Source organism: Mus caroli, unplaced genomic scaffold, assembly GCF_978045245.1.
Source record: "Mus caroli unplaced genomic scaffold, Mus_caroli_1 scaffold_5, whole genome shotgun sequence".
Taxonomy (NCBI): Eukaryota; Metazoa; Chordata; class Mammalia; order Rodentia; family Muridae; genus Mus; species Mus caroli.
This window is the reverse complement of record NW_028227260.1, coordinates 142568748-142712926: the sequence shown is the minus strand read 5'-3', so window position 1 is coordinate 142712926 and position 144179 is coordinate 142568748. Positions and strand designations below refer to the sequence as shown.

Sequence of the window (144179 nt, the reverse complement as noted above, 5' to 3'; positions counted from 1 at the left end):
GTATTTACTGTGTAATTTCAGCCTCAATTTTCTCATTCACAAAATGGTAACAAAAATACTGTAATTGGAATATAAGTTGTTTCCACAAACAGTTGTGTGCATTGCCTGATAACCAACATATTGATGTGGGGCATTGATAGGCACTTTAAGATGCATTTCAGGTCAGGAAGGACCCATCTGTACAAATGGGTTGTTTTCTTTCAGAAATGGCTTATTTCTCATGGCAATTTGATCATCCATGTTCATTTTCACATCCCAGCTCTTCCTTTTGCTTTTGGCATGAATCAAGCACTGTGTGGCTATCACTAGAAGCTGAACAGAAGCCCATGCCATATACTTCAATATCTAAAACCACAAGCCAAAAGTAAAACTATTCAAATGGTCTAATGTTGCTCTTTTAGTGGCACCTTAGGTGGTCAGCTGTGTTAAGATGAAGTTCAATATCTCCTTCCTAGCACCCAATGGTCAGAAACTCACTGTACCGAATAATGAAGGCAAGGTTCCTACATTCTGGAGTCATGTTTGCTATTGTTGTATCATGGGGTCAGGGTTTGTACTTTCTATAAAAAGCTCATGGCCACAAAAGCATCTGCCAATGTTCTGAGTGAAGAGTGGAGGGGGTTATGTGATGTGAATCCATAGTGGAAACAACAAACGAAGTTTTCCCACAAAGACATCATGACTTATGGCGTACAATTGATGTCGGTATAGGGCATTATTATTGACCAAAGTGAACTGGAGCAAAGAAGCACAAATCTGGTCATAAGTGCATTGATGATGCCAAGATGAGCATGCTTACCTTTGAGAAAAGTAAAGAAGGATAATCCTGGACTGATATTACTGTTTCTTGGTGGTTGGAGCTTAAAAGAACTGGCAGAATCATAAAATTTTCAATCTTTCTAAAGAGGATGGATGTCCACAAATATGTCAGAAAGTCATTAAACAAGAAAGTTAAGAAGCCCCAGGACCAATGCATCTGAGATCCAGCATTTTTTTAATTGTCTTGTCCTACAACACAAACACAGAAGTACTTCTCAGAAGAAAAAAGACATTAATGAAAAAACAAGACAGAAATTCAGACTATGCCTAACTTTTAACAAAGAGAATGGCCCAGCTGGCGCCACCCCTGCATCATCTTGGGCACTATCTCACTGGAGGCTCCCAAGGTCCCCAGAGGAATCTCCATGCTACAGGCATCCTAGCACACCCAGAATCTTGGGATCACTGAGACCAGTATACACAGGAGAGCATTTGGGCAGCAGAAGCAACAGAGCATCTTGGACAGGTTTCCTTCCGGCCTTCATCCTCAGCCAGGAGACAGAGCTGAGACCCAGACACCTGGGCACCTTCCCAGCCAGAGGAGAGTAGGCCTAAAGGGAGTGCTCTGATCCCAAGTCTCAGGAGATGGATCTGAGCTCCAGACTTCTGTGAACCTTCCCTGAAAGAGGAGCACTTGCCTGCAGAAAGGGCTCTGACCACTGGGACTCAGGAGACAGTTGGTCTCCCAGGAGTGCTGACAGAGGCTAAAGAATCACAGGAGGAACAGGCTCAAGTCAGAGACAGAACGTCTAACACCAGAGATTACCAGATGGCAAAAGGCAAATGAAAGAATCTAACTAACAGAAACCAAGACCACTGGGCATTATCAGAACCCAGTACGCCCACCACAACAAGTCCTGGATACCTCAACACACCCAAAAAGTAAGATTCGGGAGGATTTTAAGAAGGGCATTAATAACTCAGTTAAAGAAATACAGGAAACACTGCTAAACAGGTAGAAGACCTTAAAGATGAAACAGAAAAATCCCTAAAGGAATTGCAGGAAAACACAACCAAACAGGTGATGGAATTGAACAAAACCATCCACGATCTAAAAATGGAAGAAGAAGAAGAAGAAGAAGAAGAAGAAGAAGAAGAAGAAGAAGAAGAAGAAGAAGAAGAAGAAGAAGAACTCTCTCTCTGTCTCTCAGAGAGACAGAGAGAGAGACAGAGAGAGACAGAGGACAGAGAGAGACAGAGAGAGAGAGACATAGAGAGAGAATGAAGAAAACACAAAGGGAGACAACTCTGGAGATAGAAACCCTAAAAAAGAAATCAGGAACCATAGATGCAAGCATTAGCAACAGAATAAAAGAGATAGAAGAGAGAATCTCAGGTGCAGAAGATTCCATAGAAACACAACAAAAAAGAAAATTCTAAATGCAAAAAGATCCTAACCCAAAACATCTAGGAAATCCAGGACACAATGAGAAGACCAAACCTAAAAAAAAGATATAGATGAGAATGAAGATTTTCAACTTAAAGGGCTAGTAAATATCTTCAACAAAATTATAGAAGAAAACTTCCCTAACCTAAAGAAAGAGATGTCCATGAACATACAAGAAGTCTACAGACCTCCAAATAGACTGGACCAGAAAAGAAATTCCTTCCGACACACAAAAGTCAGAACAAAAACCACACTAAATAAAGATAGAATATTAAAAGCAGTAAGGGAAAAGGGTCAAGTAACATATAAAGGCAGGCCTATCAGAATTACACCAGACTTTTCACCAGAGACTATGAAAGTCAGAAGATCCTGGACAGATGTTATACAGACACTAAGAGAACACAAATGCCAGCCCAGGCTACTATACCCAGCCAAATTTTCAATTACCATAGATGGAGAAAACAAAATATTCCACAACAAAACAAAAGTCACACAATATCTTTCCATGAATCCATCCCTTCAAAGAATAATAAAGGAAAAACACCAACACAAGGACAGAAACCACACCCTAGAAAAAGAAAGGATGTAATCCTTCAACAAACCTAAAAGAAGACAGCCGAAAGAGCAGAATCCCAACTCTCACAACAAAAATAACAGGAAGCCACAATTACTTTTCCTTAATATTTCTTAATATCAGTGGACTCAATTCCCAAATAAAAAGACATAGACTAACAGACTGGCTACATAAAAAGGGCCCAACTTTTTGCTGCTTGCAGGAAACCCACCTCAATGACAAAGACAGACACTACCTCAGAGTTAAAAGCTGGAAAACAATTTTCTAAGCAAATGGTCTGAAGAAACAAGCTGGAGAAGCCATTCTAATATCGAATAAAATCGACTTCCAGCCCAAAGTTATCAACAAAAGACAAGGAGGGGCACATCATACTCATCAAAGGTAAAAAATCTTCCAAGATGAATTCTCAATTCTGAATATCTATGCTCCAAATCCAAGGGCATCCACATTTATTAAGGAAACTTTAGTAAAGCTCAAAGCAGACATTGCATCCCACACAATAATAGTGGGAGACTTCATACCCCACTCCTATCAATGGACAGATCCTGTAAACAGAAACTAAACAAAGACACATTGAAACTAACAGAAGTTATGAAACAAATGGATTTAACAGATATCTAAAGAACATTTTATCCTAAAACAAAAGGATATACCTTCTTCTCAGCACCTCATGGTACCTTCTCTAAAATTAACCATACAATTGGTCACAAATCAGGCCCCAACAGATACAAAAATATTGAAATTTTCCCATGCATCCTATTAGATCACCATGGGCTAAGGCTGATCTTCAGTAACAACATAAAAAATAGAAAGCCAACATTCACGTGGAAGCTGAACAACACTCTACACAATGAGATCTTGGTCAAGGAGGAAATAAAGAAAGAGATTAAAGACTTTTTAGAGTTTGAGGAAAATGAAGCCACAACATACCCAAACTTATGGGACACAATGAAAGCATTCCTAAGAGGAAATCTCATAGCTCTGATTGCCTCCAAAAAAAACTAGAGAGAGCATACACTAGCAGCTTGACAGCACACCTAAAAGCTCTAGAACAAAAGGAAGCAAATTCACCCATGAGGAGTAGACCAGCAGGAAATAATCAAACTTAGGGCTGAAATCAACCAAGTGGAAACAAAAAGAACTATTCAAGGAACCGACCAAACCAGGAGCTGGTTCTTTGAGAAAATCAACAAGATAGATAAACCCTTAGCCAGACTAAGTAGAGGGCACAGGGACAGTATCCTAATTAAGAAAGTCAGAAATGAAAAAGGAGACATAACATTTAAGATACAGTCTGACTATATAACTAATGTTGTTCTAGTATGCACTATATAATGCAGACTGTCCTCAAACTCACAGCAATCCTCCATTCTACATTTTGAATACTGGGATTACAGATGATTACAGATGTGTGCCATCACGGAAAAATGATTTTAAATATCATATATACTATCATATATACTATGTATTATAGGCACATCATTCTCCCCCTCCCTCTTCTCACTTCTCCTTGTCCCACTCAATTCTCCATTCTGTGGCATTTTAGAATCTAATTGCAATCTTCCTCTCCCTTTCTCTCTCCCCTCTCTTCTCTGTCTCTGTCTCTGTCTGTCTCTGTCTGTCTCTGTCTCTCTCTGTCTCTCGCTCTCTCTCTCTCTCTCTCTCTCTCTCTCTGTGTGTGTGTGTGTGTGTGTGTGTGTGTGTGTGTGTGTGTGTGTGTTTGTATAGGTAGGTAGGTGGATAGGTTTACAAAAATAATCTAAAATCATTTACTGTTGCTCATATGTCTTTCTCTGGGGACTAGTAAAACTTTCAGCTGAGGGGCTCATACTTGCTGAAAACTGATTCATATTCTCTCTCTCTCTCTCTCTCTCTCTCTCTCTCTCTCTGCAAATGTTAATTTCCTATAGCTCTTTTTCTAGGTGTGAAGCTTTATGAGAATCGCTCTTCCATGTTGGCTTGTCAGTCTGTGTTGTCAGTTTTTAGATCTTGTTTAAGCAACTATATTACTGACATTTTCTAGGCTGCAGCTTCCCTGTCATACACAGAAGGCCTTATCTCATAGCAGACTCCTGTCCTGGTCCACTGGATCTTAAAATCTATCTATCTATCTATCTATCTATCTATCTATCTATCTATCTATCTATCTATCTATCCATCCATCCATCTACCTATCTCTGCCAAGATATTTCTCAGGTGTAGAGGTTATATTGTAGATGTATCAGTTAGATCTGGGTATTCCATACACTGTTCTCTGACTTTTGATCAATTGTGTCTTTTTAAAAAATAATCTCCATCTGCACCACAAAGAAACTTCATTGGTGTGGCATGAGATCTGTGGACTTATGCCAAACATTCAAATGCAGTTAGAAATTATACCTGTTTTGTGAAATAGCTATGGGTTCACCAATCATGGTTTGTGCACTGGGTTTACAGTAACATAAATTAATTTCTTCCTGTTGAATAAGCGTAAGTCCAATTAGATGGCTGGTGGTTAATATTTGGTTTGTCACTTGGCCCAAGTTTTAAGTTAATCAGGCAGAGCCTTCCAGTTTAGAACTGAGTGATAGACCTCTGATTTACTTGTAGAAACTTAATCTTATTTGAGAATAGGATAAATGGAAAATCAAAGATGTCTTCATTACATTTTCTTTCTGCTAAATCATTCAGTTACTTGCTACAGTTGGCATGCTTGACTATATTTCAAAACATATATGCTTTACCTCTTTTGTTGTTTGGTTGGTTTTTGTTTTGTTTTACTTTGCTTTGTTGTATTTTGTTTTGTTTGAGAGAGGGTTGCTCTGCAGAGCCCCTGGATCTTCTGGAACTCACTCTGTATAGGAGGCTGGCATCAAAGTCAGAGAGATCCACCTGCCTCTGCCTCTCATGGGCTGGGAAGAAAAGCATACACAATCCCAGTCAGACTATATGATTTATCTTGATCAACGATAAAGTAAAATTATTTTGCTGTGTATTGACTCATAGTTTGAGGACCACTTTGTTATTAAATTAAACCACAAGTTTATGAAGACCAGAAGAGGAAAAGAGCAAATGCAAGTGAATTAGTACCAGATGTGGAGCTTGCACCTGTAACACCAATGCTTGGGAGACTGAGGCAGACTTATAAATTCCAGGCCACCCTGTACCACATACAAAACCCTGTCTCCATCCTGGAAATAGAAACTAAACAGAGACACACTGAAACTAACAGAAGTTATGAAACAAATGAATTTAACAAATACAATTTGCAAAACACATGAAACTCAAGAAGAAGGAAGGCCAAAGTGTGGATACTGCGTTCCTTCTTAGAATGAGGAACAAAATACCCATGGAAGAGTTACAAAGTTTGGAGCTGAAACTGAAGGAAAGACCATCCAGAGACTCTCCCACATGGGGATCCATCCCATAAACAACCACCAAACTCAGACACTATTGCATATGCCAGCAAGATTTTGCTGACAGGACCCTGATATAGCTATCTCTTGTGAGAGGCTATGCCAGTGCCTGGAAAATACAGAAGTGGATGCTCACAGTCATCTATTGGATGGAACACAGGGCCCCTAATGAAGGAGCTAGAGAAAGTACCCAAGGAGCTGAAGGGGTCTGAAACCCTATAGGAGGAACAACAATATGAACTAACCAGTAACCCTCAGAGCTTGTGTCTCTAGTTGCATATGTAGCAGAGGATGGCCTAGTAGGCCATCAATGGGAGGAGAGGCCCTTGGTCTTGTGAAGATTTTATGCCCCAGTACAGGGGAATGCCAGAGCCAGGGAGAGTGAGTGGGTGGGTTGGGGAGCAGGGCAAGGGGAGTGTATAGGGGACTTTTGGAATAGCATTTGAAATGTAAGTGAAGAAAATATCTAATAAAAAAAAAGGAAACCCTGTTTCAAAAAGAAAAAAAAAAACATACTGTTTTTTAAGGTTCACTGGAATCTGTATATTGTGCCAATAATCATTTCCTAGCTTTGATAAATATACCTTGAAAACAGTTGCATGAGATATTAGCGTTGAAGATAGCCAGGAAAGTAACTATTGCATTTGCATACTTTTGTAACCCTTATCTAAGTGAAGAATTATTTCAATTTTTTAAAAAATATATTAACTCCCAAAACCTATTTTGTTGGTAGCACTATGTAACTTTTAAATATTTATTTATTATTTTTATTTTATGTGTAAGTTCCTGTATGTATGTATGTATGTATGTATGTATGTATATGTGTATGAATGTGTGGGCATCAGATCATCTGGAACAGCGTTACAGGTGATTATCAGCAACCTTAAGTAGGTGCTCAGAAAAAAACCCAGGTCATCTACAAGAACAGCAAGTACTCTTAATCCCAATAAGCCACCTTTTCTACACCGCCCCATCCCACGCACACACCATTTTTTCTGAAAAGAAAGAATATTTCTAGAAACAGAGCTCTATTCTGAGAGAATGAGAGACTTCATGGGATTTGGTACTTCCTGCCAGTAGCAACTGGATTCTGCAGTACTTCTGTATAGGACGCCTTTTGAGGAATATGGCTGTCTAGGAAATTCTCACAGCTGGGCAGATTGTTTCCACTTTTATGTTCCACCTGCTTCTTTTATAAAAGTTCATCTGCTACTCCATTAATGTGGGAAATAAATGCTTCCAACTTAGTTCATAAACAGGGAGTTCTCTGACACACATATTGACAGCCCATAATGGCTGGAATACCATACAGGCATAGTGATTCTTGGCAACAGTGTTAATATCCTTGTACAAAGGCACTATGATGGAGACTCCAGATAAAGATATTATGTGATACAGGTTACAATCTCTATAAATTACTTTGGTGGGTATCTTGTTTCATGGGTATTTTATATTAGATGACCTTTCTGTTCTTTCTTCCTTGTCGATGATAAATTGTTTATATCCTCTCTGTTTTCGGCTTCCTGCCTCAAATTTTTATATTTTAAATATTTTCTCTGTACATTTTTGGAACTATAGTATAATCTCAGCTTTCCTTCGTGTTACCCTGTGTTAATTTGTTTGCAGAGCTTAAGATCCAACCAAGGGCCTCACACACAATAAAAGAAGAATTCCATCACCAAGTAACAACATAGATTATCCTGAAATCTTAAAGAGCTTCAAAGCCACTTGATTAAGTTTCATTTATTTGCAAGCTCCATTATTAAACTTACTCAGATAACTCAGTTAAAGTTTTAATGAAAAAGTAAATATATTAGACCAAGGTAATCAATTACCTTTTCTCAATCTAGCAAAAAGATTCTTTTCCCATCAGATATAAGTAGAAGAAAATAATGTGAAGATACATTAAGTGGAGGTTCTGGAAAACAAAACTGGAAAATGTTTTGTATCACTGTAATATACAAGAAGCAAATATTTACAGAGGAGAGTGATAAGACCCAACAAATTATACATCTCAACAAAATACTTATTGTAAGTTGCCATAGATCATATTTGTTAGCTTTTGGTCACTATGAAAAAATATCTGGCATAGACAACGTTTTTAAAGGAAGGAGGCTGGAGAGATGGCTCAGTTGTTAAGAGCACAGACTGTCCTTCCAATTTGCATATCAGCATCCACACAACAGCTCACAACTCTCTGTAACTCAAGTTTCAGGGCCTCTGACACCAGCACCAGACATGCTTATAGTGCACAGACATACAGGCAGATAAAACACCCATACACATAACATTAAAACATATGAATAGATACAGAAGAAAAAGCTTATTTTGGCTGAATAGTTTCAGAGATCTCAGCCTCTGATCAGCTGACTCCATTGCTATGAACACATGGTGAAGCATGGCATCATGGCCATAGGAACAAGTGGCTGACAAAACTGCTCATCTCATTTCTAGCTGAAAGAGAGAGCTAGAGAACTAGAGAGTCAGGTGAGGAGAAGGGGGGGGGCGGAGAAAGAAAGTAGCCTGTCTTTCAAGGGCATAATAACTTCAGTAGCTTCTTCTTAGTGTTAGGACCCTCCTTTCATTTTGCAATGTCTCCCAATGATGATATCATATAATGAACCTATTGGGGTATCAATTCATGGACTAATTAGGTCAGAATCCCTCGGATGCAATCACTTTCCAAAAGCAGATTTGCTGACAACTAAGTCTTTAATACATGAGCTTCCAGAGGACATTTCACATTCAAACTAGAACATACATTAAAAAAAAAAAAAAAAAAAAAACAGAAGGAGGAGAATGGTACCTTGGTCTGTTGAGGGGAAACACCATTGATAAGATGACATTTGAGTTAAGACCTAAAAGAGAAAAGAAAAAGCTCACACTACCTTGTCTGGCCTCAGTGGGAGAGGATGCACCTAGTCCTGCAGGTCTTTATGCTCCAGGGTAGGGGAATGAACAGGGAGGGCCTCCAATCTCTCAGAAGAGAAAGGCAAATGGAGGATAGGGGAGGTACTATGTGAGGGGGGAACAGGAAGGGTGCAGCAACTGGGATGTAAAGTGAAGAAATAATAATAATAATAATAATAATAATAATAATAATAATAATACCATCCCACAAAGACTGAAGGGTATCTAAGAATGGTTTGTATCTGAGAAGAGAAAGCGAGGTATGTTAGAAAAAGTATAAGTTAATGAGGTTGATGCCCTCTGAAGTAGGGGAAAATGATACTTGTCAGTCATATGAAAACAGTTGTATTTTTCTCCAAACACAGAGAGACCCTAGCTTTAAGCCAGGGAATCATACGATCTTACACTTTAGGATTACTTTTGTTGCTATTTATAATGATGTTGTAGAGTAGGTCAAGACTGAAACAGGAAAGTCAATTTGAAGCTGTTTCAGCAGTTCATAGCTGGTTCAGAAAAGTGCCAATGGATAATGATAAAAGTGGGTAGAGTGTAATTATAAAATGGAAGTACTAGATTCTCCTGTGGATTAGATATATGGAATGAAAGATGGAAATTATCTGAGCTTAGAAGATGGCTCAGATGGCATGAGGGGTTGCTGTGCAAACATAAAGACAAGATTTTAGAATACAACATTCATGTAAAAAGCAAAGTGTGGCTGTGTAACCCACTACTATTGTTGATGGATACCAGACGATTTCTGGACCTTGATGACCACCAGCTTCAATCCAGGTTCAGTTAGAAATCCTGTCTCAAAGGAATAAGTCAGAGGGAGACAGGAAAGGCTTTTCAAAGGAGAATACAGAGGTATCCATACATACACACATCTGTGTACAACTCACACACACACACAAAGGAAAGAAAACTGATATACCTCCCTATTTAGACTTGTGTGATAAGGTCAGCAGATTGTCACTATAAAAAAAATTAAGCTGGTTTTCTTTAATGTCATAATCTTAATTAGCAAATTTTAAAAATGTATTTACTCTTATTTGTATTGGTGTTTTACATACATGTAAGTCTATGTAACATGTGCCTGCAGTGGTGAGGAGGCCAGAAGAGGGAATCATAGCCTCTGGACCTGGGTATGTAAATGGTTCTGAGCTGCCCTGTGGATGCTGGGAATTGAACCAGGGTCATCTGCAAAGGCAGCTGTTGTTCTTAACTGTTGGCTGTATCTCCAGCACACCACAAACACAATTAATTAAAAATAAATGCTTGTGTCTTTGATTTTCAAAGTTTTGTGTGCATTACAATCACTTTTGGATATTTTCTTTTATTAAGATACTCCTGCCTTGCTCTAGTCCTACTGAATCTAATTGGAATGACACAGGGCTCTAACATCTGCCTTTACAGTGAGTCCTGAGGGGTTCTAAATTTATTTGGAACTCTCTGTTCTAGGGGGAAAAACCCAAGATATAGACATTGAAGTTTATTTCAAGAATAAGTAGGAAGCCATGTGTGCTGGTGTACTCCAGTAATCCTGTCGCTCACAGACTGAGGCAGGAGAACTGCCAAAACTTCAAGACCATCCTGGGTTGCACTAAGTTCAAAAACAACACTGAACATCGGAAGATGCCATCTCAAAATAAAGAAAACAAAACATGAAGAATAGATATTATATCAAATTTACTTGCAAGATTACTGAAACCATGGTTTCTTTGTATTCAGATAACAATGTTGAAAAAGTGAGAATATTGTCCCAAATTGTGCTTCTGAAGATAGGTTGAATGACAGAAAAGTGGAAAGGCAATTGAGTTTCAAAAGGAAAAAAAATTATCTCTGCTGCCATGATTTTCTGTCAGAACAATTTGTTTAGCATTGGTAATTTTACATACACAGAGAGAAAGGGAGACAGACAGACAGACAGACAGACAGAGACAAAGAGACAGAGAGGAGGGAGAGAGTAGACACGATAAAATTTAATAAATACTAAACACTAGATAGACTTTTTCAAATGCTGCTATTATTATTATTATTATTATTATTATTGTTAAGTATAAAAGTGTCAGAGGCATAAATGAATAAAGGTAGGGAAAACGTGTCTACCATATGTCAGGTTCATAGCATATATTCTTTCATTTCAACATTATCAAAGAGCACTGTAGTCCAAATGCTCTACATTCATTTTAAAGATGATAATATGAAGCTCTAAGACAACATGTACTGAAATGAGTCATCTGATCAGTATGCAACAGAATGACAGAATCAAATTTAAACCGGGGTCTTTCTGGTTCTAAAACTTGCTTGCATTTTTTGTGCCCCTGCGTTATCATAGACATGTGATTAGCTTCGTGTGTTCTACAGAAATAAAACAAACAAAACAAAAACACCCAGTTAGAAATAAATATCTTTATTTATTATTAAGTATTAAGAATGACAGAAAATGGTCTAGGCTAGTTAGCTGGGAAAAATAATCCAGAAAGCATTGAGCCACAAAGTTCATGAGCATTTTCATAACTCCATTTCTACATCACAAGACTATCTTTAGCATTCTTTGTTTGTTAGCTGTAATAACAGGTTTACTCTTTCTCAGTCACCTGGTTTCTTTCATGTCTTAATCTTGATGCCTCCTCTCCACATGACTACTTGCCTGCCCTGGGTGCACCAGTAATGAAAATCAAAACAGATCCCTATCTCTTTCTCAGCTTATCTTCAATAGGTAAAACTGGGAGAAAAAAAAAAAAAAAAAAGGACTAAGGTCACAAGACAAGCCCTGACAGTAGAAAGGGCAGTTACTCAAGCATGTTGCTTAATAGCTCTGCTTGCAGCATCTCATGACTCACTGCACAGCTTCAAGCCTTGAGCCACAGTGGAGTCCTGAAAATTGGTATAAGCTTAATGGCAAATTAAGTAGATACATGTTTTCTTATTAGAAAAAAAGAAGTCAGTGTAGACTGCAGCATACTGAGTATAAATTTAAGGATTTATGATAATGCATTATTAAATCCTCAAATTTAAGGATTTATGATAATGAATTATTAAATCCCCAAATTTAAGGATTTGTGATAAGGCACTATTAAATCCATTTGAGGTTTTTGTTGTTGTTTTTGTTTGCTTGCTTGCTTTTAATAAGGCATTAACTCCTCTAAACTCAAAACCTCCTCAAATATGGAGAGATCGAAGCAAATTATTCCAGGCTGGTTTTAGAATCAGTCATATTGGTAGCACTGCCTTAAAAAATTAAACAATTTTAATTTTTTAATTCTTCCCATAAAATACATAATTGTTGATGCTACCTTTTCTGCAAATTAATGGTTTGTTTGTTCCTTGTGTGCCACAAGGTAAAGTCAGGATTTCTCAAGAACTTAAAGAACATCTTTTCCATGACTATGGAAAAAACCATTAGTTCTCTCTTCCCAACATGGTTGAGCATTGAATTTATTACCTATTGCTAAGTTAAATTTAATAGTCTGAAACAAATATAAAACTAATACTGTTCTAGATTAAATGTATAATAATAGCTTACTGAGTAGTTCTGATTCAGGGTCTTCCATGAGGGTATAATCAATGTTGGCCAGGGTAATCATCATCTGAATGATGGGCTGGAGATGCACAGTCCAAGTTCAAGCTCACTCACATGGCTGCCATCTGAAGGCCTTAATTCCTCACCAGATGAGTCATGCCATAGGGCCACTTGAGTGTTCTGATATAGCAGGTGGTTCCCCCTTGTAATGCACATTATACTGTTAAATTGTCATGTGCTATTTAATCTCACTGGAAAGTTGAAAGTTGTCTCTGGAAGTGAGACTGCCTTCCTCCCTCCCTCACAATGCAGACCCAAGTATTTTTTGTTTCAGAGTATCCTTCAAGGCCCCTTGTCTGAGAAATGGATGGGGCCCTAACTATGACACAGATGAGAGAGGACCACAAAACAACTTAGGAGTAAAAATTGTGGCCATGAAAAATAGCTAGAAGGTAAAACATTTACAACCACGTTTAGTATTGTTTATCCCAAGATATGAAGGTGCCTACAGTGGGAAAGAATCTGGGAGTCCAGCCATGGAATCAAGACACTATTCAATTTCTATCAGCAGCTGGCTGACTCAACTTCCCCAATTGGCTTCTGCTGGATGTTGTGAGTATCCTATTTGATATTATACTTATCTGTTGCTGATTTTTTCTTGCACGCCTCATCCAAAGGGACACTCCCCTGCCTGGTACTCTCTATTAGAAGCTACAGTTGACAGCCTTAGCAGGGCTTGTCTAGTCAATTTGTTCTGGATGTTTTGAGCACGCTGTGTAATGATGTTTTGCTATCTATCTATCTATCTATCTATCTATCTATCTATCTATCTATCATCTTATCTATCTATCTACCCATGTAACTATGCCTCTATCTCTTGCTGTTTAATCATTTACTATATATTTAACTTACTAATTCAAACCTGAAACAGCAGCTACTGTTGATGGTTTTCTCTTCTTTTTTTAAAATATATTTTATTACGTATTTTCCTCAATTACATTTCCAATGCTATCCCAAAAGTCCCCCATACCCCCCCCCACTCCTTTACCCACCCATTCCCACTTTTTGGCCCTGTCGTTCCCCTGTACTGGGGCATATAAAGTTTGCATGTCCAATGGGCCTCTCTTTCCAGTGATGGCCGACTAGGCCATCTTTTGATACATATGCAGCTAGAGTCAAGAGCTACGGGGTACTGGTTAGTTCATAATGTTGTTGTACCTACAGGGTTGCAGATCTCTTTAGCTCCTTGGATACTTTCTCTAGCTCCTCCATTGGGGGCCCAGTGATCCATCCAATAGCTGACTGTGAGCATCCACTTCTGTGTTTGCTAGGCCCCGGCCTAGTCTCACAAGAGACAGCTATATCAGGGTCCTTTCAGCAAACGCTTGCTAGTGTATGCAATGGTGTCATCGTTTGGAGGCTAATTATGGGATGGATCCCTGGATATGGCAGTCTCTAGATGGTCCATCCTTTGTCTCAGCTCCAAACTTTGTCTCTGTAACTCCTTCCATGGGTGATTGTTTCCAATTCTAAGAAGGGGCAAAGTGGTCTGCACTTTAGTCTGCGTTCTTCTTCAGTTTCATGTGTTTTGCAAATTGTATCTTATATCTCGGGTATACTAAGTCTCTGGGCTAATATCTACTTATCAGTGAGTACATATCATTTGAGTTCTTTTGTGATTGTGTTACCTCACTCAGGATGATGCCCTCCAGGTCCAACCATTTGCCTAGGAATTTCATAAATTCATTCCTTTTAATAGCTGAGTAGTACTCCATTGTATAAATGTACCACATTTTTTGTATCCATTCCTCTGTTGAGGGGCATCTGGGTTCTTTCCAGCTTCTGGCTATTATAAATTAGGCTGCTATGAACATAGTGGAGCATGTGTCCTTCTTACCGGTTGGGACATCTTCTGGATATATGCCCAGGAGAGGTATTGCGGGATCCTCCAGTAGTACTATGTCCAATTTTCTGAGGAACTGCCAGACTGATTTCCAGAGTGGTTGTACAAGCTTGCAATCCCACCAACAATGGAGGAGTGTTCCTATTTCTCCACATCCTCGCCAGCATCTGCTGTCACCTGAATTTTTGATCTTTAAGATCAAAGGGATTTTCTCTTCATACAGAACATTCTCAGCGAAAATGAGGCAATACAGGGTGAAGGAAGAAGCCACAGTGAGAAGATGACTTAGTCTAAGAATTTATACACCAGCACTTTTACCACACTCAAAAAGGGAGGGGGGATTTAACCCTTGTATCTCTAAACACAGTGAAGGAATTTTGAATGTATTTTAAGGAGAAACCCCAAGGCCTGACACTATTACTGAGGTGATGGAGTGAGTGCTCACAAAAAAGTGTCTATCATGACTGCCCTCTGAAAGACCCAATAAGCAGCTGAAAGAGTCAAATGCAGATATTACACTCAACCAATAGACAGAAGCTGCTGGCCCATGTGGTTGAATTAGGGAAGGCTGAAAGAAGCTAAGGAGGAGGGCAACCCTGTAGGAAGACCAGCAGTCTCAATTAATCTGGACCCCCGAAATCTCTCAGACACTAGACTATCAACCAGGCAGCATATACCAGCTGATATGGGGCCCCCAGCACAGCAGAGGACTGCCGGGTCTGGACTCAGTCAGAGAAGATGCACCTAATCCTCCAGAAACTGGAAGCCCCAGGGAGTGGGGAGGTCTAATGGAATAGGGGGTAGGGGTTGAGGGAAGTGGTCCTCATGGAGACAGGTGTGGGGAGGAGGTATGGGATGTGGAACAGTCAGAGGGTGGACTGGGAGGGAGATAAAATCTGGATTGTAAAAAAAGTTTAACTAAAATTTAAATAAATAAATAAATCCATCATAATTGGTGAAGTGAAAACATAGTGTGCTTTCTTAGGAAGCAGAGAACGTTTCCCTCAAGTACTGGTGTGGAGTGTCTTCTGGTTTCTCATAAGAGTACTGAGGTATAAATAAGAAGACAAAAGAAAGGTAACCTTTCACATAGAAAGCCAGTATTATGCTATTTGGTGAGATATCCCAGAACTTATGAAACAGAAGGGTTAAAGACCAAATTATACATACATTGTTTGTCAAATCCATTTAGAACACAGAATGAAAAGCAAAACAAAGGAGAGGGGGTAGTATAATACATATAGGGCAGTATACAAGCAGAGTAGTGGAACCACAAGCCTAAATCTCCCTTCCCAACTATCCTTCCCACAATCACTTTCTTCCATGTTGTGCCCAATATACATTATAGTTAGAGAATAGGATCTTTTCTACACAAATAGAAAATTTCAGGAATCAATGGCACACAGTTGCTATGTTGCAGAAATGTGGGCACAAGTACACCTAGATAGATAGAGCTTGAGTAGGCCTATAGAACAGTTATGAACTTAAACCATTTGGGGGGAAAGAACAGTGAGTTGAAAATCTAGAATTAAAACCTAGTAGACTTCACCAATGGGTTACCAACTTAAGGATCACATAATTGTAAGCTAAGGGACAATATGATCATAATTTTTCTTGTTATTTTACACCTCTTTCTATGCATAATATCATTCCATTTTGATATCCATTTATTCTCTCTTGTCATATCTTTTATTGATGTTTTTGAAGTTAAAATATTTTTATGGAGTAGGCACATGCATGGCATAGCATGTATGTGTAGATAAGAGAAGACATATTTATGAATTAGTCTCTTCTATCATTTGAATCCTGGAAATCAAACACAGTTGTAAGTCTAGACAGTGCATTCTTTCACTAGCTGACCAATCATGGTTGCACTGATTTTGTTTTATGAGACTGATAATTAGTGTTTTGGAATTGAAAGAATTTAGGATCACCTGAGCAGGGGGCTAAGAATGGGCTCTGGGCACATATGTGAGGGATGATCTAAATTAATGTAAATTATCTAAAGTAAAGTAAATTGTTGGCCCAGCCATTCCCTAGACAGGAACTCCTAGACTATATAAAATGGAGAAAGTAAGGAGAACCCTAGCATTTATGCATTCATTGCTGTCTTTTCCTAACAGCAGACTTCATGTGATGAGCTGCTTCGCATTCCTGAGACTTTTATTTCCCTGCCACAATGGGCTATACTTTGAGCTATACACTGAAAGCTTTCTTCATTAAGTTTCTTTTGTCAAACTATTTTATCAGAGAAACAGGAAAAGGAGTTAAGACAGACAGAACATCACACTGTACATCATTTGTGCTGGCCTGGAGTTCACTATATAGCCAGGCTGAACTTGAACTCATAGCAGTTCTCCACTTCAGTCTTTTAACATATAAATTGCTAAATTATGATTTACATTTAAAACCTCTTATAAATTTTCCTGTCTCACAGTTAAAATACTCATTATCAATACTTAGCACAACTATGAATTTTGTATGTAATCTATAAGCTTCTAGTATAATGTTATTTATACTTAGAACATTTTTTACTTTCATCTATTCTATTTAGTTTTCTTTTATCTATCAGAATTGAATTATTGAATTATAGTGGAAATGTGAGTTATAGCTACTGTATGATCCTCAAATGATACAACAAAACCGTGTTTCACACTGTTTCTCTAAAGAAGACATAGCCCATCATTAATTGGAGGACTCTTTTTTTTTTCTCTCACTATATATTTGGATTATATGATCTCTATTAGAAACCAATGCCATCATTTAAAAATGGTGAATAGAATCGGGTGTGCTGGTAAAAGCCTATAATCTCAGCATTTATGAATCTGAAGCAAGAGGACTTTCACAAAGTCAAGGCCAGCTTGGGCTATAAAGTTCTTGCATCATATCTAATGAATGAGTGGATGAATGAATGAATGAATGAGAAATATGATTAGGTTACTAAGTGATGGTGCCACATAGCTCATCAGGTCAATAGTAGAACTGTATCTGTACACATCTGCCTTCAGTGCCCTCTGAATAACAACACCTAGACTCCTCAGGACATTCTAGAGCTTAGGTTTGGTTTTATCTCATCACATTTTACTTTTTAAATTATCGTTAAGAAGCCTGTCGGTTTTCTAATGAGAGACAGAAAGGGGACGAATCTGGACATGAGGAGAGTTGGAGAGAAATTGGAATGAGTAGAGAGAGGAGAAACAGTAATTAGACCTCGAACTCACAGAAATCAAAAGCACACAACCACTACACCTGACAGTAAGAAGATTTTCACGTAGTATTGCCAACAAGCAACTCATTGAGCCTGACACTTTTCTAAAAGTTTGTTTTTTTTTTAAATTAGGTATTTATTTCAGTTACATTTCTAATGCTATCCCAAAAGTTCCCCACACGCTCCCCCACCCTCTCACTCCCACTTCTTGACCCTGGCATTCCCCTGTACTGAGGCATATAAAGTTTGGAAGACCAATGGGCCTCTCTTTCCACTGATGGCCGACTAGGCCATCTTCTGATACATATGCAGATAGAGACACGAGCTCCAGGGGGTACTGGTTAGTTCATATTGTTGTTCCACCTATAGGGTTGCAGATCCCTTTAGCCCCTTGGTTACTTTCTCTAGTTCCTCCATTGAGGGCCCTGTGATCCATCCAATAGCTAACTGTGAGCATCCACTTCTGTGTTTGCTAGGCCCCAGCATTGTCTCACAAAAGACAGCTATATCTGGGTCCTTTCAGCAAAATCTTGCTAGTGTATGCAAAGGTGTCAGTGTTTGGAAGCTGATTATGGGATGGATCCCTGGATATGGCAGTCTCTAGATGGTCCATTCTTTCGTCTCAGCTCCAAACTTTGTCTCTGTAACCCTTTCCATGGGTGTTTTGTTCCCAATTCTAAGAAGGGGCAAAGTGTCCACACTTTGGTCTTCGTTCTTCTTGAGTTTCATGTGTTTTGCAAATTGTATCTTATATCTTGGGTATTATACGTTTCTGGGCTAATATCCACTTATCAGTGTGTACATATTGTGTGAGTTCTTTTGTGATTGGGTTACTTCACTCAAGATGATGCCCTACAAGTCTATCCATTTGCCTAAGAATTTCATAAATTCATTCTTTTTAATAGCTGAGTAGTACTCCATTGTGTAAATGTACCACATTATCTGTATCCATGCCACATTTCAAGGTACCTGAGAGGTTAACTTCAGTAACTTGGGAAAGGCTTTGCGCGAACTGAAACTATGAGGAAAACACCAAGAGGACCAGTGTTTTGAGTCTAGAAGACAAGACACTCCCAAGTAAGTGGGACATCTAACAGAATTTCTGGTGTCCCAGAAGAGAAACTTTAGACTCATCATGGGCATCTTAAGAGGTTGCTGTGTCTGTGTGTGTGTGTCGGGGGGGGGGGGGGCGGGATGTTGTCTGATGATGTTTATTTGGATGTTCAAATAAGCCACAGGTCTCCACAGGTAAAGCATTTGTAATGTGACAGCATTCCTTGGAATGCTTTGTAATTGTTCTTTGTTGTTTGAACTGTGGTCGTGAAGCCTCTGGTTATTGGTAATAATCAGCAATAAAAGAATGCTGGAAAGGAAAGGAATGAGAAGCCTAGTGATAACTGCAGATGCCAGCATGCCTCAGCTCTTGAGAAACAGACTGCAATAGAGCCTGGAGTACACAGACATGAACATGCTTGAAAGGAATGAGAAACAAGGAAAGAAGGTGTACTACCATGCAGGCTCAATACAGACAATTAGTTCAGTCCAACAGGGATCTCAGATCATGTTGTCCGTTTGACAGCTGTTCTCTGTTAGGCTCAAATAGAGGGACTTTTTTAGCCCTTCTTCATGTTAGTCATTGAAAAGTGGATGTCTCAAAAAGGCCAGATGTCTGACAATGCACCTAGCTCCTCTCTACAGATGAGCCAACCTGTAAGGACTTGGATGCTCACTTACTGACTATTCTCCCCGTGATTATGTAGGAGATCCTTCCTTAAGAGATCCAGGTAACAATCTTATGTCTGATACTGAGTCAAATGACCCTTTCCTGTGGGACAGGATGCGGTTTTCCTGAGAGGAAGACAAAAGGCATTTGGTTGAGGGATAAGAGCTAATGGAAGTTAAGTCTGTTGTAGTGTCTCACACTTATAATTCCACCACTTGAAAGGTAGAGGCAGGAAGATGAAGAGTTCAAGGTTGTCCTCAGCTACACAGTTTGGGGCCAGTCTGAGTTCCCATGAGGCCCTGTCTCAAATAAACAAAAAAGCTGAGAACAGAGACATGAGTGTATAGTCCCAACACCTGGAAGGTTGAGGCAAGAGGATCTCTTGAACCCATAGCAAGACATTGACAGCATCTCAGAAGCAAAAAGATCAGCAGAACAATAAGCAGTTAGGTGTTAGAACTGCTTTGGTTGACAAGAACAGCACATGCTATATTTAGTGGTTGTTCACCTACGTCACTATTCCAGATAAGAACTGTAATAAAAAGGGAAAGGCATACTTTTCCTGCAATCACTTTTTATTGTTATGGTATTCGTGACTCTGCAGTTTCTTGTGTGATTATAGTTTCATGCCTTTTGTTTCTCAACCTTAAAAAAATTTGTTACCTCATTTCAAATAAGAGAGATATGGGGAGGGGGTTTCAAATCCTGTTTCTCTAGACAAGAAAAAAAAAAGGAGTCCTACCTTAATTTCTGAATGTTTCAATTTGGTCACAAATTCTGATCGATTGTGAGTAGATGTGTCAGGAACCAGTAAAAAAACAAACAAACAAGCAAACAACCCTCTAAAGTCTCAGTGGTTTAATGCTTCTGACATTCTACAAACAGAAATCAGTGGGAGACTGCACTCCCCAGCCAAGTCACAGAAGCCCCACCATCCCAAGTGAATTTCTGTTAGAACACATGACTTCACCCCAATTACATATGCAACTCATTATTCAAAATTCAATTACAGTGCTGCAACCTCAAGCAAGGGAATCTGCAAACTGTAACGTTCCAGTGTGTTCCTGGAATAGAAAATAAAATTAAATGGAGAGTAAGCTCACATCACTGGCTCTGACCCAATAAGAAACACATAATGCTCTGGGTATGCAGAAAAATCTGGTGAACTTTAAAACCCCTCCTCCATTTTTGGTTATTCTAGATGGTGATTTTTATTTTATATGTTGGGTATTTTGCCTCCCTGGTATCCATGGAAGCCATAAGAGGAAGTTGGATCTCCTGGAACTGGAGTAAAGACAGTTGTGAGCCTCCATGTAGGTACCATGAATTAAACAAAGGTCCTCTGGAAGAGGAGACAGTGCTCTTATAACCAGAGACCTATCTCTCTAGCCTGTGTGCTGGAATTTTTTGTTTTGATTTGATTTGATTTGATTTGTTTTGCTTTAGCTTGTTTGTTTTTTCAAAGCATAACTGAGAGAGAATTCAGGGCCTTGCACATACTAGGCAACTGCTCTACCATTCAGCCACACTCTCAACCCCTATCAGTTACTCTTAGGTATATATGAGCTGACTAATTCTAAGTTTGAATGTGCATACTAGCAACATAGAACAATTGCTCTGAGGAAAAGACTATTAAATTACACTTGGAATCATTTTGGTACCCAAATATTATTGCCTTGACTTATGTAAAAACTTTGAAATGGTTGGACTATACAAAATGACATACAGTTGAAAAGTTATGCTAATATGTTGAAATTCACATCCACTCTAGTAAATACAGTGGTGTTCTATCAAAATACTAAAGAGCAAGATGAGCATTCTTCCATATTCCTCTTGAAAAAGCAAAATAATTAACTACTTGAGCCAGGCAGTGGTGATATAAGTCTTTAATACAAGCATTTTGGAGGCAGAGGCAGAAGGATCTCTTTGATTTTGAGGGCAGTCTGATCTACAGAGTGAGTTCCAGGGCAGCAAAAGTTACAGAGAAACCCTATCTAGAAAAACAAAGCAAAACAAAACAAGAACTGGTTGGGATTGTTTCTATGAGTCATTTTCTTATAAATATAAGTCAAATGTATCCATTAAAGTCATCCTCAAGGTTAAATAGAGCATCTGAATACCTTATATTCTCTCTCTTTCTCTCTCTGCTTCTCTCTGTGTGTCCACCCCAACCCAATCCCCACCCCTCTCTCTTCTCTCCTTTCTCTCTCTCTCTCTCTCTCTCTCTCTCTCTCTCTCTCTCTCTCTCTCTCTCTCTCTCTCTCTCGTGGGGGGGAGGTGGATGTGTGTGTGTGAATTTGAGTGTGTTTGGGTGTGGTTCTGGGTGTGTAGCACAGTCTGTCTCCTGCTTTGTAATCTCTCTACCTCTTAAGGGCTGAAATTATAAGCGTGTAGCACAAAGACCGGCCATGTCTTTGATAGTTCAATAAAATTTGATTCATTAGGAGACAAGTACCATAGTTTGCTTTTACATCTTTTGTAATTCAATAATGCTCTGATTCACTGACAAATAAGTACTGCACTTTGCCTCCTGCAAGTGAATATATAACTAGCATTCACTCTATAAGTGTTTGTTAAGTACATATTACATATGAGATACTTTCCTCTGGAGATAGAATAGTGATAATAATAGAAGACAATTCTAACCCATATAGAGTTTACACTGTCATGGATAAATACAGGTAAACAAAACACTCAGTAAAATAAAGACTGTATCAGAAGGCTGTAAGTATTAAGGAAAAAGACAGAACAATAGAACCGGAAAGAAGGATAGGAATCAACATAAGGCTTGTTGCTGCTTAAAGAACTACTGGAGGACAGAAGTGTCTCTGTGGCTCTCTAGCTCTGTAGTAAAGCACTTGCCTCATCTGCAGGGTGTCCTGATTACAATCTGCAGTGCTGCCATAAAAGGAAAGAAGCATTTGGGAATTACGATCTGAGGGAATAGGAAATAAGTTGTGAGTGTCCTACAGGAATGCTATGAACCAAGATTAAGGTTGTGGTGAGAAACTGAGATAAATTAGTACCCAGAGATTGGAAGTGATAAGGTTATGGTGGGGATGGAGTGGAGATCCTATACTATACAACAGAGAACTACACAAAGACCTGCTCATGGTGGTATACAGACTGAGGAATTGGGCTTTGCAACCAGAGAGTGTGATTCTGAGAGTCAGTCTGGACTTTTGCTCTCCGTCAATCTATCTGCCTTTCCTATGCATCTATAAATTCTTTGAGGCCAGGAAACACACCTCTAAAATATAATAAGTTAATAAATGTTAGATAAGTAAATCTCTATATCATATACTTTAGAATATTCTGTTCAAGGTCAGCTTGATTAGGCTGAAGTATATTTTTCAGAATTTCTTTGGTTCTGTTTTGGGGACACCAACAAAAAGAGAACCTGAGAGCTAAGCATGGTGGCTATGCCTGAGAATCCATTACTTGAGAAGCATAAATGAGACTATAAGTAATTTGATGTCATCCTCAGCTACCTAATGAGATCATGGCAAACCTCAGTTACATGGGAGAGCGGGAAGAGGAGAATGGAGATTCCAGACTCTGGGTAATTTTCAAATAGGACATACCAGTAATTTTTCAGCTTACACACATTGTTGATCTGCTGAATTGCTCACTTTTGTGATAGATGACAATATAAAATAACTTTATTTAAGGGAAATCAGAATATTATTTATTCTGAACCAAACCTAGATATAATCCCTGATTGTGGCCCAGGAATACAAATCCATTACCCTGAACAACATGTCCTAAAATGAATACTTTTACATAAACACTTACAAGCTGAAGAACAGAAAATGTCATAAATCAATACATTCCATAAATACCTTGGTGGAGACGTTAGGTAGTTGAGATATAGCAAAACAGGGAAATCTTTACCCTAGATTTCAGGAGTCATCTTGTCACATGCCTAGCTCTAGCATTGCTGGAGAGTGGTGATCTGCTAAGCTTAAAAATGCACTCCACATGGTCCATTGCCAAGTGGTCATAAGAATGTGAGTTCATATCTGTCTTAGTCAGGATTTCTATTACTGCACAAACATCATGACTAAGGGCTAAAGGTAAATGGTTATTTTTCTAAGAGGCCAAAGTTATTCCAAGATACTTTTGACTCTGGACATTTACCATTCCATCCCTCCACTTGTCCTACTCAGCTGGAATCAAACATTCTACAGGATCTTTACTTCTGTGGGGATAAAATTACTTCAATTATTTGCATTCTCAAGGAGATAAGAGAAAATAATGCCCTGGACATATAGTTCAGAGGTAGAGCATTTGCCTAGTATGTAAGAGGTCCTATGTTCAATCCTTGGTAACTCCCTCTAACACTAACCCCCGTATACACACACAACACAAAAATGAAACAAGACAAGAATTCTGTAATCAAACCTTCAGAAAACAACCCAAGGGGGCTGGAGAGGTGATTCAGTGGTTAAAAGCCCTGACTGTTCTTCTAATGGACCCAGGTTCAATTCCCAGCAATTACTTGGTGACTCACACCTGTCACAAGATTTGACACCCTCACAAAGATACAATACATTTGGACAAAACACAAATGCACATGAAATAAAAGTAAAATAATTCATAATTTAATTAAAGAAAAAGAAAACGACCCAAATCTAGACCATATACTTAGGACTTGACCCAAAATTGGCAACATAGAAAACAGATGAGAATACATGAAATGACCATAAACACATTTTTTTTAATCCAAAAATATTTTAGAACTGCTAAATTAAATTTGGACAAACCTACTACAGCAAATAACAAACTATAACCTAACCTAATGTGGAAACAGACTGCAACTGAACAACATATTCTTATGATAAGTAACTGAACCTCCACCCATTATAGCAGTTTAGCATTCAGCAATCTGCTCAGATAGCTTTAAAAGGTAAACACTGAGATGTAGACAAAACTGCCTATCTTATGAATCTATTCCCTTTTCTATAAATGCTGCCTTCCCTTTTCTATAAACGCTGCCTTCAAAATTATTGGGTGGAGCTCTCTGAGCTTTTATTGATTGAGGGTGCTTTCTACTATAGTGTCAACTAAAAATAGTTTCTTTAAAGATTTTTTTTTCTTTTTAAAGAATTACTTACTTAACATCAACAGAAAGGTATGAAGGAACAAGTCCCATCACAGATTAGTTTTCTATCATTCACTGATTCAGTCCCTAGCACCTCAGGAAAAGCAAAGCAAATGAAAGAAAAGAAAAACTAGAAGTCTCTTGAAAAATATAGATGAGGAAATAACATTTTCTCTTTGGCACTTATTGCTTGCTCTGGTGAAAGGAACTGCTGAATTCTGGACTTTGCTATGAAGAGGCTTATGTAACAAGAAACTGAGACTGGCTTCCGCCAACAGCCAGTAAAAAACTGAGACTTCCTAACAACCAAATGATTGAATTTGGAAGTGATTATCCTTTGGTAGAGCCTTAGGACTGTGGCCCCAGCAGACACATGGATGGCAACATATTGAAGAATCAGAGCCCTGGGTACTCAGCAAGCTACCAGAGGCACTCAGCACTAAACAGTCAGTGCTCTTCTGAGTACTGAATTTTGGATCCCAAACTGGGACATGATAATAGGCACATATAATATATAATGTGGTTTGGTGGATTTTTAAAATTTGAAAACAATTTTGAGAGAGGGTTGGTACAGAGAAAAATTTGATCATACTCTATCTAACCCAGGGTAACTGATAACTTGTTATTATCCAAGCCAATATCAAACACTTGATCCTATCTCAACCTCCTGAATGCTAGGTTTACAGGTGTCCACCACGATGTAAAATATTTGTTGTTTGATTTTCTAAGTGTCTTAGTTAGGGTTTTTATTGCTGTGAAGAGACACCATGACCAAGACAACTCTTATAAAGAACAATATTTAATTTGCTTACAGGATCAGAAGTTCAGTTAGTCCATTATCATCATGGCAGGAATCATGGCAGCATCCAGGCAGGTATGGTGCTGGAGAATGAGCTGAGAGTTCTACATTTTGTTCCAAAAGCAAACAGAAGACTGACTTTCAAGCAACTAGGAGGAGGATCTCAAAGCCCACCCCCACAGTCACACACTTTCTCTAACAAGAACACACCTAGTCAATCAGGACCACACCTCCCAATTAGTGCTACTCCCAGGCCAAGCATATTTAAACAACCACACTAAGATTTAGAGGATTTGTTGTGTAGCCATATGTAACTAATATATTGATTGTAGATGATTACTAATCTCAAACCTGTTGAGCTCTAGTCAGAAGTTATAAAGAACACAACATAATCATTTATTACAGATATATATCCTGAAGGAATACATACAGAATAAATATGAGCATCCTGTCTAGACTATTAAACTTTGTTTTTTATCCCCACCACCACCACCTTTCTTTCTATCTAAATGTGTCATGGAACAAGTTTTGTAGAAATCAATAGAACAAATTCTCCAAAGTAAATGATAGGTCCCCATGAGTACCGGATTAATACTAGAATTTGGGAAAGCTGAGAATCTTGAAAGTCTTGAAGAAAAGGAAAATTATCAGACTTTCAAATTGGTTCAGTTGGTAAAGTGTTTGCTCTGTAAGCACACAGATGCATCCATGTAAAATCCAGGTGTACCAAGAGGTTTCTGCAACCCTAGAACCGAAGTGAAATAAACAAGTAGATCCTGGGTACTTTGTGCCTAACTAATCTGACTGAAACAACAAGTTTCATATTTAGTAAGAGACTCTATCTAAAAAATAAAGTGCAGAGTGATAGAGAAAGATAATCAACGTTAAGCTTTGACCCCAACACATTGTACACATAGAATTAGCCTTGGTTTTGAATGTAGTTTTCTTTTGATATATATTTGAGGATAGGGATATAGATTTTGATATTTATTTTGGGCAATATGTGACTATGCCAATATGTCACTATGCCATATTAATAATGCAAATATGTATGTTGGTCTCTTACCTTTGGTTTTTTTTTTTAGACTATTTCTCTATGTAGCCCTGGCTGTCCTGGAACTCACTCTGTAAACCACGCTGGCCTCAAACTCAGAAATCTGCCTGCCTCTGCCTACCAAGTGCTAGGATTAAAGGTGTGAGCTACCACTGCCCAGCTCTTATTTTACTGTTTGATATACTTTTATAGTGTTGTGCTTACCATATAATTAATACTTCTTTTATATGTTGAGGAAATAGGCTCCATGAAAATAATGACAACTATGCTATTTAGATTATGGTTCTTTTGTTTTGTTTGCTTGTTTGTTTGTTTTTGTTTTTGTTTTTTGTTTTTTTGTTTTTCGAGACAGAGTTTCTCTGTATAGCTCTGTAGACCAGGCTGGCATCAAACTCAGAAATCTGCTTGCCTCTGCCTCCTGAGTGCTGGGATTAAAGGATTTCTGTGTGAAAAACTTAAGTTCTACAGAGCTTTGAGGCTGTGGATGTAGCTTCCTTGGGATAGTGCTTACCTAGCCCTTAAAAAACTCTGAGTTTGGTCTCTACCACAGCATAGAATTGAGCATGAAGGTACACATTTCTAATCCTAATTCTGGAGAACTATAAACTGGAAAATATGATGTTCAAGATCACCAGCTTCATAGCAAATTTATGCCCAACCTGGGTTAAATGAGACTCTTTCTTAAAAAAAGGGCTTGCTGTTATAGTTTCTAGATAGATATTTTGTATTGTGATCAGTCTTTCATGTGTTTAAGAATTTAAAAATATTAAGACAAGCCAGGCAAGCTCACACATGAGAGGATGCAGTAAGATGATTACCATGAGTTCAAGAACAACCTAGATTACATAATGAGTACCAAGTCAGTCAGGGTTGCATAGCAAGATTCTGTCTCAAAGTAACTAAATGAGTAAGTATTTAAGTTAAATTAAAAAAAATAGTAATTTAAGGCCTGGATTAGTATTGGAACCTAAACAAGGTTTATTGGAACCAAACAAATTGTTTCGCCAGATTGAAGATGATGCCAGTCATTGAGACAAATGATAATGAATGTAGCTCAGTATAATGCTTGCATAGCTTGCCCAGAACTCTGAGTTCACTTTTTTCATTTTTATTGTAATGCTTCAGATCAAATCAAAAGCCTCTCACATATTAGTCAATGGCTGTATCACCTAGCAAGACACTAGGGTAGGTCCCCAATTACCACAAAAAATATGATGGAGGGCATAAAAATAAATTTTTCTTCAACATTCATAGGTTCTTAGTAGGAATGGACCCCTGAAACTAAAGTGTAAATACAATAGAAAATTAGACAATTTTTAAACAGGGTATTCCATATAGGAGTCCGTCCCATAATCAGCTTCTAAACGCTGGCACCATTGCATACACTAGTAAGATCTTGCTGAAAGGACCCAAATATAGCTGTCTCTTGTGAGACGATGCCGGGGCCTAGCAAACACAGGAGTGGATGTTCACAGTCAGCTATTGGATGTATCACAGGGCTCCCAATGGAGAAGCTAGAGAAAGTACCCAAGGAGCTAAAGGGATCTGCAACCCTATTGTTGGAACAACATGATGTACTAACCAGAACCCTGGAGCTCTTGTCTCTAGCTGCATATGTATCGAAAGATGGCCTAGTCGGCCATCACTGGAAAGAGAGGCCCATTGGACTTGCAAACTTTATATACCCCAATATAGGGGAATGCCAGGGCCAAAAGAATGGGAATGGGTGGGTAGGGAAGTGGGGGGCGCTATGGAGGACTTTTGGGATAGTATTGGAAATGTAATTGAGGAAAATATGTAATAAAAATATTAAAAAAAAAAAAAAGAAAAAAAAAAAAGAAAAGAAAACAAAAAGAGTTTTGTTACTGCTAAAAGTTGTGTTATTACTATGAGGAGTTAAGTGAGAAGAGTTCTCTCATGACGCAGAGCACAATAAAAATACAAAGAAATGGAAAAAAAAAAAAAAGAAATTGCCTTTAATAGTAGCTTGGAAAGCATAATTTTAAAAAGAAAGTAATGCCTTTTTAGCTGGGCATACTGATACATGGCCATTATCCTAGCTCTCAGGATGCTAATACAGGAGGTTCATGAATTTGAAGACAGGCCTGAAGAAAGGCAAGAGAGAAAGACAGGGAAAACTGAGGGGGACATGGAGAAAGAAAAGAACCCTATAAGTGTTGTGTTGGGAGCCAACTTTTAGCAGAAAGTGGCTATCATCTCTGTAGCCATCAAGGGCTATTTACTTACAGGTGGTACTTTTCCACCCTAATGAGAGATTTGTTTTCCTAACATGATGTTTTTGCAAGAAGCCCACCACAGCTGAACACACTCTGATAACATCTTTTTTTTCTCCTATACATCCTGGACTTGGGGTTAAGTGTCTCCAGCATCACACCCCAGCTTGTGCTTATATATACCCATAGTTGCCTTTCAATAAATGAGACTTGAGACTTGATCCTTAATCAGATAGCCTGTCTTGTCTCCATTCTTCGAGTCTCTTGCCTCTCAGTCCCCACTCTCTCTCTTGCAGACCCCATTGACTGATCTGTAGGCTGGGTCATAAAAGAACCTTCTAAATCTGATTTATATTTCTTGCTAGCTGACCATCAAGAATTTTGATACAACTGACCACACCATATAAACAATTTACTGCAACAGAACAATATTTATCTGCTGAGATATAAATAAGAATAATAAAACAGCTAACAACTCATGCTAAAATTTATATGATCAGAAATCCATGTGACCTTTGATTTTAGATTTATTGGCAACCTTTATCACCCATAAACCTGAATGAGGAACTCATAGACCAACACATAATCTCATTTAGAAAATGATCTTGACACCTTATCCTTCTGTTGTCACTCCCTGATTTCTGCCTGACCACACCTGCTAGACAGTTGATATGACTTTTCTGTTGTGGGAGTTATAAGAAAGAATCTCATATGGCCCAGGTAGGCCAGTAGCTGGCTGAGGCTGGGGTATAATTTTGAACAGTAGAACCTCAGGCTAGCCACCTCTGGAGAAGGAATTTACAGACTCTGAAAGGACTGTAATTGGCAAAAGATACTCTTAGACCAAGTTCTCAGTACAAAGGAGATGTATTTGCCCAAGAGGTACAAAGGGCAAGGAACAAGAGATAAAAACAGGAGGAAGAGAAATTGAAAAGTGGGGGAAGAGGAGAAGAGGGGAAGGGATATTTGCCTCAGAGGGACAAAGGACTGCCTCTGGATAGAGAGGTGACAGACATAACCAATAGGCAAGTGGCAGTTTACAAAGGAAGAAGGGGAAACCCTATGTTAGGATGAGTTGGTTTGTTTTTATTGAACCTATTAATTAGCACAACCAAAAGAGAGGGCTTTTGATTGCTAGACTTTCTTGTGTAGAGGTCCCTGTAAGTCCTCCTACTCCCATGGTAGAGCTGAAATGCATTTCAAGCTTCAGGCCATCTTGCTTGGCTGTATAAAAAGATGCTGTCGTCAAACAAACATATCTAAAATTATAGACAAGTGATAAGACATGGTAAGTTAGGATCCAAAGATAGAAAATTAGATGATATGAGGGAAAATGGAGCCCTTTGCTGGAGCATCTGACTAAAATCTCTTGCCAGCCGAAAGTCAAGAATTTTAAAGCAATCAATAGTATGTCTTGTATATGAGTATATGTGCCTGCTCACACAAATGCCACAGTGTACATGTGGAAGTCAGAAGACAACTTGCATCTGAAACTTCTCTCCTTTCACCACGGAGCTGAGTCCTGGGTTTCAAAGTCATGTTGGCAGGCTTGGTGGCAAGTGCCTTTACCCACTGAGCCATCTCACTTGTCTTGGTATTAATTTTTGCTTACATTGTAAAGATACCCTTAATTTCTATATCTTTGTTATCTCTAGTTTTGCATTTTCAATTGTGAACATGTTGTATACACCTCAGGAAGCACTTTGCAATACATTTCAGCAATCTTTTTTTTTTTTTTGGTTTATCGAGACAGGGTTTCTCTGTAGAGCCGTGGCTGTCCTGGAGCTCATTTTGTAGACCAGGCTGGCCTTGAACTCAGAAATCCACCTGCCTCTGCCTCCCGAGTGCTGGGACTAAAGGCATGCACCACCATGCCTGGCTTGAAGGTATCTTAATAATTCACCAAAGTGTTGTATATGGCTAAAGTAAAAACTCTCCATTGAGAAATTCATCTCATACTCTCTTCTTTCCCTAAGCATCATTCTCACTATAAATCCCTGTTCTTAAATCTTAAAAAAAAAAAAAAAAGTTCTTTTAGAAATCCCAAGGATTTCTTCACATCCCAGGATGTGAAGTAAATAAATAACTTAATTTTAAAGAGCACCATGATATATTTAAATTTATTAAACAATTATTTTTTTATTCTCTGGAAAATAAAAGACATCCCACTCCTAACCAAGAGGCTGTTTGAAATTGATACCTGCTGGGTAAGGAAAAAAATCAGTTTTCTCCGGTGAATTATCTCTGCGTATATGACAAATACTTCAGGGCAAGCCATATGCCCAGGAGTAATTAGACAGCCCACAATGAGATTTTTTAATGTGTACTTTTGTTTGTTTTGGTAATTTTTACCGCATTGAAGTGTTTTGACTGGTTGCTTTTGTTTTCAGGGAATTTTTGAAAGGTAGGGAGAAAAATAATGATCAAAATGTTGTGTGTACATTTTTGAATAAAAATAAAGATAGTAAGTAAAAAAAAAGATAAATTCCAACTCTGTTTTATATTGGCTTATTCTGAAACTGTTTTCTATGACAAAACCAAGTATCAGGCTTTATCTGAGTGAGGGTAATTGCAAAGAACTCCCAGGCTGCTACAAGTTACTGCATGAAGCTATGTCTGTCACAGCAGCCCACTGACACATGGAAAAGGGATTTAAGTCTATGGGAACATTACTTGGGATAGGTATACTGGCAAATCAAAAGTTGGTATAGCTTGTTCATCTAGGTTCTTCTTGTACCACTGTTATTCTAATCTGAAGTTTCTGCTAACTGCCAAATCTTATCAAGAAAAAAAAAATAGAAGCAGAGATTGATGGGAAAGTCATTTTATTAATTCAGGTTCTGGCCTGAGGCAAATGGAATAGACCTTTCACCTCAAAGGTTCCCTCATTTTCAAACAGGCTAACTATCTCAGGTTTTTCCTTATGGAATGATAGGTTACAGAAAGTGAATGTAACCGTATATGAATGCATATTGTTGACATTGTTGGGTTTCAGACCCTGAACAAGCAGTTGAGGTGCCTATTTTACATATCAAAGCAGACCTGGCTCAGGGGACTGAGAAGACCTTCCCCTGGACAGGGTCTGGATATTGATGAACTGTTTATCATTATAAAAAAAAAAGTTCAAAAAGTTATCAGTCACAGCTTTCTCTTCCTGGGATCACCATACATGGAGACTACTCCCCTACTCCTCTCTACTGACATTAGCTAACTTGCCTCCTCATTTAACTGTATATAATACAGGACCTGAGATTTCAGGCTGCTGGTGCATTTTGATCAGAACATATAGCACACCTGATCTCAGCTTTTCTGTACAGCTCTTTTGCATACATATCTGTCACTTTTGTCATTCCCCTTTGCCCTAGTCAAGGAAATCTCAGTGTTTGGGTGGAGGCAGTGGGTGGAAAAGCCCAGCTCATTTTCAAGGACGCTGCAAAGTTCTTCGTCTCTGGGTCCATTCATGTCTTTTCTTTGACAGCTTTTTGGCTAAAGCTTTCTCCTATCTTCTTTCTTGAATGCCAGTTTCAAGCCAGGCCTCCTGTGGTGCCATTAAGTACACTATCTTTCTAAGTGAAAGTGATAAAGATAAGGGAGGAGGCAGGAATGGAAGGTAATAAAGCTGAGATAACAAGACTGTTTACATTATATATCAAACCAAATGTGGGGGAAAAGTAAGCTATTTCTTCCCCATCAAGGCATGGCTTATTGCTCATAAGTTTATGTTTTCATCTATTTTGTAAAAACATCTCCAGGTCAAGTAGGGTCTAATGGTGTCTTTGTTTTTCCTAGAGAAATGGGTAAGATACCATTAGTCTTTGGAAATTTGTATACCATATTTAGTCAAAGAGGGAGGCAAAAAGAGTTCTCTGTATCTCTCCTTAACTGCCTTCATCTTGTTCTATAGTGGAGGGATAGATATACAGCTCTAAACTGCCACCCTAACTAGCTTGAGGATTCCCTTAGACTTTTAGAGACCTTCACCAAGGCCAAACTGAGAATTGTGGCTTTGATATTTAATTGTGATGGAATTCTTGCTAATCTGCTAGCCAAGGCTTCAACCAGATTCTATCCTCAGAGGTTGTAATTTTTTTCTCTTTCTCATTAGCCCCAAGATTTTTTTCCTGCTTTTGTATACTGCCTCATTATCTCCTTCTGAGACTTTCTCTCTATCATCCATCAAGCTCAACAATCCTTTGTATTTGGGATAGGCATATTTTGCATTCCCATGACAAGCTGCATTGTATTCTGGGTCTGTTGAATGTCCTGATGGTGTCTATGAAAGAATTACGAGATTTGGCTAGCATTCAGACATATCTTTGTCAGGATCCTCTATAGGAACGGCAATCTGTGGATACTGTAGGGCTCAAGAGTTCAAGGCCATTCTTACCTACTTAGTTATTTCAAAGTCAGCTGGGGCAATATGAGATAGTGTTTCAAAAGTCTAAAGGACATGTTTCCTCACAACTGCAATTTGAGTACTAAAGAAAAGATGCAGTAGTCAAGGCCAGCTTTGTTTACAAAGCCCAAGTTCTATGCTGCATTGTAAGACCCTGACTCCAAAAATCCAACCCAAACCCAGAAAGGCAATATCACGTATTCTCTCCCATATGAAGCTCCTAACTCCAAATCTTTAGGTGTGAGTACATACACTGGAGTCACACAGAAACCAGGAAATTAAGGGGTATTGTTGCCAGATGTGAGGGTAATAGCAGGCTACTGATGAAAGGGATGGAAAAATGGGGGTGTTCTGATTAGATGATTAGAAAGAAATAGATACAGAAGGAGGAGAAAAGAGAGTAAAGTATCAGTAAGAATGTGTAGAAAAACTCATACAGAATTAACTATCTACCTAAAAAAAAATACCAAACAACTATGAATACATATAAACCTGTATTTACATCTACAGTTTAATTTAAAATTTCTTATCTGGGCTGACAATTCTTCATCCAGTCTCTGTAAGGGGACCTCAGAATGGCTAAAGAACATACCAGGCACCAAATTCTCAGTACAAAGATTTATTACCCAGGATGAACAAGGTTGTAGTGAGGTGCTCTGGATAAGGCAAAGGCAGACAGCAAGCAGCAGATATTTTTCTGCAGAGGTGGGTTTTTAGGGAACAAAGGGGAAATCCGTGCTAGCCAGCAGAGTGAAAGAATGAATTTTGATTGCTGGACCTTGGTGTTTTGTCTCAGGAATGAATCGGTGGCCAAATAAGGGAATGGACCTTGAGGGCTAGCTTTCGGAATGGAATCTAACCATTTAGCAATGGAGAGAGAAGGGGAAAGGGCAAAGCCTGTCAGCACCTGCGTTTGCTGTGCCTTGGCCTGTTAGCCCTTTAGAGACCATTACAGAAAACTACAAGCAATTAAAATGCAGAGTAATGAAGGCCAGTCCCAATGGATACATCTACAAAATTTGCACCTAAGCCTCAGGAAATATTAGTTTATTCTTTCTTTCCACCAAGTGGGTTCCAGGAATTGAATTTAGCTACTTAGAATTAGCAGCAAGCACCTTTACTCACTGAGCCATCTTACTGGCCCTTATTGATTCATTCTTTTTTTCAACCTATTTGTTTATATCTTTTCTTTTCGCTCCCATTGCTTCTTTCTTCCTTTCCTATGTGAAATATTAGAGATTTCACACAAGACCTTGCATATACTAGGCAAGTGTCCACCTTGCACTGTATAACATCCTTAAATTTATCTTTACCTGATACATGAAAGCATGCAAAGTGTACATACTAATGGATATTCTGGTTAGATTTTCTTTTCTTCAACGTAACTCAAACCTGGACAGATTTGGGAAGGAGGATCTCAATTGAGGAGTTTCCTCCATCAGACTGATCTATAGACAAGTCTTTGGGGCTTTTTCTTGATTAATGGTTGATGTGGGAGGCCTCCTGCTACTGGTAGAGATGGCAGCCATGGGCAGGTAGTTCTGAGTTGCATTAAAAACAAACAAACAAACAAACAAACAAAAACAGGCTAAAGCCATCAGGAGTAAACCAGTAAATAGTGTTCCTCCCTGGCTTTTGCTTCAGTTCCTGTCTCTAGGATCCTGCTCTACTCAAGTTCCTGCCCTGAATTCCCTCAATGATGAAATATGATTGGGACATAGAAGTTAATAAACCCTTTCCTCTCCGTGTTGCTTTTGGTCAGAATTTTTATCACAGCAATATAAAGCAAACTAGAACTATGAGAAAATGGGTGCTGCTTTATGTCATGGAAGTATTTGTTATTATGATTGACTTCATAGCCTTCAAAATTCATCCTTATTACACTTTCTTATGAAAACCTTTTTCCTGGGGTCAGGGTGGGCATCAGAATTATTCTGTGTGTTAAGGAATGCACTTACCCCTAAATTAAACAGTCTGGATTATCAAGGCCCACATGATAGTAGGGGAAAAAAGAAGCCTGCAATTGTTCTTTGACTTCCAAATGTGAGCTTTGGCATATATACTTTCATGAACAAAAAGTAAGTGAAATTTTAAAAATTAAAAAGCTACTCCTTTTTTTCAATTAAGCTCAGCTTTGCTCAACCCTTTGCCTATAATTGCTCTTTCTCTGTCGACAGCTTTGCCTAACTTTTACCATGACTGGCTCCTATCATTCAACTTTAATGTCACTCCAGTAGAAGATCTTCCTTGTTGCAATTTACTCTTTGCGATAGTGCTATAATTATTCCTCACTATAACACTGAGAGGATAATTTATAACAAACACTTACATATGTGTATTGAATGTGTTAGTCGACTTTTTTATGTTGCTTTAACAAAATGTCCGAGATAAGCAATTTAAAAGAAAAAAAATGTTGTGGTTTCTTATTTCAGAGGTTCTGGTCCATGATCACTCAGCTCCACTATTTCCAGGACTACACTGATATAGGTGGAGACTGTGTGGAAGAGCAAAGCAGTTCTTCTTCATGGGGCCAGAAATCAGAGAAAGAAAGAGATGAAGAAAAATATAGTGTAGGCCTACTTTTAATAAGGGTTCACCCTCTCCCCAAGCCCACCACCCAGCAGAGGGAGTGGAAGAGAAAAGTTACTGGGATATGGGGGAAGTGTCCCTGTTCAGCAATAATTCCATGGGGGCGAGCTTGATCTTCTTTGGCAGCAGTTCAGTCCCATAGCAAATACCAAATACAATTCAGCAACAGACCAGTCATCTAGGCAGGCAGACCCCAGGCATAAACCAGCAGCTACAGTCCAGTCCTTTCAGCAAGCAGACACCAAGCAGCTGTAGTTTAATCTTGAAAAAAAACTGACCAGACTCAGCAACCAGCCTGAGGTAAGCCCCCAGAAGCAGCAAGCTGCCTCAGGAACCTCAGGAGAAGTTCTTGGGCCAGTTTCGACCAATGGCAGCATTGCCACAAGTTGAGCTTAATAATGCTATGTAACGCCAACCAATACATGTGCAAGTTTAGCAAAGAAGAGCAAAGTGGAGCAAACCAAACCAATGCTCAGTGCTTGTTTCCCACTATCTGTGGGGGCAGAAGTTGGAAACAACTCAGATGTCTTTCAACAAAGGAATGGATACATAAAATGTGGTACATTTACACAATGGAGTACTACTCAGCTATTAAAATCAATGACTTCGAAATTAGCAAGCAAATGGATGGATCTAGAAAATATCATCCTGTGTGAGGTAACCCAGCCACAAAATAACACACATGGTATGTACTGATAAGTAGATATTAGGCAAAGAGTGTGGAATACCCATGATACAACTCACGGACCACGTGAAGCTCAAGAGGAAGGAAGATCAAAGACTGGATGCTTCAGTCCTTCTTAGAAGGGAGAACAATATAATCAAGGGAAGTTGAGGGTAGAAGGGACTTGGGAGGAAGAGAGGAAGGGGAGGAGAAAAAGAGGGGCAGAATCAGGTATTAGAGATTTCCAGAGGGTCAGAAAATTGAACAGAGGTGTGTAGTAATGGGGGATGGGGAACTGGGGGGTAGCAACCAGAAAGTCCCAGATACCAGGAAAGCAATAGACTACCAGGACCCCACAGGGATGATATTAGCTGAAATACCCCACAAAGGGGAGGGAGAACCTGCTGAGACCATATCCAGATGTTAGGCATGACCCCCTGGTTGAGGGATGGGGCTACCCATCCATCTCTAAAATTTTAACCCAGAATTGTTCCTGTCTAAAGGAAACACAGGGACACAGAGTGGACCAGAGACTGAAGGAAAGGCAATCCAAAGACTGTCCCACCTGGGGATTAATCCCACATACAGACACCAAACTCAGACACTATTGCTGATGCCAACAAGTGCTTGCTTACAGGAGCCTGATACAGCTGTCTCCTGAGATGCTCTGCCACATCCTGACCAATACGGATGCAGATGCACAAAGCCAACCATTGGGCTGAGCACAGGGACCCCAATGGAGGAGTTAGGGGAAGGACTAAAGGCACTGAAGGGGCCTTATCTGGAATCAATGTGAAGGGAGGCCCTTGATCCTGTGAAGGCTTGATGCCCTAGTGTAGAGGAATGCTAGGGCCACCAGTGAGGCAGGAATGAGTGGGTGGGTGGGTGGGGGAACACCCTCATAGAATCAGGGTAAGGGGGATGGGATAGCAGGTTTGCAGAGGGGAAATTGGGAAAAACAGTAGCTTTTGAAATGTAAACAAATAATATATCCAATTAAAAAACATGCTTTGTAATCATAACTGTCAGTTTTAAGCATATTAATTGTACCTATCAATTAAATTCTGTAAGATGATAAATTCTGATGGCGTAGTGGTGTTGGGACCCATGCCTATGATGATGTATGGGCTGTGCCAGCCTCCAGTTTGTTCTGAAATTGAGTCTCAGCCAACATGGAGCAAGCCATTGAGCAACAGGCTATGTACCAGTTTCCCATGGATAATGAGATGTTGATGTCAGTGTCGCATATGCCTGTGTCTTCTGGAAACAGTGGATTTCATCAGCCACCAGCCACTCAGTACTTACCAGAGATGATGAGGCCCTATATGGCATCAGTTAAGGAATTCAGATGCAATAAGAGTCACAGTTCATTAGGTTGCTACCTAAGCATGATGCAGGGTGCCCCTCCCAGCTAACTACTACACCTTACCAGAATTATTGTCAGAGATCAACTGGGAGGGGCCCCAACGTGATGCTAGTTGGAAGGTCAGGTACTCTGAGAGAGACCACTTCCTTAAGTGAGAATCTGATGTCTCATGGTAGCCTGCCAAGCCCAGCTTCCTGTGGAGTCTCAGTAATGGCTCACAGCAATGCCCCAACAATGCCTTATTCTGTACCCCCAATAGTACCTACCACCACAGGCTCTTTAAAACATGGAATGTTGTTGGTCCTAGGCATGGCTTCCACTTAGACCCATGCTATGACCCCCTTTATAGATCAGATGTTGCACTCCGTAAATCCCTGCAATCCTGAGATGGTCCCGGCTCAGTTCCAGTAATTACTATCTTTAGACTCCCAAGATTCACTTGTGACTCAGTAAAAAGTCCAGGAAGAACCTTTCATAGGTAACCAGCCCAGACCTGCTCCACAGAAGAGAGAGTGAGCCCCAGTACTCCAAGAGGGGCAACCAAAAGACGGCCTCTAGTTTCAAGGCCTTATGTCTGCTCATATGACAACTGTGGGCAAGCTTATACCAAGCGCTCTTACCTCATGAGTCACCAATGCAAAAACAAGTGAGAAGCCCTATATATGTGACTGGAAAGGTTGTACATGGAAGTTCTTCTGCTCTGATGAGCTTGAACAACATAAACGGATCCATACCAGATATCGACCATATAAATGCGATGAGTGCAATCCAGAGTTAGTGAGATCTGACCATCTCAGGCAACACAAAAGAACTCATCTGCCCAAGTAAGACTACTGCAACCTCAAGCCAACAATGGACAGCAGATGGAACAGACATGTTCTTGTTCCTGGTCAGGAGCTTTAGCTCTCTATCCTGTAGTCTCTAACCCAAGATTCTGTTGCCCAAAACCAGATCATCTCTAGGGTAGGTGAAGGTTCAGATGGAGACAGGAAGATTAGGAAGTGGTGGGGAAAACCACAGGAAGCTCTGGACACCATCATGGATTTTTCAAAATCCGGTACCCTCCCCTTTCAGGGATTACTGACTTCTGCCAGATAAGAAGGCAGAGATAGAGACAGGACTTTACTAGAAAGCTCTTATCTCCTATCAACCCCAAGCATGAAATTCTCTCATGCCTGTTCCATGAAAACCCAGGTTCTCCCTGGGTCTTCCACAGTTTCCAGGGCCAGACCATGGGAAAGATCTCTGAAAAAACTATGCTTTTTACATCTTAGTGCTGGAATATACTGGACATAAAACACGTACTGCATCAGACTCTCTGGTTTTCACTGTCCACATGCCCAGAATTTGTCTCTTCCCTCCACTCTTGGATGGAATGCCCATTTCAAGACATGGCATTTGGCATTTCATGGAGCCACCAACACAAAGCCTTTTAAGGAGACTAATACCAGTGGGAGATAGGAGAGAGGCAGGAAGCAAATCTCCCCCTCATTCTCCCATGAATTGTTGCAAGGCATCATATCTCTATGACAGCACAACCTGTGGGGAGACCTGCCAAACAGCCAACAGACATGTCTACATCTTCTGCTATCTTGGAACTGTTGCCTTGGACCACATCCCATTCTTTCCCTTCCACTTGATGTTCTCCTTCCTATACCTCAGCTTTGAATGTCCCAAATAAAAGTGTGTAGGCTGTTTAGATGGTCTAGGGAATAGGAGGCCTGAGGACAAACACCACAGTAACTCCAGGTTATCATTATATGCACCCTTGGAGGTCAGAGACAACTTTTAAGAGTCCATGATCTAGTCTGTGGGTCTATGGGATTGAACTCAGGCTGTCAGCCTTGGCATTAAGCAGCTTTCCCTCATGAACCATCTTATTGGACTTTATTTTGCTTTTGAGATCCTATGTATCCTAGGCCAACTAGCAATTGTCTTCCTATATTTGCCTGGAAAGTTCTGGAGTTGCAAGTAAAAACCACCCAACTGGCTTCAGGTTGCCCCTTCTGCCCAGCTTTCTGGTTTTGAGGGACAGTAACTATCTTGGTAACTCATCCTGGTCATCTAGAACTTCTGTATTAAATTGGCCATTTTACTCAGCATTAAGCTAATATAAAGGAGCTTGGACTTGATTCCTGCACCCTGTGGGGGCTCAAAGATTAAATTGAAAATAAGGGAGCAAAGAGAGAGAGAGACAGAGAGAGAGAGAGAGAGAGAGAGAGAGAGAGAGAGAGAGAGAGAGAGAGAGAGAGAGAGAAGGAAGTAAAAAGGAGCTTTGTCATGTCAAGCCAGTGAGAGAGTCATATCCCAAGTATCATGTCTGCCCTGCAAAGTGGGTCTCTTCCTTAAGACCTGGCACCTTCTATAGGTATTCTATAGACTTAGTTCCAGTCCTGTGCCGAGTATTGACTATAGAAATTTGATGCTTAAGGCTTAGGCTTAAGGGAACATGTTCGGCCTAATTAGGTGTAGTGCCTTCTGGCAAGTTCTCAAGACTCAGCCCACAAGCCTCCATAACACAGGACTTGAGGGACTGAGGGACAGCTAAATGATATACCAGGAACAAAAGACCTCAAAGATGCGTCATAGTAAGATGGCTAAAGGACTTAGCCATCTCTCATTCTCTGGACATGTTCTTGAGTTTTTGGTTGAGCTCTGTACTGGGCACTGAGTGTTTGTAGTCAACATCACGCTGACTGTTAAGGAGCAGAAAAGACCATGGGCAAAACTTTGTGAATATGTTCAGTGAATAAGACACCAGATGCTCCGTATAAGCCCAGACTTACCCTGAAGTTCCGGCAAGCTCCCAACCACCTTAGCTGTGCTGGCTCTATTCTGCATGGCCACTGACTGGGTCACTAGCCAAAGCAAGTATGGGCAACCATTCTAACATTATGTTAAAAATTAAGAAGGGCTCCCCTGTATTGAGCTCCAGGCAACTGAGGTTAGGGATACCAGAAGTCTCTTATTCCTAAGTAAATTCTATGGGGTAAGCCATCTAGGGAAACAATGGGCCAGAACTGATCTTCATCTTCCCCATGACCATGTATGAGACCAACAGACAGGGTTGTTAGGATGCAAGATGAGAGCTCTCTCCCTGATAACAACACTTGCCAAGGGTGAACTGGAGAGTAATAGTGACCAGAACTGACCCCTGCCTGTAGATGTCAAAGCTAATAAAAGAGCTCTTAGAAAATGCTGCCAACTAGCTTGGTGTGGCAAGTCGTATGTATGATACAACGTATTTGCTCCTTTAAGTCACTTGAGTCTTTTTGAACTTCCAGAGATGAAACCCCTATTGGATTTTGGTAACTGGTACTGTTACTGTCTTCATCATATGTGAATCCATCCCTAAACAGTGGTCAGTTTTGTATGACTTTACTCTTTTTACTCTGTCTGAGCTCCAATAAATTTTAATGAAAATAAAGATGATAAATTCTTTGTATCAATAGACACCGACAACTGTAACCCACCACTATGGTTATTTGAAGGTGTTTTGTCTCTGTTTAGGCTAATACTTAATTGCATACATTCTCCTAAAAAAAAAAAAAAAAAGGAAAAAAAAAGAAAGAAAAAGAAAGAAAGAGTCCATTCATTTGTTTGCTATATCCAAACATCCTTATCCTTTCAACTGTGTCTGCTTTAGCAAAATAGTCTTTCAAGCGTTTGCCTTAGCAAGTCATGATTTGGCTAACTTTCCAAAGAAACTAGAAGTTTCCACTTCTATATACGTTTCAAGAGCATGCCCCAGTGATTTATTGCACTGGGTCCACTTTCCACTGTCCACACTACCTTTTGAAAGCCTAATAAACTATGAGTCTATCCATTATGAGATCAGAACTTCTATGCTCTGATCACTTCCAAAATCCCATCTCTGACCACAGCTACATTGGAACCAGGCCTCCAATATATGAGCTTTCCAGAACATTTCTTTGTTTCTTTGTTTCTCTCTTTCTATTGAGACAGAGTTTTTCTATGTAGTCCTGTCTATCTGTAGACAAGGCAGTCTTTGAACTCACCAATATCCTCTGCCTCTGCCTCCCAAGTGCTGGGGTTAAAGGCATTAGCCAGCTTCCAGTTCAAATCCAAACCATACTATTATCTATTTCCCCCTTTATAATTCATATTCCAAGACTACTGCCAGAGCAGAATCACACAAAGTCTCATAAAAATGAAATGGTGGTGGGCTAAAGAGAGAGCTCAACAGTTAAGAACACTTTCTTCTCTCCTATAAGGCAGGAGTTCAATTCCTAGAACCCACATAGTATGATTCACAGTCATCTGTAACTCCAGATCACCGGGATCTGATGCATTCTTCTAGCCTTTATGGGCACCTACATAAACATAGTACACACACACACACACACACACACACACACACACACACAATTTTCAAACATCAGAACAATGTAAATCAAAACATTCATTATCACAGCTGCTGAGAAGGTTGGTAGCAAAAAGACCCAACATAGTTTGGCAAAGAGTCGTCATATAACAAAGAGCCACCTGCCTTAAGACCATGCTTCTTGTCTAGGTGTAAATCTCATTTGATGATGGTCAAGGCTAATGGTCCTGTGGTCCCAGTCAAACAAGAGGGACCACACAGAAAGACATTCTAATTGCAAACCTTCCACAACCCCAGGTCAGTCCTCCACATAGCACACCTTTGTCTGGTCCTGCTTTCTGAACCTGTACACTTCCAAGGTTCACGTCATCTGATACAAATCACAAACATAATTCCTGATAAATGTCCTGCACACCAAACTCTGGTTCAAACAACCTCTGGTAAACAGGGAGCTTGATCTCAAACAATCCCCTATGAAACAAAAAAGGGTTCAGAAGTTTGGGAACAGAAATGCTATGTGTACAAATATCAGAAACACAAATGCAGGAACCAATATTTCCCTTAGAAAATCATTTTAAGAGTGAAACACTGACCAGGATATGATGATACATGCCTTACGTAGGGCGCATCAATCAGGTGGCTCATGAGTTTGAGGCATGCTTGATTTCACAGTAAGATCTTGTATCAAAGAAATATGGGCATCAAGTTGCCTTAGTGGGTAAAGGTGCTTGCCAGAAAGCCTGATGTACAGAGTTCAGTCTCTCTAGGACCCACAGAGTGGAAGAGGACAACTGAATTCTCCATGTTGTTCTCTGTCCTCTCCAAGGGCACTAATGGCATGTACAATCATACCCATATGCATGCATATATATATATATATATATATATATATATATTCATGTCAACTTGACATAGCTGGAGTTATCACAGAAAAAGGAGCTTGAGTTGAGGAAATGCCTCCATGAGATCCAACTGTAAGGCATTTTATCAATTAATGATCAAGGAGAAAAGGCCCCTTGTGGGTGGGACCATCTCTGGGCTGGTAGTCTTGGTTATATAAGAAAGCAGGCTGAGCAAGCCAGGGAAAGCCAGCCAGTAAGGAACATCCCTCATGGCTTCTGTATCAGCTCCTGCTTTCTGACCTGCTTGGGTTCCAGTCCTTACTTCCTTGGTGATGAACAGCAATATGGAAACGTAAGCTGAATAAACCCTTTCCTCCCCAACTTGCTTCTTGGTCATGATGTTTGTGCAGGAATAGACACCCTGACTAAGACACTGTGAAACTTTGAAAGAAGTCAATATGAAACTTTAAAAGAAAGACTTAGTTACATGTTTCAGTCTGTAGTTATTTTATTTTTTAGGTTTTTTTATTAGATATTTTCTTTATTTACATTTCAGATGCTACCCTGAAAGTTCCCTATACTCACCCCCTCCGCAAATTGTATCTTGGGTATTATAAATTTCTGGGCTAATATCCATTTATCAGTGAGTGCATACCTAGGTACTTCTTTCGTGTTTGAGTTACCTCACTAAGGATGATATACTCCAGATCCATCCATTTGCCCAAGAAGCTCATAAATTCATTATTTTTAATAGCTGAATAGTACTCCATTGTGTAATTGTACCACATTTTCTGTATCCATTCCTCTGTTGAGGGACATCTGGGTTCTTTCCAGCTTCTGGCTATTATAAATAAGGCTGCTATGAACATAGTGGAGCATGTGTCCTAATTACCAGTTGGAACATCTTCTAGGTATATGCCCAGGAGAGGTATTGCTGGATCTTCAGGTAGTACTATGTCCAATTTTCTGAGGAATTGCCAGCCTGACTTCCAGAGTGGTTGTACAAGCTTGCAATCCCACCAGCAATGGAGGAATGTTCCTCTTTCTCCACATCCTTGCCAGCATCTGCTGTCACCTGAATTTTTGATTGTAGCCATTCTGATTGGTGTGAATTTTTGATCTTAGCCATTCTGATTGGTGTGAGGTGGAATCTCAAGGATGTTTTGATTTGCATTTCTCTGATGATTCAGATGTTGAACATTTTTTCAGGTGCTTCTCAGCCATTCAGTATTCCTCAGTTTAGGATTCTTTGTATAGATCTGTACCCCATTTTTAATGGGGTTATTTGAATTCTGGAGTCCAACTTCTTGAGCTCTTTGTATATATTGTATATTAGTCCCCTTTCAGATTTAGTATGGGTAAAAATTCTTTCCCAATCTGTTTGTGGCCTTTTTGTATTATTGACAGTGTCTTTTGCCTTACAGAAGCTTTGCAATTTTATGAGGTCCCATTTGTCAATTCTTAATCTTACAGCACAAGCTATTGTTGTTCTGTTTAGGAATTTTTCCCCTGTGTCCATATCTTTGAGAATTTCCCCCACTTTATCCTCTATAAAATTAAGTTCCTCTGGTTTTATATGGAGATCTTTGATCCACTTAGACTTGAGGTTTGTAAAATGAGATAGGAATGGATCAATTCGCATTCTTCTACATGATAACAGCCAGTTGTGCCAGCAATATTTGTTGAAAATGCTGTAATTTTTCAACTGGATGGTTTTTGCTCCTGTGTCAAAGATCAAGTGACCATAGGTGGGTGGATTCATTTCTGGGTCTTCAATTCTATTCCATTGATCTACCTGTCTGTCGTTGTACCAGTACCATGCAGTTTTTATCACAATTGCTCTGTAGTACAGCTTGAAGTCAGGCATGGTGATTCCCACAGAGATTCTTTTATTGCTGAGAATAGTTTTTGCTATCCTAGGTTTTTTATTATTCCAGATGAATTTGCAAATTGCCCTTTCTAATTCACTGAAGAATTGAGAAGGAATTTTGATGGAGATTGCATTGAATCTCTAGATTGCTTTCTTCAGGATAGCCATTTTGACTATATTAATTCTGACAATCCATGAGCACGGGAGATCTTTCCATCTTCTGAGATCTTCTTGGATTTTTTTTCTTCAGAGACTTGAAGTTCTTATCATGCAGATCTTTCACTTCCTTAGAGTCACACCAAGATATTTTATACGATTTGTGAGTATTGTGAAGGGTGTTGTTTCCCTAATTTCTTTCTCAGTTTATCTTTTGTGTAGAGAAATGTCATTGATTAGTTTGAGTTAATTTTATATCCAGCTACTACACTGAAGGTGTTTATCAGGTTTAGGAATTCTCTGGTGGAATTTTTAGGCTCACTTATATATACTATCATATCATCTGTAAATAGTGATACTTTGACTTATTCCTTTCCAATTTATATCCCTTGACCTCCTTTTGTTGTCTAATTGCTCTGTCTAGGACTACAAGTACTATATTGAATAGGAAAGGAGAAAGTGGGCAGCCTTGTCTAGTCCCAGATTTTAGTGGGATTGCTTCCAGTTTCTCTCCACTTAATTTGATGTTGGCTACTGGTTTACTGTATATTGCTTTTATTATGTAGGTATGGGCCTTGAATTCCTGATCTTTCCAAGACTTTTATCTTGAAGGGGTGTTGGATTTTGTCAAATTCTTTCTCAGCATCTAATGAGATGATCATTTGGTTTTTTGTCTTTGAGTTTCTTTATATAGTGGATTATGTTGATGGATTTCCATATATTAAACCATCCCTGCATCCCTGGGATGAAGTTTTGATGTGTTCTTGCATTCAGTTTTCAAGGATTTTTTGAGTATTTTTGCATTGATATTCATAAGGGAAATTGATCTGAAGTTCTCTTTCTTTGTTGGATCTTTGTATGGTTTAGGTATTAGCATAATTGTGGCTTCATAGAATGAATTGGGTAGAGTACCTTCTGTTTCTATTTTGTGGAGTAGATTGAGGAGACTTGGAATTAGGTCTTCTCTGAATGTCTAATAGAACTCTGTACTAAACCCAACTGGTCCTGGGCTTTTTTTGATTGGGAGACTATTGATGACTGCTTCTATTTCTTTAGGGGAAACGGGACTGTTTAGATCATTAATCAGATCCTGATTTAACTTTGGTACCTGGTTTCTGTCTAGGAAGTTGTTCATTTCATCCAGGCTTTCTAGTTTTGTTGAGTATAGCCTTTTGTAGTAGGACCTGATGATGTTTTGGATTTCCTTAGGTTCTGTTATATCTCCTTTTTCATTTCTGATTTTGTTAATTAGGATACTGTCCCTGTGCCCTCTAGTTAGTCTGGCTAAGGGTTTATCTTGTTGATTTCCTCAAAGAACCAGCTCCTGGTTTGATTGCTTCTTTGAATAGTTCTTTTTGTTTCCACTTGGTTGATTTCAGTCCTGAATTTGATTAATTCCTGCCTTCTACTCCTCTTGGGTGAATTTGCTTCCTTTTGTTCTACAGCTTTTAGGTGTGCTGTCAAGCTACTAGTGTATGCTCTCTCTAGTTTCTTTTTGGAGGCACTCAGGGCTATGATATTTCCTGTTATGACTGCCTTAATTGTGTCCCATAAGTTTGGATATATTGTGGCTTCATTTTCATCAAACTCTAAAAAGTCTTTAATTTCTGTCTTTATTTCATCCTTGACCAAGGAATAATTGAGTAGAGTGTTGTTCAGTTTTCATGTGAATGTTGCCTTTCTATTATTTATGATGTTATTGAAGATCAGCCTTAGACTGTGGTGATCAGATAGGATGCATGGGATAATTTCAGTATTATTATATGTGATGAGGCCTGTTTTGTGACCAATTATATGGTCAGTTTTGGAGGTGATACCATGTGGTGTTGAGACGAAGGTATATCCTTTCCTTTTAGGATAAAATGTTCTGTAGATACCTATTAAATCCATTTGTTTCATAACTTCTGTTAGTGTCCATGTGCCTCTGTTTAGTTTCTTTTACCAGGATCTGTCCATTGGTGAGAGTGGGGTGTTGAAATCTCCCACTATTTTTGTGTGAGGTACAATGTGTGCTTTGAGCTTTACTAAAGGTTCTTTAATGATTGTAGCTGCCCTTGTATTTGGAGCATAGATATTCAGAATTGACTTCATCTTGGTAGATTTTACCTTTGATGAGTATAAAGTGCCCTCCTTTTCTTTTTTGATAACTTTGGGTTGGAAGTCGATTTTATTCGATGTTAGAATGGCTACTTCAGCTTGTTTCTTTGGACCATTTGCTTGGAAAATTGTTTTCCAGCCTTTCAGTCTGAGGTGGTGTCTGTCTTTTTTCCTGAGGTGGGTTTCCTGTAAGCAGCAAAATGTTGGGTCATGTTTGTATAGCCAGTCTATTAATCTATGTCTTTTTATTGGGGAATTGAGTCCATTGATGTGAAGAGAAATTAAAGAAAAGTAATTGTTGCTTCCTGTTATTTTTGTTGTTAATGTTGGGATTCTGTTCTTTCGGCTGTCTTCTTTTAGGTTTGTTGAAGGATTACTTTCTTGCTTTTCCTAGGGTGTGGTATCTTTCCTTGTGCTGGTGTTTTCCCTTTATTATCCTTGGAAAGGCTGGATTCGTGGAAAGATATTGTGTGAATTTGGTTTTATCATGGAATACTTTGGTTTCTCTATCTATGGTAATTGAGAGTTTGGCTGGATATAGTAGCCTGGGCTGGTATTTGTGTTCTCTAGGGTCTGCATAACATCTGTCCAGTATCTTCTGGCTTTCATAGGCTCTGGTGAGAAGTCTGCTGTAATTCTAATAGGCCTGCCTTTATATGTTACTTGACCTTTTTCCCTTACTACTTTTAATATTCTATCTTTATTTAGTGCATTTGTTGTTCTGATTATTATGTGTTGGGAGGAATTTCTTTTCTGAGCCAGTCTATTTGGAGCTCTGTAGGCTTCTTGTATGTTCATGGGCATCTCTTTATGTTAGGGAAATTTTCTTCTATATTTTGTTCAATATATTTGCTGACATTTTAAGTTGAAAATCTTCATTCTAATTGTAGTTATTTCAAAACTAGAGATTCAGGCTGAAATGCTGTGTTTTCACTTGTAATATATTTTGCTTAGATAGGCCAACAGTTGATATTTTTTAATATCTAAGAAACTCATATACATCAATAAATATTTCTTATACACACACACAAACATACATACATACATACATACATACATACATACATACATACATAAATATGATGTAGAACCAGGAAGGCAGGAAGGAATAAGTACAATCTACAGTAATAAAAATTATAGTTAAAACAAAGTAGTATTTTCCCCATTGTCTTAGTTAGGTTTTTATTGCTGTGAAGAGACACCATGACTGAGGCAACTCTTATAAAAGCTAACATTTAATTGGGACTTGATTGTAGTTTCACAAGTTTAGTCCATTGTCATTATGGCAGTAAGCAAGGCAGTATGCAGACTGACATGTGACTTGAGGTGATGAGAGTTCTAGCAGAACGAGACTGTGCTCCACATTAGGCATCGCTTGAGTATAGAACCTCAAAGCTCACTCCCACAGTGACACATTTCTTCCAACAAGGACACACCCACTCCAAGAATGCCACACTTCCTAATATTACCACTCCCTAAAGGACAAGCATTCAAAAACTGGAGTCTATGGGGGCCATACTTACTCAAACCACCTTACCCATTATACTAGCACACACTAAAAAGTTCTAAAATGCCTAACTCTATACATCAGGCTTCCTGACAATCACCTTTTACCATTTAGGGCAACTTGATGCCCACATTTATTTGATTAAAACTAAAATAATAATATCCTCTGTTGTTGTTAGTTAGCTAGCTTGGTTTTCCAGACAGGAGTTCTCTGCTGAGCACTGGCTGTCAATTAGACCTCGAACTCTAAGATTCTGCCTGCCTCTACATCCTGGGTGTTAGGATTAAAGGCATATGCCATTATTCCAGGCTTTAAGAATAATATTCTTTATTAAAGTAAACTTAATTTTTAGAAGTAATTCCAAATATATGAACAGCTTTATTTTATGTATTTAATCATATCGTTAGTTCAAATTACAAAAATATGAAAATATACATGTGATTTCTTTTTAAAAATCACTGTATTCATTTGATGTAGTGATACACAATCATTAAAAAGTGATATGAGTTCATAAAAATTTGAAAAATGCTTTTAATTTAGTGTTAAAGTGAAAGACACATTCTGGAATTACTCTCTGTCCTTGAGGAAATTTCTCCTTCAACTTGTAAATAATCATGTCTTATATTTGCATTTAAACTATGTTTCCTTCCATTAAGATACTGAAAAAGATATTTTCTATGTTGTGTTTTATAAAACAGAGGCCTGAGGGGGTGCCTTGGTGCGGCCCTACCAAGGCATTCTCCTGAACAGTCAAACCATGCAACAGGACTAATAAAAAAGGGAGCTTATTTGGGACCTGGGGGACAGGGTAAAGGCATATAAGAGATGGGGACAAAGAATGCCAGAGAGAGGAGAGAGAAAGAAAGGAAAGGGGGAAGAGTCCAGCCAGGGACATGTGGGGAATAATAAGAGTAAGAGATGGAGGGAGGGGAAGAAAGGAGAGATAGGAAGAGGAGGAGGAGGAGGAGGAGGAGGAGGAGGAGGAGGAGGAGGAGGAGGAGGAGGAGGAGGAGGAGAAGGAGAAGGAGAAGGAGAAGGAGAAGGAGAAGGAGAAGGAGAAGGAGAAGGAGAAGGAGAAGGAGAAGGAGAAGGAGAAGGAGAAGGAGAAGGAGAAGGAGAAGAAGAAGAAGAAGAAGAAGAAGAAGAAGAAGAAGAAGAAGAAGAAGAAGAAGAAGAAGAAGAAGAAGAAGAAGAAGGAGGGAGGGGAGAAGGGAGAGGGGAGGGGGAGGAGAGGGGAGAGGAGAGAAGAGAAAAGAGAAGACTGAGAGAGAGAGAGAGAGAGAGAGAGAGAGAGAGAGAGAGAGAGAGAGAGAGAGAAGGCCAAACAGTCCTTTTTATAGGCTCCTACCTGGCTGTCAGCTGTTGCTAGGTAACTATTGTGTGGAGCCTAGAGAATATGCTAACAGTGTAGGCAAAAAGATGCTTCAGAGTGTAAAAATACTTGACTGTCACCAAGTCTAATGAGCTGAGTTCTAACCCAAGAAACCACATGGTGTGTAGAGAGAACTAACTCCAGAAAGTTATCCTTTGACCTCCACATATGTTCTATGGTGTATATACACAAATGGGATAGTTCTTTTTTAAAAGAAAAGATATTGTCTGTATTACCTGAACTTAGTCGCACGCCTTTAACCCCAGCACTTGGGAGGCAGAGGCAGGTGTATTTCTGAGTTCAAGGCCATCCTGCTCTACAGAGTGAGTTCCAGGACAGCCTGGGCTACACAGAGAAACCCTGTCTCAAAACAAACAAACAAACAAAAACAAAAAACTAAAAAACAAAAAACAAAACTCTGTAGATATGATTCATCCAAATTAGTTCAATAGATGGTTCATTAAAAAGTTGAGTGAAAATTAATATATGAACAGGTTAAAACATTGTCCTACTGTGCTGCAGTTTCTAAGAATTTAATTCTTTTATATAAATCATTGCTCTTTTTACTGTAGAAAATGCAGTAAGATGATTTACTGAACTGCCAAAGGGATTTTATGTCAATGACTCTTGACCCATAAAATCATGACCAGTAAAACACAAGGGTGTTCTGTAGTAAAAACCTCCAGGATTAGCACTGCACATCAAGCTGTGTGTCATTAACTGGTTGGTCACCATGTTGTTTGAGCAGCATGCAGCCAGAAGTCAAGATGTTTGCTTTGCAGCTGTTGTAAAGTGGAATTCACTATGAGGTCTTCAAAACATAGACTATGCATTTCTATTTCTATAAATGTTCTATTGCGTTTCTAGAGGAATTATTCTCTTTCTAGTACTGAGAATGGACCCTGGAGTGCTTGCTAGAAAACCATTCTACCAGTAAGCTATACTCACCACTGTGTTTTTGTAGTAGACTACAAGGTCTTATCATGTAGATAATGGGCCTAGAACTCAAACCTAGCCCAAACTGAACTCAGTTTTATGGCCATTGTCCTGCCTCAGGTTCCTACATGCTAGGATTATAGGTGTATATCACTATACCCAACTTGTACACAGTTTTTTTTTTCCATTTTCTTTTTATATTGATGATCTAACCCGAATTCTTGAGGGGAGAAATTTTCATGGGATAGTTACAACTCTCTTTTAGCAAATGAGACAAGGAAGATTCTGCCATGCTGACGTAGTCAAAGCCTATTGATCTCATATTTCTCACTCCTTTATACCTCTGAACAAACACAGATACATACACACAAACACACAGACAGAGTGAGAGAGAGACAGAGAGAACCAAAGCAAAGAAACCAACCAAACGATAACTCTGTCTAAGACATACTTCCCTAGTCTCATTGCCACCAGTGGATTGAGTTTGGTACATACAAACATCTATTCCCATTTAATGTGCTGGAGCACAGGCCAGCACTCAAGATTGATATACAAGAATCCACTAAAGTTTGAGCTCAGCTTGGCCTATGTAACTAGAATTAAGCGATTAGTTAAGCTCCATGGAAAGTTTTTTTTCTCACAGAGTATATTCCTTTACTGGAACACTATGTGAAAAAATATTCATGGATTATGAAGAAATGTGTTAATTCTCAAACATTTTAAATATTGCTTCTTAACTCTATTTCAAATTAAAATAGTATGGAGAAAAAATTATCAGCTGCCTCCTTGCCATGTGGCTGCAACAAAATGGCTTTTCATAATATGTTTTAAAAAATTGCCATAGAAATATAAAACTATGAGCTTTATTACTAATTTTTACTTGGGATTTATTTTATTTCCTTATATCTTCCAAATGTGGTATTTTTTAAATAACAGAATAATATGACCTTAGATTTCAAAAGCAAGCAACATTTATTAGAACAATAAAATTATTTGCCCTGAGAGCAGAATTTTTCTCCCAAAACAGATATAAATCTCAATAGCTCCTCAGATAGAGATGAATGGTCACAAGCCCCTCCTTAAAAATACTGGGATTTTGAGGGACTGATTTTGTGTGAGTCTTATGCAGATAGCCTTAGCAGCTGTGAGCTCATGTTTGCAATGGCATGTCATATCCAAAAGAGAAAATTCCACAGCCCTTCTCTTCTCATCCTTACATTTTTATCACTCCCCCGCCCTCTGTGATAGACCTTGTGTTGAGGCTGTTGACACAGATGTTCTATTAAGAACTAAGCACTCAAAGTCACTTATTCTTATCACTTTGACCAGTTATTCCTCTGGGCATTAACCACTGACCATTAAAAAAAGTAAAGTCTTTTTGAAGACTTTTGACCATATCTATATTACCAGGAATGAAATTCTTCCTAAAGATCAGACCTTTAATCCAATCAGAAAATGGCTGGGTACGCCATGCCACTGTTGTACAGAGGGCACATCTTGTTTGGCAGGGCAGTATTCCAGCATGAAACAGTCAGTTGATGTCTTTTTCTCCCAAACAGCTTATATTGCACTTTTCATCACTATGGAAACTAACCAGTAGGGAGGAAGTTTTCCCATTTTTAATGGGTTGTTCTGCAACTAAAATATGCAGTGTCTTTAGCAATAAGGTTTTACCATAATAGTTACAGTAACCAAGAGCAATGGTAATAGCATGTGTTGCTTAGAAGGCCTCTGGGCCTACCTGACCATAGGAAGGTATCCCATTTCTTGCACTGATATTTTCCCTTAATAATCCACATTTACTGGGAGTATTGTCCATCTATGTAGGGTACCTGAACTTAAATTCCCTTCTAAAATTTTATTTTAAATTATCTTACAAATATTGTGTTTCCATGGGCTTTCTCATCTATCTTTAGTTTTGGTTAACTTATCTCATCCTCTCTAATCCCATATCCCTCTCCCATTCCAGGCTTAAACCCTTAACACCCAGTATTCTCCTCCAATTTACTTAATATCACACGTGTTCTATACCATCCCCTCCATCCACTAACATCCCTTATCTTCATCCTTCTCAAGAGACTTTTCTGGGTTCCTTATCTCTAAAGACACTTCAAGTTAAAAATACAGTTTTTAAAAATAAGGTCTAATTCAGCCCAGACTGGTCTCCAATTTGCTCTGTAGCTAAGGGTGGCTTTAAATTTTTCATTCTCCTTCCCGTGTCTCCCAAATAGTGGAATTATAAGCCAGTATACTTAGTATTCTTAATATCCATAGTGTAGAATAAGCATGTGGAGAAACTAGAACTGGATGATGACTGGAGGGAAGTAAAATAGTACTACCATTTTGGAAAACAGTGCTACAGTTTATTAAAACAATAAACTAAATAGAAAACCAGAATGTCATCTTAAATATGTCTTTTCACTCCTGGGCTGCTGATCCTGGGTACTGAAGGCTGAGACAGCCATAAAGAGCAAGCCAATAAACAGCAGTTCTCCTGCTTCAGTTCCTGCCTGGAGATTCCCATCCTTTTTGTTTTCCTAACCTGACTTCCCTCATAGATGGAGTTTGACCTGAGAGCTGTTATCTAAATAAACTCTTTCCTCCCAGGGTGCTTTGATCTTGCAAAGAAAGCAATCTAGGACAGTCTCTTTGACACAAACTATCTTTGAGTTAAAGGCAACAAAGAAGCAGCAAAATGAAGATCTCTCTCTAGCTTCCCTCTTTACTACCTAAGAACAGATCATGCTTCACTGATGAACATTTTTTTTCAGCTCACAGAACACTGAAGGAACATAAAAACAAGATTTATCTCAGGATGGCAGACCTGGTATGGTGAGTTATACCTATAATCCTAGTACTAGAGGGCTGAGAACTGAAAGACTACAGAAAGTTTGAGGCCAGCCTGAGATACACAGTGAGTTCCAGGTCAGGCCAGTGCTACAGAGTGAGATCCTGGTTCAAAAGCAAATAAACCACCACGACCAAAACAAAATTAAACAAAACAAAATGAAAAACAACTGTGTTTCATTAGGATCTTCCAATGTATTTTCCTCTCAATAATTTTTCACCTTTAGGAGCCCCAAATCTCTTTCCTTTACCCTAACATTTCTTCATAAGTCTCTCTCTCCCCTTCTCTCTCTCTCTCTCTCTCTCTCTCTCTCTCTCTCTCTCTCTCTCTCTCTCTCTCTCTCTCTCTCACACACACACACACACACATACATATCTTGAGAACTTTGAGTTCTCCCATGTGATGTGCTCTGCACATATAACAGTTAATTTTTTTGAAGTTAATCTGTCTTTTACTATCGCTTTTGTGCCAATTTAAATCTTATGAGAACTGAGTAGAAATTCTTTCTTCCTCAACAAATATCTACTATATGAAGTATCTACTCCAATTGTAGGTACTTATCCAAGTGAAATGAGCATATAAGCCCATACAAAGACTTGTATACAGATATTCATAGTAACACTACTTGTAATAAGAGAAACTCAAATTACACAAATGTCCATAAGGAGGCAAGTGGATAAAAAAATTATAGGATATCTATAATTGTCAATATTTACAAACATCCACTACTAACAATAAAAAGTGAGTTATTACTATATAACAATTATTTTGTTTAAAAATACTTATGCCAAAGGAAAATCAGATAACAAAAAGTTTCATTTGATTCAATATATACAAAATTTTTTAAAAATTCAAATAAATACAGCAGAAAGATCAGTGGATATTTGGATCTCCAACTCAAATATGCCCCAGCAATGAAAACACAACTCAATATGAGTATATGCTGTGTGCCTAGATTGGGCAGATCTACCACTACACTACCATCTTCTACATGCTATGAGACCCCTTATAACTTATGAATTCTCCAGGCCATGTGCTTCTGCTCTGCTTTTCTTCTTCTTCCTCTTCCTCTGCGCTCTGCATTCCCCTCCCCATCTCTCTCTAACCTCCTTCTTTTTATTTCTTTCCACTCCACCTTCCCCTTTATCTGCCCAATCATCAGCTCTCCTTTATTTTAGAAATTAATGTAGGAAGAAGGTTTACAAGAAATCACCTGAGTGCTGACTTATTCCTTGTTCACAACCTCTTACAGGAGAATGGCTATGTACAACATTTATTTGCCAGTTAAATGTACTGGTTGGGTGGGAGAAGGGAGTAAGAAAGTAGCTCAAAGAAATGTAAGGGGCTAGTATGTTATCTTTCTTTCCTTTTAGTTTTCTCTCATTTTTGATTTATTTTGCAGTGAATTTGAACAGGCTGGCTTTGAACTCATAATCCTCCAGCTATGCTTTCCCAGTACTGGTATTACAGGCATGAAGCATCACATTCAGAACAAGAATCCTCGGTTTCTTAATTCTTATGTATATATATACATATATTTTATATATATATATATGTATATATATTATATATAATAATATATAATATTATTATATTATAGCCCTGGCTTCCATCATAAGCACTACAATGTATGTTGATGTGTGTGTGTGTGTGTGTGTGTGTGTGTGTGTGTGTGTGTGTGGTGTCTGAATGTCTGCCTGGTCATGTCTGGAGGTGTCCAAGCACCACCAGAAGGCTACTTAGGGGAGGCAGAACACAGTCCTTGATAGGAGTCCTGCCCGTGCTTTTCTGGGTGAGAAACATCGAGGTATGGGATAGATGTTGTGGTTCCCAGATTCCTGTGTATCCAGATGCCACTGGAGACATCAGGGAGTTGAGAAAGGTGGTAGGCAGGTCATCACTTTCCTATGCTCCAGGCAGAAAGTGGGTGGCAGGATGGGTGCTGAATCTGTTTGGTTCCTAGTGAGTGCATAAAGAGTACAAAGAGGCAAAAAGAGAGAAGGCCTTCTCTGGGGAGATTTAGGCATGGCTCTTCAGGATGAAGCACTCCTCCCCCAGATGATCCTTGATGAAGAAGACAGTCCTTGCTTGTCCAAACTTGCTTTATCTGCTGACAGATCTTAGTCATAGTGAACCAGGGATTAAATACCTTTTGTGGAAGTAATGCCCAGGAAAGGAAGCTCATTGACCAAACACTTGGGGCTTATCTAGATACCTCATTAATATGGAGAACCCCAAGTTTTCATGCTATATGACCAATTGTCATGTGACTCTCAGTGGAGTGTCATGGTTATGTGCTCCAGATCAGGTAGTTTGGCAGGGAGCTGACCTCACACCTACCATTCTCAATTCTGAGATTTCCCAGGGTTTAGGCTGCCTCAACCTTACCAGTTCTTCTGTCTGGTGGTACAGTCCACTTGCTCCACATGTGTGTAAATGTAACTTTTATTCAGCTAATGAAATTGTCATCTTGGGGGGTTACTGCTGAATAAGCTCCCATTTTCTTTCTCTCTCTCTCTCTCTCTCTCTCTCTCTCTCTCTCTCTCTCTCTCTCTCTCTTTCTTTCTTTCTTTCTTTTTTTCCAGAGCTCTGGAGGGCTGACCCACTTCAGCTGTTCTGGCTGAAATTTTTCTCCAAGCTGACTGATTCCATCTGTCTTCTCTCAGAACAGCTGACTTTTTTGCTTATGTTGGCATCAAACTAACTATAGCAGTCTATTCTAATCTTCTACCTCTTTCTTATTTCTTTGGCTTCAATTGCCTCTTTTGACATGCACTGAACTGCAAAATCTCAGGAACAAACTCAACTCCACTGCAGGTACTGACTCAACTGAACTGTGCTCTCTGTGCTACTGCTCTTAAATAGCTTCTCTTTCATGTCTTTTCTCATGAAAGTTGAGTGTATCCTATCTTTGACTTATTCTGTCAAATCTTTCTCTGATTCATCACTTTGTTTGCCCTTCAATTACATGTCACTTTCAAACATTGCTGCTTCCTTCTACAAACTAACCCTACCTACATTGTTTGGAATTAAAGGTATGTACTAAGGGCTTATCATATTCCAACCAAAGGAATTAAAGATGTATATTAAAGGTGTGTCTGTCTGTATTCCAGCTGGATTACATAGACCTAGAAGGTCTTTGGATGATATCTCCTATCAGAGCAGCCATGTTGCTGAATCAAAATTCCTCTACATGTCTGTGATTACTTATTTTTATATAAAGAGATATAAAATTTATACAAAAATTTTAAGGAATAACTTAGGAAGACATGTTAGGAGTAGTAATAGAAGTGGAAGAATCTACTGAAAGAAACAGTCACTATTTGACCAAGTTTTTATCAAAATATGAACAATACAGTAATCAGAAATTTGTTGAGAACAAAGTAAATGATTCCAATAATAAAATATTCACCTAAATGTAATGTGAAGTTCTTCTATATTAGAGAAAGAATATGAAAAAGAACCTAGTATGGTACTGCACACCTGTAATTCCACTGAAGGAGTTAAGTAGGATGATTGCAAGTTCAAGTCCAACCTAGGATATATATCAAGATTCTGTATATATCAAACTTCTGTATGAAAGAAAAAGGACAAGGAAAATGAAGAAGTAAAAGTAGAAGGAGGAGGAGAAAGAGGAGGAGAAAAAGAAGAGGAAGAGGATGAGAAGGAAGAAGAAGAAGAAGAAGAAGAAGAAGAAGAAGAAGAAGAAGAAGAAGAAGAAGAAGAAGAAGAAGAGGAGGAGGAGGAGGAGGAGGAGGAGGAGGAGGAGGAGGAGGAGGAGGAGGAGGAGGAGGAGGAGGAGGAGGAAGGGGAAGGGGAAGGGGAAGAAGAAGAAGAAGAAGAAGAAGAAGAAGAAGAAGAAGAAGAAGAAGAAGAAGAAGAAGAAGAAGAGGAGGAGGAGGAGGAGGAGGAGGAGGAGGAAGGGGAAGGGGAAGGGGAAGGGGAAGGGGAAGGGGAAGGGGAAGGGGAAGGGGAAGGGGAAGGGGAAGGGGAAGGGGAAGGGGAAGGGGAAGGGGAAGGGGAAGGGGAAGGGGAAGAAGAAGAAGAAGAAGAAGAAGAAGAAGAAGAAGAAGAAGAAGAAGAAGAAGAAGAAGAAGAAGAAGAAGAAGACAAGAAGATCTCCTAGAATTTACAGTGGGTGCTCACCTGACAAACCATAGGTTATTATATAAGCCAGAATAAGTGGTTGTGGATGCATGTGAAAATACAGACCAACCTGGAAAGGCTCTTAGTAAAATTGTTCTTGTGACCAATTTGTCTAAGCATGCATTAATGGTTAAAATTTTAAACTCAGTTGTGATATTTTACAACTTACTTAGTGATTTGGGCCAGAGAGGAAAGGAGGACAGAGGTGTAAGAGAGATAGAAAGCAAGTAAAAAAAGATTAGAAGCCTAAGGGTTTTCCATCTCTGACTTGATGTGCCAGGAAGCTGATATCTTAAATGAATTAGGATTATTGCATCACATCTTTGAAGCAAGGGGATAATCCTATTGAATATATCATCTCCTCTGAGGCAGTTTTAGAACTGCTGATTCAATCTAAATCTTCTCTGATACTCCTGGTGAATGAGCTTGAGATGGTTTGATGTACAGGATATTTAGATTTTGTCTTAATGATCTTCATGTAAACGTTATGAAATGATTCCATTGAAATGTCCTGACATGGCAAATGGCAAGCATTAACAGAGATACAAGTTTGAAACAGGCAAGAAAGTGACCAAAACAAACAATACAATACACAAAAAGGTGACAGGAGGTAGAAAACCCTAAATATTCTTTTAGGACATAAAAAAAAAAAACAACAACAAAGAAAGTGTATTGCTTACAAAGGCAGACACTTGGCAATGAGTGGAACTCACAATATTTACTAATAAAATCATATCCATAAAATATTATTAATAACTGAATATAGAAAACTGAATAGAAATATCCAGGTTAAATTATATATATAGAGAGAATAAAGCCTAGGGAACAACAAAAATAAAAATGTGGAATTATAAAGTATCATGCTTCTATTATTGGAATAGAGAACATATGCTGAAGGTAAAGAACCTCACTTGGAGATGGGACATTGTCATAACAAAATTAACTTAAATATAGAGACTCCTCAGATATTACCAATAGAACCCAGAGAGATTAACAAGAAAAGATAAGCAAATATGTAATACTAGGATGCCTCATATACACATCTGTCCATGCATAAGTCCAACTCCCACCTCAAAAATAATAAAAGAGTTTATGCTAAAGCCAAATATGAGTGTCTACTGACAGGAAACACAGATTTTCTTGACTTTAAATACCATTATCTAAAATGGTAATAGTTTGATAAAGTTTGCCCAGTCATTGAACAAAAGAAAGCCATAAATCAAATCATTTTAAAAATACATAAGTGTAGCTGCCTGCAGCCATGGGTTACTGCATTCCTGAAAGGAAAGATGGGGCTGTATGGGATGGACAGCAAGAGAAGAATGAAACCAAGACAAAATTTCTGATCAAGGCCAAATGTTTACTTATGAGTCTGAGCTTATAAAGGGGGGAAACCCATCCCCTACTTTGCCAGTATCTCCTCTCTATATCAGGATCTCATCAGGCAAACAGGTTCAACCTCTCAGCAGGTATTGGGGTCTTGGAGGAAGCAGCAGAGGTGTCAGGACAATATACTTCAAGAGCACTCTCGGGCCCACGGTCATAATACCACACAGGGGTAGAGGACCGTGGCGCCCCGAGTAGCTGGATAAGGGGGTATTTAAAGGAAGAAACCACAACTCAAGGAAGTGGGGAGGGCGTTGTTGGAAAATACCAAAGGTACCAGTTAAGAGTCACAAGGAAGTGAAAAGTCACAAGTGTCACAAGGAATACCTGGTAAAATTGTTCAGGTTATCTCTTAAGACAGTTTCTAAGAGCCCCTAACAATAGCACATTCTTTGAATTAACACTCTTTGAACACAGAAAGCAGGTGGGTGGAGGAATGTCGCTATCTGTTTTATGATTAGCATACCTTGGAGCACTGAGTCACAAAGGTCACCTTCCCAAGCCTGGGCCTAAAGGCCTAGAATTTTGTTTTTACGTTATACATTTTCAGTAATAGTCACAAGGTTGGATGTTAGGTTGTGCATAGAAAGGACAATGAGTAGTTGGCTACTAATGAGGCTAAAGAAAGCAAGACACTTTGGCTCTGAACCTGTAATATTTTGCTGCTTAACAATTCCTGAAGTTTTAACCAATCAAACAGGTTTGTAGAATCTTTAATATAGGTTTGTTTTTTGTTGTTGTTTTGTTTTTTTCTGAGAACTTCAATTCACTTGTAGATTTTATATATATATACTGGTCAAATGAATAAATTTCAAGCCTTTTTGTTTAAGCTTACATAGTATTGTTATCTGAAACAGAAAGAGAAGCCTGGGGAGGGCAAATAAGATGTCAAGTGTAGCCTCCCTCAGCCTTGAAACAGGCTGATTCAGACTTTGCTGCCACTGAATATGAGATCACCTGGGGTGTAGCCTTCTTACTTAAATGGCTATATTGTTATGCCAACTACCACTGCTCTTCTCCAAGACTGCTACCTGCTGAGAGACCCTTGAGACATTCTGGAGACACATCCTATCCTGCACATCGCCTATGGGTTGGTCTAGGCACCAAGAATGGATTGGCGGTGGATGGGCCTTCCCCCTTTATAAGCACAGTCTCTTCGTGAACTTGGGGGCCTTGATCAGAGAAAAATTTGTCTTGGCCTCATTCTTTTCCCGCTGTCTAGTCTCTTTCAGCCCCAGCCTGCCTTTCCGGAGTACCTGGTTCATGTAAGCCGTGGGCGGCTTACAGTTACAGTCAAGGACAAGCATGGTAAACAAGAGTAAGTTTTATTACATAGCGCTAAGTTGGTGTTTCATTATTGATAACAGGATCTAACAATATGGCTTTCCTCTTTATGAGAGAGACAGAGAGAGATAGAGAGACAGACAGATAGACAGACAGACAGACAGACAGACAGAGAGACAGAGAGTACAAGTGAAGTCATTCTATGTAGATGTAATTTCTCCTACAGAGGAAAGCCTGTTTCTCCTGTAATACTCTCTTCTCAAACTAATCGTTTCAAGAGCCAATCACAGTGGCATGGATCTCTAATCCATAGCAATTGAGAGAATGAGGCAGGAATATAGTGAGTTCCAAGCAGATCCTCTCCCTGGCCAAATTGAGTTCAGAATGATCATTATGCCAAAGAACATCTTTTGGGACACCATATATAGTCTCTTGCAGTCACTGTACATTGGAATATCCTGGTACTCTACACTGAATTGCAAAACAGAGATAATATAAAATCCAAGTTACTAATACAAATCCAAAATAGAAGTGTTTCTACAGGAATTACTGGAAACCTTGCAGTTGTAACTATGTAACCTAAAGATAATTTAGTAGAAAAAAAAAATTAGATCAAAATGTTGAAAGGGCTGCTGGATGATTTCTGTAAAACCTAGAAGTATTTATAAGCAAACAATGCCTGTGACATATTCAACTTGGCACATTTGTGCTTTGTTCTCTAATTATGGGCAAATGCAATCTCAAAAATGACAGTAGGAAAAGCAATAGATATGGATTTGTCTGTCCCTAGAAATTCTTATTTCTAGGAACACTTTTCATGGAAATTATTACCTCCATGTCTCAATAGAGCCAAACCACTATTCTGATCATTTAGAGAATACCAGCTAAAGAGGTCATTACCACTAGAAATCAATAGGCTTTAAAACAAATCAACAACTGGTGAGTCTTGGCTGACTATTTAAGGAAGATTATTGTAATGGTTTCTGTGCCACAGTCTGGATAGCAATGCATCTAAATGAACAAAACTATCTAGAATTACATATTAAAACACAGTAAAGTATTAAAAGTTTCATAGTAAAATAATATAGATGATTTTAACTAGTAACTGAAATATCAAGATCTCTAAGTGGGGATTTTCATAAATTTTGAAACATCCTGCTGATTATAAAAGTATTTCAAAAGACTGCTGTATAATATTTAATGCCTGAGATTTTTTTGAGCTAAAGCTGGCCTCAAATTCAAGGAGATTCTCCTTCCTCAGAATCCTGAGTGCTGATTTTATAAGCATGTGGCACCACCATACCTAGCTAACATTTTATTTTTTAAGAACAGAGATCCTGGTAATAGAAAGATAGTTCAGTGGTTGAGAGCACTTGCTAGTCTTACAGAGAATTAGGGTTCCCAAATCCCACATCAGGTTACAGACAACTCTCTTTAACTCCTGTTCCAGAAGATCTTATACCATCTTTTGACCTTTTTGGGCATGCGTGCATAGGAGAATGGGCGCACACACACACACACACACAAACACTTAAAAATAAATTATCTTCATATATACTAGACATAAATGAGGGATTTCTAAAAGCACAGATATAAAAGTATTTTTTAATCCTCCTGAGTAAGTTTTGTCTCTGAGGCTTACTGCCTCTGTCTCCTATTCTAGACTTACTCCTAGAAGCTTCTAGCCTCCATACAATCTTATCTAGGCCTAGACTGTTTTCAGCCTCTGAGATTTGCTGCTGAATAAACTCACCCTTTCTATCTCTTTCTGAACCCTGGCTGGCAGAATCAAATGTGATAAATAGCATAAGACAAACTCATCTGAAATATGTGGTTTGCTTATTTATTTGTTTGTTTTTGTTTTAAGATAAGGTCTCTCACTCTGTAGCCTAGGGTAGCTTGAAACTCATGGCAATCCTCCAATTGCATCTACTTTCTGTGTGATGGGATACATGCATAATCACTTCTTTACTACTTAGGATTTCTGAACAGACTTTCAAAGACTGGAATATTTACAATGGGATGGGATGGGTTAACCAGAGATGATGAAGCATCCACAGATTAGCAACTGCTTGACATGACTGGGTATGGAGAAAAGTACACTGTTACAGGATACCAGCTGCTATGGCAGATGTGGTTTAATGTGACTAAACAACCACAGCCTCAGCTTAAGTGTTAGGTGGGGCTAGATGTTCAACAAGATGTTAGTAGTTGTTGACCATCACTCCCAGGGCCCAAATTAAACAGAACTGTAAAGGCAAGGACAGTCAAAGAAAGCATCCTAAAGGGATCACAGCAGGGCAGGGAAGGATGAAAAATGGATGTGGAGGCACTTACCATCAGCCCTTTTGAGTGGTGTTTGTACAATAACATGTTGAGAAAATTGAAGCTAGTTATCTGGTTCATAATTCAAGTCCTTTAAATGGATGCTTTTAAGGAAGGTACCATTTGCCTCAAGTTCCATATTGATCAAACTGTGTAGATTACCGTCTGTTTATAATGCCATTTTACCTCGCCTTTCTGGTCCCAGCCAGTGGGGATGCCTGGAGCTACAATCTCTAAAGTGAAGCTGATTTAAATTTAATTGCTAATCTACTCAAGGAAGCCACTGCTTGGCTTTAAAAAACAATTCTTCTTGTTTTTCAAATTGTGTCTTGAAATATTGAAAGTTCAGGGCATGAGTTAAAGAGAAGCCTAGACTTAAATTTGCCTAGAGCCATATGATTCAGAGGATACACTGACTCTTGTCTGTTTAGGTTAGGCAAAGAGTAAACACGTTTATAAATGTCAGACATGGCCCCTCCGGGGACTATTGATGTAGCCAGCCAGAGCCAGCATTTAAAAAATTATCCAAAGAGCTTGATTCAATATCACCGATGACCTGGAGTCTGGAAAAGAACTAATGTTGATGTGCTTAGAAAGCTCTAACCTTCCCTCAATATTCTTCCTCTGCACACAGGAGTTTCTTTTAAAGGGGCAGTAGTTCTTGGGATTTGAGACTAAAAACTTGGTCTTCAGCCATGGAACAACCAGGATGAGGGATGCCCTATCTCATCACTATACATTAAGTTCTTTATACTTAAGTTACTTGTCATTTGTTAAGAAACTCCACCACAATATGTGCTTCATGTTTCTAGGAGACATTTCTGAGTTGTTTAAGTTGATCCACATATATCTCAGTGGGATGCCTTCACATCCTTAGATACATTCAAAGTGGTTTTCTTATTGATTTCTATTTTTCCCAGTCCAGTCTTCATTGTTAATATAGACTAAGGGACAATATGACACCTTCTGGCTACCAAGAAGATCAAATAAAGGTACACGCACGCACACACAGAAGCACACATGCACATATACACACATGTGCATGTGCACATGCATTCAGATAAATGTCTGGGGATGGAGAGATAATAACTCAGTTGGTAAGATGTTTGCCACACATGTATGAAGATATGAATGTGATTCCAGGACCCATGTAAAACATGATGGTTTACACACTTTGTGATGACAGATGTAGAGAGAAAGAGATAGGCTGACTGGCCACTCAGACTAGTTGAAACCTCCAAGTCCAGATCCTACTGAGAACCCCTACCTCATAAAACAAGATAGGCTTTTAGAAAGGACATCAGGAATTGACCTCTAGCCTGCACACATATGTGTAAGTGTACCTACATACACATGTGTACTCACATGCTTAGGAGCACAAAAAATGAATTTAAGCAGTCATAAAAAAAAAATCTAACTTACATGTTGTCCTGGTTTGCTTTCTATTTCTGTGATAAAAAAAACCTGGCCCAAAGGCAAATTGGAGAAGAAAGTGATTGGCTTACATGTCCCAAGTCATATCTGATCACTGAGGTAAGTCAGGGAAGGAACTCAAGGAAGTAGGAGGAAGAGCTAATTTTTGAGTGTAAATTTCCCTTGTCTCACCCCTGTGAGCTTATAACCTATGGAGTATTCATCTATATTAATCAGGGTTCTCTAGAGTCACAGAACTTATGGGTAGTAAAGGAATTTATTGACTTAACAGTCTGCAGTCCAACTCCCAACAATAGTCAGTAGCAGCTATGAACGGAAGTCCAAGGATCTAGCTGTTGCTCAGTCCCACACGGCAAGCAGGTGAAGGAGAGAGAGATAGCCTTCCTTCTTCCAATGTCCTTAATATGGTCTCCAGCAGAAGGTGTAGCCCAGATTAAAAGTGTGTGCCACTACACCTTTAATCCCAGATGACCTTGAACTTGGAGATCTCCCTGTCTTAATCTTCTGGAATCCATAGCCACTATGCCTCAAGATCCCAATACCAAGATCCAGGTCAGAAACTTCTATCTCCCAGCCCAGCCACCAGATTAGGGTCACTGGTGAGCCTTCCAATTGTGGATTGTAGTTCATTCCATATATATTCAAGTTGACAACCAAGAATAGCCAGTACGTCATCTTTAAGTCATATTAGAATAGGACTTTGACTATGTCTCACTGGTAGAGTCCTTGCCTAGCATATACAAGGCTCTGGATTCCATCTCCAAAATCTACCAAACACACACACACACACACACACACACACACACACACACACACACAGAGAGAGAGAGAGAGAGAGAGAGAGAGAGAGAGAGAGAGAGAGAGAAAGAGAGCACTTTTTATTGTTTTATTTTTCTTTCTCTTTCTATTTCTCTCTGTCTCTGCCTCTGTCTCTCTCTCTGCCCTGGAACTCACTCTGTAACTCAGGCTGGCCTCAAACTCAAGTGGATCCTCCTGGTACTTCCTTGTGAATGCTGGGAATTCAGCTGTATGGAAGCTATCCCCATTAACAAAAGAGAACCCTAATCTTGCTGATGTGGAACTGAACTAGGTAGAAGTATTCTTGAACGGGGAACAATAGATATATATATATTTTTTTTCTACATCATTCTTAAGAAGTACACTAGCCAGGTATGGTGGTACATGCCTATATTTTCAGCACTCAGGAAGCTGAGGCTGGTGAGTTTAAGTCTGATTTTGAACTTTCTAAGAGGAAAAGGCAAACAAACAAAAAACAAAACAAACAAACAAAAATGAGATATATTAGCTTCTGACATTCCCACTAGGCAGAATCTCCCTGCAAACTCCCAGTTCCTCCAGCTTTTATAGTCTTTCTGCCAATTCTTCTGCAATGATCCCTGAGCCTGAAGTTCAGGAGTTGCCTCAACTGGGACTGGGCTCCACAACTCTGCATTTTGATTACTTGTGATTTTCTGTAATGGTCTCGATCTGTTGCAAAAAGAAGTTTCTTTGATGCAGGGTGAGGACCACACTTTTATGTGGGTCTAAGGACCAATATTTAGAATGTAGTTAGAGACTACGGTCTCTAACTACAAGGCAGGGAAAAGCTCAAAAAGCCTCAAATCTACCAAGCAACTGCAGGCAACTAAGGAATGGAAAAAAGTCTTCCCCAGTTAAAAGATTACTAATTTATTACCCAAATGGTGAGCTCTCTGAAAACATACATATGAGTAATATTATTCAATCTTAGCAGATGTATTATTTAATTAGAAACACATAGGTACAGATATATACATTTATATTTCTTTCTCATATCTATCTCATCTATCTATCTATCTATCTATCTATCTATCTATCTATCTATCTATCTATCTATCTATCTATCTATCTTTCTGTCTTAGTCAGGGTTTCTATTCCTGCACAAACATCATGACCAAGAAACAAGTTGGGGAGGAAAGGGTTTATTTGGCTTACACTTCCATACTGCTGTTTTTCACTAAGCAAGTCAGGACTGGAACTCAAACAGGTCAGGAAGCAGGAGCTGCAGAGGCTATGAGGGACGTTACTTACTGGCTTGCTTCCCCTGGCTTGCTCAGCCTGCTCTCTTACTACCAGCCCAGAGATGGTCCCACCCACAAGGAGACTTTCCCCCTTGATCACTAATTGAGAAAATGTCTTACAGTTGGATCTCATGGAGGCATTTCCTCAACTGAAGCTCCTTTCTCTGTGATAACTCCAGCCATGTCAAGTTGACACATAACTAGCCAGTACACTATCTATCTACTATCTATTTATATATTTCATGATTGAGGCCTTGAATTGAGAGGAAGGAAAGGTAGATGGGAGGGTTTAGAGTATGTCAAAAGGATTATATTCACTTCTTGTAACTCAAAATTCCAAATTATGATTGCTTCAAAGAAAAGAAGTTTACTGACCATGTAAAATAAATGAACAGATGTATATACTATTGTATGTAAGTTTTCTTACATCTCATCTTCTCAGATAACTGCATTACAGGCAGCAGAGAGGAGGAAGAGAGAATAATTCCTCCATTTAAGACAACTTCATGAGACTTATATGATTAGAAGTTCCATATCTATTTTTTTAATTTATTAAGTATTTTCTTCATTTACATTTCCAATGCTATCCCCAAAGTCCCCCATACCCTCCCCCCCCACACTCCCCTACCCACCCACTCCCACTTCTTGGCCCTGGCGTTCCCCTGTACTGAGGCATATAAAGTTTGCAAGACCAAGGGGCCTCTCTTTCCAATGATGGCCGACTAGGCCATCTTCTGATACATATGCAGCTAGAGACACGAGCTCTGGGGGGTGGGGGAGTACTGGTTAGCTCATATTGTTGTTCCACCTATAGGGTTCCATATCTAACTTTTAATATTCTTTATTGATCAGAACTTTGTCATTTCAGCTCCAAGAGAGGAATGGAGAAATGAAAATTGAGGATTACATTTCTTTTCTCTTTGCTTTCAGTTAGATCTTATTATGTAGCCCAGGTTGGCCTTAAACTCACCATCTCCCTATCTCAGCCTCACAAGTGTTGTGATTAAAGGCACATGGATTGTTTTTTGTTTGTTTGTTTGTTTTTGTTTTTGGAGACAGGGTTTCTCTGTGTAGCCCTGGCTGTCCTGGAACTCACTCTGTAGACCAGGCTGGCCTCAAACTCAGAAATCCACCTGCCTCTGCCCCAAGAGTGCTGGGATTAAAGGCATGTGCCACTATGCCTGGCTTTTTGAAATTTTTTTTCATAGATGTTTTAACAAAAGGCCGCCTTAAAAAAAATGTTCATGCTCCTGGCAACAGAGGCTGCAGCCTCGCTCTGGTCCCCCCCGACTGGCAGCTGAGCCTTGTGTCTCCTCCTCCACTGCCGCCATATTGTCTGTGTGAGGATAGGGGAGCGTGCCTTTGCCGCTGCCGCTTCCAAGGCAGTGTGAAGAAAAAGGGTCTGAAACAAAGTCTTACCAATGTCTGCTTTTGAACACAGTGACTGCCGGATCTTCAAACATCAAGTTCATCTTTGTCTGTCAACATGTCTGACATGTCGGGACCCGTGCCAAGCAGGGCCATAGTTTACACAGATGTTAACACACACAGACCCCGAGAGAACTGGGATTATGAATCACATGTGGTGGAATGGGGAAATCAAGATGACTATCAGCTTGTTTGAAAATTAGGCAGGGGCAAATACAGTGAAGTGTTTAAAGCCATCAACATCACAAATAATGAAAAAGTTGTTGTTAAAATTCTCAAAACAGTAAAAAAGAAGAAAATTAAGCGTGAAATAAAGATTTTGGAGAATTTGAGAGGTGGGCCCAACATCATCACACTTGCAGACATTGTAACAGGCCCTGTGTCACCCTGTGCCTTGGGTTTTGAACGTGTAAACAACACAGACTTCAAGCAATTAATTGTACCAGACGTTAACAGACTATGACATTCGCTTTTACATGTATGAAATTCTGAAAGCCCTGGATTATTGTCACAGCATGGGGATTATGCACGGAGATGTGAAACCCCATAATGTCATGATTGATCATGAGCACAGAAAGCTTCGGCTAATAGACTGGGGTTTAGCTGAGTTTTACCATCCAGGCCAATAATGTTCGAGTTGCTTCTCGATATTTCAAAGGTCCAGAGCTACTTGTAGATTATCAGATGTACGATTATACTTTGGATATGTGGAGCTTGGGTTGTATGCTGGCAAGTATGATCTTCCGGAAGGAGCCATTTTTCCATGGACATGACAATTATGATCAGTTGGTGAGGATAGCCAAGGTTCTGGAAACAGAAGATTTATATGACTAAATTGACAAGTACAACTTTGAATTAGATCCATGTTTCAATGATTATCTTCGGCAGACACTCCCGTAAGCGATGGGAACGCTTTGTCCACAGTGAAAACCAGCATCTTGTCAGCCCTGAGGCCTTGGATTTTCTGGACAAGCTGCTGCGACACGACCACCAGTCACGGCTCACTGCATGAAAGGCCATGGAGCACCCTTACTTCTACACTGTTGTGAAGGACCAGGCTCGAATGAGTTCCACTAGCATGGCAGAGGGCAGCACACCTGTCACCAGCGCCAATATGATGTCAGTGATTTCTTCAGCGCCAACCCCTTCAACCCTTGGACCTCTGGCAGGCCCATCAGTGATTGCTGCTGCCAACTCACTTGGGATACCTGTTTCAGCTGCCGCTGGCGCTCAACAGTAATGACCCCCATCTATCTTCTGCTGCCCGAGCAGAGATGGGGAAGTCCACCTTCTCCTTGATGCAGCTTGCGCCTGGTTGGGAGGGGTGAGAACACTTCAGCAGCACTGTGTCTGAACCGTTGCTTGTGGATTTAGTAGTTGAGAAAAAAAAATTACAGGCTGATTTTCTTTCTTTCTTTTTTCTTCAAAAATAAAAACAAAAACAAAAACAAACAAACAAACAAAAAAACTTGGACTTTTCATAACTCAGGGGATTCCCTGAAAAAATTACCCGCATGTGGAATATTTCATGGACAAAATTTTTCTCCCCTTCCAAATTCAGTTTATCACCACTAAAGAAAAAAGATAAACTGGCCTCAGTCCCAGCTGCTGCATTTGGGTGGAGATTTCATCCCCTTCTCATGTTGCTCTCTCCACATTGTACACTCTTGGCGCTTATATCTCATGTTCTTCTCCAGAGATTGTAAACTGTAGCTCATCAGGGAGGAGGGGAGGGAGGAGGTGGGGAGGGAGGACCCAGTCCATCCTGCAACACTGTTCTGCTGGCTGGCCACTTCATCTCTTCTTTCCAGGACTGCATCCCTGGCTTACTCCTGCTCAGGTAGAGGTGGGTCTGTCTTATTTACATCAAGATGTTAAAAGTCTACCCAGCATGCAGACAGATCCAATGCTTTTTTCTGAACGAATCATGTCTTACTAACCTAACCCTAAATGATTTTAATTTTAGTTGAGTTTCTATTTGTGATACTTTTCCTTTCTGGGCTCCTACTTTTGGTCTTTCCCTTTTCATCTCCAGACATGCTGTGCTTCATAGCTGCTAGGAGAGGGAAGGCAGATTTTTTTTTTCAGTTTTCGTTGACTTGGCCATTTTGAAGACAGTTAGTGGGCATAATTTATTGCTTTTTAAAAAAGAAATATTGTCCCTATAAGTTTCATGCTAGCACTCTTATGAGCTAATGGGTGATGTGGCCGCACTGGGTTCATTTTAAGCTTTGTCCTTTCTCCTCCCTGCCTTGCCCTTTCTTCACATGCCATCCAGTGAGGAGCCCTGCTCTCAGAATTGGAAGTGTGTTTGAGAGGCAGGAGCAGAGCCATTATCTCCAGTGAACCAGAAATGGTAGACCTGTAATTGTGGGAAACTATCAGTTCTGTTGTTATGGCCCTGCCATCCCTTGCTGTGTGTATATATATAATACTTTGTCCTTCATACGTGAAAGACCCAGTGTTGGAATTCTTTGGTGTAAATAAATGTTTGGTTTTATTTATAAAAAAAAAAGGGTTCATAAACAAATCAGTGTCCTTTTTCTACACAAAGGATAAACAGGCTGAGAAACAAATTAGGGAAACAACACCCTTCACAGTAGTCACAAATAATATAAAGTACCTTGGTATGGCTCAAACAAAGGAAGTGAAAGATCTGTTTGATAAGAACTTCAAGTCTCTCATGTGAGACTATGCCTTTACCTGGCAAATACAGAAGTGGATGCTCACAGTCATCTACTGGATGGAACACAGGGCCCCCAATGGAGGAGCTAGAGAAAGTACCCAAGGAGCTGAAGGGGTCTGCAACCCTATAGGTGGAACAACAATATGAATTAACCAGTACCCCCCACCTCCCAGAGCTCGTGTTTCTAGCTGCATATGTAGCAGAAGATGGCCTAGTTGGCCATCATTGGGAAGAGGGGCCCCTTGGTCTTGCAAACTTAAAATGCCCCAGTACAGGGGAATGCCAGGGCCAAGAAGTAGGAGTGGGTGGGTAGGGGAGTAGGGCACGGGGGGTATAGGGGACTTTCAGGATAGCATTTGAAATGTAAATGAAGAAAATATCTAATAAACATTTTTTTAAAAAGGAACTTCAAGTCTCTGGAGAAAGAAATTGAAGATCTCAGAAGATGGAAAGATCTCCCGTGCTCATGGATAGGCAGGATTAATATAGTCAAAATGGCTATCTTGCTGAAAGCAATCTACAGATTCAATGCAATCCCCATCAACTGCATGTGGAAAATTCCAACTCAATTCTTCATCAAGTTAGAAAGGGCAATTTGCAAATTCACCTGGAATAACAAAAACCTAGGATAGCAAAAACTATTCTCAACAAAAAAGAACCTCTGGTAAAATCACCATCCCTGACCTCAAGCTGTACTACAGAGCAATTGTGATAAAAACTGCATGGTACTGGTATAGTGACAGAAAGGTAGATCAATGGAATAGAATTGAAGACCCAGAAATGAACCCACACACCTATGGTCATTTGATCTTTGACAAGGGAGCTAAAACCATCCAGTGGAATAAAGACAGCATTTTCAACAAATGGTGCTGGCTCAACTGGCAGTTAGCATGTAGAAGAATGCAAATTGTTCCATTCTTATCTCCTTGTACAAAGCTCAAGTCTAACTGGATCAAGGAACTCCATATGAAACCATAGGCACTGAAACTAATAGAGGAGAAAGTGAGGAAGAGCCTTGAAGATATGGGCATAGGGAAAGATTCCTGAACAGAACAGCAATGGCTTGTGCTGTAAGATCAAGAATTGACGAATAGGACCTCAAAAAATTGTAAAGCTTCTGTAAGGCAAAGGACATTGTCAATAAGACAAAAAGGCCACCAAGAGATTGGGAAAGGATCTTTACCAATTCTAAATCAGATAGGGGACTAATATCCAGTATAAATATAAAGAACTCGAGAAGTTGGATTCCAGAAAACCAAATAATCCTATTTTAAAATGGGGTACAGAGCTAAACAAAGAATTCTCAACGGAGGAATACTGAATGGCTGAGAAGCACCTGAAAACATGTTCGACATCCTTAATCATCAGGGAAATGCAAATCAAAACAACCCTGAGATTCCACCTCACACCAGTCAGAATGGCTAAGAAAAAAATTCAGGTAACAGCAGGTGCTGGCGAGGATGTGGAGAAAGAGGAACACTCCTCCATTGTTGGTATTGCAAGCTGGTACAACCAATCTGGAAATCAGTTTGGCAGTTCTTCAGAAAATTGGACATATTTCTACTGAAAGATCCAGCAATACTACTCCTGGACATATACCCAGAAGATGCTCCAACTTGTAATAAGGACACATGCCCCTCTATGTTCATAGCAGCCTTATTTATAATAGCCAGAAGTTGGAAAGAACCCAAATGTCCCTCAACAGAGGAATGGATACAGAAAATGTGGTACATTTACACAATGGAGTACTACTACTCAGCAATTAAAACCAATGAATTTATGAAATTCTTAGGCTAATGGAGGGAGCTAAGGATATCCCGAGTGAGGTAACCCAATCACAAAAGAAAACACATGATATGCACTCACTGATAGGTGGATATTAGCCCAGAAACTTAGAATACCCAAGATACAATTTGCAAAACTCATGAAACTCATGAAGAAGGAAGACCAAAGTGTTGATACTTCAATCCTTCTTAGAAGGGGGAACAAAATACCCATGGAAGGAGTTACAGACACAAAGTTCGGAGCTGAAACTGAAAGAAGGACCATCCAGAAACTGCCCCACCCTTGGATCCATTCCATAAACCACCACCAGACCCAGGCACTATTGCATATACCAACAAGATTTTGCTGACAGGACCCTGATATAGCTGTCTCCTGTAAGTCTATGCCAGTGCCTGGCAAATACAGTCATCTATTGGATGGAATACAGGGTGCCCAATGAAGGAGCTAGAGAAAGTACTCAAGGAGCTGAAGTGGTCTGCCACCCTATAGGAGGAACAATAATATGAACTAACCAGTATGCCCAGTGCTCGTGTCTCTATCTGCATATATAACAGAGGTTGGCCTAGTAGGCCCTTGGTCTTGCGAAGATTCTGTGCCTCAGTATAGGGTTGTGCCAGGTGCAGGAAGTGGGAGTGAGTGGATTAGAGAGCAGGGGGAAGGGGGAACTGTATAGGGAATTTTTGGAGAGGAGACTTGGAAAAGAGTTAGCATTTGAAATGTAAATGAAGAAAACATCTAATAAAATGTTCTTTTTAAAAAGATATATTTATTAATAGATATGTATGTGCATGTCTGCATGAGTATATGTCTTATGTATAGGTGCGCACAGTGACAGAAGAAGGCATCAGATCTCATGGGACTGGAGTTACAGGGCAAGTGATTGTGAGGCCACTAATGTAGGTGTTTGGAACCCAACCCTTATCCTCTGGATAATAGCAAGTTATCTTAACATATCAATCATTTTTCCTGGATCCCTAGAGGCAGATAAATGAAGTTCTTAGAGCATACAGTTCTTAACCTGTGAGCATGTGGTCTTTTGCATTCAAATGATCCTTTAACAGAGGTCAAATATCAGATAGCTGGCATATTTGATATTTACATTACTATTTATAACAGTAGCAAAATTATAGTCAAGAAGTAGCGATGAAAATAATTTCATGGTTGGGGGTCACAACCACATGAGAAACTGTATTAAAGAGTCACAGCATCAGGAAGGTTGAGAAACACTGGGCTACAGGAAGATAATAGGGGTCTTCTTGCTTTTTCAAATGAAATGTCAAGGTGTATATTTTTGAGTACTATGTCCTGAATGGCCATCATCTTTCCTCCCTCCCTCCCTCCCTCCCTCCCTCCCTCCCTCCCTCCCTCCCTCCCTCCCTCCCTCCCTTCCTTCCTTCCTTCCTTCCTTCCTTCCTTCCTTCCTTCCTTCCTCCTCCTCGTCCTCCTCCTCGTCCTTCTTCTTTTTTTCTTCTTCTTCTTCTTCTTCTTCTTCTTCTTCTTCTTCTTCTTCTTCTTCTTCTTCTTCTTCTTCTTCTTCTCTCTCTCTCTCTCTCTCTCTCTCTCTCTCTCTCTCTCTCTCTCTCTGTTTTAGGTACTGAGAATTAAACCTTCATACAGCTTTATAATGCTATATTCTCAGTTCTTTTAATTTGATTTTGAGACAGAGGATCACTAAGTTTCACAGACCTGCCTCAAAATTACTCTGTAGCCTAGGGAGGCCTTGAAAAGGCAATCTTTTTGTCTCAGCCTCCCAAGTAATGGGATTACAGGCCTGTATCACTAGGCCTCACTCATATATTTTTTAGTAGTTTATTATTTTTTTAATCCTTGATATATAGCCCAGGCTGACCTTGAACTACCTATCTTCTTGCCTCTGCTTCTGGTGCTGGAATTATTACCACACCTGCCTGTGTCAGATCAGGATCATTTTCTATATCACTAATTTCTTCTAATTTATTCATTGTATTTCTCATTTAAAATCCACTATATTTTAAAATTATATTCAATAGTATTTAGTTCATTTACTTTCTAGATTGCTAATTGTTGGCAGGCCCATTTTTATTTATTTATGAAACTGCAGTTGTAGATGGTTGTGAGCTTCCATGTAGGTGCTGAGAATTGAACCAAGGTTGTTTGGAAGAACAGCCAATACTCTTAATCATTGAGCCATCTCTCTAAATTCTGCAGGCCCATTTTTAAGGCTGACTATGCCCTTAGGTTCTGCTTAGAAAGAGAGGTAAAGTGGCCTTTCTTTCTTTCTGCTAATATGAATCATTTATTTTTAAACTATCATAGTTAATAAGTTATATTGGTAAACAATTTTAGTTAAGATACTTATTTCTCTTAACTCTTTCATACTTGATGAGGATACAAATGCACATGCATAAGGGTATGCTGTTTATATTCATAGCTTGATTTTATCATTGGGTAATATCCTGAAAATTACTCCTATTAGTCAGAGTCCTTTATTTATTATCACCATTATTATTAATTTTTTTCTTTTGAGACCGGGTTTCTCTGTGTAGCCTTGGCCATCCTGGAACTCCCCCCACCCCCACTCCTTTCTCCCTGTAGACCAGGCACTCAGAGCCTCTTCCTCCTGAGTCTGGGATTAAAGACATGAGCCACTACTGTAGGGCTAGAGTACTTCATTTTTAAAATTTGGTGTTTTGGGCTAGTGAGATGGATTTTTGTTCAAAGGCACTTGCTGCCAAACTTGATGACATAAGTTACATCCCTGGGACCCATGTAGGAGGGAACTGAGTCTAGCACACACAAAATAAATATAAATAAATGTAATAAAATTGTAATTTAGTGCTTCATTGTGTAAACATATTGAAGCTCACAGAACTAACTCCCCATGAATGTTCCAGAATCTTTGCATGTTAAGGCTTACATATAGCCCCAGCTAATAGAGCGCTTAAGGTAAGGTAAAGAAGAGGATCCCTTGAACTATTAGAGACCAATTTAATCAACACAGTGAAACTATGACACTGCATCTTTAAAAGAAAAATAATAACGAAGGTGTCTTGGGTAGTGGGAGGGATGGAGATGATCAAGATACGTTAATATGTAAGTATGGAACTTTTCAGCAAATAAAATTATATATATTTAAATTATATATATATATATATATAATTTTTTTAATTATAATAAATAACTCTTTGTGTAAGGATACTAAATTCTCTTTTCCCTAACTCTTCCTCACTCAGTGGCCATCCCCCTACCCCCTAGGACATGGACTCACACTAGAGTCGATCAGCCCCTAACTTATTATCTTTTTGTTTCAGAATCCAAAATGCTTGGATTACAAATGTGTGCCACTATGCTTTACACCGCTCCGCATATTTTCTTTCTTTCTTTCTTTCTTTCTTTCTTTCTTTCTTTCTTTCTTTCTTTCTTTTTTTTTTTTAATTTTCACCTTAGGCATCCCTTCCTTAGCTTTCCTGTCTAAATCTCGGTAACAATTTGTGGTAGCTGAGTTATTTTATTCTCGCATAGTTCCGGAGATTGTGGTTAGATATGTTCAGATGTAAACACACCACAGAATTCCAAGAACCTTTCAGTCCATTGGAGTGGCGATTTGCCCCTCCCCGCCCCACCAGGTCGGAGACCCCTGCAGGGCTGCGCGGACAACGCCTCCTCGTGACGTCACCCGAGGGCTAAACCAAACTGAGCTGGGTAGAGTCCCCTCATTTCTCCCTTCGGGTTTGTCTCCCTAAAATATAGGCTTTCTTGAGTGCGCGCCAGCTCACATTACTTTTAGATAAAAAAAGAATACGGTGAAAGCTTCAGGCTAATAATACTCATCGTCGCGCGAGCTCTGACGCGGACTCCGCCCACAGACACGCCCCCTCCGCGTCATAGTGGTATCGCCCGGCCTCAACGGGCGGCCTACAAAGGAGGCCTGCAGGTGGGGAAGGCGGAGCCGCGCCGCGCTGACGCCGCATCTTCCCGCCTCCCCGTGGGCTGGGCGTGCTTGGGTTAGGCTTCTGAATGCTGACTGGTAACAAATGGCTGGGCCCTGAAAGCGGAGCGCCCTTGAGGGGGGTGGTTTAGGGTAGCCATTCGCGGCTTCCCGCGGCTGTGAGAATTATGTCAGAAAAGAAGGCCTTCCCCCCAGGCAGGGGCGTCACGCGTGGCCGCGGTGGCCGGGGGCGTGAGGTGGATTTGGCCCCGGGAGCCCGGAGTGCCACTTCCCAGACCCACGTGGAAAAGTCCAGCTCGTTCGAGTCCTCCCACCCTCTGCGGAGGACCGTCTCCCAACCCTCTCCCTCGACTGGGACGAACGATTCCATTCAGGAGCAGGGGGGTCCCTCGAGTGCCCTCAGCCTCCCTCAGAGCCTCAGTGATAATTTTGGCCCGAGGAATGACCAGGGCCTCCGCGTTCACCATCGGGGCGTTCAGGTCCCCACAGTTGCCTCAGACTCCACCCTCCTTAGCTCTTTCTCTCAGCGCATATCTACAGTAGGGTCCATCCCAATGCCAGACTCATCCCTATCTGGGCAAAGGTTTTCGTTGGCTTCTGTGCAAGTGTCCTCCATGGCTTCTATACGTAGCACTTCTGTTGAGTCAGAACTGGGGTCTATCCCTGCCTCACTGACCAGCACTCCCCAAGGGTCGGCAGTGGAGCCCACTCCATCCCTTCCATCCGTATTGTGTCGCCCCTCCTGGGGATTGGCACCAGAACATTTTACACACAGAAGCACATCCCTGCCAGACACACCAGACAACACCCCACTAGAGTCGGCAGAAGATTCCCTCAGGCATTCTGTATCAGTCTCTTCTTGGCTATCACCATCAACACTTTCTGCTCCCCGTGACGAATCCCTGCTGCCTCTGTCACTCGATAGTCCTATATCCATATCTCCACCACTGTATGATCAAGGGCCCGATCTTTTCTTTGCCTGTCAAGTGCCTATGCTAGGGCCATCCCTGCCCTGCGTATGGGGCTCTCCCTGGGTATCTCAGCAAGGATCAGCTCCGCCCCTGAGCGCTCCCCTAGCCTTTGCACTAGAGCGCGCTCCGCCTTCAGGGCCGGGCTCTACCCCGGTGTGGATAGATACATCAGCTCCGCCCTCGGACTCCAGTCAAGGGGCGGTACAAGGGTCTGTTCCACCCTGGGCGGTCCCCCCTTTTAAACCCAAGTCTCGGGAGAATTTTACCCAAACCATGACGGATCTGGAGAAGCCCAGTATCACAGGCCACATGTTCGACGTAGTCGTGATTGGAGGCGGCATCTCAGGTTAGTTTGTTAAGTAAGGGGCTCTAGCTGACCAGGGGTAGGGAACTTGCAGTGTCCCTGTTGTGTTTGGGAGGGTCTTTCTCCTCCGTGTGAGTGTTAACTATAACAGGGCCCCAGATCCTGCCAGATGGGAGCAGGGGCTTGTCCCCTTGCATACACTGGTGGAGGGAGTCAAAATAATTTGACTCCTAACTACTAATGGTTAATTAGCTCTTGTTTTGCAGTTACATTTAGCAGATTACATGAGTTTCCTCTGTCTTCAACAGTGTCCTGGGTTGGCAACACATTTGCTATTTTACAAAACCAAACAACTGTGGCTTAAGAGTTTCAGTAACTGTCCTTGTGTCTGAATACCTCCCTGGGAAGCCACAGACCTGTTTTCTCCCATTTAAGACCTTCACTTCCAATTCTATAGGTGGTTGCTTGGCCTCCCTGACTTCACATCCTCTCCTCTGAATAGCACAACAGCCAGTGTACATATGTACTACTGAAGTAGTAGTAGGATTAGTTCAGTTCAGTTCTTCTCTAAAGCACCATTGCTTAGAAAGTGAGTAGGTAAAAAAATACGGAGACAGCATCTTTTAGAAAAAAAGTAATTTTTTTTAAAGACCTGGAAGTTTCAACCTATTCCTGCTGGGTTTTTTTCAGAACTTGTATAAAAGTGTAGTGAATTGTCCAAAGGGAATCTCTTGTATGCTTTTGCTGAGAGCTGCACTGTCTAAATCTTGTCCTGTGGTCTTGGCTTAAATGGCTCATCAAGTAAGGGGAAGATGAAATTTTTTTTCTCTATTTTCCTGGAGACCTCATAAATATATGTATATTAAATTGCCACCTAAATTGTCATGCAAAAATTTAGGAGTTATTCTTTGTCTCTAGGTAGAAGTCCAAGCCCTTTCTCTCAAGTGTTAATAATTTCAGAGATGTGTGCAAGATGTAATTTAGAGGGAGAAAGACAGTAGGAAGGAGTAAATAGGGTGCCCCCACAGTATCTATTTTAATGTATGTTCCCTTTGAGTAGACTATAAATGTGCTTGTATATTAATTTTAGATATAGATAGCTTTGGACTCAGCCTGTTCAGGATAAACAGTCTAATTATCAGATTGGTATGGACTGTTCCTTTGGCTATCCTAGCCAGTGGCAGCAATAGGCCTGTGTGCTGCAGTATCAGAAGGAAGCAGATCCTGGTGGACAGTAAGAAAAGGGAACATATATCCTTCCTTCCTTCCTTCCTTCCTTCCTTCCTTCCTTCCTTCCTTCTTTCCTTTCTTCTTTCCTTCCTTCCTTCCTTCCTTCTTTCCTTCCTTCCTTCCTTCCTTCCTTCCTTCCTTCCTTCCTTCTTTAAACACTTGTTGAGTGCCTACACTTTAATGGATTGGTGTTTTCAAATATCTGGTTCCTTTAGGCAATTACCCTAGAAGCAATGTGGTTGTTGATCATTGAAGTAGAAATATGATGATAATTTGTAGTATACATCGATTAATGCTATACCACAATTTGCTGTTTTGCTGGGATTTTATTTTTTTCCTTTTCTTTGTTTGTCCCCAGTGTTCCTTAAAGAAAGCTTTGTCTTTTAAAATGTTTTTGATGTTGGTCTAGCCTTTAATAGCTGAACTATTTCTCCAGCCTGCTTTTTTAAAATTTTTATGAGACAGTGTCTCATGAATCTCAGGCTGGCATCCAATTTAACATGTAGCTAAGGATGAACTTTGATTTCTGATTCTCTAGCATCTACCTGCCAAGTGCTCAGATTGCAGATGTGGGATATTATGCCTGCTTTATGTAGTACTGGGGATCAATGCCAGGGCTTCTTTTATGCATGGTAGGCAAACATTCTATCAAGTGAGCTATATCCCCAGACACATATTTTGCTTATTCTTTTGTCTAATTGCTTGGTCTTTCTTCCTTTTCATACTTGACTGTTCATATTTAGATATCAGCAGAGTATATTTATCATGTAGCTGATGAACCTTAAAACTCAAGGTCCATTCTGATTCTCATTCCAAATAACCAGCTCTATACTAAGTCATGTAAAACTTTTGCTTTCTTTTGTTTTGTGGTGTTGGTGAATTAACACAGGGTCTCATATAGCATAGACTGGACTTGAACTTTCTGTGTACTTAGAATGGCTTTGGGTTTCTAATCCTCCTGGCTACGCCCCACCAAGTACCTGACTTATTGATTTTTTATTTCTTAAAGAGAGCATCTAAATTATATGAAGTGCCACAAAAATTCTGTATTTATTCTTGGGAATTATTAGTACATTTCAGGGGAGGAGGGCATAAAGAACTTTTTTTCCCTCAATAATTCACATGCTTCTTTAGTCCAGACACAAACTTTCAGTTCACCAGCAACAGTGGAACTTGCCCTAAGTGTTATTTTTACCAGTCAGATCCGAGAGATTTTAGCAGCCAAACTGACTAGAAACATTGCTTTTTGTCTGTGTTGCCATCCAAAATGAATTATTACTAACATAGATGTGGATGCATGTCTGACTCAGGTATTATATACAGGCTTTACGTTTCATAAATAGGCAAGAGCATTCTGGGGAACTCCACAACATGTCTCTTTGTGTATGCTAGTCATATCCCATGGTATGATTCCCATGATATAATCCCTCAGTTTCTTTGTTTGTTTTGACAAAGGTCTGATGTAATTCAGGCTGGCTTCAATATTTTGCATTGATCATGTAGTTGAAGCTGCCATGAACTCCTGATTCTCATGCTTCCATTTCCCAAGTGCTAGAATTAAAGGTGTTGCTATCTTTCCAAGCTCCTGAATCAAGTTTATAGAGTCACTGAAGCAGAGTTAGAGAATATTTTTTTAAAAAAATGATATTACTATTAACATGAATTTTAAGCACAAGCAATAAGGGTCAGTGGCAATCTGTAAGGAAGTTAAGATACACTCCAAAGCAAGGGAGTAGGCTTTTCAAACAAGAGTAGCTTTGTGTCAGTTTTAAATGCTTTGGAATATTCTTGATATGGTACCTATTTAACTATAATCTATGGTCAATAAATAGTATTTGCAATGTTACGCTTGTAAGATAACATACCTCCTAGAAGACTACAGATTCTAAATGACATTCAGAATTTATTCACATTAGGAAGCTTTATCTTTATACAAAGAATAATGATATCTCTATTTTGTCATTTAAAACATAAAACATTTCTAATAAGCATGACACCCTATTTTCTGTCCATTAGAGTAATTATATTTTTAATCTTGTCTTAGTATTTAAGAAGGGAAATGGCCCTTGGTATAATCCATAATCTGTAACCCATACCTTTTGAAATACTTTCCAGGTTTTCTGTGACACAATTGAATTCTGAACTTTTATCATACATTGATCACACCTTTTCCATTTTTGAAATTACCTCAAGGCTCTGCTGTAAGTCACTTCTGGGCTCTTATACTCTCTTTCTTATTATATTCCTCCAGTGTTCCCTTATCTGTAAAAAGCTTTTAAATCTTTAATTTGAATCCTTTTCTTTCTCTAAACTCATATCCCATAGCTTATCTTCTCACTGATATTTTGCACTCAAATATTGCAGATTCAACATATCTGCTGCAGTTCTTTGATTCTTTTCTAGGATACCATCTTTTCCATCATTTTGATATATCCTTTTATCTATTTTATTTATTTCTGAGATAGGGTCTTACATAGTCTAGGCATAAGTCACCATATAGCCAAGGATGATCTTGACCTTTTAATTCACTTGTCTCTACTTCCTGAGTGCAAGGCTCATAGGTGTGCCAACACACCCAGGATTTTTTCTTTTTCTATTTTTCATGCATTACTAGTAATGGAACACAGGCTTCATGCATACTAGATGAACTACATCTATAGTTGTTATTTACTTTTCTTTTATACAATGAGATAAATATTGTTATGAGTATTAACAAGATATTGGTACCTTGAGAAAGAAGTATGATTTATTATAATAGGTGATGATAAAACAATTGAAAAAAAAAAGCCATACCAAACAGTAGATACCAGAGGAGCATTGCTTTAGGGCCACGAGGGTATATGAAAAAGACAAGTAGTACTTAATTTAAGCACATGGCCAGGGAAGGAAAATAGTTTTTGTTTGTGCCTCTAGGAATGTGATCATGTGAGCTACTTGGAGGATTCAGTGTGCTAAGTGCATGTGGATTCTATGCTTCTGAATTGTGAAAATGCCTTAGTCATAATTCTGAATGGTCCTTGGTGAATAAAATGGTTTGTCTTCAATTAAATACCAAATATCATGTAGAAAGAACTCTCACTATATATTTATAAAAATATTATATATTTTTATCTATGAGCCATGCTTTACTATAAAAATTGAGAGCTCCAGCTGCCTAGAACCTGGTAGTGTATTAAACTAGCAGGGATTGAGTTTTTTCATGATCTAAGATAGAAAAGACATTTTTCATGAAGACCAATATATTGAGTTCTACATACTGAAATTTCCCCCTTTCTGAAATATATCACCAATAAAAATCATTTCTATGAGGACCATCTTAAAATTTTAACCCAGAACTGGGTGGCACATACTATGTTGCTTTGCAGTGATTTTTAAAAAGCTACATTTTAAATGAGGGTACTAGTTTTTGATAGCTTAGTTATTGGATACTGAGGATCAATGAGAATGGGAATTTTGTGTCTTTTAGTATACTTCTTGTATTTAGTTAGATTTTTTTTTTTCATTAAAAACTCTGGAGGCAGAGGCAGGCGGATTTCTGAGTTCGAGGCTAGCCTGGTCTACAAAGTGAGTTCCAGGACAGCCAGAGCTATACAGAGAAACCCTGTCTCGAAAAAATAAAAACCAAAAACAACCAAACCAAACCAAACCAAACCAACCAACCAACCAACCAAACAAACAAACAAAAAACAAAAAAAACCCCATGAGTATACTTTCATTCTATGTGTAAACTATTTTTTGTTGTTTTTGAACAATGATATAAGAGTTACATTTATTGGAATTCAGAGTAAAAAAATCTTTTCTTTTTCAAATGGTCAAGTGAACTTTTGGAAGATCTGACATTGAATGATCAGTTTTAACATTTAATCAGTGCTAGTTGATTTCATTTTTTATATAACTCTCAGCTAATGTGATAAATGTTTTTATAAGACTATAAGCATAATATAATTACATGGACCACAGAGACCAAGGAAGAAGAAAAGGTATGTCATAATACATTATTGATGAATATTGTACCCAGTAATCTTTGTAGTTGTAGTGGAGAGATGTTTTAACATGAAAGATCTTACAGTAATTGGATTTAGCTGTAGCCAGAAATCATGAGGATTTATTGTAGCTTTCTTTTACATAGTGGAACTTGTAAACCGCAAAACCCTGTGATTTAGAACTGTATACATTTTATAAGTATTTGCCTGGTGAATATGCATGCATATTTGAGATGCATAGATTTTATAATAAGTTTTTTTAAGACTAGATGATTAGAACTTTACAAAAATATATTTTCTAAATGTTGTGAGCATTTGAGACAAGTTGACTGTTTAGGCCATTTGATCTAATACATTTGTATTGTGACAAATGTATAATTTTAAGCAGTGATTTGTGTTTTCCATTAGGTAACACAGTCCTTATGTTATTATCTAGCATTGTGAATTAGGGAAATTTAAAGTCTTTTAATTGTGATTTTGTTATTTAGTAACAGGATTAAATGGGAGTGTAGCTCAGCAATAAAGTACACACATACCTGCTATAGGCAAAGCTGTGGATTCAATCCCAAGTACTGCAAAAAAGGAGATGGCAAGGGATATAGCTCAGTTGACAGAGAGATCGACAATATAACTGAAGCCTGGGTTTTGTCTCCAGCACTGCATAAAACAGGCATGGTACCATACACCTGTAATTTCGCTCAGGAGGTAAACTCGGGAGGATCAGATGTTCATGGTCATATTCATTCACCTAATATGATTGAGGCCATCCTGGGATACATGAGATCCTAGAAACGAGATCTCAAGAAAAAAAAAAAAAAAGGTTGGATTACATTACATGTGATATGTTTTCTACATATTTTTCAGTATTTTTTCTTTCTTTTTGATAATTAATCAGCTTCATAAAGGTTTTTATCTTTGGTTTTACTTTTGCATCATTCCTCAGCACTGTTTCCTTCCATGCTTTATTCTGAAGTTTGTTTGCATTATTTTTTTATTCTGAAACCCTATAGGAGCTTAAATCAGTTCCCTGGTCTCTTTTCAGATATGCATTCACATTTCCCCATGGTTTCTCTTAGTTGTTTAAAAGCACTTCTCCAGTAGGTAAGCCAAAGTAAACAAAACTCCACTTATTAACAATATTTGATTGAGCAGGGCAAAAGTGTCAATAAGAGGTTAAACAAAGTGATTAACTTTGAGAATTTATTACATATTAACCATGTCTGAGGGTCTTAATAACTGCTCATATGATGTCAAAAGGACCAAAATGGATGCTCAGAAAGGTGGATGAATTATCAAATGTCACAGAAATTTCACTGGTATGACTAGACTTTTGATCCTTAAAGATATTTCCAGGCCGGACAGTGGTGGCACACACCTTTAATCCTAGCACTTGGGAGGCAGAGGCAGGTGGATTTCTGAGTTTGAGGCCAGCCTGGTCTACAGAGTGAGTTCCAGGACAGCCAGGGCTATACAAAGAAACCCTGCCTCAAATATATATATATATATATATATATATATATATATATATATATATATATATATATTTATATATATATTTATATATATATATAAACACACACACACACACACACATATATATTTCCACCCCACCAGGACAATCCTTTTCTATTCCCTAAATCCTTTGAAGGCTTATCCATGGATCTATAGTAACCTTTGTAACTTACTTTGAGGCTTGGTGCACTAAAACCTAGTGCTGTTATCTGATAGTTATTTATACATGTGACTATATTACAGTGCTGTTGCTTCACGGACAGTTCCATAGAAAAATGTGGGATATCCTACTAGGTTTGACAACTTTCATGTGCCAAACATATCTGCTTTTAAATGTTTATTGTTATTTTGGGTATGGTGTGTGTATGTGTGTGTGTGTGTGTGTGTGTGTGTGTGTGTGTGTGAGACTGTGGCTATGCAAGTACCATAGCACACATGTGCTGTTTTCCTCTTACACCTTTATGTGTGTTCTGTGGATTGAGCGCAGATCACCAGACCTGTATTGCAAGTACCTTTACCAACTGAACTATCTAGACAGCCCATATATACTTTTCTTTCTTTTTTAATATTTTTTATTAGGTATTTTCCTCATTTACATTTCCAATGCTATCCCAAAAGCTCCCCATAGCTTCTCCCCCCCACTCCCCTACCCACCCACTCCCACTTTTTGGCCCTGGCATTCCCCTGTACTGGGGCATATAAAGTTTGCATGACCAACGGGCCTCTCATTCCAGTGATGGCCGACTAGGCCATCTTTTGATACATATGCAGCTAGAGACAAGAGCTCCGGGGTACTGGTTAGTTCATATTGTTGTTCCACCTATAGGGTATTTTTTTCTTTTTGTAAATTTTATTTTTATTTTATTTTATATATACAGGTGTTTTGTTTTGTTTTGTTTTGTTTATGCCTCACACACCATATATGTGCCTGGTGCCTGAGAACCAGCATGAAATCCCTTGAAACTGGACTTATGGATGGTTTTGGATCACCATGTGGGTGAACTGAATGTAGTTCTTATGTAAGGAGGACACATTCTCATAACTTCTGAGCCATCTCTTCAGCCCACCTCAACCCTATATCCTTTTATAATGGTGAATTTAGGATACTCTATAGGGATTATACAATTTGGACCAAACATACCCCTGAAAATCTTGGTATGGGAGTTTATGTTTTAAATTCTAGTTCTCAGAAAGCTGATGTAAAATAATTATCTCAAGTTGAAAGTCAGCCTGGACTAAATGGTGAGTTTCAGATCATCTTGAGCTGTAGAGTGAGATCCTGTTTCAAAAACCAAAAGATGCTAGGGAAATGGCTCAGTGGGTACAATGTTTTCTTTACCAGCATGAGGACCTGAGATTAGAGCCTGGAAACCACAGAAAAAGTCAGGTATGGTGGCGTACATCTTATGAGTCCAGTACTGACAACAGAGAGAGATGATTTGGACTGGGGCTATGGACACAGACAGATCCTGGGGACTTATGGGCCAGATAATCTAGCCAAAAGTCAAGTTCCAGATACAGTGACAGAAATTTCAAAATATATGTTGGTGAAGCAATAGAAGAAGATACAAGTCAACTTCTGACTTCCACAGGTGATCACATGGGGTGAATGTAACATAGGCCCCCATCCCCCACAGAAGGTGAAGGGGGAGTGTGAAAAGTAGGAGAAAGTAGATGGAGGGAAAAGAAACCCTCTGAAAATCTGGTGAAAGCTATTTGACTTTTTCATTTAAAGAAGGTCATATTTTCATACATAAAGTTTATTTGCTTTTGTACTGGGTTAACAGTATATATTCTTGAAACCTTTTCTGTGTTATAGGACTTGCAGTATAATTTGGCCTGATTATGATGTCTGACAGAGGTGATAAAACATACAAATTATACAATATCCAACTGGATATTGAGATGTATGTTTGTAATCTCAGCATTTAGGTAGAGGCAGAAGGATCAGGAATTGAAGGTCATCTTTGGCTACATACTAAGTTCAAAACCAGCTTGAGCTATATGAGAGTTTGTTTCTAAGAATTTGTTTTAAACAGAAATGCTATTTATAACATAAGAAAGTTAGTAAATAGACTATGGTGCACTTGTTAAAATATTCAGATTGAAAACTAATGAATATAAATTCTCTTTTGTTCTGTTTGTTTATTTTCCCCTCCTTTTTTTTTTTTTTTTTTTTTTTGAGACAGTGTTCCATGTGCTTAAACTGGCTTCAAACTCATGTAGCTGAGAATGACTTTGAACTTCTTATTTTCCTGTATCCACATCTTAAGTATGGGGACTTCCAAACCAGCTTTTTTTGTGCTGAGGATCTGAGGATCAAACCCTTGACTTGCTTTATACATCTTATATAAGCAGTCTACCACCTGAGCTATATCCTCAGCAAATGAGATTCCTTTTAGTCATTTTACAAGATTAGTATTTAAAATCATGTATTTTTAAGTGCAGCTGTTGATACTAAATGTGAATTTATTTTTATTATTTATTATAGATTATAAAGAACATTGTCCTTTCAAGGCATTGGATAAAATTCTAACCCACACTAAAGAGACAAGTTTGATCAGGGGGTGTTTGTTCTCTAGTTTATCTGTTAGCTCATTTGTCTATACAGTAATTTGTGTAATACATAGGACCCTCTATGAGGCAGGGGTTATAGCTATGAATCTGAAGTGCTGCTAGTACTGGCTGAGTACCCCTAACTTGAAGACAAAAACATCTGAAACTTTTTTTAATATATTTTATTACGTATTTTCCTCAATTACATTTCCAATGCTATCCCAAAAGTCCCCCATACCCTCCCCCCTCTCCCCCATTTCCCTACCCACCCATTCCCATTTTTTTTTTTTTTGGCCCTGGTGTTCCCCTGTACTGGGGCATATAAAGTTTGTGTGTCCAATGGGCCTCTCTTTCCAGTGATGGCCGACTAGACCATCTTTTGATACATATGCAGCTAGAGTCAAGAGCTCCGGGGTACTGGTTAGTTCATAATGTTGTACCACCTATAGGGTTGCCATCTGAAACTTTTTGAGTGCTGACATGGTGCCACTTGGAAAATTCTGCATCTAATATCATATGACAGGTTACAATCAGAAAGTGTGTGAGAAGTATTGTATAAAGCTACTTTAAGCCTATGCATACATATATGGTGTATAATGAAACAAACTGAACTGTGTTTAGACTTTCGTTCCCCCCCCCAGTTATCTAATTATATATGCAAATAAATAAAATCTAAACATAATCTGAAATCCAAAAGACGTGGGGTTCAAAACACTACAAGATGAGGGATATTCAGTGTATGCTTAAGGTTACTTCACAGGGGCAGGGGCACAGGGAGGGAACAGCTAATTCTCCCTGCAGGAAATTATAAGGGAATTACTTTATGGAGGAAATAATGCTTGACAAATGTGCTGTGGACTTTAGATAAATTATAAATTCTAATGAAGATGGCATTTAAATTGATCATTTCTAAATTAAATGAATTAGCTGTGAGCTATGGCTTACGCTAAAACCGTTTTTATTCTGTGTTAATTATCATTCATTCATTCATTCATCCATTCAACATTTGTTAATGGAGTGCTCACTGTGGCAGTAAAATTTCTGAGGTTCTCTGTTTTTCTGGCTTGGAGAATGTTGCCTGCAAACTTCAATGTAAGCTGATGTTTGATTATACTTTTTATTGTCCTTGGAATGTTTAATTCAAGAGTCCAAGTGTACAATTATGCAAGAATTATGTTGGTCAGGGACCACATCACAAAATAGTCAGGAAGGAGTTAACTATATATATTCTGGGGGTAGTGATCAAAAGTAAAAGTTAGAAATGTCACTTCTAAGAATAAAGAGAATAATTTTGTGAGGTATTAGAGGAAAATTCATAACTATATCAAAGCTTTGCTCCCATACTTAGCTCATGTTATAGACATTATGATGTTATTTAATTAGGGCCCTGCCTATGGGAATTTATTCCTTTAACTATTTGAGCAATCTTAAAGGTGATTAAACCAGTTTTTCCAAACTGTATTTTGACACACGGGTTTTTATAAAAGAATAGCAGAGTGTGAAGAAATGCTGAATTGAATGGTGATGATGATGATGATTATTATTTTGCTGCTCAGGACCTTTAATATAAACAGTGTTCTCTGGGAATTTATCATCAAGAGAGAAGTATAAGTATCCCAACTTTTAAGAACACTATTACTTTGCCTTGGAATGTCTTATCTGAGGATTGGTATTTAATATGGGGGAATTATGGCTTAAAATTTAGCCTTTCCTAGTGTGTAGAATTTGAGAATGTCTGTGTGGAACACTTGTAGTATATTTGAAATTTCAATAAAAGAATTGGACAAATAATGAATTAAGAAGTAATTACATCTCCCAACTGAGGTGAGATTTGTTTGTCTAAAGTGAAGATAAATGCTGGGCAATAATCAAATAAATTGAGACTGTCTAGACAACCAGTCTTTTAAATTACAGGCAAATTGAAGTTAATTGTTAGTTTAATTCTATTTATTACTTGAAACTGCACTATGTTTTCAGCTTATTGAAATTGAAAAGATTGTAAGATTTGGCATTTTTAAAAACAAGGAATGGTTTTTCTGATAGTGAGCACAAAATCCAGACAAGAATGTTTGTATGTCTTAGTAACAAGCATGTGTGCATACGGATATTCTTTGTTTTCTACTGTCAGCAAGCATGATGCTAGTTTAAAAATTAGAAAAATGGGGTAATAATACTTAAAGTATTCCAAATACATATTGACCTGATACCCTATCCTTGTTAAGCTTTCTTGATTACTTGAGAAAAAGGTTATGTAATGGCTTGAGAAAGCTCAGAGGTCCTTTGCTGGCCTTGCTAACATGTACAAGGTCCTGGGTTTGACCAGTAAAATCCACCCTACTGCAAAGGATGGTGCTGAATGTTTTTAATCTCAGCAGAGGCAGAAGCTGGCAAACCTCTCTGAGGCTACACAAGGGGATCTCACCCAAAACAAAGCAAAACAACACAACAAAACCCCAAACCAAATCAACCAAAACCAACCAGGCAACCAATCAATCAATCAATCAATCAATCAAACAAAAAACACCCAACTATTCTGTTACACTCACCCACATGAATATGGTTTTGTTTTCTTAGTGGGTAGATTTTTGTAGTGGTTGCAGCAAGTATTTGGACTCCTGCAACACTCCAGGTTCATTCTAAGAAAGTAAAGTTGTATTATACATTCGTATTTTCAAGAAGTGGGTTTTTGCTTGTTTGTTTGTTTGTTTTTTTAAATCAAGTTGGCATTGTAATCCCAGGACTTTGGAGGCTGAGGACAAAAGAATCTAAAATTTAAGGCCTGCTGGAGCTTCATATCTTGTAACTTTTTTATTTTTCTCCTGATTCGTTGCTATCTGGACACATTAGCCTCACTGTTGATAGCACACATATAGAACCTTTAGACATTTCACAGCATACTTTGAAAACACAATTCTTGCTATTTCCTTATAACTCATTTTTTTACTGACAACTTTTTAAAAACATTAATATTTAACCCTTCTCTTTCCTCTTCCTTTTTCTTTCCTTTCTTCCTATTACTTCTTTCATTCCCTGGCAAATATAGTCTTGCTACACAGCCAGGCTAGCATCAAAATTGCAATCCTACTGAATCAGCCTTCTCAGTGAAGGAATTACAGGTATGTTACACCAGGTCCAGTTGAGATCTATTTTTTCCTAAAAGTGGTCATTGAATTTCATAGTGACTGGAAGGAGGGTAGAATGCACAATGATATACAAAGTAGGTCCAAAAATAGTTAAGGAGTGTAGTTTCAGAGACTTATATCTGATACTAGGTATCATCTTTTGTTTTCCTCCACCTCATAACTAAAGTTGTTATATTAGAAGAGCTTCCCTGAAGCTGGACTTACTGCTATATGCCTGTAATCACAGCACTCAAGAGATTGAGGCAGGAGGGTTGCTGGCAGTTCAAGGTTAGCCTGGGCTGCATAGAAAGACCTTGTCTCAAAAAAAAAAAAAAAAAAAAAAAAGTTAAGAGAATGCCTTTCTAGACCACAAATATTTGTCTGCTTTACCTGTTAAGCATTAAAAAAAATAACACTTCTGTGTCTTCAAACCTTTTATTTTTCATTAAAAGTACTTACTAGTCATTGTCCTTACCATCAACATAAGAACTGAGATTCATTTAGTCAGCATCATGGAAGGAATGTTTTGCATACACAGTCATTCTTTGATATCTGTGATGTGGAGATTTGGTTCCAGAATCTGTGTGAGTACCAAAATTGGAGGATTTTTCAGGTTTTTCATGTAAAATAATATAGTTACATAGAACCTCTATGATCATTCTATGTACTTTAAATCATCTCTAGATTACTTGTAATATCTAATATATAAATTTTGTGTAAATTGCTTTCATGTTATTTATATAATAATGACAAAAAGCTTGAGTGTGTTCACTATAGACCCACTTTTTAGTCATCTTTGAATTAAGTAATTTTTGGAGGACAGGGTCTTATGTAGCCTGGTCTGGCCTCAAACTGACAATACATTTGAGGGTAGATGGCCTTGGAGTCCAGATCCTCTCCCTTTGCTGCCAAGTGCTGGTATTCTGTAGGTGTGCTTCACCATGCTTAGCTAGATAGACCCAATCCCTAGCAAAACCAAACCAAACAACACACACCAAAATCCTGATTGAATCTGAGGGCTAACACTAGTTGATTTTCTCATATAACTTCCTGTTTACATTTTAAGATCATTCAGATTCATATTTAGGGTCACATGGGATTTTTACTCAATCTTTTCATTCATCTTTATTTACATGTTAAACCCTAATTATACCAACCGGATGTACTCTGTGTCCTATACTACATTACACCCCTGACAGGCCCAGTATAACAGATCTAGTGATAGCATCAAGTATATGCTAATTAGAAAAACACTATTTTGAAGTTCTTCTTGTCTTTGCAACAAACTTGTACTGTTATAAATTACTGGATTTTATAATCACTATAAATAGCACCTCTCTTTAGGGACACTAATATGTATCTTGATATTTTACTAATATCATCTCTACTGTTACTCTATATTCTTTCTAACATGCTGACTAACCTTTCTTTATATTATATTTACCTCTATGGTTGATTTCTTTTGTAACAGGTGGTGCAAAGGTAAACAAATATTCAGATAGCATTTGAAATATAATAAGTATATATACACTGTATTTCCTTAATGTGAGAGCTGAAAGTTTGTGCAAGCAGAGGTATTCCAGCAATTATGAGCACATGAAGTACCACATTTTGTTTTCTAATTTTATTCCCAACAAAAGAGATGAAGGCTCACTACAGAAATGCTGATAACAAGGCTAGGATAGGCAGGGAAGATACTGTGAACCTGGGGTATCCTATAGCACAAGAAATAAGGAAGTTCATGCACATGTACAAATACAAACTGATAGAGGAATGTCAAGGGGCACACAGGAACCAGTTAAAAGAGCTCCCAGTGAATAATTTCAGCAGTATAATATAGTATTGGATTATATACTGAAGTATAAAAGAAATATTTGTGAGCCCATACTAATGATTAAATAAATAAATGAGGAAAATAACCAAATGTGTACTGCTGAAGAATTCTCAACAATTCATATACAGTTCCCTCAAAATGGTAGATCATAGCTTTGTATTGTATAATGTAGAATATGTATAGCATTCCTTCCAAAGAGTAGAGTATTAAAAGGAAAGTGACTATATAACTTTATAGTGGAGAAACCTTGGAAACCTTTGCTGAGGAAGGTGATTAAATTGAGGTTACCATAAATGATTATATATATTGATAGCATAATAAAATGGTAATTTACATTGTCTTTTCTACTGCTACAATGTTGGATTTGAAATGTACCTTTAATAAAAGCTTCTATTTACAGATGAGACCCTGTCCTTAGCTTTGAGCTAATAAATGAAGTTAAGCACAGCTCCTAGTATCTTAGTGTCTAGAATATTAGACTCCACTGAAGGAAATAAAATCTAGGAACCTGAGTCCTATCCATGTTTATATAGTTAGAATTTCTGGGTGAGGGCTGAGAAGATTCTCTAAGTACGGTATGACTATTCCAGAAAACAAAAAACATGTTCGAAAGATTACATATTTTACTAACAGCTAATCTTTAATACAAGATGAATAAGCTAGTCATTTGAGAATCCTTTATGAGAGTTAATAATACTGGTAATTTTTTTTTAGAATAATAGCAAAATCAGCAGATTCTGGGTAGATCTGTTCAAATCTGGGATGTTTAGAATTTAGATGTTAACATTTTGTCTATTATTTTGCCTTTAGGATTGGCTGCTGCCAAACTATTGTCAGAATACAAAATTAATGTCTTGGTTCTGGAAGCCCGGGATAGAGTTGGAGGAAGAACATATACTGTGAGGGTAAGTGATTTCAAGACCTTATGGCATGTCATTTGAACTATAAATGGGGCACTTGAGGTCATAGCCCTAGAGGAGCTCTCATGAAATCACATAGTTAAGCCATTACTCCAACAATTCTAAACTATTTTATTGAGTAAGTGGACTTTTCTTTCTTCATTTTTTTGGAGACAGTGTCTTTCTCAGTATCTTAGGCTAGCCTTAAACCCACTATACAGACCTGACTGACCTCAAATTCATCCTCCTACCTCAGTCGTCCAAGTTCTGGGATTATAGGCATACACTACTATGCCCAACATGTTTGTTTTTTTTTTTTTTAACAAGTGCTAGCTGCATAGTGATGGGCTCTGACTTCAGTCACTCACATTCTAGAAACACACCCAATGGGAACAAATAACTTCATTACAATATTGTAATGTCTATATTATAGAGTCAAATTGAGTATGTATTACCTGTGGTAGTACAATAGTATGACTGGACTAAAAGTGATTTTGTATCCCTAATATACACACACATGCACACACATAATACACATACACACACATACACACACACACACACACACACACACACACACACACACACACACCTTTTTTCCTTGGCCTCTTTGCTCAGGTCATGTCTGGCTAGATATAAGGAAGAAGCACAGGTCTTGTTACATCACTCCATTAGGATTCTGGAAAATTGCAAACTAACTTGTTTTCTATTACTGTGTTTACAAGTAACTGAATCTGTGGGAGCTGATAAAAGTACATAGGGGGAAGATATAAGGAAATAAGGCCCAACATGGAAGTTTGTAGGGCATGTAATGAGACAGGAAAAGCCATAGAAGGTAAGGAGAGCCAGACTAAAACACTGCTATGTGAGCCTGTTGCTGGATGGAAGAGGAAGGAATGCTCAACAGTCAGATTATATAGGATGAAGGCAGAAAAGATTCCTTTGCTTATGGAAATAAGAAAGTCATTAATGAGCCCCTTTTGGTAGAATACACAAATAGAGTAGTAAAAGCTGAGTACTGGTAGTATATTTTTTAAAAAGCATATTGTTTTGAGAAAATGACTAGAAGGAGAAATAATGCCTGCATTGATAGGTGTTTCAGTTAGGCTATGACAGAACCACCTAAGCCATACTTACAGTGATTTAGGCAGTGAAAACATTAATTTCATAGACAATCAGTGGTAGATACTCCAAGATAGTACAGGAGTTCACTTTTGCCATCAAGGCTTCAGATTTTTCCTACCCTTTGATCTACTATTCTTTGCATGTTGGCTTGTTGCCCTCTGATAACAAGGTGAGTATTATGACTCTAAGCAAGACTTCTCTCAAGGAATAAGAATTGCTGTGTCTTTAATGACTCACAGCAGTAAGTACTGCATTTGAGGCACTGACGCAAGAAGGTTTAAGACCAGCTTGTAGTACATGGTGGTGTCTTGTTTCAAAAACATACAAAAGGAAATAGAATAAAAGAACATCACTATCCTGTGCTGAAACAGAGTTTTCCTTTACTATAAAGTCCATGCAGACATTTGTCTCATTAGGCAAAGTTGGATCAAATGGCATCTCAACTATAAGAGGAGCCTGGGAAAGCAAGTGTTTAACATTTCCAGGAGGCAGAGCAGAAACAGGCATAAGAAAGGGAATTGGAGTGACTATTGCAATAGCTGTGTGATGACATCCAAACTAGGATACTATCTTAGCTCTTCCAGTCATCCCATGCCATACATTCTTACTCTCATCTACTAGCCTCACAAGGCCTGTTTTTATTTTGTTCAGCTCGAAAAATGTTCCCTACAACCTTGCTACTCCATGTGTAGTCAATAGACCTGCAGCCTTGGAAGTACCTGGAAACTTGAGAGAAGTGTAAATTCTCATGTCTGCTGAATCTACATTTTGCTTTTAATAAGCATCCCAGGGGAGGTTGCAAATATAGTCCTCTGTGGTATAGGCATGCTTGATTCCTTAACTTTAAATTCACATTACATTTATTTGGAGTATTTCTGAGTATTCCCTTAGATATAATCTACTATGGGTTTTGGATAAGAGCAGTTTTCAATCTTGCAGAGCATCTGGGATTGATTCTAAGCACACAGCCATTTCTAAGTCCAGTTCTAGGTTCTGAAGTCCTCTTATGACTTCTGTGGGTACTATACACACATGTGGTGCGTATACATACATGTGGGCAAAACTTATACACATTTAAAATGTACAAAAAGAGTGAAGAGACTGGAATTTCTTCACTGTACTTACTTGACTCTAACTTGGATTATTAGCATTTCATATGCAAATCTCATGCTGAGTGATAAGATATACTCATATGTCTTCCAAAAAGGTCCTGTATACCTTAATTTTAATTTTTGTTCAATTTTGAGACATGGTCTCACTAAGTAACACTGGATGTTTTGGAAATCTTATGTAGACCAAGCTGGCTTTGAACTCACACAGTCCTACCTGCCTCTGCCTGCTGGATGCTGGTATAAAAGGCATGCACCACTATATCTGTATTGTTATTTTATTTTTTGAGACAGGATCTTGCTGTGTAACTCAGGCTGGCCTTCAAATTGAGATCCTACTGTCCCAGCCTTAGGAATAATGGAATAATAGGTACGTGCCTCCACAACCTATCTATCTTGAAATTAAAATTGAAGGCATTATATGGTAGTGTAAAAGACAAATTAAATATTCTAACTGGATTCACTTTTTAGATGTGATTCTTCTGTCATTTTCTGAAAAATATCTTTAATTTTAAAGATAGTTATTACTTTTCCTTTACTCCCACTTTCCTTGTCATTTAAACTTTTTTGCTTATTAAATAATAACATCAGTCATTCTGCAGATTTTCAGTTAAGAGCAAGTCATATAAAGGAAATGAAATTCCAACATGCCTATCCCAATCTATGTTATTGACTTTAGCTACTTGGCTGTATTGCTCCATTTATATATGTCAGCAGCAGATAGGAATTATTAGTGTCTATTCAGCATAGTACTATATACCTCTTTGGTATTTCTTTCTCATAAGAAAGAAATCTTAGAAATACTTATAAATGGACACTTAGCATTTATATTTCCAATGCCTAGAGGGAGAAAAAGTAAGCTTTAAGAAACAGTTAGGATGGTATTTAGTAGAAAGTTAAATCAAATAATTTTGAGAATTGATTCAAATAACATTATCAATTAGGATAAATTTGAAAGAAGTCATACAAACTATTTTGGATCTTTAAAAAAAAATTAAAATTGATATTCTCACCTGACCTCTTCTGATGGAATTTCTACAATTTCAGAGCAGTATTTTATAATTAAATCATCTATAATTGAGCAGAATCAAATTAATAAAGTTGTAATGCCTGCAATGCCACCACAAGGTCAATGTATTGTTTCCTAATAGATTCCCATGTATGTGGCCTCCTAGGCTGAGTAATATGACCTAAATAGAAAAGAATAAATACAGCCTGATAGAATCCCACATTATACTTCTTAGTGTCTCCCAGCAGAACCCAAGTTACTTCATTGAAGTATTTCTGCATTTTAAAGAAACAGTTTGTGGGATGCCTCACTTTTAAAAATTCTCTCGGATATTACATTCCAAATGTGGTTTCTGCTCCTTCCTCCTATCCTGGCCCCTCTCCCCATTTCCCCGCATTAACTCCTCCTCCTCTCTCTTAGGAAGAGAGCAGGCCTCCCAGGGATATCAACCAAAGATAGCATATCAAGTTGCAATAAAACTAGGCACATTTCACCACACACAATAACAGTAGGAGACTTCAACACCCTACTTGCATCAATGGACAGATCATGGAAACAGAAATGAAACAGAGATACAATGAACCTAACAGAAGTTATGAAACAAATGGATTTAACAGATATCTATAGAACAGTTTATCCTAAAACAAAAGCATATACCTTCTTCTCAGCACCTCATGGCACCTTCTCCAAAAGTGACCATATAATTGGTCATAAAACAGACCTCAACAGATACATGAAGATTGAAATAATCCCATGCATCCTATCAGATCACGATGGACTAAAGCTGGTCTTCAATAACAATATAAACAATAGAAAGTCCACATACTTGAACAACACGCTACTCAATGATAACATGATCAGGGAAAAAAGAAAAGGAAAGAAAAGGAAAGAAAAGAAAAGAAAAGAAAAGAAAAGAAAAGAAAAGAAAAGAAAAGAAAAGAAGAAAGAGAAAGAAAAAAATTAAAGACTTTTTAGAATTTAATGAAAGTGAAGCCACAACATACCCAAACTTATGCAACACATTGAAAGCAGTCCTAAGAGGAAAACTCATAGCTCTGAGTGCCTAGAGCTATGTCCAATACATATGAAGAACTCAAGAAGTTAGACTCCAGAGAACCAAATAACCATATTTTTAAAATGAATACAGAGCTAAAAAAAAAAAAAAGAATTCTCATTTGAGTTATATCAAATGACTGAGAATCACCCAAAGGGTTGTTCAACATCCTTAGTCATCAGGGAAATGCAAATCAAAACAACCCCGAGATTCCACCTCACACCAGTCAGAAAGGCTAAGATGAAAAATGTAGGTGACAGCATATGCTGGCGAGGTTATGGAGAAAGAGGAACACTCCTCCATTGCTGGTGGAATTGCAAGCTGGTACAACCACTCTGGAAATTGGTTTCATGGTTCCTCAGAAAATTGGACATAGCCTGAGAATCCAGGTATACCACTCTGGGCCATACACCCAGAAGATGCTCCATCATGTAATAAAGACACATGCTCCATTATGTTCATAGAAGCCTTATTTATAATAGCCAGAAGCTGGAAAGAACCCAGATATCCCTCAACAGAGGAATGGATACAGAAAATGTGGTACATTTACACAATGGAGTACTACTCAGCTATTAAAAACAGTGAATTTATGAAATTCTTAGGCAAATGGATGGATCTGGAGGATATCATCCTGAGTGAGGTAACCTAATCACAAAAGAACACACATGATATGCACTCATTGATAAGTGGATATTAGCCCAGAAGCACAGAATACCCAAGATACAATTCACAGACCACATGAAGCTCAAGAAGAAGGAAGACCAAAGTGTGGATACTTCTATCCTTCTTAGAAGGGAGAACAAAATACCCATGGAAGGAATTACAGACACAAAGTTTAGAGCTCAGACTGAAGGAATGACCATCCAGAGACTGCCCCACTGGTGATCCATCTTATATACAATCACCAATCCCAGACACGACTGTGGATGCCAACAAGTGCTTGCTGACAAGAGCCTGATATAGCTGTCTCCTGAGATGCTCTGCCAGTGCCTGACAAATACAGAAGTGGATGCTCACTGCCATCCATTGAACTGAGCACTGAGCACAGGGTTCCCAATGAAGGAGCTACAGAAAGTACCTAAGGAGCTGAAGTGCTTTGCAGCCCTATAGAAGGAACTACAATATGAACTAACCAGTATCCCCCAGAGCTTCCAAGGACTAAGCCACCAACCAATGTGTACACATGATGGGATTCATGGCTCCAACTGTGTATGTAGCAGAGGATGGCCTAGTCAGTCATCAATGGGAGGAGAGGCCCTTGGTCCTGTGAAGGTTCTATGCCTCAGTATAGGGGAATGCAAGGACATGAAGCAGAAGTGGTTGAGTTTTTGAGCAGGGGGAGAAGGGAGGGAATAGGGGGTTTTCAGAGGGGAAACCAGGAAAGGGCATAACATTTGAAATGTAGATAAAGAAAATATCGAATAAAAAAAGTGTCAGTAGTCTAAATAAATGTTTGCACATTACACGTCTTTTTTCTGTCTATGTTAAAGTAAGAGAAATCTATTGGTGTTTTATTCTTTAAAACATGTTAGAGACTAAAGAAGCTTCAGGAGACAGTATTGATAGTGAAAGAAAACATGAAGATTGTGATATCCAGATTTAAGAAGTCAAAATAGCACTTCACTACTACTTCTACAGTAGAATGGAAACCATGAGTAACTCTCCTATTGAAATAAGTAAAATGCTAACTAAAATACACTGTTGATCTAAGAGGGAAGTTAGAAATTAGTACATATGGATTTTAAAGTGACATCTCAAAATCAATTATCCAAACTGGTGTGTGTGTGTGTGTGTGTGTGTGTGTGTGTGTGAGAGAGAGAGAGAGAGAGAGAGAGAGAGAGAGAGAGAGAGAGAGAGAGAACCCAGAACATAGTGGACAGGAAATGAATCACTTAGCTAAAACCTCCTGCCTAGAGTACATTTTTTTTTTCAATAAGGAACATAAAAGCAGTTACTTCAGAGAGCTGCTAATATAATTCTCTTTGGTATAACAATTTCTTATTATGCTAAATGCCAAATGCCATGCCAAGGTTCCCTTGCCAACAACTTTAAAAACAAGACTCCCATACAACAACTCATCAAATACTTGGGGTTTTGGTCAGCACTTCAAGACCAACATTCATCCTATACAGAATCTGTCTTGCATTTGTCTTCAAAATACTTTTGAAATCCATTGCTTACTAATATTGTTACTGCTACATCATGGTTGGAACCACTGTCACTTCTAGGCCAAGTTAGTGTTCCCTGTTTTTATTTGTGTCCCTTATTATTAATCATTTTTTAGTATCACAGCAGTGAATGTGAGTCATTGAGATCGAAGTCATGTCTTCGCACTGCTCAAAGCCTTCCAAAGCCCCACCTTCTCACTTAAGTACAAAACCAATGTCTCTCCCGTGTCCTGAGGGACTTTTACTTCACAGATTCTCTGACTGATGTTCTTCCTTATTCATTTTGTTCCAGCTAAGGTAAATATGTGTATGAGGAGAGCTTTTCAACCCTTCTCTTCAGATTATGTTCCATCTTAGAACTAAGTGTAAAGTGCAAGAAAAGTTCATATGGGCTGGTGAGATGGCTCAGTGGTTAAGAGCGCCGACTGTTCTTCCGAAGGTCCCGAGTTCAAATCCCAGCAACCACATGGTGGCTCACAACCATCCGTAACGAGATCTGGCACCCTTTTCTGGAGTGTCTGAAGACAGCTACAGTGTACTTACATATAATAAATAAATAAATCTTTAAAAAAAAAAAAAGAAAAGTTCATATGTGCATTTTCTCCTAGCTTCAAATCTCAGACACTGAAAAGAAACAGTTATCTGGTATTATTAGTGTCTCATAAATCTTTTCTGAGAAAAATATTTCCTACCATTCCACCTATTTCTGCATTTCAAGTACATTGGTTGTTACACAATAAAATATAATCAGATAAGTAAGGGTAAATAAGCATTATGTACACGAAAAAACTGATGCAAACAGTAGAATAGAAGGAAACCTTAGGGAACTTATTGCAAATATATAAAGGAATTGTAGGTTACCAATATTCAATTTGTTGAATAAATCAAATATGTTAATAAAAACTCTAGAAATTGGAGAATTTGTTTAAGAGGGAAAAATAAAATACTTTAGTGCCTGAGAGAATTTACATGTTTGTAAATAATTAGTTATATGGGTATTTTATACTTTGAAATATTATTTTGCCATGATGCATTTTCCCTGGAAATATTTTAAAATATCAGCAGGAGCCAATGAATGTGGGATGACTTAAGATTTCAACTGGTGGAAATCAGGGAGTTCGGGATTAATAAATCCATGGGCAACTCCTATAACAATAATGGAAGAGAAAAATGCACATAATAAGTTAAGTGATTTTCAAAGGTTCTAGATCAGCAGGATGTATTTTAGAGTTTTTTCTGTATTGTATTGTTGAATCAACCTCATCAGTAGCTCTACAAATGGACATGCCTATTGAATTGTCAGACAGTGTTCTCCTGTTTTAAGTGGAAGAGAAAAAAGGTTTTGAATTTCAGGTGTACGTTATAAAGGACATGTGAGGCACAATTAAGTTAGCAAATTAAAAATGATTTTTCATCATGAAAAGGTTTTTAGATTACAAAATTTAGGTAATCTACTTTTTCTCTTTCTTCAGAATGAGCATGTTAAATGGGTAGATGTTGGTGGAGCTTATGTGGGACCAACCCAGAACAGAATCTTACGCTTGTCTAAGGAGCTAGGCATAGAGACCTATAAAGTGAATGTCAATGAGCGTCTAGTTCAATATGTCAAGGTAAGTCTGACGTTTTTATATATATGACCAATACATGAAGATTTTATTTGAGAAAGCTCTTGTTTATTTGTGATTATTCTTGTCTTTTTTAAAATTTATTTTTAAAAATTATTTCATTGTGAATATTCACTTTACATGGTACAGTGTATGTTATATAAGTGTATTATTATCATATAAGCATATTTGGATGTTAAGCATATTTTTTCTCATAGTCTTATACCTCTTTTTTTCCCCCTCCCATTAGCCTTCTTTATTCGTTTAGACAGTTTTGTTTCTACTTTTATAATGTCATAAAATCTAGGAACTACAAATAAGGTAAATTATAATATTTCTCTTTCTTAGATTGTCTTATTTTGGCTAATATAATTGTTGTTTCCAATTTCCTGCATATTTTTGACCTATGTAGTTTTAAAAAACCCTCTTGTTAATGTATATCATGCTTTCTTGTATGACACCTAAGTTGATTCCATAATGTAGTTATTATGAATAATGTTGCAGCTATTATTAATATGTAAGTATCTCTGTGGTGCTTTGATAAGGAGTCGTTTGGGCAAATACCCAGGAATGGTAGATGTGGGCCACATGGCAGGTCTAATTTTAGTTTTCTAAGAGACCTCCACACTGATTTCCATAGTAGCTAGACTATGATTTCCATAGTAGCTAGTTTACGTTCTTACTAAAGTGGTATATATGGATTTCCTTTTGCCCATATTTTCCCCAGGATTTGCTGTTATTTGTTTTTAATGATGGCCATTCTCACTATAGCATGATGGAATCTCAATGTAGTTTTTATTTCTCATCTTTTGTGAACTTATCTGTTAATGTTACTAGTCAGTTTATTGATCAAGTTCTTTTATTTCTTATTGTTAAGAGTTTTTGTATTTTTAAAAATAAACTACAAATATTAATTCTCTATCAGATAGACAGCTTTTTTTCGCACTGAAAATATTGTTTTCATGTTCAGTATATTCTGATCATGGTTTCTTATCCCTTATCTCCTCCCATATTTTATCTCCTGATCCATCCACCTCCACTCTTTCTTCTCTTTTTTTTTTAGAAAACAGATAGATTAAAAAAAAACCAGGATTTAAAAAAAGGAATAGAAAAAAAGCATAAGGAACTCACACACACACACACACATTCACCACGAAAATGCAAAAGCTTAGAAACTGAAATATACAAGTAAAAGATCATTAAGGTAAATCCCCAAACAAATCAACATGAGACAAAAAAAAAATCTACAAAAATACTATTGCTGGTCATGGGGCCTAAACTTAAGTGTGGTTTGTAGACCTGGTTAGATTCCAATGGAGCAAACTAACTTTTTTTGAAAGCATGTGCTGGTTAGAAATAGCTTCTTAGGGATGAGTACTTGTGTAAACTCCAATCTCAGCAGTCTGGCCTTATCTGGCTTAAATCTGTGCAGGCCCAGCAGAAGCATTTTAATTTCACCAGGTTTCCCTTTGTCAGTTGGTGGCATTATTTCCTGAATAACAGGAATTCTATTTAGAAAAATCCCTAAATATACCTAAACCATGAAGTGATTCTCTATGTTACTGTAGCAGTTTTCAAAGTCTCAGATTTTGTATCCTATCTTAGTTACTTTTATATTGCTCTGATAAAACAATGACCAAAGTAAGTTATGAAAGAAAATATTTAATTGGGGTTATGATTTCAGAGAGTTAGTCTTTGATAGTGGAAAAAAAATTTAGGGTGGCAGTTCACCTGGGAGATTACATCCAGAACTGAAAGCAGGAGAGAAAGAGGTGGGCGGGAGGGAGGGAGAGAGGGAGAAACACACACACACAAACACACACACATACACACACACATACACCACACACACACACACACACACACACACACACACACACAGAGAGAGAGAGAGAGAGAGAGAGAGAGAGAGAGAGAGAGAGAGAGAGAGAGAGAGAGAGAAACACATGTGAACACTGGGAATGGTTCAAGTCTTGAAATCTCCAAACCCATCCCCAGTGATGCATGTCCTCCAACAAAGCCACCACTCCAAATCCTTCCCAAAGAGTTCTACGAACTGGGCATCTAGTATTCAAACATATGAGCCTATGAGGTCATTGTCCAAAGTAAATTCTGAGACTCCAGGTAATATTTTAATTGTTACCACTTATAGAATCAAAAGAGAAATTACACACTTCTAAAGTGCAGTGCCATAGAATATATATTTACCATTCTAAAAGGGATGAATCAGGCCATAGCAAAGAAATACTGGACCAAAGAAATATTAAAACCCAGCAGGACAAACTCAAAATTGTGTAGCTCCATGTCTGATGTCAAAGGGCTTAGATAGCTCCACCTTTCCAGCCTTGCTGCAGCAAAGATACAGTTTTTTCTTGGGGTGTTTCCACTCCTTGTATGAAATTCTCCTTAGTAAATATGTCATAACTCTGGCAGCTCTACCATTTTGGAGTTCCAATACTATTCAGGTTTCACATTCACAGCTCTATGAAGTGGCTTGTTAGATCCCCCCTGCTAGGACACTCCTTCTCCACTCCTTGCCTTATCAGCTCTTCTTAGCCCTGGAGGAAGATTACACAACCCTTTTACTTATATTATCCTTCATGATTCTAAAGCCAGAGCCATGAGGACAACATTGCCAAGTTTGACTACTAATTTGGGTTGAACCCAACATCTTAGAATTACATTTGTAGTGCCTGTGATTTGTCATTGATTTTAAGGAACAGAAATTTCCTTAGGACTTTTCTTTTTATAAGTTGGAAGCTTAGTTGAATGGGCTAGAAATCTGAGGACATCCCTTCCTTTATCCAAATGCAGATCAGGCCTTGCCTTGATCTCATCACCTCTTTCAGCAAAAGCCTTGGCTCCAAAAGTTTCCTAGTGCTCTTTTCTCTTCAAACTATATTTTTTGCTCCCCTTGTTATTTTTCACAGTAGACTTGCTTAAGAGTGATTACTCATAACCAGGCAGCAGAGTCAATATTATGCTGCATTGAAATCTCCTGTCAAAGAAATTAGTATATTAAGTTTCAATTTAGCCTTAAGCAAATATTTAGCACAAAAGCAGAAAGTTATTACATTCTTTGCCAAAATACCACAAGAATGGTTTCTAGCCTATTTGCTCATATTGCTCTCCTCTGAAGTCTCTTAAGCTAGGCTTTCATGGTTCATATAACTTTAAGCACTGTTGTAGACCACAATCCTACTAGGGTGACATATTAAGCCCTACTTATAGTTTATGGTTCTCATAGGCTCATATATTTGAATACTTGGTCCAAAGTTGATGAAATTATTTGAGAAGGAATAAGAGGTATGGCTTTATTGAAGAAAGTGTGTCACTGGGGTTTCTAAAAACTTGTGCCATCTCCAGTATCTCTGCTTCCTACTTCTAATCAAGATTTGAATTCTCAGTTGTTCTTGCCACCAGCCTTTGATCTGTCACTATGCATTCTAACCTTTTGAAATGGTAAAACCAACTAAATGCTTTCTTTTATAAGTTGTCTTAGTCATGGTGTTTTGTCTAGTAGCAATAGAAAAGTAACTATGATACCTACAGTAACTCTCCCAGGATTTACCCCACTCCCCTTCCTAATACATTTGCATCCCAAAGGGGATGGAGTTGCTTAGACAGACAGATGAACAAAGACAGGCAAGGAGGTACACACACATACACACACACATAAACACACACACACTCACCCCTATGCAATCTTCCATAGTCCCAAGCAACTCCTGAGTCATGTAAGAGCCAGTTAGTTTTAAAGACCCCAAAGAACATAATTTGAGGCCACATTAGCTTTTAACTTGGTGCTTCTCCTGCATTCTCACCAAGCATGTCTTTGAATACCTTGTTCCTTTGTTTTGTGTTTGGCTTTTCCTTTTGGAAAATATGCTTTGGTGGTGCATTTCCTAGTGTTTGAAGAAGAGGTTGTTTAAATTCAGTTCCTTAGATCTACCTAAGGAACAATAGCTTTTGCCACTGTTATTGTTTCTCACGGAAGCCAAACATGTAGTGACTGGAACCTAGAAAAATGCTTGAGAAATTAACTTTCCAATCTGTTATTGTACGCCACTTCCTGAACCTATGTGGGAGGGGCTCATTTACATATACAAAATGACAGGATTTCCACACCAGTCACCACACCTCTTTGCAAAAGACACATCTCCACTAACTGCATACAGGGGAGTCAAAGCATTAGGAGTTTCCTAGGACACTTGGGATTTGTTCACAGTGATGTTCAACCAGTACGTCAGGAATCTTTGGAAACCTGATAAACATGTAGTTTGAGATGCCTAGGGGTGCATGACAATAACACATTTGAGAAAATAAACAAGTAGCCTTTGGAAATATTGAGCACCTGTGGATTAAGAGAAGATCAAGAAATATTAAGAGGTTTTACAAAATGGTGACAGCTAAAGGTATATCTCAGGGGCAGAGCATTTGCATAGTATGTATGAGATTCAATCACCAACATCATTAAAAATTATATAAAATATTTTAAAATATTGGCTTTATTAGGCCATAGTTAAAAGAGTTTTCTAAGTTCTCATTTCTGCAAACATGACATTTTCCTAATAACAGTAAGAATAATAACAGCTACCATTCATGGAAATTTTTTACATTTTCATATCTAATGTGAAGAAGGAAACCAAATCCTTTATGCTTAACTATTTAAACAGCCATGCAATTTAATTGGTAACTGTGAGAATTAACCTGAAAACTAACTTAGCAGACTTAGCCATAGTACTTCTTTCTTTCAATGAGTCAAGTACTGAATAACCTTTATTGTTCCTAGAGGCTAATAATAAAGGACTAAGTTCTTTTGTGTATTAACTCATTATATTCTTACATCTGCTCCATTAGGTTGTCCTGATTTTCCCCATTCTACAGAAGAAAAAAAAAGAAACTAAGATTCAGTGAGGTAGAGTGATTTGACAATAAGAGTAATAACAGTCTATTAATCCCTGAAAACATGTTCTTTATTACTTCACTATATATTCTAGAAAATGAAACTGAGTCAGTGATTAGAAAAGCAACAGGCCTTCGATATTTGTAAGATATCTCACCATCATTTTTTTAGTGAAGACTAGCTGATCAATAAGCAAATACCAACTGTATCTGTTAGTGAAAGACCATTTTTTTCACTTCCTGACTGTCAGTTTCACAATACTTTTATATAGTTTAAATATTGAAAATTTGCAGTTATGTACTCAGCTAAGGACTTTCTAGTTTCCTAATTATGCCCATTTGTAAGATTTTAACAGAGGCATGTGGTAATTCAATGTCACCCCGCCTCTGTCTCTCTCTCTCTGTCTCTGTCTCTCTCTGTACCTTACTGATTTAGCTATACTGAGTGGCCAGTAGGACTCAGGGATCTGCCTGTCTGTCCTCCCAATGCTGAGATTTAGATAGTAAGGGAAACATTGGATATTAAATGCTTATTGGAGTGATTAATTACTCATATTTGTAAATAAGATGATCCACTATTACATTTGTTTTTTTGGGGGGGGGGTTGTTTGTTTGTTTTGTTTTTCGAGACAGGGTTTCTCTGTATAGTACTGGATGAATGAGTTCCATTTAATTATAGAAGCCTTTTATTAAATTTTGCGGTGTATAGTGAAGGATGTGGTGAGGGAACACCCAGATAGGATCAACACAAACATTTTCAGGACAAACTTTGATACAGAATTGACATATGCATTCTCAATTTCTCCCTACTTTTCACATCCTCTCTAAATAAAACTAGAGTCAGAAATATGCGGCAAACATTTACTTTTAAAGAGTGGTGTGATAAAGCTTTATTTGAAACTTCAGAAGCTTTCCTGATAGTAACAGCCTGGTAAACATTTTTCCCTAGTGCTGGATTTTCTATTCTGCTTATGGCTATTTACTCCCGGTTTCTGAACTCAAACGCTTTTCAGAATGTGTGTGTTCTAGAATACTAAGTACATGCTTTGCTAAGAGATGAGATTTGTTTCAGCCAAAATGTCTTGTAGAAGACAAAAGCTTTTATGTTACTTTGTCTCAATGCTTACTAATATGACCTTGCTTCGGACCCTTGGTTTACAAGTGTTTCTTTTGAATAAGGGACATTTAATTTTAAGATTATTTAGCATCTTTTATATAGGAATTGATAGCACATATTTCTTTTGTTTGAAGAGAATGTTGGATTTTCATTTTCAACCCCTTTCAGACAGAAACAACAACAACAAAAAAAAAACACTAAAGGAATGTTGTTTATCCCTTTTACTTATCTAAATGTATCCTTTGTAAGTCTGTGATACTATTATTCCCTTCCAAATGCAGTGTGCTTATAGATGCTTTAACTCATTTGGATTTCCCATTTATAAATAGATTTTTTTGAAACAGGCTAAGATATGTAATATTATTAGTTTGATCTATCAAATATAAAATATAAATATATATGCAGGAAGTTCCTGTAAATTGTCCTGAGTAATACACACACACACACACACACACACACACATTTTCAAAATCCTTAATTTGTTGCTTATGGATTCGCAGAAATTGAGATGACAGAATTATGTTTAAAGTTTTACACAGGGCTAAGAGTAGGGGTAGCTCAAGGGTAGATCTGGGTTTTCTCACCACAATGAAAACAAAGGCCACTATCAATTTCTCATAGAGGCTCCGTTCTATGTTCTATATATTTAGAGTACCACTAAAAATTGGTTTCTACAATATAAATGCTCTACTCAAAGTGGCAGCCTATAATATATCAAAGCAAGGTTAGGAGATTTTTCTATCATTCCTTAACATTTTAGGTGTATGATCAAAACATGTTTGAACTTCTTAAAGAACTCATAAAAATATAGTTAGAAAAGAAAAGTAAAAAAAAGAAAAAGGAAGAAAAAATGCTTTCCTTTTCCTTGCTTTCTTCCTTCCTGTTTCCTTCTCTGTAACCCCTACCCTCATCCTACAAGACATAAACAAACAGCAATCAAAAGGCTCAATATTTGATCCTAACTTTTCAAGCTTTTGCCCAGTTGCATTGTAACTATTGATACCTGAAAAATACTCCAATGTCTTATGAATCTCATTCTTATTCCATTCTGGGCACTTCCTGAAGAAGAAAAGTTCAGCTGTCCCATGAATGAATACATGTTGGTTTCACCAGAAAGTGATTTCTGTCATTCCCCAGTACTCTGACAAGATTGCTGTTACAATGTAATTCTCTGTCTCAGGTATCGACTTTTCACCTCTAAGTCAAATTTAAAAAAGAATAAATAGTTTTGGAAAGCTTAGTCTCAGCATTCTAGTGACTAATTCTACTGAGATAAGAAAACAGTTTTAAGAATGATGTTAGTTCAGGGTCTTATGAAAATAACAGAAAAAGATAGTTGTGAAAGCCTCACTAATAACTATCCTTTTAAAATAGAATTTGAAATAAGGACACAAATAATAATAATAATACCAAAACCTGATGTTTGGGTAGTTCAGCACTATTTCTATAAAACTGCATTTTATTTTTTGTTTTGCATTTGAGTTTCATGAAATCAGAAGAAAATCCTCAATCGAACCATACAAATATTCTCTAGTATTAACTACCACTCAGTATAATGCATAGCTTTGCCTTGAAGGCTATGAAAATAAGTATTTTTTATTCAAGAAGATTGTTCTCATCTTAACACTTTCAAACAAAGGGGTTAATTACTAAACTCTTCCATTCCATTTCATTCCCATACCTTTCCTGTAACTCACAGGCCTCACATGTGACTCACAAGCTGAGATTTAATTTTGTGTGTTTGTCAAAGTGCTCTGTGGTCTAGTTTCCATAGCTATATCCAGGAGGTAAATGTCTAAAATATAATCATACTTCAGAGACAATAGGAGAGAATCAATTTTGTACACTTTCTGGCTAGTGTGATAAAAGTAGACACTGGAGCACAGAAATGAGAGTAGTTGCTAATCGATTATTTGATTATTTGGGTACTTACTAATGGAATAGTCTTGAACACCTGTGGCAATTTAAAAACATACTTCTCTGATGTTCAAATACTAGGAAGATTGTACTGATACTCCAAGCATAATCTTCATATGTTACACCATCAATGCCTCCATCATCGTGATACTAGAATAACCAGTGAAGTAACTTCTTCCAGTCCAGGGGCAAACTTTCATCTGCCCTATCACTCGAACAGATAACATTGACATATTCAGTTAACCGTCTAGCTAAAAATTCTATTCCACCTTTGTTGTTGTTTTTTGGTTTTTGTTTTTTTGGGTTTTTTTTTTTTTTGGCCTTCTTTGACACACTTTCTTACTTGGTTGGCTTGTGACAAATAGGTAAATACTCATGGCAGAGATTCTGTACAGAGTCCACTAGATATGGATACCATTTCAGTTTATTTCAATTGTCCTACTCAGTGTAATGGAACAATTACACTGTCCAAAAGGGTTAAATGTAATGTCTTCTTACAGGTTATAGGTAGAAGCTAAATTGTTCTGGCTATCATTGCTATTCTTTCATCTCATGTTTTCTCATACTATTTCAGTCTCCTGCCAGTGGTAGCCAGAATGTGAAAAAATAACATCTAGGGAAATATTTTCTGAGTGTTTGCTGTCTGAAGAACATCAGTCTAAAAAAATACACTGTAGAAATTTGGTAGTCAGATACATTTTGGAAGTACTCCATATTCTAAACTCATATTAGAGAGTCAAGATTCTCATTAGCAAATTAGAAATCTGAGTCAGGCAATAAAAAAGGTTACTTCACTATAAGCCAAGAATTCCCAGATTTATGACCCTAGAGCCCATTTTCACATAGCATTTGGAAAGATTAGTGTGAGAAATGCTAATGTATGAAAAGATTTTAGAGAATTACATTCCCAAAGGGACTAAGTCTTTCTCCTTTTAAGTTCTAGTCAATATGATAGTAATGTTGGGTAAATTTTGTATGTGGAACTGATACTAAAAGCCAGTGCTGAGTTAACATTTCATAGGTTTTTATTTTGGGAGAGGTGGGTGGTACAGAAAGAGGAACTCATTTGTGTTGAAAATGACCAGACATTTTCTGGGAAAAGTAGATGTGATACAAACTAGGCTGTAAAAAGCAGTCACTTCATTTCCCCCTTTGTACCTTTATTTAACAAACATTTATTGGAATTCTGCTAGTCATAAGACAGTGTAAGTATAGCATTATAAACATTTGAAGCATTGTTTTCTTTGGTGCATTGAGCATAATCTTGAAAGTTAGTCCATATAAAAATCAGTGAGCCTGGCCAAGGTCAGCGGCAATGTTCTTGTCATTCATCAGAGGATCACAAGGAGCTTATGACTCACAAGGAGTTTATGACCTAGGTACCTAGGTGGGATTATTGAGACCACATATTTCCAGATCATTGTTTGCTCAGAACTATATCTTCCAGATCTAGGAGTAAGCCTGGTAAGTTCTTATATTTTGGTTGTGAGCCTAGCCTTTAACAGCTGAGCCATCTCTCCAGCCCAGAGCCTGGTAAGTTCTTAAAGGAGGATCCAGATCAGTGACTTTGCAGGACTGATTTGCCAACTCTTAGTAACATGGAGCGTGATGGAATGGTAGGTGGCATGAGGCAACCTGAACTAAGAGCATAGAGACGTGAACTCCATTCTATCTGTTAGGCACTAATAGGGTTTAAACACAATGTATATACACATACACACATACACATGCCTCTCTACAAGTATGGTAAAATTACTATAGTATAAATGATTGAATATCTTCAAAGGTATATATATATATATATAGTTCAGCACTATTTCTATAAAACTGCATTTTATTTTTTGTTTTGCATTTGAGTTTCATGAAATCAGAAGAAAATCCTCAATCGAACCATACAAATATTCTCTAGTATTAACTACCACTCAGTATAATGCATAGCTTTGCCTTGAAGGCTATGAAAATAAGTATTTTTTATTCAAGAAGATTGTTCTCATCTTAACACTTTCAAACAAAGGGGTTAATTACTAAACTCTTCCATTCCATTTCATTCCCATACCTTGCCTGTGAGTTACAGTTATGTGTATATATATATATATATATATATATATAACTTATAAAATCATCCAAAGCTACCCAAATTTTATTACCTTATGGTGCATCTTACATATGATGATATAGTATTATCTGGGGGTAGTGAAAGCAAGAGAATTATAAGTAACTCAGAACAGCTTACGATATTCACAGCTTATAATATCTTTATTCAGCATAGTTTCTCATTTCAATATTTTAGATCAGATAATTATTTATCATAGAGGGCTGTTCTTTTAATTATAAGGTGTGTGACATCATCCCGTGCCCAGTTGTAACAATTGTAACAATCAAGACTATCTGCCAACATTAACAAATATACCTAGGGAACAAAAATCTCCCTTGGTTGACAACCCTTATGTAGTCTAATAGTATTGATCATTCTAAGTTAATGAAGTCTAATTTTTCTAAAACTCTAGATAGCCAAATAAAATGCTGTTAAAATGGCTTACCTATGTATCCTCTAATGTCTCAAGTACTTAAACATAAGGGACTCAATTATAAGCTTCTATGGGACTTGGTATAAGGTAGATAGAATCTCCCTCAAATGCTCAAAAGATCCAAGTGATTACAATATGACACTTTATTGGTCCTGGTATATAGAACCTGAAGACTGTGTTATGGAAAGACCCTGGTTCATATTAAACCACACAAGTAGTGGTTTAGGAGACAAATCTTTAAGATAAGGATTAAAAAACAATAATCCCACAAATGAAGAATGATAGAATCTCAACAACTACATACAGGTTAATAGAATAGCAACAGCCAGGAGGAGGGTTCTGAGAGAAATGAAATGACTTGTTAGTTTTCATTTTAGTGCTGTTTAAGATAATTTTTAAAAAATATTTTTTATTACGTATTTTCCTCAATTACATTTCCAATGCTATCCCAAAAGTCCCCCATACCCTCCCCCCCTACTCCCCTACCCACCCATTCCCACGTTTTGGCCCTGGCTTTCTCCTGTACTGGGGCATATAAAGTTTGCATGTCCAATGGGCCTTTCTTTCCAGTGATGGCCGACTAGGCCATCTTTTGATACATATGCAGCTAGAGTCAAGAGCTATGGGATACTGGTTAGTTCATAATGTTGTTGAACCTACAGGGTTGCAGATCTCTTTAGCTCCTTGGATACTTTCTCTAGCTCCTCCATTGGGGGCCCTGTGATCCATCCAATAGCTGACTGTAAGCATCCACTTCTCTGTTTGCTAGGCCCCAGCATAGTCTCACAAGAGACAGCTATATCAGGGTCCTTTCAGCAAACTCTTGCTAGTGTATGCAATGTTGTCATCTTTTGGAGGATTATGGGATGGATCCCTGGATATGGCAGTCTCTAGATGGTCCATCCTGTTGTCTTAGCTCCAAACTTTGTCTCTGTAACTCCTTCCATGGGTGATTGTTCCCAATTCTAAGAAGGGGCAAAGTGTCCATACTTTGGTCTTCGTTCTTCTTCAGTTTCATGTGTTTTGCAAATTGTATCTTGTATCTTGGGTATACTAAGTTTCTGGGCTAATATCCACTTATCAGTGAGTACATATCATTTGAGTTCTTTTGTGATTGTGTTACCTCACTCAGGATGATGCCCTCCAGGTCCAACCATTTGCCTAGGAATTTCATAAATTCATTCCTTTTTAAGCCATGGAAAGAACAGTTCTCTTTGGATTTTAGAAGTAACATAGCCATCCTATGTGCTCATTAATTTCACAAAGCTGTGCTTTTGAGGGCAGGGAGATAGTTAAGTATTAGAGAACTTGTTTAGAATGTGCAAGACTGGTGGGAGGTTACCACAGGGTAACCCATATCAGGGTCCTTTTGATTAACATTTCCCTGATGACTAAGGTTGTTTGCAGCCCCATGGGAGGAGCAATAGTGTCAACAGGCTAGACCCCCCCCCCCGATCTCCCGGGGACTGGACCACCAACCAAAGAGTACATGTGGAGTGACCCATGGTTCTAGCCACATATGTGTCAGAGGATGGCCTTGTTGGACATCAGTGGGAGCAGTGGCCCCTGGGCTTGAGGTGGTTCGACGCCCCAGTGTAGGGGAATGCCAGGGCTGGAAGAAGGGAGTTGGTGGGTAAGTAGGTGGGGGAGCATGCTCATAAAGGCAGAGGTGGGGGGATGGGATAGAGGGTTTCCAGAGGGAGACCTGGAAAGGGGATAACATTTGAAATGTAAATAAAGAAAATATACAATAAAAGAAAAAAAATGTGCAAGACTCTGCATTGAATCTGTAGTATGCATAGGTAGGTATGTAGGTAGATAGATAGATAGATAGATAGATAGATAGATAGATAGATAGATAGAAAGATAGAATCATTGAATGAAGTTTAGAATAATAATTATCAAATTGTTCTACAGAGTTGCAATCTTTAGTATAAGGTCTCATTGTCATTTCTCTTCTGAACCATCAGACCTAATGATTTGGAAGTGTCATGGCAGACAGAGATGATAACCTCTACATAAATAATTTGAGCATAAGTCTCTTAAGATTTGATTTTTTCCCTTTGAAATAGTCTTGTATAGCCCAGGCTCTTTTTGAACTTACGATCTTTTATGAAGAGCATTTTAGCCAAGAGTTTGATGTTACCCTGGGTAATAGAGAGAGAGCATCTTTCAACCCCTTTTTCAGAGTCACCAAAGTGAGTAAGAATATGGTAGCACACACATATAATCCTAACTCTTAGGAGGTAGAGACAGGAGAATTGTGAATTTGAGGTTAGTCTGTACTACATTAACAAGACTTTATCTAAAAAATCAGCTATTATCAAAAAGACAAAAGTATTGCATAAGGACAAAAGGCATCAGAACCCTCATACATTGCTAGGAAAAAACCTGAAAAATAGTGCAGCCACTTTTGGAAAATAGTTTAGCGATTCTTCAAAATACAGTGGGGGAGAATAGAGAATGACTATCAATGAGTCAGAGTTTCTTCATAGGGTGGAAAAAAAGTTATAAATTTGGATATACTCATGGTTACACACAATACCAAAATCCACTGTATTGTAACTTTAAAAGGATAGATTATGAGGTATGTGAATGATAGGTCAATATGCCTACTAAACAGCTGTATATCATCCCAATATTTCCATCTTTCAACTACCCTTTTCTCCTAAATTAATGGCATTTAAAGTGAAAGAGGAAAATACTTTTAAAAGACTGTCCTGCCAGTGATCTTTAGTTACCCAAGAGACTACAGGGGAAAAAATTCCAAAGGTAATATTCTTTCTATCTTAATTCCTGGGGAAGGATCACCTAAACATTTATTTAAGCCTCTTCAGTCTTGTTGTAAGAGCATCATTTATACCTTAGTGTGAATCTTCTTTTTCTACAGTCTGAGATACTCATCTTAGGTATCAACTGTGTTAACTGGTTGTTGTGCAAATCTTGAAATGGGGGGATAATATGATAAAGACTAGTTCATGAGCAAAATGCAGAAGTTCTATGAGATGTAGACCACAGTTTCATACTCCTGAACAGAGAGAACAGAGACAAAAATGTAAACTATAGCACTGTATAAATATAACAACAAAATGAAATGGTATATAAGTTGCCTAGGGAAATAGAAAATGTTTGGTTGAGGAAAAAAGAAAAGGTTGAGGATGGAACCTTTGAAGGCTCAGTGGATCAAAGAATAGGGAGAAAATGTTGGGCAAGTAGGTGGATATTTGGGAAAACCAACACAGTTCACTGGGGTGCACCAGATGCTGCAAAATGCTAATGGTATAGACAAATTCATACCTTCAGCTCTGACTATAAGAAGCTCACTGGTTATCTTAGGGGAATAGGACTCTGAATTTTGGTGAGAGGGATAGAAGTCAAATTTTAGGAAATAAAACTGTGAAAAGAAATAAACCTCTTTGAGCTTGATAGGGATATAGGTGTGAATGGCTCAGTAGAAGACTGTGAGCCAAATATGTTGAGTTCTTGGTTGTGAAGAAAATCAAGAAGGAAAAATGGGAAGAGAATGACAATTTAAAGAGAGATGTTTCCATGTAAACTGTGCAAGCATTTCTCAGTAAAATGGAAGTTATTTATGTTTGAGGAGAACTTGGCTCCTTGCATTCAGAAGCAGTAAGAAAGTTAACTCTTAAAACAGCATAATGCTGTTATCTAAATTAATGATTTTATTTTAGATTATTTCCTTATTTACTACTGCATTATGAACTGTAGGGAAATTTTTCCTAATAGGTTTTGCTACAAAACAGTGATGCAAGCAAGCCCCAAGGAATTCATACGGGTTGGAAAAGCCCCCAAGGAATTCATAAGGGTTGGAAAAGCATGTTCCCAAGCCAATCCAAAAGCTATTTGTTTTCTAGATGATTAAAGAAAGTTTTTTTGGCGGCCTCCCAGTTACTTAAAATACTATGATTGTCCTCACTTCCTTTTGGTTAACTAAAGTATGAAGGTATAAATAAGAAAACTTTTTCCATGTGCCAGTCAGTAAGTGCTACTTGCTTAGTATAAATTTAGCTCATCTTGCAGTTTATGGGAGCCATAAACTATCATGTCCTGTTAGTAACATCCTATTATTATGAGCATTGAGAGATTAAAGATGTGATTTCTCAAATGAACTTAAATATTTGGAAGTATGATTCTAGAAACATTGTGTTCTACTCAACACAAGTAATTTCTGCTATGTCAGTCCTCAGAGATTAAGGCTATTTTGGAAAATAGTATGGTTTTAGAATATAGGTAGAAAATGAACAGTTGTTACTCTAGATTTTTTATTTCCTTTTATTTTTAAAAAGTAATAGTTATTTGGAAGCACTGTTTTAGAGACCCTTCAGGTAATGAAGGTGTGTTCTTTTCTTTATTAGATATTTTCTTTATTTACATTTCAAATGCTATTCTGAAAGTTCCCTATACCCTACCCCCACCCTACTCCCCAACCCACCCACTCCTACTTCTTGGCCCTGGTGTTCCCCTGTACTAGGGCACATAAAGTTTGCAAAACCTAGGGGCCTCTCTTCCCAATGATGGCCAACTAGGCCATCTTCTGCTACATATGCAACTAGAGACACGAGCTCTGAGGGTACTGGTTAGTTCATATTGTTGTTCCACCTATAGGGTTTCAGACCCCTTCAGCTCCTTGGATACTTTCTCTAGCTCCTCCATTGGGGGCCCTGTGTTCCATCCTATAGATGACTGTGAGCATCCACTTCTGTATTTGCCAGGCACTGGCCTAGCCTCACACGAGACAGCTATATCAGGATCCCTTCAGCAAAATCTTGCTGGCATATGCAATAGTGTCTGGGTTTGGTGGCTGATTATGGGATGGATCCCCAGGTGGGGCAGTCTCTGGATGGTCTATCCTTTCATCTCAGCTCTAAACTTTGTCTCTGTAACTCCTTCCATGGGTATTTTTTCCCTATTCTAAGGAGGAATGAAGTATCCATATGTTGGTCTTTCTTCTTCTTGATTTTCTTGTGTTTTGCAAATTGTATTTTGGGTATTCTAAGTTTCTGGGCTATATCCACTTATCAGTGAGTGCATATCAAAGTGACTTCTTTTGTGATTGGGTTACCTCACTCAGGATGATATCTTCCAGATAAATCCATTTGCCCAAGAATATCATAAATTCATTGTTTTTAATAGCTGAGTAGTACTCCATTGTGTAAATGTACCACATTTTCTGTATCCATTCCTCTGTTGAGGGACATCTGGCTTCTTTCCTGCATCTGGCTATTATAAATAAGGCTGCTATGAACATAGTGGGGCATGTGAAGGTGTTTTCTTGATGAGAGTTTGGTTTACATTGAGAAACTGCTGAGAAACTATGGAGTCTACTCTCAGGCTTGTTTCCCTCAGCCAAGAGCTAATCTGAGGCCTCTTAATGAATATTATTTTAGAGCTTCACACATGTTAAAGTAGTCTCCAGTTTTGAAATCTAGAAGTGTGAAAAAGAAGAAAGTTGTTGCCTTATCATTGCCAGTTCCTTGTAGCATATATATGCTTTTATAGAAAATTTATGATTTTTGGAAAATGGAGACAGAAAAGCCAGAGACTGATAAAGATGAAAGTAACCAATTATTTACCTACTTAGTGCCTTTGTCATCATGCTAAAAGTTTACATCTTTTAGATTATCTATAGCTTCCATTATTAAGGCGATTGCTAGGATATTCACCCCGTCCTTTAACCTTTTCTGGATCTTTGTGTCTTTGTGAAGCCTTCGATTGAGGGGATCTTAAGAGCTTATATAAGCACACTCAAATAGGTATTGCTTTGTAAGGAGATTTTCATCAGCAATATGGCACATATAATACTTTAATGATTAATAAGAATATTTTAAAATTACTTTTCTTTGCCAGGTGTGGTGTCCACACTTTTAATCCCAGCACTTGGGAAGCCAAGATAGGTGAATAACTAGCTGTTAGTTCAAGGCCAGCCTCATCAACATTTCAAGTTCCATGCCAACCAAGGCTACATAGAGAGACCCTATCTCAAAAACATTTCTTTTCAAAGCAAAGGTCAATTTTTGGATATGACTATCCGTTATTCTTTGAGTACAAATTCACTTTATAGAGAAAATATAGATTCTTTTGAGTTTTCAAATTAGAGAAGAACCAGCTGTTCCAAGGGCTTCACAGCCTCTCTCCTCTCCAGAACTTTTTTTTTTGTCTTGTGTAAAATGTTTCTGTCCATTTCTTTCAGAAAATGTGTTTGCCTTTCCCAAAGATGACCATGTTTCTTTGACAATCATACCCCTGTACATTTTTCTTTGTAATTTTAATATTAGAAAAAGGACAGATACATGGAGGGTATTTGTAAGATTATATGTGAGAATTTTCTTTATTTTATTGTGGAACTTTAAAATGCATCTATAACAAACCTATCTTCACATTCCATCAACAGTATATGAATAAGGAAATACATTTTATGAAGAAAGGCTTCTGAGGAGAAAATTATACTGTTTCCCAGCTATTTTCACTAGGCTTTAGTTTCCTTATTTATAAAATGGAAATATTAGTAGTTCTTGCCTCCACAGAGCTGATGGGAACATTACATGAGATAACATATATGAAGAGTTTCAGCCACTGCCAGGCATGGAGAAAGCTTAATGAATGTTTGATGATGGTCATGACAGTGATGAAGGATTTTGAGTCTCAAAAAGTTGGATTGTAGCATTTCATCATAGCGTTTTGTGATAAGAAATCAGATCACATAATCAACCAAGGATATTTGAATTTGCTAGTGGAAAGGAAATTCACTTCTTTTCATTTAATGGATGCCAGGTATTCTTATTCAGGTGTCACGGTGGGGAGACTATGCATATACTGTCACACCTTGTGCCTCTGCCTTGATAGGATTATTCTCCTTGTACCTTTTGAAAGTCTGGCACAACATTTAGTATTGTGCAGTGAATGAAGTTGACTTTCTACAGAATTTATTAATCAAAAAAATCAAATTTTCATGAGAAATTGTATTAGCAGAAAAGATTTAGGCTTTATAAATGTTGAGAATTCATTTATTTTTAACTAAAATTGTCCCTTGGTATTTATAGAGGATTGGTTTCAGAACTTCCTGTGAAAACCAAGATCTGGAAATACTTAAGTGAAGTGTTGTTTTCATATACCTTATTCATATTCTCCTGTGTGCTTTAAATAATATATAGATTGCTTATAATATCTGGCATATGTAAATGCTATCTAAATAATTGCTATATTTTTTATTGAGGGAATAATAATAATAAAGACATCTCTACATGCTAAGTATAGCTTTTTATAAAATACTTTTTATCTGTAGTTGGTTGGATCTGCAGATTGAGAACCTGAGGAACCACTAAAGGATTTAAATTTGTAGATTGTGCCTTATAATCGACCTAATCTTTCTTGTTTTTCTAAGAGTCCACCGACTATTTACCCCTGTTTTGCTTAGCATAGTATGTGTTACACAGTAAAGTGAAATAAATGGTTTCTAAATATCAAGCTGTCTTGGCATTACAAGCTTTAATACTAAGCCGAAAAAAACAACTTGAGTTAATAAAGAGAGTTTATGAGGCTGGAACTTCACACTTCAAAATCTACACAAAGCAGAACTCTAACAAGTTAGGGAAAGGATTCATGGTCTTTATAACAGGAAACATCTGTTTGGCATGTTGCCTTGGGGAAGAGAATCCACATTCCATTCTCTTGTGTACTTGGTTTATCATGAACTACAGGATCAAATCTTCCAAGAGTATATGATTAGCCAAGGTCAAATCACAAACTCATAGCTGGGCTAGATCAGGAGTTGGGCAGAAGAATCTAAGCCACCAACCTATTTTAATGGCATCTGGGACCATGCTCCTTACATAATAATAATTACACAGAGGAGGGGGTGTCAGTTTTGCAAATGGAAATCAGGGTACATCTAGAAAATAAAAATGGATGTTAAACATTTAAACTGGTAAATGCCTATTGTTCCACACTGCAGAAGTCTGATTCTTTACACTAAACATAATAGTCTTGGCAGTGTTCATTTAATCTGTGTAAACCGTTAAAGCTTGATCTGAGACCTGCGTTGTGTGTATCTAAAGATGGTCTTCCATTTAATCACTCATATATGATCACCGTTCCAGGAAGATTTAATAAGAATGTTATGGTTTCAGCATTTACACTAAAATGAGTTTTATCTTTATTTACTTATTTGTTCAAGTAAGTAAAAAAATGAGTCAAAAATCTATAATTTCCTATAAACTAAAACAGCTAACACAACATTGGGGAAAATTTTAGTGTTTCTGTTAAAATTAAGCTTGTTTAAGTGAAATATATTTAATTTCCTTCAAAGGGAATGTTTTTGGTATGGTAGAAGATCCATTTGCTTTTAAAATGGTTTAGGTGGGAGTTGGAGGATGGCTCAGCAGATACAGTGTTTTCTGTAAATGGTTTAGGTGGGAGTTGGAGGATGGCTCAGCAGATACAGTGTTTTCTGTGCAAGCATGATGATCTAAGAACATAGCACCAGTGCTCTTGTAAAAAGCCATCCACAGTTAGTATGTGACTGTGATTTCAGGCTATGAGTGCAAAAGCAGACAGATCCTAGAGCCAGTCTGGTCAAACTAGTGATCTTCACATTCAGTAACAGAATCTGTCTCAAGAAAATAAGGTGGAGAGCATCACAGAAGATAGCTAAAGTTGACCTGACCTCCATGTGTGTCCACACAGGCAATTCTGCCTGTGCATATTTGTGGCTACACCAACCGTACCTTATGTCTCTTCCCTCCTTCCCTCCCTCCCTCCTCTCTCCCCCTCTCCACTGTCTCTGTCTCTCTCACTCTCACACACATATACATACAAAGAAATGGTTTATATTAATTGGTTTAATTTTTTTTTTTTTTTTACTTTTTTTTGTAGTCTTAGGGGTGGAATACGGGCCTGGTATATGCTAAATAAACACTCTACCATTGACACCTCAGCACTCTTCTCCCTCATTTTTAAAATTAATTTAATTAATTACTTTACATCCCAAATTGAGCTTCTCCTCTCCCCTCCCAGTCCCTGCCTCTCTGCTCCCCTCTCCCACAACCTCCAGTCCTCACTTTCTTCCTCAGAAAAGAAAAGGGCAGGGTTCCCATGGATATCAATCTGCCCTGGCATATCAAGTTTCAATAGGACTAGGTGCAACTTCTAGTGTGGTTAGACAAGGCAGCCCAGTTAGGAGAAAGGAATCCAAAGACAGGCATCAGAGTCCGAGACTGCTCGTGCTCCTGCTCCTGCTCCTGCTCCTGTTGTTAGGAGTCCCACCTGAAGACCAAGGTGCACAACTGGTATATATGTACAGAGGGGCCTAAATATGCCCCTTGTATGCTTTCTGGTCGACAGCTCAGTCTCTGTGGGCCCCTATGGTTCCAGGTTAGTTGATTCTGTAGGTTTCCTTCTTACTTTTAAGACAGACTCTCACTAAGTTGCCCAGGCTGTCTTTGTACTTGGAATCTTCCTGCCTCAGTTTCCTGAGTTTATGGGATTACAGACCTGCATCACAGCCTGGTTCTGGTAGTTTTAGAATGCCATGTAACTTAAGTATTATCCATTTCAAATAGATTACCTTTACTTTATTCCAGGGGAAAACTTACCCATTCCGTGGTGCATTTCCACCTGTGTGGAACCCCTTGGCATATTTGGATTACAACAACCTGTGGAGGACAATGGATGATATGGGAAAAGAGGTAAAATGTGGGTTTGGTTTGCACATAGCATATTGCTGAAGAATGAAACTAATTAATATCCTTTCAAGGTACAAGGGACATTGCTGATTTGCACTGATGCATGCCCTTTCCAAAATATGCAGCAACTCTGCAACAGCCAGGATTTCCACTTGACAGATGGAGACAATGAATACCAAGTGTTTATATAATTTACTCAAAACCATGCAGTAAGGGAACTAGAATTCAAAACCACTCTAGCTTATACTACTGCATGTGTGCCTTCTTCTGTATACCTCTGAGTGTGTCTGTGTGTCTCTGTGTGTGTATGTATGTGTGTGTATATATATACATATACATATATATATATGACACATTTCTGCCAAATATCTATTTACAGTTATATATCTACAATGCCACTTTAAATAGTAAAGGAAGGAAGGACTTTCTGCTTCAGAGTTTATTTATTCTCAGGCTCTATAGCATTACTCTCAAATTTTAGTTGGGAGCCTAAAATGACTGTGATCTTACAATAATAATATCGATATTCATAATGATCATCACCATCCCAATTACAAATAAATTTATACATGTTATAATTATGATCACTATTACTACTGTTGTTGACAATAAATAGCATTAAGGTGTGAACTCCAGATTCATCTCACCTCTTTATAGACTTGCAAGCCAATTACAGAGACCAAGAAACAAGTTTTTAAAGGTTCACATAAAGGCTTCCCCGAAAAGAGAGGTAGAGCAGTGGTTATTGTTCTCTTCACTCATGAGTGTTTCATTGCAGATCCCTGTTGATGCACCATGGCAAGCAAGACATGCTGAGGAATGGGACAAGATAACCATGAAAGATCTCATTGATAAAATCTGTTGGACAAAGTATATCTGACTACTTACAATCTTATTTTTAAAATCTTCCCCTCTAATCCTTTGTAGACTGTCTTGAGTAGTAGTGCTGTTTTTAGTGACTTACAAGGAAAGTTAAGAAATATAATAATCTTTTTAATTATAGCAGGTTTGAGCAACAAAATGAATAAAAACTTAAGAAAGTATGTGCATAGAGTAGATCACCGTTGGACAAAAGGGTCATTGAGGTTGCCTACAAAGGCAGTTTGTAAACATATTTTTTTTAAAAAAAATCAATCCCATAGGCTAGAGAGATGACTCAGGGGTTAAGAGTAGTTATCAAGAGGCCATGAGTTTAGATCCCAGTCCCCACATTAGAGAGCTTACAAATGCCTATAACTCAAGCACCAGGGGGATCTGACCCTCTGTTTGGTTTGCAAGGACTCCCAACAAATGTGGCATGTGTACATGCCCCTTCCCCATATTAAAAATTAAATAAAACAAATTTTAAAAAATAATTTCCATATAGATGTAGATATGAAACTAATCAGGGTGAATGAAAATATAAACCATATAATGATTTTAATTAAGATTTATTATTAGCACTGTAACAGTTTACTACTACAGTCATGACTCAATGATATGGATACTTTTTAAGAATTATAGTATTAGTCAATTTCATTGATAAATATTCCAGAGTATATATGAACTAAGATGACTAATATGGCTGTATAGTCTTATGGAACTACTATATATATATATTTCAGTCATAGCAAAAATGCTATATGGGATATGCTTATATTTACTTTTCCTGTATTTGAATCAACACATATAATATTTACATACTTGTTAGCATATATTTATTCTAGGCGTACTATATGAAGACACTGTTAGATACTGGCTAAGGAATGGTGGTGAATTTATTAGTATTTAGCTTCTTCCCTCATGTAGTCTATATTCTTCTATCAGGCAAGATGAACACTGAACACATAATTACATAGTGCTAGCAGAGTACCTAACAAAGGGAATCTTAGTTGGTCTAAAAATAGAAAAATCATTCCCTGGTACAGCTTATGTTAAGCTGGGTAGCTAGACTAACCATATTGGCAAGTTTCAGATTCAATTAAGAGATACTGCCTCAATAAATGAAGTAGAGAGAAATCAACGAAAATACTTGTGTTTGACCTTTGCCCCTTGCATGGAGATGAGTTCACACACATGTCAAAACATGTATATGCACATACACCACACACTTATATGCCAAAACAACAACAAACACAATGTATAATAGTGCTGAAGGGGGAAGGACAGGACTATAAGAGTGGTGGGAGAACATGTTCTTGGTGGCCAAAGGGGTGAGATGGTATCTTCTAGGTATAGGCCAAGGTTGGGGTAAGCTAACGTAGTAATAGAAATATCTTTCAGTAATAAGCTATAGCAATATTTGAGAGTCAGGAAAAGATAGATAGCATTAGATGCTAACTTCCAGGACAATTCAGAGGGCCAAGGGTGGGGAGACAAACATAGATAAATTAGGGACATGGTATTTCCTATGAATGATCCAAGAAACATGATAACTTATAAGAATTACCAAAGAAGCATGAGGAAAGAGGATGTTTGAAGGAATTGTTCTGGATCAGCATCTTTCAGGAATCGAATATTGCTAGAAAAGGAGAGAGTAAAATGGAGATGTAGTTGGGATATTAGGAAATACTTAGAAGAGGGTGGAGAAGATAATGTTAAGGAATTATGCTTCTATGAGTAACCAAGATAGATGTGGAGAGGTTCAGACCTATGAGTGATGTCAAGGAATAGGAATCTTCTAAGCAGAGAAAATAAGAAGTAACTTTTGGAAATGGCTTGAGAAGGGAAGAAAATTGGCACACTTGAACAAGTGAGTGATCAGTTTGGTGGGTGCATAGAGCAAGTAGTGTGTGGGGTAGTTGAAGTCATAGGTTAAGCATCCTGTGGTACATCTATAATATTGTCTATATTCAATGTTTGAGATGTTGCTCTATTTTAGACCATTGAAGAATTTTAAATTTGTTTTATGTTGTTGTTTTTAAACTTTTTTTGTTTTTAGTTTAGTTTTGTTTTGGTTATTCTTGATTCTGTGAAACAGTGTTTCATTGTGCAGACTAGCATGGTCTCTAACTTGCTATCCTCTTTCTTTTGCCTACTGCATGCTGAAATTCCAGGCCTTATTACCATGCTTAGCTTACCACTGAAGTATTGTTAAAGTACTCATTGTGTTTAGCATGGCAGAGGATATTAAAGGTGATGTAGGGTGATAATACAGGGAGATCACCACTTTCTCTGTGTAAGATATTGTACAGTAGCATGGACCAGAGTGGAGTCAGAAGAGATGGGAATGTGAGGAAAGTCTTTAAAATAGGTTAGAAGTATGCCTAGTTAGTATAGTTAGGTAGTATCAAGGATATTGAATCTTTAGATAGACTATTTTGGAGCTAAACCATACTTCTTAATAGCAGAAGAAAAGTTTTTTTTTTTTTTTCTCAAAAGTTAACAAATGCTTTCCTATGGATGCTGAGACCATGAGGTTTTGATTGTCTTGTCTTGTCTTGTTTTGTTTGCCAAAATAGCAGAAATAGTTTCTACTTGTACTATATTACACTTTGTAATGGTGCATTCCTCTGACTTCTGTATATATTGTCTATTATGTTGTTATTGACGTGTATGTGGCTGGTGTATACATTTCATAGTATGTATGTGCCATGTATGAAGGTCAGAGGATAACTCTCAGGAGTTGGTTATCTGCTTCTTTCTACATGTATTGACATGTGATTTTCACTCTTATTCTGTGAACAGAACTGCTCGGGAATTTGCTTATCTTTTTGTGAACATTAATGTGACTTCTGAGCCTCATGAGGTATCTGCCCTGTGGTTCTTGTGGTATGTGAGGCAGTGTGGAGGTACCTCTCGGATATTCTCAGTCACCAATGGCGGCCAGGTATACATTGTCTGTTCTGAAACTAACTTGCCCAGAACCATCCTTCCTAATTCCTTCGTTGTTTCTAATCATTTATGGTAGTATAAAATGATCTAAATATGTCTGGAAATTTTCTCATTTTTTCTTTATTCCTGTGAAGTTCATTGCTAAAGAATATTGCATTTTGAATTAATTATATCTTAAGAATTAAGTTCCTTCCCTTAAAATGTAGGAAAATGAAGCTATTTATATCAAAGTAGCTAAACTACTAAAAATAAGTTAATTTCCAAGAAAATTATAGTGCTTATAAAATTAGTATACTTAAAATTATCTTGGTTCTTTACCACTTGTTTCTCACAGGTATTTTTTCATGTTAACTAATGTAAAATGGAAATTACTCTTCTAATTCACACAAGTAATTTGTGTCCACCTTTTTAATAGTAAGTTGTGTAGTTTGGATTTTATAATTTAGCTGTTACTTGCAATTTTTTTTGCTTATATATTACTTCCATTACCAATGAGTAGGCATATTTAACTCATTGACTAAATATTTAATAAATTAACAGCAAAGCCAAAATATTAAATTCCCAATTCCTTAGATCCTAACATTCATTGCAAAGATGTATCTCCCTTATTCAAAGAAAATATGCCTTATTTAGGAATGTTATGCCCGAGTGAGATGAGGTTAATTAATTAATTGCAGTTTAACTTTAGTTTATGCTGTGTTACTTGAGTCCCAGAATTTTAAGTACATTTTATGAATTTAGACTTTGTCTTCAAAGTAAATTAGTGTTCTTTGGAGATCATCAGAAGTCCCCAAGTTGTTCTTGTGATGTGTAGAGTTATTGCTCATTGGACCCTTGGTTTTTACAAATATAGGACTTTTGCATTTTAAAAATGTGTACATACTCAGTATTATTTCTTTAATTCATATTTTACTTTCTGAAGTATCCTACTAATAGGTTATTTATATCTTTCATTTGGAGGGGGACAAAATACTTCTAAATAAAAACCCTATATGACCTTTTAGAAAGTAGAGTTCAGATTTTGCACTCAAGCTATTATCACAATATCTTTCAAAAGACATTAACATTTATCCTTTTATAATTTAATTTTAAATACACAGAAAAGTAGATAGTGAACAAATAAAACTAGTCCACCTTTTCTGTTTGTTTGTTTAGTATACTAGAGTTCAAGGCACCTATTTGGAAACATAGTAAGATTCTGTATTAAATTATTACAGTTTCTTCAGAAAGGATGTATCATAAATTTAAGTCTGAACCACTCTGTGATCATTTTCATAAAGAGCTCCGGTGGTTTCACTAAACACCAGTTTTAAAAGTTGCTGCTTGTCTACTCATAAATGGGATATTGCAACTGTCAGTTGTGGTCTGTCCCTGCTTTACTGACATACATTTCTAATCACTCAAAGAATCATCTGCAATGGGCTAAAAATATTTCCTTGGTTGTAACCAAATATGCTGTATTCAGCACTTTTCTCTTAGATTATTCTTAAACAATATCTATGCTGAGAAATAGCATATTACAGAGGGCTGAATACTTCTGATCCATAGTGATGCTCAAGAGAAATACTTGACAGTGTTTTAAGGAATAAACAGATACTTAGCTGTCAATATTCTGCCTTGAAAATGAAATTTGCACTTAGTTTTGAGAAGAAGATATTCAAAAGCTTAAATTCATGTTCATAGGACCTGATTTGGCTATTTTTGATAGTGTATTGCTAACTCTAATAGCACCCTGAACCTGTTCTCTTAGACTCACATTATCTATAATATAGTATTTTCTATATCCTTACCTGCTCAGATATGTAACTCCATAGGGAGTTAGCAACCACGGCCCCTAGGATCAACTATATAGTTGTTTCACCTTCCCAGAGCTCCTTGTGTATACCATACTCATAGACATTTGAAGTTCGCAGACTTGCTATTTGCATGTGGTCAGGGCACCATTGGCATAGAGAACATTTTCTTCTGTTTTCTGATTTTATATGCTAGTAATGGCTTTTCCTTGCTAGAACCTGTGCTGAGAATAATTGAGGTACCTTGGTTCTGTCCTAATGATTCTTCCCTCAATTGGATATACCAAGGATAGAGGCCTGGTGTTGACATTCTTGGAGATTACTAATTGATGGCAAATGTTCCACCACTCTCCTTTTGTAACTTTTCTTTTGTGCCTACTTTCTCTAATAGGAACGGAAATTTGTAGGTGGATCTGGACAAATAAGTGAACAGATAATGGCCCTCCTTGGGGATAAAGTGAAGCTGAGCTCTCCTGTTACTTATATTGACCAAACAGATGACAACATCATTATAGAAACATTGAATCATGAGCACTATGAGGTAATCTATTATAGACAAAAGAGTTTATGGTAAATAGGTGTTATGCCATTTGTACTTTCTAATTGTATGTAATCTAATCTGTAGTTTAATTAAATATAGCATATATCTACTTTTAAGTTTTCCAGATTGACTGACTTGGTTTACTTACTGTCCTAGTTTGCTTTTCTGTTGCTGTGATAAACACCATGTCCAAAATCGAGTTCAGGAAGTAAGGGTTTATTTGGCTTACAGGTCCTGATCACAGTCTATCACTGAGGGAAGTCATTGCAAGAATTCAAACAGGAGCAGAGGCAGGAATCGTACAGGAGTTCTGCTAATTGGCCTGCTACCAGTTTGCTTTCTTTTATTACTCAGGACCACCTGCACAAAGGTGGCACCATCCATAATGGGCTGGATAGTCACATATCAATCATTAATTATGAAAATGCTGTGGCTGGAGAGATGGCTCAGATAGCTTAAGAGCACTGGCTGTTCTTCTGAAGGTCCTGAGTTCAAATCCCAGCAACCACATGGTGGCTCACAACCATCTGTAATGAGATCTGACGCACTCTTCTGGTGCATCTGAAGACAGCTACAGTGTAGTTAGATATAATAATAAATAAATCTTTAAAAAAAAGAAAATGCTACACATGCCAGTCTAATGGAGGCAATCCCTCCATTGCAGCCCCCTTTTCCAAGCTAACTCTAACTATGTCAAGTTGACAAAACTAACCAGCCCATCTACCTGTTCTATTTTGTTGCTTCACAGTGGATTGATTTCGGTATTTTTTTTTTCCTTAAATGATGCTTCATAACTTCTGCAAAGGCTATATACCTCATGTTTCAGGTAATATTTTGCATATTATATTTCAGTGCAAATATGTAATTAGTGCCATTCCACCGGTTTTGACTGCCAAGATCCACTTTAAACCAGAGCTTCCACCTGAGAGAAACCAATTAATTCAGCGTCTTCCAATGGGGGCTGTCATCAAGTGCATGGTGTATTACAAGGAAGCCTTCTGGAAGAAAAAGGGTAGGTTCTCGTATTTGTGTTTAAACTATTAAGTACAAAACCACATTTTGAGAATATTGAATAGAATATGCTGAATACAAAAAGATAAATGTATTCAAATTTGTAGAGAAGTTATTAATCTGTTTCTAAAATTTCACAAAATGGCCTCAAGAGAGATTGACAATGGGAGGAAAAGTTGCAAACAAGTGGTGGGTATATCAGCTATGGGGCCACTGTCATTCGTCTTCCTACTTATTCATCAGAAGCAGAATGAGACCAAGGGGCCCAGTAACTGGGGCCCTGAAGTAAGCTGTTTCTGAACTTCACCAGCTTATTGGCACTGGTATCTTAGCATAAAATGATAATAAGGTTTTATGATAAATGCTTATCAGGGTGTTGTGAACATTAAATGAAATAGGGTTTAGAATATAGATGCTTTCCAGATACACTTCCAGCTCATATTCAATGGAGTCCTTTTTACAACTTCAAGGGATAATGGAAGTGAATCCTTTCAGCATGTCCCATCTCATTTTCCATGTGTTCCTGCATGGAAGATCATTTTACCATTTTCCTTATCTTACCATTTTGTCATGCATAAGTCATAGCCCTTTAGAAAAAATGATAGACATGGGCCATTTTCCACATAAGGAATAGACATTTTTTTGTATAGTCCTGTGTGTCTTTAACAAAAGGGCCTAGAGGTGGAACAAAGACTAATAGCTTAAGATTTTTATTCCTCCTTAGTAATACAGTTTATGTACATCCTATATATGTGTGTATCTCTAATGTTGGTTTCAATCTCTTAATTAATTTTCTCCTGCTTAAGACTATTGTGGCTGCATGATAATTGAAGATGAGGAGGCTCCAATTTCAATCACTCTGGATGACACTAAACCAGATGGGTCACTGCCTGCCATCATGGGGTAAGTTGGAGCTGCAGTTTCCAATTTGTTTTGGTATAGGTGCTAGCAAAGGACATTGCTTTATATAGGTACAAGCAATGATAACTGTAAACTATATCATGTTTCCATGTATTAAAATATCTATAGCAATGTTTTTGTGTGTGTCACAAGAATGCTGGAAAACTGCTAAACTTGACACCATTTTTAACTTGTGCTCACCTATGTATTTCTTCTATAAAGCTTACATGCTGAGGGATCAAGCAGCTAGACAGACAGTCAGATGGATGGATGGACAGTATGATAGCATTGTCTAGCGGCAGAAAGTCCACAGTCACTCTGGAAAGAGAAGCACTTCATCCTGTAAAACCTTCTAAATACAGTGTCTCTGGACTTGATCTACTTTCCAAATACTTCCTGCATACCAAGTAATAGTGTCAATATAAGATGAGACAGGGAATAAGTTGCCTATGGTTATTGTTCACCAGCAATGCTTCTTTTATCTTTTTAAGTGCATAGATAGTACCAACAGCCTACTGGGAACTAGTACTCCAGAGAAGGAAATGGGCTCTCACAAAGGAAATGCTAAGGAGGGACACACCTTCCTAGTTGCTTACTTTTGTCCTTATAAAAAAATCCTATACACACAAAAAGCCTTTTATTGTATTGCATCATTACAAAAGAGCACATGTTACTAGCAGTCAAGTGACTTTTAGAGACCAGTGGTTTCTGGTTTTGCTTTCTGAAAAATGCAGGTGTCCTTCCTGAAGAGGTAAGTCGGCTCAATAAAACATCACATCATGCCATTTTTAGAAAGTTACAGAGAAAGGGGCCAAACACATGATCCAAGGAACGTTGGAAGCCGGCTCTGCCTGGGTTGCTGATAAAATGTTTTATAACTAATTCTCTGACTATAATGTAAGCAATTGCACTACATTCCTGAGGCAGGCAGGAGCTTAAAATATAATGTCCATAGCAGCAGAATATCCTCTTCATTTTTAGCCCCACTGAGTAAGACAAGATCCAGGTACTTAAGCCAAATTGACAAAAACAGATGAAAGTACAACTCTCAGAATGTCATGACAGTCAGTTCAGTTATACATGGATAGATGCACATTGCTATTCTTGCCTTGTGCACCACTGGAGTTGCTTTGGCTTTATAACAAACATGTGTTGGCACCCTTCCAGGTATTAATGGAATTATTTGGGAAATTTCTAGAAAGAGATATATTTATTATTTTATCTTATAACTAAAAAGGTATATATGGGTGGAAAATGTTTCAGTACGTATCTACTTTGTGGAATGATCAAACCAAGTTTATTAGCATATCATTTACCTCATATGGTAATTTCTTTGTAGTAAGAGCATTGAAAATCTTGTTTAGATACTTTAAAATATGCAGTAAATTAATATTGACTGTGCCTACTCTACTGTACAGTAGATCACCAGAACTTATTCCTCTAGTTTAACTGGTATTTTATATTTATGGGAGGCCAGACTATATACCTTTTCCAGATGTGATGCAGGAGAGCTCTCTGCCTGACTTCCTTTTACCTGAAAGCAAGGCAGAGATTTAAAAAGGCAAAAGGCCTCTTTTTGTCCTCCCCTGTATCTCACTTATGTTAAGAGGTAGGTTTCTTTTACTGGAAATAGCACTGTATTAACTTAGAGCCAGAGTCAGAGGAAGCTTTGAGCTGACCTCCAAAAGTAACCTCCTATACATTTGCCTTCTCATGGTTTCTCATCTTCATAAGATTAAAACTGCTTTTCTTTGTTTCTATAATATGTTGTTCTTTGTTGGAAAAGCAAATAATCCAGACTAACCATCTCTGGGTTACTGTTTACCAGTGTGTCTCCCAAAGGTCAAACATTGTAAAGGACAATAAACTTGCTCATTTTTCTTTTGTAAATCTCGTTTGTTATTATTAGTACAACTATTTGAGAATTGTGGGGTTGAGAAGAATTAATTTTTGCTTTATCACTGTTGTTGACCAGCTACTCTTGTTGTATTAGGGCAGTAGCCTCCCTTCTCCCCTTTTTTGTATGTACAACACTGGTATTGAGCCTAGCGCCTGATATATGCTAGGCAAAGGTCTACTGTGTTTTCCTATGGATAATTTTAACATAGAGTCTCACTAAATTACTCAGTAGCAAAATTGGCTTTAAACTTTACTGCATTAGATTCCTGAGAAGCTGCAGTTACAGAACTGTACTACTGGGCCCAACTAGATAGCTTTCCCTCCCCTCCTCTCCTTGCCTTCTCTTCTTCCCTGCCTCCTCCCTTCTTTTCTTTTCTTTTCTTTTCTTTTCTTTTCTTTTCTTTTCTTTTCTTTTCTTTTCTTTTCTTTTCTTTCCTTTCCTTTCCTTTTCCTTTTCCTTTTCCTTTTCCTTTTCCTTTCCTTTTTTCTTTCTCTCTTTCTTCTTCTTCTTCTTCTTCTTCTTCTTCTTCTTCTTCTTCTTCTTCTTCTTCTTCTTCTTCTTCTTCTTCTTCTTCTTCTTCTCTCTCTCCCTCTCCCTCTCCCTCTCCCTCTCCCTCTCCCTCTCCCTCTCCCTCTCCCTCTCCCTCTCCCTCTCCCTCTCCCTCTCCCTCTCCCTCTCCCTCTCCCTCTCCCTCTCCCTCCCTCTTTCAGCAGGTTCTTATGTAGCTAGACTGGAGTTCAGTGTGCTATATAGATGAGACTAGCTTTTAACTCCTGATCCTATTGCTTCCATCACCTAAATGTTAGGATTGCAGATATTTACCACTACATCAGACTTTGGGCTTTGTTCTTGATAATGAAAACCTTAAGGATATATCACCTCCACTTTGTTCTTTGCATTTGACTCCAAGAGCCTCAAAACCATAGGTGATAATTAGCCAGCACTGTGTTTATAATAATCATCACCTTTTAGAAACTACATTAGATCTATTAAATACTTCCAACATAACCCCAGCATGTTTGATTTCCTCAGTAAATGGCTAAATAAAATTGAACAATATTTGTCTATAGTGTAAGTGCTTATTGCATTCCTAACTTGAGATTTGACAGAAATCTGAAGTCAAAACCATACAAAATCAGCTGACTAATGATTTAATTTTTTATCAGTTCTGGATAATTTATAAAAAATATTATGGAAGTATGAACTTATAGATCATTGCATAAAGCTAAAATTTAACCAAAACAATGAATTTTGAGGCATCATTGAAAGTGATAACTCAAACAAAATTATGATTTTATCCCATAAGGTTGAGTAGTTCAAATTTCAGTTTTTAATTTATTCAATTTTAAATATTAAGACATAAATGATGGATTTGATTGTGGAACTTCATCCATACTTCATTTTTGCAAATTTTCTTCTTCCATTGTTCAACTCCATTCTCCAGCACCCCTCCTGCTGTCCTATAACACCCCTCCTGCTGATCCCTTAAATAATATGCAATTGCCTGTGTTAACATACTTTGAATCTTTGCTTCTCAGAACATTCTCTAATAGCAGTCCTAAAGGAGTTTCTGGTGATAATTGAGGAACACTTTAATTCATGGCTGAGGAGAAAAAAAAAATTCCCCCTTTCAGCCTTGATATATGTGTCTATTTAATCTCTCTGGATCAAAATAAATATAATTTTTAACCATTTTAATTAGGAAATAGTTTCATCACATTTTACTTCATTTGGATTAGGAGTGGGTACTGGAGAATAAATCTAGAGCTTTCTGTATAATACCAATGAAGTGCTTTACTATTGAGTTATGTCCCTACCCATCCCTTGAATTTTTGTAAGATTTCTGTTGCTATTAATAGTATAAGTAAGGATAGCAATTAAATCTCATAATTCAATTCTTTAAAGTGTAAGTGCAGTTAGTATTATTGACACAATAAACAGAATCTATTTGACTACAGGGATCTGAGTTACTTTATTGGAGGACAGTATTCAATTAGTTCCCAAGAAAGCTGAGTTAGAGGTAGAGAGACAGGAGTACAAGAGGTTTATTGGGGTGAAATTTGGGGATTACTGCTTTTGTGGGAGGAACCAGTTGGAGACTTGTATGTCAGCACTCAGCCAGCCCATGGACTTCTGGAAGCTGGAATGGTCCTTCACAGTCAAACTGAGAGAAGGGAATGGGCACCTCAATCACTGACTGTCAATTACCTCTTAGGAGAGGCAGGGTATTGACAGAGGGATGTATCTGCTGCTGAGTATAATTGCCCAGAGAAGGTTTTATCTGTGAGATAGGGTACCAATTACTGGTTCTAAAGTGCATTTGTTAGGGAGTAAGAGAAGTACCATGATATCTATGATAGGCATATATTAATAGTCATCCAGCTTTTATTGAGTGTCGTTGCTGGGATAGTCATCTAATACAGTCATATTATGAACAACATTTAATTTTCTATAATATCAAATATGGTGTTAATTTTTTAGAAGCAAAGTATTGATCAAGAGGTTGGTTATCTCTTACTTAGTAGCTCACAGGCTACAGAGTTTTGAAAGCAGAGAGAGCCAAAGATAGGATAACATTTGTCCTAGGAAAAAGGGGAGGACTGGGAGAGTTCATTAATGCTGAATAGGTGGTAAGTTACATTTATTTAGCATAACTATAACTGACCATTCAAATGTGGCTTTCTTCTCCAGCTTCATACTTGCCCGGAAAGCTGAACGATTTGCTAAACTACATAAAGACATAAGGTAAACAATTTATACCTGAAAATCAATAATGGTTACCTATATATTCTGTTTGTTGCACCAATAATAGTAGAATAGCATCAAGCAAAACACAATATTTTACAAATATTCTTATCCTTAAAAACCAATTTTTTAAAAAGTATTTTGTGATAGTCTTCTTGGTCAAGTCAATGTCTATGTACATATATTAATTTAATTTTACATATTTCTGTTTATTTTATGTGGTTAAGAGGTAGGGTTTTCCTAGAATGCTTACTTATATAGAGGCCCTGGGGCTTAATCACTTTTCTTAAGCACCCACACTTCTGCCTCTGAATACTTACTTCACTAATAGGATCACTGTGGTGATAAATTTCTAATAAGGAAAAAAAAACTTGGTGTGTATGTATGAATGTATGTGTGTGTGTGTGTGTGTGTGTAGGCTCATGCACACCATAACACATGAATAGAAAATGGAGAACAATTCTGTCTCATCAGTTTTTTTCTACCTTAAAATGGGTTTCAGGAATTGAATTCAAGTCATCAGGACTGTATAGCAAGTACCTTACCATTCAAATCATAGCTGCTAACATGTGACAAAGTCAAGAGTAGTAGCAGATAACACATACTTCTTTTCCTTTTTCATTATACCACACTAAGCCTGACATTTTCTTTTGGATTTTCTGCCTTTCCTTTCTATTAATAATAAAATAAATAGCAGACTGGAGGTGGACATTTGATTATGATTCCACACACTGGCTGAACTCTAAAGTTCTTATAAGACAAAACCTTTACTGAAAATTTCAGTGAAAAGACCAGTGGTTTTCAAAACTGACTTTGTCTAAATCTCACAAAAGGTATTTAGAAAGTCTATTTTCTTGAAGCTTATAGAATATGATTCAATGGGTCTGAAGTAGAGACTGAGGATTTATACTTTTGAACACCTGCTCAGGTGATTATGATGAATAGAGGGATTTTTATGTTATATCTATACATAATGATTTGCATGGTACTCCTTTTGGCTATAATTTTAAATATATTCCTTCAAATTTTGAACCAAAGTAATCTAAATGCATCGCTCTGAGTTGAGAGTGTATCTCAGTGGTAAAGCACATGTTTTGCCTGTGTAAAGTACAGTGTTCAATCCCTGTCACTCATACAAAAAAGTTTTTAATTTTTTTAGTATAACATCATTGCCTTCTATATATCTTCTAAAAGTTTTAATTTTATTGAGAGAAAGGGAATGGAAAGATAGTTTTCTGGCTTACTTGTGAAAAATTTGTCTTTGACTCATTTAATAATATGAAATGCAGTAAATCACATATTTTATTATGTTTTTATTATTTATGATTAAAAGTGAAATACACTGAAGGCTAATTTTTGAGTTTAGCTCTACTTTAGTAAAGATTTTATTATATGTCCAGAAAATCAGTTAAATATATTAAGCATTTTAGGATACTGATTGGCATTTATCTTAGAGTATTTATTGCTATGATGAGACACCATGACCAAAAAGCAACTTGGGGAAAAAAGGGTTATTTGGCATACATACACTCCATAACACTGTTCATCAAAGGAAGCCAGGACAGTAACTCAAGTAGGGTAGGACTCTAGAGGCAGGAACTGATGCAGAAGCCATGGAGAGTGTGGCTTACTGGCTTGCTCCCCATGGCTTGCTCCTCATTGCTTGCTCAGCTTTCTTTCTTAGAGAACCCTGGACCACTAGCCCAAGAGCGGCACCACCCACCATGGTGTGGGTCCTTCCCCATTGATCACTAATTGAGAAAATGCCTTACAGCTGGATCTCATGGAGGCATTTCACCAGCTGAGGCTCTTTCCTCTCTGATGATTCTAGCTTGGGTCAAGTTGACACAGAACCAGCCACTACAGAAATATTCTTACTTGTCTTGGCAATACTCTTAATTGACTACAAATGACTGAATTACTGCTCAGAATATTTTGTAATGCGATAGCCTGCCATATTTTTTGTGGCACAGAAAAGAAAATGTCATACTGGACTGAGCATAAAATTTGACTCAACACATATCGAGCATCTACTATAGACAAAATGCTCAGAATAGTAAACGTTTACCTTCCCATTACTTAAATGAATGATAGTGAAGGAATCTGCAGATCACTGAGCTTTGGCTTCATCTTTTCAGTGGAAAATTTAGATTAGGCAGAGAAAACAGGTAAGCAGTAGTCTTGAAACTCCTTCCTGTATGTTAGAGCTTTTAATCATGCATTTTCCAACTGTCCTAGAATTAACATATCCACTTTATATTATGTGACATCGTTCATGAGTGACAGTTGTCTTCTTTAAAGTCTTGCATAGCAATAGATAACTGATAATCTCACCTCTTCTTGACTTAATTTTTTGTACTTATGTGATAGTTCTAAGAGTGATAGCAATAGTGTATGCATGACAATAGCAAGAGTGATAAGCTTACAATTTCTTTTACACTATTTAGAGAAAGTGGACTTACATTTTAAAAATATTTTCTAGTGAAACTGGTGATATAAACATATATTTTTATTTTTTATTACTACTGAGCTTGATTGTTGCACCTACATATACACTCACATGTGTATACTTTTAACCATTTGTCTCATCTGGTCTTAATGCTTGTTTTATGGATTTGAATAACATCTTTTATCTCATTTTCTTAAAAATTGTATTGATTGTTCATTAGCCTTTAACAAATATTTCAGAGCCATTTTCACATATTTAATCTATAGAAAAACCAAAAAAAGAGTGAATGTAAATAGTATATATTCAAAAATTGAGATAGGCTCATTAATTTGGAAGATGGGTAATTTAAATTTTTCACCAGGAATGGTTGTGAGTTTAACCTGTATTTTCTTTCAAGAAGAGATGAGCCAGGCATGGTAAAATATAATAATTCCAGTGCTCAGGAGGATGAGGCAAGGAAATCATAAGTTTGAAACCACTCTCATCTGCATAGCAGTTCCAGGCTATACATAGTGATACCTTGTCTATTTTAAAAGGAAAATCTGTTGGTCTCTCATCAAATTACCATGTTGAGGCATATGATATTAATCAGCATACAGAAATCCACTAAATCATATAAGGTGAGTCCAGAGATAGACTATTGTTTTATAGTTAGAGTGTGCCATTAAATTTCATTTTTCTTTAAAGAAGAATGGAATGCCTTTATTATATTATATGTCCATCAATTATGACTTCTTTAACATATTTTTATTCTTCTCTCTAGGAAGAGGAAAATCTGTGAGCTGTATGCCAAAGTTCTGGGATCTCAAGAAGCTTTATCTGTAAGAACTCTCAGTCTCTAACAGGCTTTTTTCTGTTGTCTTAAATTGGTAAATTAAAACAAGTTCTGGTTTTGTGGAAGTCTTAAGCAGAGAATAGAAAGGGGTGTGCTTATTTAGAGGATTACTTTCAGAAATCCAAAGGCATTAAAAACTAGTGTTCGGTACATGGAACTTGTGATATGCCATTACTTTGGGATTTTTAAGTGCTCACTAGATAATAGTCATTCAACTGTGCTGAGAGACTTGGAGCCACAGTCATTATGTCATGTATCACTTGAGATTGGTCTGCAGAACAGAGATCCCATGCTTTTGACATTATCAAGTGATACTATAAAACACAGCCCCAGGTATGTCATCATGCATTGGCAAAGGCACCATGATATATATTTGACACACCAGACTTAATCTTTGCCCAGGCCAAAGGCATGCTAGTTTATTTACCCACAAGGAGACTCTCAATTCATGTCTCATTTGGTACTCCCTAGGTTTTTATATTGCTTCTGAGAGCAGTTAGTTAGAACAAATGTTTCTGAAGAGCCCACCCAATAGCTGAGGATGTTTTCTGTGGATTATTGTTTGAACTGTGCAAATAATAAACATTTAGAATGTGGTAGGGAAGACTTGGAAAACTCTCATGTTCACCAGGGGCCACTTTCATCTTAATTGTTTCCTTTAAGGAATATCTTTTATTATGTACTTTTCCAGTTTAATGAAGGTATTCTGAAAATATGCTTTGTGCTTCTCTTCTTGTTGTTCCCCCCAACTCTACCCTTGTGTAATACCTGTGTAAACTGGAAAAGAGTCCATTGTCTTACATACTCCAGAGTCTTGGGGAAAACCTTTCCAGAAACTGATTGTTAGTAGGGTTTCCTAAAGACTTAGCTCTAATCTTTAGAATCTGTACAAATGAGAGTATCCTTTTTTTTCATTTTCTTTCTTTTCTTTTCATATTTTTAATTGGGTATTTATTTCATTTACATTTCCAATGCTATCCCAAAAGTCCCCCACACGCTCCCCCACCCACTCCCCTACGCACCCACTCCCATTTCTTGGCCCTGGCTTTCCCCTGTACTGAGGCATATAAAGTTTGCACGACCAATGGGCCTCTCTTTCCACTGATGGCTGACTAGGCCATCTTCTGATTCATATGCAGCTAGAGACAAGAGCTCCAGGGTGGGGGTGGGGGTATTGGTTAGTTAATATTGTTGTTCCACTTATAGGATTGCAGATCCCTTCAGCTCCTTGAGTACTTTCCTGTATTAGGATATTTCTTGACTCCCTTAAGAAAGAGGCTGAAAAAAATCAGTGTCTTTAATGTACAATGTCCATTTTTTTTCATGTAATATCTAGGATCAATCTTGTGGGCACTGGGCATATTAGGAAAGTGCTGTACCACACAGCTTCATCTCCAGACTGGCTTCTTCCCTTTTACTCCCCTCTTATTCCTCCCTCTTTTCCATTCCTTTCTCCATTTCTTATTTATTTTCATTTTACTGGGGCTCAGACTCAGGGACTGACACATACATATCACTGAGTTCCATCCCCACTTTATGCTTTAAATATAAACTTTTTACTAATAAAATATATATGAGCCTTCACTGTTAACAGGTAACAGTTCCATTTTTATTTTCTTTTGGAATTTTCTCCCCATTGAACTACAGCCAGTCCATTATGAAGAGAAGAACTGGTGTGAGGAGCAGTACTCCGGGGGCTGCTACACAGCCTACTTCCCTCCTGGTATCATGACCCAGTATGGAAGGTACTACCTAATCACTCCACCAACTCATCCAGGGCTGGCACACATTCAGACAATCTACATTAATTAAGAACCATGCAAATAGGCATTGTTATTCATTGTAATCCCCAGAAAAATAGCCTGTAACTGGGTAGGTGTCCCCAGGAAAACGGATGTCAACACAAAGAGTGGTATCAGTGTACTAGGTAAGATTGAAGTTGTCAGCAGCATTTATGAGATGAGGACAACTTTGAGAAGCTTTTTGAGCTTACCTCAACATTTAGTCTCACAGGACTACCCTATACTCTAGTATTAGTATACCCAGAGGGACACTGTCTGCATGTGTCCAATACACATGTCTTGTCAACAGAGGAGCATCAGATATTTCTCTTAAGAGGGAAGATTTCTCAGTGTCTACAGCTGAGGTACAAAGAGATGAGATCTACATGGCCTGGGAGTCTACCTCTACTTAGAAACCTTGTTTCACATATATTATTACTTTGTCTTACAGGCATAGGATATAGTATCCCACTTGCTCAGTATCAAGAGATAGAACACAGAAAAAAGCCTAAAATGATAACATTCTACCAGGCATTTACAGTTCCTTCATAATTCTCCCCACCTGGATATAGTTATTACTGAGGGTTGGGGGACAAAGTGACTTTTTCAGCAAATAGTATATTATGTGGTCACATCGCAACTTCATGAAGTTTCTAGAGGACCAAATCTAGAATGTAAGCATCAGGTTACATCTGTTCATAGAGAAAGAAGCAGCACTTGTTTACCTGTACTTTCAAGAGCTTGTTGTTTACCTTTTTCTTCCTTAACAGAATCAAACATCTATTGTTAGTAATAACAAAACTGAACAATGGATCTAGTTCCGGAGTCTCAGTACAGGTCTAGATGATATAAATAGAATCAATGAGGAAAGGAGGCACAAGAGTCTTGAATTGGAAAAAGGAATGCCAGTGGGTTGAGATGAAGGCTTTGGGCTGGGACAGTTTAGAGGAGCCACAGGAGTGGCAAAGATAACACCAAGAAGATTAAGGTAGAGAGTTACCCATTGAGTCTATCTCTTCTTTGGTCCTGTATATCAGAATTTTCTTATAGAAAGAACCTATTTGCTCACCCTTAGCTAGTCCCCATAAATGTTCAGAGAAATTTACACATTACATTATATTATTTCAGGACTACTTACTTCATAGACTTCCTGGGATCTCTCTTCTGCCAGAAATGACAGTGTCTATATCTTCCCCCTTGCCATTACAATCTCTTTTGATGTCCTAAAAAAAAATGCTTCATGGCCCAAATCTGTGGATGTGTATTATCTTGAATAGAAGGCAATATAATGAATACAATGGGCTATAAATAGGGAATATAACTGTGAGATGTTAACTAAGGAGTTGAATTCATGTTCTCATAGGCTGACTAGCTGGCTGAAAATAGGTCAGCATCCTCTTTAGTGATGAATAAACTTAGTCTGCTTCCCCCGGGTTCAGATCCTTGTGCATGGGTCCAGGAAACAAAGAACTGCATTTTACTTTGGGATGAGACACTGACATTTCCTTCTTGATTAGTTTCCCTTCCCTTTGTGGAGTAAACGAAAGTGGGGAGTGATTGGATAGTTTCGCCTCAGCACCTTCCCATGTAACTATGTGATCTCTTTTTTTCCTTAAAGGGTGATTCGGCAGCCAGTAGGCAGGATTTACTTTGCAGGCACAGAGACAGCAACACAGTGGAGTGGCTACATGGAAGGTGCAGTTGAAGCTGGAGAACGAGCAGCTAGAGAGGTAAGGAAGGAAACTAAGGTGTACTCCTTTTTCAGTTGTAATTTCATCATGGGCAGCAGTACTGGGAATTGAACTGAAGTTGTCATGCATGAGAGGTATGGGTTATTCCAGTGAGCTATATAGCTCCAGCCCTATAGAAACATTTTTGTCATCTCATCTTTCTGATTCTTTATTTTATCTTTACAGAAAGATAAAATATACAGAAAGAAACTAGATATTTGGGCTATTTCATTGACACAATTGTGCACATATGTGGAATACACAAATATTTTGATGCCTGTGTGTAGTATACCATGGTCAAATCAAGAAAATTATCATCTCCTTCACATCAGATATCTATCATTTCTTTGAAATATTCAAATCCTTTCTTCTAGCTCTTTGGAATTACATAGTAAATTGTGATTATTTTTAGTAACCCATTCTATTGCTATAGAATGTTAGAATTTATTCCTCCCAATGAATTATATTTTGATATTTATTATCCAGTCCCAGTAGCCTTACTCTCTGGTACATTTATTAGCTTCTGGTACCCTCTGTTGTTTTCTCCATTCCTATAGAATCCACTTACTTGCCTTCTGCATATAATGGATAGCATGTACTATTTGTCTTTCTAAGCATGGCAGATTTCATTGATGGTTGTGTTGTCCTCTAAACTCATCCATGTTGTCACATTGACAGGATTTCATTCTTATTTAAAACTGAATAATGTTCCATTGTATATGAATAACAAAATTTCTTTATCCATTCATGCATCTATTTCTTGATACTGATAGTCTATGTATGCATTTCTTTGCCACCCACCTGTGGGTTCACCAATGTTTAATATGATTTTGAATCTGTTAACAGTATATAATGTCACAGTATAATGCTGTAATAATTTTCTTTCAGGTCTTGAATGCTTTAGGAAAAGTTGCCAAGAAGGATATATGGGTTCAAGAGCCTGAGTCCAAGGTAAGTTTGGTTACTCCATATCTACAGATCAACTATAGCACATAAAAATTGCACTGTCCTTCATTTAGCCTCTGTTTTTACTATAGATGCAACTGTCTTAGCATTGAAATACATACTACTACAGATAGGCTTTGTTTCTTTTAACTATAGCAAGAATTTCTATTAATGATCTCTGTTCATCTATTTAGGATGTTCCAGCCCTTGAAATTACCCACACCTTCTTAGAGAGGAACCTGCCTTCCGTGCCTGGTCTGCTCAAGATCACTGGTTTTTCCACATCTGTGGCTCTTCTCTGCTTTGTATTGTACAAGTTTAAACAGCCCCAGTCCTGAAGTTTTTACCCACAGGCCTCCTGCTTGATCATCCTTAGCACAATGAGCATGTAAAGGAAAGTGAGGATGAATTACAGCCTGTGTTTTGGGCAATTTAAGTGCACTTGATTTAACCCTCATCAGTTTAATTTCAGTCTTTGTAAAGTGGTAACAGTCCAAAGAATCACCTAACTAATTTCCATAAGAATGAGTTTCATCCTGTTTGTTAGACTAATTTGTGTTGGTTGATAGAATAAAATGCTGAGTGCTTAATTTCAAAAAGTTAAGTGCTTATGAGGAATAATTTCTGGATTCTGTTTTTTTTTCTTTTGCCTTTAATGCAAAACAGCTAATGGTTTCAGAAATAAAATACTTGACTTACTGTGACTTTTGTGTAGCATCCAAGGTGTACAGAGGAAAATAGTGGCTGAAATGTTCCCTAGGTATCCTCACTGATTACTAGTTCCATGTGACACACACTACAATAGGCGATTTCTTTTCTGGACTGTATCTAGACAAGCATTGCTCCTTGTCAGTAACATTCTGTGCTGATTTAAGGAAAGTAGCATTATTTTAATGTGGTCTATGGCTGTCTGATCATAGAATTAGATCTCTAAGCCTACCTGTGTCTTCAAAATGGTTAAATATTTGTCTTGGTTGATAGTATACCATTTTCTCTCAAGTGCCAAAGGACATATGAAATTTTCTCTGTTGTTATTTGTTGTTACAGTCAAACACAGAATGAAATTAGGGCTCTGTGTGATAACATGACCTGTTTTAATTATTAGGTTTTATAACAGACATTAAAGTGAATGATTTTATATATCTGTACTGGGTTCTCTATCTTAGTAGAGTTGTGGGTCCAGAATGGTGCCTGTCTTTTTTTCTTTCCCATCTGAAATCCTGTCAATTAAAAAAAATTCCAAAGGTTTCAACCACAAAGCACTTTTTAAAAAAAATGTAAGTATAGTTTTTATTTAAGGAGAATTATATCAGCATATGCTGGCCAACCCAAGTTTATTATACTAGCTTTATCCAAAATGTAAATTTAAGCCTCTAGATGCTGATGTGCGGACTTACGGCCTTTAAAGTTTTGCCCAGTCTAAGAACAAAGATCTAGATTTCCTACCTTACTCTATCTTATAATTCAAAAGCATTTTAACTAACTGAAAAGATTCAGTGATGTCTTAGATGTTCTCTAGTCCATAAGGAGTTGCCTCAATTCATATCAAACTGTAGTGAGAACTCTCAGCACTAATCTGCTCCAGTTGTGTGTATTAACTTAGTCCTGACTCATCTTGAAATGATTTAAAGGAGTGGATAGGCAAGAGGTCTAAAAGTATTCAGATTGTTAACATTAAACTGTTGAATATTGAAAACCCCCTGAGTTTGCAGTTTACTCTGCTTTTTAGAAAACCAATTGATGTATCTTAATGATATCAACCCGGTTAAGTTACAGTTTGGGTACTAAAATGATTTCCAGTACAGCCCATGTGTTTAGACATGTAACGGGAATTAAGAAACACTATACATGAGGCTGTCTATCACAAAGTTAACATTGCTCTTTACTTTGCAACAGAGAAACAAAAATCATTTCAAGAGATTGATAATCCCCTTCATAGATCTGATGGCCAGTTGGCCTTTCTCCATAGTTAGGATGAGAATTGGTTTTTAAAAAGTACATCTTTTTGTCATAGCTGTTAAATATGATCTCATATTACACTGAAAAAAATTAAACTTTACTGAAGGACTGTGAACTATGTTTTGTTTAATGGTTGTAAACTTGGTACCTAATGTTCCATGTCTAAATAAAGTTGGCCACAGAGCTACATATGGGCATATGCATATGTATATGATTTGCCACTGAAGTAAGATATTGTCTGTGTGGTACTGAGTTTTGTTGTTGTTCTTAATAAAATGTGATGCCATCCTTCATTCAGATAGGCTTCTCTGATTTGGCTAATAGTTTATCAAAAGTTTCAAGTGTCTTCTTATTGCCAGAAGTCTATAGAGGATGAACTTTTAAAAAGCACCTAATAATGAAACTCCAAATTCTTAACACTTGGTTTGATCTTCATGTAATGAAGGTTGACTGGGAGTAGATCAAATGCTATAATACTATAGTAGGCCTGACTGGGCCATAGGTGTGGATTTTGACAAGTTTTCTCACCTAACTACCTTACAATGCCTTGGGAAAATCATTTGGTTTCTCTGCCTCAATTTACTCATGTGTGGAAAGACAGTCCTGTGCTTGATATCTTCTATGTGATTAATGTATTCTGTTGCTAGCATTATTTCTTATCACTTTTTGGATTTCCTAGGAATAGACCGAGATGCTGTAAGTTTGCTAGAGACAGCATCCTAAAGAGGATGAGGAAGGTAAGTTTGTGCAGAGGACAGTCAGTGTGCAATGCAGTTGCAACTGAAAACTCAGCACATTCGAATGGGAAGGTAGTAAGGTTGTTAAGACTTCCCTTCACCCCCTATCAAGGCAAGATCTAGGTTTTAGTCCTTCTATCAGATACTCTATGGAAGGGAGTGTGATTACAGACAAGACAGGTCCAGAAACAATTCATAATCAGAGCCTACAACTGCAATTCTCAAGTCCTAATGAGAAATTGGGATCAGCCTGTCTTCCCAGCAGCTGGGGATCCAGTATGCAGGATGTCATTTTCTGCAAGACAATCT

General features: G+C 38.0%; 1 protein-coding gene and 2 pseudogenes across 1 annotated transcript; all 3 read left to right on the top strand.

The window, feature by feature from the left end:
* Positions 1-37454: 37454 nt before the first annotated feature.
* Positions 37455-38476, top strand: LOC110286158 (Krueppel-like factor 17 pseudogene; annotated as a pseudogene).
* A 29159-nt stretch (positions 38477-67635) lies between these two features.
* LOC110287143 (casein kinase II subunit alpha-like) lies at positions 67636-68924 on the top strand (annotated as a pseudogene).
* A 7193-nt stretch (positions 68925-76117) lies between these two features.
* LOC110286552 (amine oxidase [flavin-containing] A) lies at positions 76118-143430 on the top strand. Its single transcript, XM_021152962.3, has 15 exons — positions 76118-77400; positions 92406-92500; positions 100432-100569; positions 120630-120734; positions 121510-121601; positions 124398-124539; positions 126729-126878; positions 127731-127890; positions 128696-128792; positions 133381-133434; positions 136647-136704; positions 138366-138463; positions 140118-140229; positions 141118-141180; positions 141369-143430. Exons 1-15 carry the CDS (start codon positions 76251-76253, stop codon positions 141510-141512), a joined length of 2658 nt encoding a protein of 885 aa, XP_021008621.3. The 5' UTR covers positions 76118-76250; the 3' UTR covers positions 141513-143430.
* The last annotated feature ends 749 nt before the right edge of the window (positions 143431-144179 follow it).

Excerpts from the sequence above, each read along its gene's own strand:
- LOC110286552 (XM_021152962.3), top strand. The coding sequence starts at position 76,251 with ATGTCAGAAAAGAAGGCCTTCCCCCCAGGCAGGGGCGTCACGCGTGGC. Across the intron at positions 77,401-92,405 it reads GATTGGAGGCGGCATCTCAG|GATTGGCTGCTGCCAAACTA; the intron begins GTTAGTTTGTTA and ends TTTTGCCTTTAG. Across the intron at positions 121,602-124,397 it reads GATAAAATCTGTTGGACAAA|AACTGCTCGGGAATTTGCTT; the intron begins GTATATCTGACT and ends TTCTGTGAACAG.